The sequence below is a fragment of the Mytilus trossulus genome, chromosome 9 (genome assembly GCF_036588685.1).
Source record: "Mytilus trossulus isolate FHL-02 chromosome 9, PNRI_Mtr1.1.1.hap1, whole genome shotgun sequence".
In the NCBI taxonomy this organism is placed as follows: Eukaryota; Metazoa; Mollusca; class Bivalvia; order Mytilida; family Mytilidae; genus Mytilus; species Mytilus trossulus.
Window position 1 is genome coordinate 54,950,753 of NC_086381.1, and position 144,179 is coordinate 55,094,931.

A 144,179-nucleotide genomic window follows, 5' to 3' on the forward strand; every position below is an offset into this window, starting at 1 on the left:
AAACATATCTACTTCGAGGAGGATTAAAAACAGAAAGTCCTTAATCAAATGTCAAAATCAAGACCTCAACCGATGGATTATGAGTGATATATATTTAAATGAAAAAGTTTCATAATCCTTCTGCTGACGAGGAAGCAAACCTTTTTGGTCAATTCGAATATTCCAATCCATTTTTCGTTTATTTCGGAATATTTAGAATATATTTTATAACATAAACTCTTCATTAAATTGCATGTTTTTCTTGAATTTTTATTTCATAATGGTAACACGTTTTGGTATACGAAATATTCTAGTACTCACATAAAATGAATTTCATTTTTCTTATTAGTAAATAATTCGTCCTTAATATTTATATCATGAACCTAACGATCGAACAATTTGAAAGCAAAGAGTGTATCATTTTTTCAGCATTTGCATTAACTCTATTAACTACAAAACTCTTTTGTTTGAACATTGAATTAAATTTCGAATTTCGCCTTTAATGGAAGGTCAGTAGCCAACTGTGTGTACGTCATTGCCTGAGGTGGTCACAGTTTTGGTTAAAACAGCTAAGCATGAAGTAGTTGCATCAGTTGAAACATTGTTCAAATGACATAAATTTCAAAATGTAATTTAAAAGAAGAATACAAAATTTGATTTCTAACCAAAAATGGCACAAGTCCTTGAAGGTTAAACAAATATATATGTATATCGCCAATGGTAGTCAGCAGGGTTAAAGAACATCAGTTGTTCGACCTGTTATTCCAATGCGTTTTGTTTAAATATACTTTTTCACTTTTTTTGTCTTTTGGAAAATGTTGTTTGTGCTGTATTTAGACCCTTCCACAACGAAATTTGTTTTACATGCTAACGTATAAAAATTGCGATTTTTGTCCAACGGAATCAAAGGTTTGAACGTAGTTTTCAATTTATCCTTGTTCTTATATACTTTGAGTTGGGTACATGTTTAATGATTTGACCTGTCCGTCAGTCCATCTGTCAGTTTTATTCCTGTCTACTGAAACCAAAACAGACAATCACGTAACTTTGTAGATAAGTACAACCTACTGAAGAGATGTTCTAATGATAGGCAAATATAATTATTTTCCCTGATATTTTGTCCCTTTGAACATTGAATTGTTTCCTTAATTTACAACTGTAACTGTTTGTTAATGTAACTTCTCTTGAACCATACCCGATAAATGAACCAAAATGTGTAATTAAAGGGAACATACTTGATAGATTTGCATATTGACAAAAACTAGTGATTTTTGTAGGAGGTATGAGTCTCAGATCGAAGCTCCTCTTTTTTCTAGTGACTATGTCGGACTGCAGGGTATTTGATCATATGCTTACAAATGTTTTAAACATGTTTATAAATATATAAGATTTGTGTTCTCCCATTGATTGTTATCTTTTCGACACATTCCCCGTTTTCATTTTCAATAGTCTTTTTGCCAATTCCCGTAATTGACACTGTAATTAAAGATTCCGTTTTTGTTGTCTCCCTTATGAGGTGAGTGGCAGTGATGTTTATTAACAATGATGGACTAGGAGACAGAGCAAATTCATCTGTGCATAACGCGAGTAATCTTTAAGGTTTTCAATTTTTTTAATTAAATTCATTTGTTTTTACGGTAAATTCTTTTGACATCAGGCATTTGTTTGATGAAAAAATAGTACAACCTGCCGATGCATCACTTTTGATACATCATGATTTGCATTGGCAAAAGCCAATTTTGTGCGGTATAAAAACAGTCTACGATTACAAAAGGGAAATTATTTGTTTAATTAGTGTGTAATAACAGAATCAAATCGGAAAATGGCTAATGTATGAAAGAAGATTTGTGAAACAATTTCTGCGATTCACTCTAACTAGGGATGTAAGAAAGGTTGGTGTTTTATGAACACATATCAGTGTCACAGAATATGATATTTAGATTTAATAATTTTGTTTTCAATATACTAGAATTAAAAGTTTATGTGTTTGGTCATTAAATCTCAATATTGAAATTACACACATTTTGTAGGTTCAAAGAAAGATGTTACTGATTTGAAAGGTTTCTTTGAGAAACTTAAATACAAAGTGTTGCATAATGAGGACGACATGGATATAGATGAATTAAAACAATACCTAGAGGATATAAAAAATAACAGCTTAAAAAAGGATTCCAACAAATATCACAGCTTTTATTGCGTCATCATGAGTCATGGAAACGAAGTAAGTTTTACCAAATTACAATCCAAATGGTTAACATTTTAATATTTTCCATACACATACTAGTAGTTTGACTGTCCTTCTGGTATCTTTTGACCCCTTTTTGAATAAACGACATTACCAGTATATTTAAACTGTATTAGGACTATGCTATGGTAGATACACATTAAAACAACTGTTCTTACACAGTCTCAGTTTCAACGCAACTTTAAGGTCTATGCCATTTTGAAAGAACCACAGCCCACCCTTAAGGACATACTGCTGATAGGCCAAGTATATGAATAACTAATCCTCATGTATACAACGCGATCATATGTCATATGCAATCCATAACTGTTAAGTGTCTTCAACTGTTTTAGTACGAGGTTAAAAACGGGTGTAATGTAAGCTTCAGCGAGCTATTAATCATGTTTCGAGCCGGGGAGATAAACATGTTTTATTTAAGGACACTAAAAATTTATTGTTGTTTATACTGCAATTAATTTTGTATTTGGTGATTCAAAGACAAAAAGATAAAAAGATAAAATGACAACAACAACAACAACAAAAATCTCACATTTATGCCATTTATTTTCGAATTGAAAGAATGTTTTTATTATTATTTTACCTTTGAAGCCTGCATTGTATTTTTATAAGGAAAATCATTCAATCAAATAGTGACGGGTACAGAGTATGCCAAAAACAAACTCGCATGGTCAACAATAGTACAGCGCTCAAAGCTTATAACTATGTATTACAAAAACTAATTCCAACGGTAAAACGAAATAATAAAACAAAATTCCATTTAAGGCACAAGTTAATGATTTGTAACACGCCTCAGAATTTCGAACTGACCAATACATTCCCGGATTATTGACATTGTTGTGTGTGTCAATTTTGAACTTGATGATTTGCGCAATCGAAAATGGAGTTAATTCTGCTTGCATTTTTGTCTGTGCGCAGAATGTTGATTATGAACCGAAGACTGGAACATGCACTAATTGGAAATACTCAAATGTCATTTGGATACGACTTTTAAACACATTCAGAGGTCTCAAAAGTTCATGCAACATTCTTAAACAGCAATAAAAGCAATTGATGTACAGTATACACATACATAATTAGATACCCAAATGCAGGATTAATGAAATTAATATATTTTCAAAGCAAATGTTTTAGTAACTAATAATTTGAAATCGGTATATTTTTTTATTTATTGCGCAACTATCTCTTTAAACTGGAGTCAAACAACTAGAGATAAAGACGATGAAAACTTACTAAAATGTACAAAAAAAACTTCGTTTAAGTTTATTAATATGTAACTAGATAGAGACAAATATTTACAAACCTAATACTTGCATAAACGCTAAAATAACATAAACAAATGCTTTATTGCCAAGTACATTGGGATAATATTCAGCAAAGTATAAGTCCAACAGAAATACATTCAAAATGTCTTTATACAATATCACTTCCACAGATATTCATGATAAAAAATTACTGTTATTTCAGACAGGTATTGCGACTACAAATGGATTGATTCCACCAGAAGAGATTGTCAAATTCTTCAGAAATAACGCCGTCCCTGAATTTATTGGTACGTACAAACGTTTGAAAGATCTTGTAATGGGAAGATTTAACAATCGTTTCTGATTATGCTGATTGTGCCGTAGTATTTTGTTAATTGTCCAGACTTTGTAAATATAGTCATTATGAAGGGACTTCAATGAATTTGAAATCAAATTTCGCTATCAAGTCTAACGTTACATTTGCATTGTACATCTTAATCTTCTGGAACGTATAGTCCCTTATTATTTGGAATCAAGGAGTTCAAAGTCAACGTAAAACATGTATTTTAAAGCATTTATTTCTCATCATGTGAATTATAAATGCATCAGTTTATGCGAATGCAACAAGTTTAACAATCAAGAATAAGATGACACAAAATAAAATTAAAAGTAACAAAACGCCAAAAAACCTAACTGAGAATTAAAATAATCGAAATTTATTAGATAACAATTATATTTATTGTCGGTTAAATTAGGTAAGCCAAAAGTGTTCTTCTTTGACATGTGTCGAGGGTCTGATATACATCAGAAGTTTATGCAAATAGAGTCTGAAAGTGGACCGGCGGATTTGGCAAATGCATCTCCTTTATGGCCGCCAACAGTATTTCTACCTAACGAGTGTGATATTTTGGTTGCATATGCCACCACACCAGGTATGTTTCAGTATTTAACGCATTCGCGACAGAAAGAAATGTTAAAATCATTTCATTTATCCAATCAATTATGTTCGTATGTATCGCAAAACGAACCAAACACCATACACCAAGGAAAGTTATTCATCAAAATGCAAGCATAATTAAAAGCGCAAACACATTAAACGAATGCAAAACAACTACCATGTGTTTGACTTAGTATAGCCATGTCTGTATGTAGAAGACTGTGAATTAAACATTTTGTCACTATTCATCATCCGTCTATTTGATAATTAAATTTAGAAAAGGGATTGTTACATGTAACTTCCAAATGATATTACATTTTGATATTTTATCCAGAAGCATTTTTCAAAACTAAATTGATATTCAAACATTTATCATAAACTCGAATTAAACTTACCATTTTATAAATATACCCTATGGTGTCACTTGTTATGATTGAGGCCATTTTCAAATCATATTGAAAATATAATGGGAACCAAATATTTAAAACCGATGTAAATTATCACGTTTTGAAATCAACATGGACAAAAGATGGGAGTACATACTTAATAACAGATAGATGTTAACTTCATAAAAGATTAAATAGACTCCAGTAACACTATTTTATATTGAACATATCATATAATTCAAACATTATAGTATGACGATCAATATATAAACTAATCTATTAATAGGATATATATATCTGCGTTTAGTGCAACTCCATTAATTCACAAAAATGTCTGCTTTTTATCATGAGACCCAATGCGTTACCAAAAAAGACTATGTACATAAAGGTTTTGTTTGCTCGGTGTTGAAGATATAATGGTGATCTATAAGTGAGTACATCTACGTCATGTGATTTTTGCGTGGGAAGTTGTGTCATAGGCAATAGACGTATTTACACATTAATTCACTAATCAGTGGTTAGAATTTTCACGTTCTCTCATACCCCACAAAGTTGCAGCATACACATTGGATGAATGCGTTTTAAGTCTAGTATAGAAAATTTTCATAATGCTGTTAAAAGCTACTTACCACGAAAACATTATTTGGACCATTTTTTATATGATGGTTTTTATCCTATCTACAAATAAAAACATCACCTACTGTATCATATCAGTAACAACACACACGCTGTTACCATAGGTATAAATACTATTATATTTATAACATGTTTAAAAAAGACAAACATAATAACCAGCAATGAACATGTTGAATAATTTGCTCTGATATGATTTGATGAACTATTACAATGTATATACTATATCCACATAACTGTTGATAAACATATATTTCAATCGGATACTTTTTTCTGTTAAGGATATCTATCTTTTCGGAAAATGAGAGGAAACTGGACTGGATCCTGGTTTATTCAAGCGTTTTTAGCAGTTGCAGAGGGTAACTTAAAGAAGGATTTGGAAGAAATATTAAAGATAGTTAGAAGAGAATTATCAAATAATCCGACGTACGAGCTGGGGGGGAAAAGATGCATGATGCCAAACAGTGAAACGAAAACAACCAAGGATATTTACTTATAAATCTCAATATATATTTATATATATATATATGTACAGGTTCTACAATAGAACATGATCAATATTTCGCCAATATTATATTTTTTGTATGATAAAAATCAAAATATTTTCTTCGTTTTTTTTTAATTGTTTTTTTTTTAGGGTAACTTTTCTGATGTCATCAGATACCACAGGTACAGCGATGACAAAATTATCATTTGCACGTACAGTCATTGTGATTGGTTTCTTTTCCCTATAGTAGTATTGCATTGGGATTGTGTGCTCAGATTGCTATTATCATTATCGGGTTATATACGAATAAGATCTGATAAAGTTGACTGAACACAGAGTGCTCTATTTAGGTTTAGTTGCAAGGTATGGGAATTTCACATATTGATTTTTCTTTGTCGAAATTATATTTTAAACGACATGAACAGTATGAAGTTTTTTGTATACACCGTTAGAATTAGATACATGAAATATGTCAGAAAATATCAAATTATTATATAATTATATTATTTGACTATATATTTTATTTCCTGATTTTCGAAAAACATTAAAGAAAACTTAAGAAGTACTGATTATCTTATATTTGTGTACCCAATAAGCACGTTTCGTCTCATCGGTTACGTTCGAATCACAGTTAAATGGCAAAATCAAGTAAGAAATTAAAGAGCATTGAAAAACATCGGTCGTATAATTAATGTTTACTTTCGAGTTTTTCTTTAATTTTCTAAATTTCTAAAAAAATATTTGATTTCTTATATAATAATAGACATAGACAAATTTGTTTTAGAGTACTTTCAAATTTGGCTATAACGCTGTTCAGTAGGTTTAAATCGAGAAAGCACAAGCAAATCCGAGGCATCAACGCAAACTGAGGGAAACACATTCACAATTAAAGTAAAACAATAGAACAACAGAAATTCTGAATTGTAACAAAATTACTCATAGAAACGGACTAAAAATGCCAATGAGACAACTTTTAACTACAGACAAACCAACATTAAAATTATCATGTCTTTTTATATTTACGTTTATTTGCTACATGTAACAAGACAGACCACGGTAACTTGCCTATTTTGATAAATCTCGTAAATTAACTTCCGAGGAATGTTTTAAATACTGATCTCAATTCTTGATGAATTCTTTGTACTGGAAATTTCGCACATATTGGTTTTAAATTTAACATGTTTGTTCTAAAACAGCATTGAAGATCCCAATGAGACAATTAATCTTATTACGTGAATACGTATACAAACAGACAAACCCATGGCAAAAATGGATATAATAATCAAAAAACACTAATAATTACAATGAAAATACAACACATTATGTATGAGCCTGTGCCAATATATGAGGGGTATTTTTTTTTTTATTATAGTATGTTTTCGTTTACTGTTTCGCAAGGTGTGTTCTTTTGGTCACTATTCTAGATACTCAGAGTGTAAGGCGCCCGCTAAATATTTAACATCTCCACATTCTGTATGAATCTCAACACAATACTGGCCGTGAACACATTCTAAATGTGCAAGTGAAAAGTCAGGAGCCTGTAATTCAGTTGCTGTCGCTTGTTGGCGTTTGTCGTATTTGTTTTCGTTTATTGTTAACCAGTCTTCTAGTTTTCTCATTTCAGGGTCGTTTTTAATAGCTTGATTTCGTTATATGTTTTGCTTACTGTTGAAGGTCGTATGGTGATCTTTATCCGTTAACCATTCCGTAATTTGGTCTAGGATATACAGTTGTCTCATTGGTTCCTGAATCTTCTTATTAAATATCAGGTGTTCTGGAACGGTCATCATTGTACGTTCCACTAATGGGTACATGCATTATTGTGTTAATCATTGCAAGAACAACCACGATATGAACCGCAATGAGTAATGTCACAATGGATGAAAAGAAAATGGAATAACTTTCGGGTCATCGAAGATATCGATATATCATAACGTCCAACTAATTTATAGTTGCATTCAAAACTTTCTAAAAATGTTACTTCTTTAAAAGTATTATGCAAAGAATCTATAGACCAGCGGTAGAATCCAAAAATATTTTTTTTAATGGACCCACCGAACACACGGCTAAATTATATATCATTGAAAAGATAAAATTGTTAACTTTGATATTAGTAATGCCGTAAGCATGAGAAGTGGTCGGAATTTTGCATAATTGAGGTCAAAGGTCACCAATTGAATATTACATGTTTTGTCTTAACTGTCTATTTTGGCTAAACTTAGGAACATAAAACATATTAAACAATCAGGGGACAATATTTCATTAAACACATATGGAACCTGTTGTGGATACCATTTTTTTTCTAAACACGTCATTTTTAACGTTAAAATTGACGTTTTTCGTTATATGATACATTTTGTTTATTTATGACTCCATTTAGTTTCCATATAAGGATGACCTTGAACTTTAGTAATATCTTCTTTCCATAAAAATGAAGTCTGAAGACGTATTGCTACTATACAAAAGTTTAATGTCAGGTAAAGGAGGGATACAAGTTAATTTCATTGATTTCATTTTCAATGGTCATGATGGTTATTCTCGTAAATTTTCTACATTTTTTTTCCAGATAAAAGCTGCCATTAATATTTTTGTTGTAAAATCAAAATGTATTCATATAAGGTTTATAAAATATGTTAGCATCATATCAACTTTTTTGACGTTTTTGAACATTCGGAATGCCCGATCGTCCTTTCATAATAAACGGAAATAGCTTTAGTGCCAAAGTACCCTAAACGTATATTAAATCAACAAAAAAGGTGGACAAACACTAAAAGCAAAACAAGTGTATGTATTAATTAGCATTATTAAGACGTAAAAAGGTCAGGTAATCAAGCATCATCATCATCATCATCATCTATATCTGCCAGGTGTGTATTGATGTTTTTACAAAGGTCTGATGCTTGACATTGACAAAGTTCAGTACAGGACAAATTCTGTTCAAAACACACACAACTTTTACTGCAAACTGATTTTCCTTTGCATGTGCAGACCAAATCTTGAAGGAAGTCAGATTACATTTGACCTTCAAACAAGACAGGTTCAAGACCACACTTTCCTTCTATCCCACCAAACTGTAGAGGCGATCCAATAGCAGACTTGGAGATATGTGCAGTCATCCAGATTTTGGTTTGGAAAGAAGACCTTAGGACGTACTGTTTGAAAGATGCTTCACAAGGAGGGAGTTGGACCAAGCTAGAATCTTTACATGTGGCTAATTTCACCCGGAAACTGTTCAGATTATTATGGCAGCGTTTGGACTTTCCTTTAGGATCATAAAGGCTTATAACGAGTTTCCGACTGACGGCTACCGAATCTTCTATATCTAATACAGATATGTGGGACAAGTCATTGAAATCAACTGGCGCTTCTTTTAGTGCCTTTATATGAAAAAGGAGATGTGGTATGTTTGCCAATGAGACAACTATCCACAAAAGACCAGAATGACACAAACATTAACAATTATTGGTCACCGTACGGCCTTCAACAATGAGCAAAGCCCACACCGCATATAATCAGCTATAAAAGGTCCCGATAAGATAGCATGGATTTCTTGCCTATGCCAAATAAAGACGATGTAGTATCACATCCTGTAATAGCATGTGCAGCTGGTAGGCTTTTACACAAAACTGAATTAAACGACCCACACAGCTCATGAACAGGAATATAACGCCGACAATCCTTAATGCTAGTTATCATTCCTGTTTGAAACCACAATTCAGATATATGAGTCATCTGTGGGAAATAATGTATTAAAAGTACTAGCACGTCCGTATCCGGAGACTTTACAATAATGCGACCGTTTACACCGTTTTCCCTGTACAGTTTGTCAGCATTCAATGCATGCAGAATAATACGTGTATCTGCCTCTTCTTGTGTATTTAACAATTCACTGCAATCTGATATACCTTTGGGACATATTACTTTCACTATTTCTGGATTGGGAAATGATCCAGCAAGGTACAGTTTTTGTCCATCCATTAGACAACTATTTTCTTTCATATATTGCAAAGTGAATTCACCAAGAAACTTTATAAGTGACTGCTTGTTTTCACCTGAACTAAGAAATTTTTTCCAGTCTGGAATGATTCTTCCTTCGATTATTTGAAACACCTTTGGATTTTAAAAAGACTTTGAACGACGTTCCCGTTCAGAGCTTTTAATGGAATTTTGAATGTCATATCTATCAAAAATGTCAGCAACCACTGAAGCATATTGAAAGCAAGCAACCTGATTGCGGACAAAATCTAAAGCCAATTAACCAAATGTTCTTAGTGAGATAAAACACTCACTATGGACAAACCAGCTCTATCACGCATTTCTGAACCGAAATGACCGAGAACAGGTCTCGTCAATGTCCATCTAATCAAAGCAGATTTTTTTCGGGTTAATCCAACAATACCCCCCCCATGCCCTTTAGAGTCTTTAATAATGTTTTTTTTCGGTGGCCATGTCACTCCAAATGCCGTTAAAAGTTCCCTTTTTTTGATGAATTGCAAATTCACCAGAATCAAATGCAGATTGGACTTTATGAGGGATATCAAGCATATCAAGAATATAAACCGGGTCCATCAGGAGTAACTTGTTCTGTTAGTTATGAAGAAGTATGGCAGCATGTAAATGCATGACTACAAACCCTCCCGTTCTGCACGAATGTTTTGGAGCATTACTTCAACCGCGTTCAGAAACATATCCCAGTACTTAAATGTCGGAAACTCGAGATATCCCCAGTCCCTGAATCTAACTGTTAGTGGTAATACATGGGTGGTATACAATGTCGTTAACGCCTTAAAATATTGGCAGCTGTGTGTAAAATCTGTTCTTCACTTGTTATATTTTTGGAACTTCCTATTTCCAAATCTAATTGTGATATTTTGAGTTCAGATTTTACCTGACTTGCAGCTTTGATTGCGTCACCGATAGATATAGAGCTGCTGAACATGATATTTGATTTACCCTGGCCTTGTTGTGGTTGTATGACAATTGCATCGCCGTAATAGTTCATTAACCTATTTTGCAATTTATATGTTGTGTATTTTTCGGCATACTCCTGTGGAAGCAAGAAACGAAATTTCTCAATCAAGGTGGACATCATAAAAGCCTTACGCTTTTCCATCAGGTCTGAATTAATTTCTGATACGAGCTTCACAAATGCAGTATCGTGGTCCAAAGATTCTGCTTTTACTTTTTGGGGTGTTTTCAGTAGATATTTAGTTATACAGGCCGAATGATAAAGGGCATTTTCAGTAAAATTTGCAAGTAAAACCGTTGACTCAATTTCATGATCCAAATTATTTCTAGCTGCCTCAAGTATGTTCTTTATTCTGTCTTCTGAATCACTTTGTGCAATTTAGCATCTTTTTGTAAGTTTTGTTCTTACAAAAAATACAGGAATACCACCCTGATCGAGTTGTGATTCTAGATGTGCTTGCAGCAGGTGAAAATATGCTAGCACCACCTACATTCTCCTCCGTTTCCATAAATTCTTGTTTATAACAAGATAGATTCTGCCTACTGGTATAAGATTTACAACAAGATCTATAGTATTTAACATCAATATTTTCTGAAAAAAAATGATTAATAGAAGACAACTCTTCTATAATCTTCAAATAGATCTCATCTTTTCGTAGTTTAGTAGCTTCAATGAAACTTACTTTGCCTTTGTCAGTGAAAATATATAATTTTTCCGGGCTTTTAATCTGACAAATAATGCATTCCAGCCAATCTAAGTAAGACTTCCCTCTCTTAGCACTTATTGCGGTAAGTTTTAAAGGACTACCGAACTGTGACATTATCCGGAAAATTTTCACAACAGATCCGGAATATTTTTTAAGCGATTACTTAACACAATGTAAACAATGATAAAAAAAAATATATTACCACTCTGGGTTTTCAAAATAACAAAAAACAATGAAATCAACAACAAAGCAAATATAATCTAGTGTAAAGACAAATATAAACCCTACAACTGATATTAATTAAACAATTTCAATGTGAATTGCTTATCGACATTTGGCTTGTACAGTGATAGAACTGAACGGAGTGAGGATTAAACAAAAATAAACGTCCAGGACGGTAATTCCGGTATTATATAAATTGTGTAACATATTGATGTGTTCTATTCAAATTAAAAATTTCTTGTTAATCGAATAAGTAATGTTCCAAACGAAAGTTGATTTGGATTAAGTAAATATTGAAGTGTATATTTATGCAAAATGAACACAAATGAAGTGTTTTATAATTATCCTATTATTAAAGGAAACCGGTAAAAATCGTGTTAACCACAACTACTGAAGTATACTGTTTTTAAAATGTTGATGGTAAATATTTTTAAAGCAGTTATTGACTAGTTTTATCGTCATGTATATATTCTTACATGATTAAATTAAAAAATAGCCGTAATATTGTGATTCGTAATACTAATTAACATTTTAGTGTATGAGTGAATTCTTTTTTATTCACTACATAACGCTCTAAAACGCATTTTTTACGGGAATTCGACCATACGATTTTCTTACGGCATGTTTAAAATATAAATTTAACATGTATTCTTTCATTTAAAAAATTCCAGGTGTGTGTTCTTTGGGTGCATTAAACTCCTTAACTAAGCGTCTTTTCAGATTTCGCCTCTGCAGTATTAGTTGTATTCCCTTTTTTACAGCTGAAATTTTAAATAATAGTTATCAAAGGTACCAGGATTAAATAGATAAATAAGAATGTATTAACCATGCAATATGTATTACAGTATTAAAATCTTAGCTAAAACAATGAATAGATAGAAAATATATCTTTTGTTAATGATTTACTTCAAATAGTGATTTGCATGACGTCACTTATTTTGATTTATCTGTAAAAAAAAACTATATAAAAGCTTGTCAATGTTTTTTTAATGACTAGAAAGCGCATCTGTCGATAATAAACTGTTGACAGTTTTTTTTATAATATAACTATATATATATAAAAAAAGTATGGAATACTCGAAAGGATAAACATCCCCAAACTGACTGTCTAGTTCAATTGCTCAAGCTAGTTCTTGAAAATAACAACTTTATTTTCAACGACAAGCACTTTTTACAGATTGACGGAACTAGTATGGGAACAAAAATGGCACCTTCTTTTGCCAACATTTTTATGGGGGATCTCGAAGAACGCATCCTTTTGAGTGTGCCATACAAACCTTTGTCATGGCTCCGTTTTATTGATGATATTGACATGAAATGGAACGATACTGCAGAACATTTGCAAGATTTCTTAGATCATTGTAATCAGTTCCATCACTCAATTAAATTTACATCTGAATTTTCAAGCGAGAAAATTGCTTTTCTCGACACCACCACATTTGTAAAAAACGGGATCATGACAACTGACCTCCACACAAAGAAAACTGATAAACACCAGTTCCTTTCTCCAAAAAGTTGTCATCCGAAACACTGCTCCAGGAGTATACCTTACAGTCAAGCCATCAGACTAAAGCGAATTTGCTCCTCTGAATCCAAACTTAACTATCGTTTGGGACAACTAAAAACACAGCTGAAATCAAGAGGATATAAAACCAAAAACATCACAGACGCTTTTGATAAAGCTAAAGAAAAAGATCGAGCTAGCCTCATGGAATACAAAAATAAGGCGACCCGTGCAGATAGAATTCCGTTTGTTGTAACATTCCATCCCGATTTGACAAATATTTCATCTTCTATCCGAAAGCACTGGCGTCTAATCGAAAATGACTCGTCCTTAAAAGAAATTTTTCCATCACCTCCTCTTATTGCCTATCGCAGACCCAAAAATCTCAAAGACATACTTGTGACATCAAAAGTAAAGAAACAAGAAACTTCAAAAATTGGGTGTTACAAACAATGCGGTAGAAGGAACTGTAAGTGCTGTAAAGCCGCCAACACTGACCACTCTTTCAGCAGCACGGTAACAAAGCAGCGATACAACATCTATGTTACATCTAATTGCAAAACGGAAAATAGTATTTATATTCTTACTTGTGGAACTTGCAAGCTGCAGTATGTTGGTGAAACAGAAACCACATTTAATATCAGACTAAACAATCATCGGTCGTTTTATACAAAAGGAAGAAACTGTCCAATTACGAGACACCTCTTAAGAACAGGACATACTTTTGAAAATATCACCTTTCAAATAATTGAGGTAAACCAAAATTGGGACCCAGAAATGAGAAAAAAGAGAGAAAGGTTCTGGATGCATCAGCTACGTACTCTTGAACCTGATGGACTTAATGAGAGGGATGAAAAACAGTTCTACCCGAAAGCAAAGGAATAACTCATCAATTTTACTTCTATTTAACTAAAACAACTATTTGTTTTAATTTTTGAAAAAATTGTTTATGTACAATAAACGGCAAAAAATTGTTTTATACAGATCATTAATCAATATGTTAAACTTTTGTGTAGCTCAAGCTACAAAGATATTTTTTGTCATGCATCCGATTTCACCTTGATAGATGCACACGCCCGATGAAGCTAATTTGTTTAGCGAAATATTGCGTGAATAATATATAAAATATAACACCTAATTTTATAACACTCATTAGTGTGTTAAAGTTACATTCTTAGACACTTATATAATTCAATTTAGTAACTGCATCAGTTTATTTACAAACTGATCCACACCTATATAGATTGAATGTTGATTGTTGCTATTTTTAGACACTATATATATATATACATATATATTTAATATAAAATAATTATCACACTTGACTATCTAGTGAGACTTATGCTCTATTTATCCTAAGCAGGAATTTGGTTGAATTTTAGATTACTTGATCACATCTAACCAAAATCTTTATCTTTGGACTATTTCTGGAGTAAACGGCAAGGCTTGAACAGATATTTTTAACAAGGAAATAACCTTTTTACTTACCTTAATGTCTTTGTTCTATCAATTAGAAACATGTTTATCTGGAAATAATGAACTAAATATTTTGGACCAACATGTCACTTACCCAACTTAATATTGTATTTCCCTTAAATGAATTTAATTGTTATAAAATTAACCAAACGGATAATTTCAGGTCTTTACACGATATATTATGGACATGTTAAAGAGATATATGTCGTTTTTACTACCTTATTAGATACTGTATATTGCCCACATGAAGTAGCTGGCGTCAGACAACAAGAGACGTCAGGATGTCCGGTAAGTAAATCCTGTTAACAATTTTGATAAGAGTCGTATTACTCATGGTAAGTATAAATTTGGTGATAAGTCTCATTTGGTGGTGGCGCAATCGAAGAAAAGTGGACCAGATTATATGACTAATACGCAATCTATTGCAAGAATCTGAGACTAAGAATTTAGGATTATTGCCATATGTGACTCATTTAATCTCTAACGAAATAATAATAGTATCTATAAAATGTTCTAAGTGATGATTTCAAAGTTCTTTCTTGGAACCATTGGTCCTTTTAATTTCGAAACAGGTATAATAGGAACACATAACACTTCTCCTGACACATTTGTTACGGCTTCTGACAGAAGCGGTCTTACCTTAGCAAGTTTGCGACATTTCTGAACTGGAACCGTTTTGGACAGTTCTACAATAGCACAAATTCTGACAATTCTATCGTATAACTAATTCTGACAGTTTTACCCAAGAACAGTCTCGCAGTTCAAATCTACTAAACTCAGTAAAGAATATGCTCAATGCCATTCAACCCCAAGGATGACTGGGGTATATAAATATGGTCACTTGGTCTTCTCCCGACCGGCAGTAAAACGCTTGCCGAAGTGGGCGTCCGTTTGACAGTGCGGGATGTATCAAGTTCGCAGACGCGTCCAATCAGAAGGGGGACGTTAAATCCGATGCCTCGTGTAAAGGATTTAAAGAGATTGCCACGCTCTTTGCACGTTAAGAACCCTTGCAACAACTCTTTTGAGGGGTCCGTAGGTGGCCTGTTGCAAGGCAAAATTTCTGTCCCTATCCAAGATATCCTCATTTTCCAGTGGCTTTCCAAATTTCCCCTGACCATCATCCCAGATGGCCTCTATCGTATCAACCTACCTATTGTATTTATTGTGAACTTGTTCTAGACCTGAATATGCATGAAATATTTGCCACTGAACGTAAAGCAACCAACAATCAATCAATGAATCAATGCCATTCAATTGACTAAATCACTATTGATTTGTTTCCTTTTTCGCACTTACAAAAAACGTGCAGTTAATATTTGCTTCAAATAAAGAAATGGTTGGAATGAGTAAAGTTCTACTGTGTACTTTCTTTTTCACCTGTGTACAAGTTTAATTCACAATGTAACCTCATGTTTCTAAATATTCCAGAAATACCAAATGAAAAATAATGAAACACCCAAGATATATGTTTATTAAGACCCAGAATTGTTTTACTGCAATGAAATGTAGGATTTATTTCCTATAGCTGTCAAATTCAACGGAATGTTTTGTTCGACCCTCTTTCGTATGCAGCCGGATCGGACGTACTATTTTTTGGTTGTAAATTACCTGCAACAATGCTGATCGGTATTTTGATGAAGAGTTTTTTAAGCATTTTTACGGAATTAGCATTTTCCATAATGCATACAATGTAGGTTTCAATCCAAATAAAAAAATTGTAAGATAGATGTATCGATTATTTTAAAATCCTTCCTTTTGTAGTTTAAAACGACTTGCGGATCCAATTTCGACCTCACAACCTCCGTTGACAGTGATCATTGTAAATGAACATATTATTGGTCACGGGGTATAGATGAATCAGAGACAGTTTGAAAAAAATAAAGTGACAAAAATACCGAACGCCGAGGAAACTCTAAACAAAAAGTCCATAATCAAATGGCAACATCAAAAACTCAAACACACCAGAAGAAAGCATAACAATTGTCATATTCCTGACTTGGAACAGGCATTTCCTCATGTAGAAAAAAGTTGGAAAAGCCTGATTATTTGTCTAGCTAACACCTTCCTCGATGATATGTTCATAATTATAAATTAACTGTTAACTAAATTTATAATTTTTGTAAAATTAAGGCTTTTCTACCTCAGGAATAAAAAAAAAACCAGCTGTATTTGGCAAAACTTTAAGGAATTGTTGGTCGTCCATGCTCTTCAACACCGTACCTATTTGGCCTTTTAAACATGTTTTGATTGGAGCGTCTATGGTGAGTCTTTTTTAGACGAGTCGCGCGTCTGGCGTATATATGAAATTTCAATCCTGGTATCTATGATGAGTTTATTCCCATTGTTTATCCTAACGGCTTATTCAATAAGTGATTTCGTATACTAAATTGTTTTAACACCTTTAATCTTTTAAACATTAAAAATAAGAATTAACGTCACAGCCTAGAATGTAATCCTTTAATACTACACTTTCATTTTGTTTTGTATATACACATGTACCAGTATACGAGACGCACGAATAACATCTGAAATCGTTGGTTAATTAGCTTGCTTTTCAAAGGTTGCTGAATGTGAGTTGAAATAATTTGATGCAATCTTACAATTAAAAAATTATATTCTCAACAGAGATGAACTTATACCAACTTGTCAATGTTTTATGATTGTTTAACTGTACCCCAAAGAGTAAACAAAATAAAAGAACTGTATACATGTGAGGATCAGAACTTTCCAACGTCCATCTGTTAAATGTATTAAAAAATTTCAGTTTACAATAAATATTTAAATGATCATCAGTAAAATAAGGTATTGTAGGTAAAGAATACCTATAAAGAAGCATGTACGTGATATTTCGATGTTTTATTATAGAATTATATAATTCTATGTAATAAAATCTTAATTGCGTCCTTCGATTTATTTTTCAAAAGTCATAATATTGTAAAAAGAAATATACTTACGATAGACATATATCTAGGGTAGTAGACCAAAGTTTAATTTTTTCAGAGATCCAACGTTTATCCATTACTGTCGACACGTTACTGTCTTTTTGATGCAGACTCATAGAAGACCTGCTCACACCGACAGAAAACAAATTGGCATTACTTTGTTATGTTAGGCAGCTGAATAGATGAACAATAAAAAAAAATGGTGACAACGTTGATTCAAGTTAACAGTACTCGAAATGAAGGATACTACAGACACTGTAAATTGTGTTTCATATCTTGACTTTCTTTGATAAATTTACAATATGGGTCGATTGAAACAACGTTCGATTTTGCAGTTGTAATTTTTTTTTCTGTAGTTACAATTGAGCAGAGCATGCATATGGAATTTACTATATTTTGGGGCTTAATATTCCAATTATGATTTCCTCGATAGAGGATTGCCTCTGCCCAACTGGTATATTTCGTCCTTCTTTTAATGATGGCATGAAAGCTAATAAACCAAATTTTCAAAAGATGAAGTTTTAATCATAATACTGGTCCTTTTTCCTCGCAATCGTCGATGATTTTTGTTTTGCTTGACATGACTCACATGAGGTAATCGCCTTCCTACTCTATCCCGATTTGTTGTGTTGCAGTTTGAATTGCTCGGTTTTTAATTTACTGTTAAATGTTTGGTTGACTTTTGTTTGTTCGTTGTATTTTTCAGTTGTTTATTTTTATTTAATGTTGTTTGTACCTTGGGGGTTTGGTTTTTTTATGGCTTTTTTTAAATCTTTTTTACATTAAAAAGTTTTTTATAAACAGTTGATATTAGTATGGATGATTATGACTTTACGTTTTCACGAAATTTGTGTAAGAAAAGTCAGATTCACAGTTACACATACTGAAAAAATATAAGGAAAAACTTATCATATACACGAAAGCAATTTATATATCAAAGCCTTTATCAGTATAATGATTTGGAGGCAATGTCCTTAGTTGAATTGCTATTGTACCTTCTTTGATAAATTATATGCAACTCTAAAAAAAATCCGTGTCAAGTTTCATAAAATCAGCAAGTACGTTTAAAACTACAAAGCTCTTCTATCTTTCCGTAAGAATTTTACAAAAATGAAATCAAAATGTATACAGCCAAATATGATAATGATAAATGGAGCAGGTCGTGTCAAAATTTAATGTTCGTATTTAAATCACGCGTAGATAAACTGTTTATCTTAACAATTTAGGAATAAGTATTATTGATAACAATAAAACTTTCAGTACATAAGTTAAGTCAATATATGTATTTACTTTAACTCTTCAATAAGGCAACAGTAGTATAATCCATTGCTCTGTATCAGAAACCACAAGTTTGACACTTTTATGTCAAAGTCATTTCAATGTCTCCGAAAAAAGGAGAGACAACACATGATTAGTACCATTTTTTTTCTTTTTCTATGAACTTGTATGTGATCTTGAAATTAGATTTTAAAAAAGTAAATAGAAGATAATAGCTATATCGCTGTATCAAAAATCCTCAGGTTCGACACTTGTTTGTCAATGTCATTTCAATGTCTTACGCAAAGAAGAAAACGTAGCCAAAACGTGATAAGTTCCACTTGTATTCTATAGAGTCGATTCTATATAGAAAATTAAAAAGTTATCAAGACGGAAATCAAATACATAAATCCAATTAAGATACTGTGGGTTCGTCACTATCCATGAGATAATGATTGTCAGGGATTACGTGGCCTTTCGTGAACTAGGAATTTAAATATTCATGGAGTAAAAATGTTCGATTCCAAACATAGCATGTATAAAAATGTATAATGCAAAATTTTGTTTAACCACTAAGTAAAATATTCGTAAAATACTTTTTCCTGATTCAACAAAAATTTAAAAAAAAAATAAAAAAATTCAGAGATAGAAAAAAAGACAAGAAATAAACAAAAGACAGCTACATGTCTTCAATCACACAGCAAACTAACGACAACACTTTTCAAAATAAACATGAATCTAGGGATCAACATATAATAGTTTCTATACAATTGACCATTGCAACTGTCATACAAGTGAGAGGGGTAGCTAGCTATAAAACAATGTTTTATTCACCATTTCTTCATAAGAAAATGTATGTACCAAGTCATGAATGTGACAGTTGTTAACCTTTCGTTTGATGTGTAAGAGCTTTTGATTTTTTGTTATTTTCTTAGGTACTTTCCGTTTAAAATTTAATCGGAGTTCGTTAGTTGTTGTTAATTTACTTTTCTTATTCAAATAGCGATCGAAGTCAATAACAGATTTGTCTTAAATAGAACATATCAAGGCACTGCCATGAACATCAACTTCTTTAAACATCAAAAACATATGAAAACAAATCATGAGGGTCCAAACTTTATACAGACACAAACATAAGTGTTTAGGTTAAACTAGTTATTTTGTTTTCCTTATATCATTATATTGATCATACTAAAATCATTTATTTATTCTAATTAGCATTCTTTTCTTGTTTATCATTAATTTTATTATTATTTTTATTATTATTACTAATATACTAATATACATATATACATATATAAATAAATTATTTTTCTATTATCATCATCAATTATATTATTATTATTATTATTATTATTATTATTATTATTATTATTATTATTATTATTATTTGCATTGTCCACTTAATTATAAATATGACCGAAGTCATCATCCACAATTTAATATTTGTGATAATCAACATCATTGATGATGAAGAGTTGTTCCCCGTATGTTTTCTATTTTATTTTTTTTATTATAAAAATCTCATTGAGCTATGCACAATTTTTACGAGTGCATGCATAGGTACTTGTATTGACTATTTCAATATTATTAACTGGATTTTTTACACATTATTCAGGTTAATGGTAAAAAAGCTGGTACGTAACATACCGATGCAGTAAAAGAAAGTAAAAATGAAGTGAAAACCCCACATTATACAATATATCCTTGATTATCACTGATGGTATAGTATATAATTAGACTACAGTACATCATATTATATTATTTTATTGGGTTATAAGTATATCGTATTTCATAACAATAAAATCAAAATTTATTTGAACAGGATGCAATTCTAGAAACTGTAAAATGTTGGAAGCGCTTCTGGATAATACAGTAGTAAAATTTACGGGCCTTTAAATACTGTTCCATTTGGAAACAATGGGTACTTAAATATAATTCGGTCTTGTGGTCCATCTCCTATTCATTTAGTAAGTTAATGTCAAACATGACAGGCGAAAAAAGTGAAAACGGATTATCTACACAGTTAACGGAGAAACCTGTGGATGAAAAAATTAAACGGAAGAAAAGTAAAAGGTAGTCGATATTTAACAAAGTCACATATATTTAGTTTACGAACATTCAATCAGTTATGGTTTGAGTGTAATTTTTGTGGGAAAATTGAATATTTCGCATAGCCAAAATTGTTAGTTTCATATGTACATTTCAAAAGGAAATGGTTTAAGAACAGACAGATTGGTGGTGAAAAAACGCTGAAAGAGTTTTTAAATTCGAACAAAATGTTTTAAAATAAATTGGAACTGAAACACGTAATTATATTTAAAAAAAAACAATTGAATAATAATACTATACATACTTTTTTCAACGGAAGACTCTTGTTCAGTTTTTTTTAAATTCGATTTTTTTCACGTAATTATATGGTTTGTTAAATTCGAGTTTTTATTCTGCCTTAGAAAGATTAATTTTATAAAAAATGTATTATCAAATACAACCATGATCGTTTGCATATTCATTTTATTAGCAACATTGCATACTAGTTTATCTGAATGTTTAGGCATCTAATACGTGATCAACTTAACATAATACTAAGTTCTTTCAATACTTTACTGATGAGTCTTTTGTAGACGAAACGCGCGTCTGGCGTTTATACAAAATTTATTCCTGGTATCTATGATGAGATTATTTATTTATAACTTTAATTCAATTTTCTAATAGTTATTTTTTTTTTTTTTTTTTTTTTTACATACATCGCATAACAAAAGTTTGCCACCTAGATCCCGGTTTTTCTTTTGGTACTAAAAGTCAATGTAATGCAAAGTTAAGTAAAATATGAGGAAAAAGTTCTCTATAATAATAGGAACATTTCAGAATACTGGTGAAATCAAAATAATCGACTACGTTTTATAACATCACCGCGTTACTCTGTTGACGGAGGCTGCCATATTAGAACATTATATAGCACAGTAATAACGATTTCCCGTAAATTTATAATGTATTATTACCAAAGCGTATCGATCACGAAAATAGTAAGAATTTTGTCATTTCTAAAAGTATTGTCTGCTTACTTTTTTCTTCACACAAAACAACATGCAATAATTTATGTTTTTTTTTTTGTAGTTTCAATAGAATATGTTTAGGGTATAGAGAGAGAACCTGCCGCTTGGTGGTGTGAATACCCTGAAAATTTATTTTTTTTTTTTTTTTTTTTTTAATTTTAACAATATGTTTGATAACTGAATTTGAACTGTTATACGCATATATATATCAAAAATGATTGAATACTAGTACAATGAATATTATTTCAACGAAAAACTCAAGTTATTATTTTTTTTTTATGTTTTTTCATCATTTCAATTTTTTTCTAAATGCTTATGTTGTGGAAATTCGAATATGATATTTTATTTGGTATTACATATTTTACTATAAAAAATGTAATCTCACAAAGACAAACAAGATGTTGAGCAGATTAATTTCACTAGCAACATTCATTGCTAGTTTATTTATATATTTAAGCAACTTATACGTGATCACATTATCGTATTAGTTCGTTCCTAATCCAATTTTCTGATTAGAAATGATATCACAAAATATCGCAATACAAAAGTATGCTACCTAAATCCCAGTTTCTCTTTTAGTGTTAAAAGTCACATAGTTATCAAAGGTACCAGGATTATAATTTAGTACGCCAGACACACGTTTCGTCTACATAAAGACTCATCAGTGGCGCTCATATCAATATATTTTATAAAGCCAAACAAGTACAAAGTTTAAAAGCATTGAGGATCCAAAATTCCAAAAAGTCAAAGAAACGAAGTGTTAAGTAAAGTATGATGATGAAGTTCTCTTTAAAAATAATCAAATTTCAAAATAATTGACTTCGTTTTACAACAATCGCTTTACCGTGTTGACGGAGACTGTCGTATCAACGTTTTGTATAGCAAAGTAATAACGGTTTCCCTTAAATTTATAATATCTTATTACAAAAACATATCGATCACGAAAACGACTTCGTAATTTTTTAACGTAATGTCTGCTTTTTTTTCTTCACATATAACAAGATGCAATTGTTTCTAATTTCAATACAATATGTTTAGGGCATAAAGAACCTGCGGCTTAATGGTGTTAATCCTCTGAAAGAGATTTTAATTATAAACAAATAAACTCGAATTTCATAATTTATTCGGTATTACATATTTTACTATAAAGAAATATAATTTCAAAGACAACGATGATCGCGAGCAGATTCATTGCACTAGCAACATTGAATGATAGTCTCTGAGTATTTAAGCAAATTAAGTGACAAATTAAATGAACGTACGGACTTTAATTCAATTTTTTTCTTAGAAATTATATCACAAAACATCGCAAAACAAAAGTATGCTATCTTTATCTTGGCTTTTCTTCAAACACCAAGAGTCTAATAAAAGGGTGTCATCCTGGTTTGCCCACATTTAATTACATGTATATGTAAACATAGAGGGAATTGTTGTTTTAACAATTACTAGAACACACCCGTGATATCGCGGGTCCGTGACTGAATTAAAGTATACAACTATGCGCAAGCTTTATTTTAGTATTAGTATTGTCATCTGACAAAGTCATGCTGATTATAAGATGCACAGTTTTCTCTGCTTTCAAATCTTTCTGTTTGAACCCGTCGAACTGGAACTTATCAATTTTTGGTAACAATTGGAAAACAAAAGGTCCTGGAATGGAATATTTTTTAATCAACAGCATTTTCCTATATTAGTTATAAATAAAGTTGAATTCTTTGATTCGCTGTTTTACATCATGCCCGCTAACAAATTGAAAACTGTACCTATACGCCTTATTTTTAGTCCAGATTTACAATAGGTAACAATTTGACAATTTAGTAGTGTCAATCCTGTGATTATGACCCGTGTATATAGCATATTAATCCTGAATACACCGTTTGTTGGTGCGCCTGTCAGATGCGAACATACAGATAAGGTAATAGTAACAGGTGAATATACTATTGGTATCGGTATCGGACTCGACCCGGAACTTCTTAATTATTGGCAATATTAATTACGTTGAAAACAAAAGGGCCTGGAGTGGTGTAATTTTTAATCTACACCTTTGTACTATATTAGTTATATATAAAGTTGAATTCTCTGATTCGTTGTTTTTGCGTGATGACGGCTGACAAATCCGACCTCGTAATTTTAGTATTATAGATAGTTTATTTCTGAATTATAGTCATATTTTTTACCTTTTATTTTACCTGTACATTTTTAAAAGAATATTAATTATATTCTGCTATTAAATCAATGAAAATGTGCAAAACTTTTCTATATTTTATATAACTTTGACAGGAAAATGTATTTTTATTTATAAAAAAAGGAAAAATGAACACTAAAAACGAATAATAATTCCAAGCTATCAACCAAAAAGTTTTAACTATTGGTACATTCTGAGTAAAAAAAAGTAAAAAGTAAAAGAATGAAACTAAAAATATATTGGAATAAATCTCATTTGAATATCTTTTGACTTTATTTAACTTTTTTTAATTAATTTTTAATAAAATACAATTTATTTTATAACAACTAGAATATAGATGCAACTATTCAGTATCAAAGCTATAAATATGACACAATTTGAACAGTAATCTCCTTCCAAGGTAGCTTTTTCTTAAAAACAAAACAACAACAAGAAAATATCTTTCAATTAATAATCATGATTACTAACAATGCTAGTTAGAACTTCAACCAGAAAGAGTTTTTACTGACTATGAGACAGCAACCTACAACGCAGCACGAACAGTGTGGACCCGTACCACACATCACCTGGAAGGATGGCACAACAAACTAAAGAAGAGACTGAAACATGCCCACCCAAACATTTACGAGATCATTAAGGTACTGAAGGATGACACATGCACTAACAGAATGCAACATTATCCAGTATGCAGCATGAGAAGCCCGCCAAACAAAAAGCCGACGATACAGAGTAATACTAGTAGACACCAGACTGCAACTACTGAAAGACCCATACCTACAAGACTCATCAACGTGGTAGATTACTCTGACACAGCATCCCATCTCATCCATTTGAACTGAACAATGAGGTCAATGAAGTGAAATATTGTAAATTGTGACTTTGTAAATTATTCTATATAATGTGACTTTTGATGTACTAAGTACATATAACAGATTGTATTTCTCCTCATTTTACATATTTCCTTATGCAATGCGTTTATAAAATTGATAAAGTTATTAAACTATGTTTGCAATAAAAGAGATCCAGTATTAATGTATTCATATCATGAAAATTATTCAGAAACTAATGAACTATAAAGACACTTTTGTTACTGAATATCATTGTTTTTGTTATTTGTTGTGTACATCTATGCATGTTGAATGAATTGAATGAATTTATATTAAATTATTGAGAAAAAATATTTGATTTTTTTAATAATTTTTTAATACAAAAAAACAACCTGAATATATAGAAAACACTTAAAATCTATATACTTAAGTTGGAACAGACTATACAATTGTATGCTCATTAACCCTTTTGTCTTTTTTGTTTTCTTTACTAATAGATAATTGGTAGAATTAAAAGTGGGCAAACCAGGAGTAAACCAATAAAAGTAACTATGCCAATTTTCTTGCACCAGATGCGCATTTCGACAATACATGTCTCTTCAGTGATGCTCGTGGCCAAACTATTTGAAATCCAAAGCTTATATAAAAGATGAAGAGCTATAATCCAAAAGGTCCAAAAAGTATAGCCAAATCCGTGAAAGGAATCAGAGCTTTGAATGAGGGAGATACATTCCTTAATTTATAATAATTTATAATATTTTGTAACAGCAAATTTTAATAACACAAACAAATCCTTATTAGGAAGAGCTATAATCCAAAAGGTCCAAAAAGTATAGCCAAATCCGTGAAAGGAATCAGAGCTTTGCATGAGGGAGATACATTCCTTAATTTATAATAATTTATAATATTTTGTAACAGCAAATTTAAATAACACAAAAAATCCAAAGTAATGCTTAATCATTCCAAAAAATCATTACGTGTTGATTCCATGTGACTTTTAAAATGTCGATAAAATTGAAAAAGCTCTATATTAGCTCCCTTTGGTGCAAAAATGCCATTTTTGGGGTATTTTAAAAATTGAAATTTTTTTTTTAACTCATCGGTGAACTATCTTTTTATAGTTGTTTTCGAATAAGCTGTACATAAACTAAATAATTCTAAAATTTAAGCGATTTCTGAAATTGAGTTGAACTTCTTCTTTTATTTCGATATTACCGCTATTTCTCCTATTAGTTCAATATTAAAAAAAAGAATTTTAACAAAAATGTATGCTACTTTCGAAGGCAGATCGTGAGCGTAAATAAACGGTGACCCCAATTTTTTATTTCATTTTTTTATTGAGAAAAAGATAAAGTTCATTTATAGAAAAATATAGCGAAATCCTATATTAAATAAAAATAATCATTTAGACCCGCGAACCCCCTTAATACAGTAAAATATGAAGATGAAGTGCTCTATTTTAATTGAAAAATTGCAGCAAACTTTGATGAAAAATTGTCTCATTGGCACTCATACCATATATTCTAAAAACTATTTTACGAAAACATCAAAATCAAAGAATCCACGAAAACAGTCTAAACCACTTGTTTAAAATTCGACTTGTTTCAATTACAGAGTCAGGGAGAAACGTAGTAAACTGAGAAAAAATATTTAAAGTTTAAAGGATAAATTACATGTAATAATTAATATATTTAAATAAATATTAATAAAATCAAAATTTAATTTAGTGTAACCAAAAAATAAATGATGGTCTGCTGTTTATACAATTTTGATTGCAAATGTTATGATTGTATATAATTAATATATGATTGACACCAGGTACAGACATTATTCATTTTATTAAAAACTTACTGCATTTCTTTCGAAACATGTTTTCAAAATTGATTTCATGTTTGTGTTTGTCGAATGTCCAGCGACAACTGGTTCGTGAATATTGGGGATTTGCTAAAAGCGAACTTTGATTTTCTTCCGAATGATTTTTTTTTTTTGTGACATTGGTTGGTAAATTTGGTTTGAATAAATTTTTGGCAGATGTCTAGTGAAAACTAGTTCATGGACGTTCAGGATGATACATTTGTAAGGTATTAAACTGTGAAAAAAATTTGCGACAGAGATGTTGCATTGTAACTTATCACATTGGGGCACTTTGTATTCATTGAAAAGATTCTTCCTCATACAAAGAGCTTACTTTTCTCCAACATAGCAAATATGGTATCTTAATTAACGGACGTAGAAGGGTATTTATAAATCCCACAGAGTCTATGGTATCTTAATTAACGGAAGTGGAAGGGTATTCATACATCACACAGTCTATGGTTTCTTAATCAACGGAAGTGGAAGGGTTTTCAAACATCCCACAGTCTATGGTATCTTTAATTAATGGACGTGGCTGGTATTTTTATAGCCCACACAGTCTTTGGTATCTTAATAAACGGACGTGGCTGGGTATTTGTACATCCCACATAGTCTACGGTATCTTACTTAATTGTCATGGCATGATTTATAATTTTCAACGGTTCGATAGTATAGTGGGAAATTATTGTAATAACGGTACTAGTGAATACTATTAATACGGGTACTTCTTATGTACACATATATACATACATGTATCACGTGATACTGATATTTAGCGGGAATATTTTCCCTTGTTGGTCACTCCTAGCCAAGCATCAGACTGGACAACAGTGAAATATGACGGACCCCGGTTTAGATAATTCCGTAAAGCAAGTAATTGTCCAAGAAGTACAAAATGCAGTATCCGCTTCACAACAAGATACCCTTAACCAAATCACAGCTTTGATAGATAACAGACTATCCACATTCCAGGGAAATATCCAGCAGTCTCAGCGAGATATCAGTCAATCCCAGATGTCCAAGATTGAAGAGACTTTGTCGGAGAACTATACTTTCAAACGGAAAGGGAACGAAAACCAGTACAATCATGAGGTTAAAGCCCTGACGAAGTTAACGGAAGCAAAAGCACAGTTAGACGGACCAGATTTATCCGTAGATTCTATTCATCAACCTAGAGACAAGATCGATGAAGGTATGGCAATTGTAAGAGACAGACAGAAACTCATTAAACTCGCTGATTCATCCGAATTGGGTTGGAGAGTCGTGAAGGAGTACACAACTAATCCAATTGCCGACGACTCCGAAGATGAAAAGAAGATGATAAGAGCGCAAAATAGAGCTGAACGTAGGAACAAGTCAGATAAGATAAAGAAGTCAACGAAGACGGTCAGGAAAGTGACCTATTCTACCAAAGAGAGAGATCCAACCCCTACTTGGAGAACAGGGATATGTTTCAATTGTGGCAACAGGGGCCATTGGGCAAATGATTGTCCTGAAAAGAAAGATAAGATAAGTATATTTACAAATTTTGAATGTACTAATTTGTATAATAATATGAACAAATGTTATTTTGGTCAAGCTGAAAATTCATTCAGTTCAAATGTAAACAAAGCAGAAGATAAACATACGATAGAAATTACTCAATCGAAACCAAGTGTTATTGGTGGTCACTTTTTACTAGAAGTTGATATACCTGTCTCACCTGTAGGTAAATTGAGGTCAAAATTACATGAATGGAAAGCTATTACTACTAGTACACATATTATTGATGTTATTGAAAACGGGTATAAGTTACCGTTAAAAACGGAACCAGAGGTTATACATTTGAAAAATAACAGATCATCTTTAAACAATGCAGAATTTGTTGTTGAAGAGATTTATAAACTTCTTCAAAAAAAGGTGCATTTCTGAGGTTTATTCTAAACCAACTGTAGTAAATCCACTTACAGTGGCATTTAATAAAAATAAACCAAGATTAGTACTAGATTGTAGGCATTTGAATCCACATCCGTTTAAATTTAGGTACAAATACGAGGATACTAAGATAGCAAGAGATCTCTTTCGAAAAGGAGATTATTTATTTAGTTTCGATATTCGATCTGCTTATCATCATTTGGAAATCTCAGATATACACAGAACTTTCTTAGGTTTTGCTTGGAATTTTGATGGAAATACAAGATATTTCGTTTTCAATGTTCTTCCTTTCGGTATATCAACTGCAGGGTACATATTTACAAAAGTACTTAGAGAAGTAGTTAAGCATTTGCGATCAGAAGGCAAAAGGATAATAATGTTTCTAGACGATGGGTTGGGTGGAGATAGCAATTTTGAAAAATGCATTGAGAGCAGTCAAATAGTTAAATTTAAACTAGAAAATTTGGGATTTTTGATAACACATGAGAAGTGTTTTTGGTTACCAAGCCAGAGATTAAAATGGCTAGGGTATACTTGGGATACAAATATAGGTAAAATATTTGTTAATGAAGATAGAATTATGAAAACTGAGAAAAAGATTAGATTTTTAATAGACGAAACAAACAAAGGGGTGGAATTTTTTGGATCTAGAGTTTTAGCTAGCATTGTAGGTCAGTTGATATCTATGCAGATAGTCATTGGTGACTTAGTTAGATTGAACACTAGATACATTTATGATTGTATCATGGGTAGAGCAAGTTGGGATGCACCAGTCAAAATTTGAAAAAAGGCAATTAATGAAATACATTTTTGGTCTATTTCATTGCAAAAGCTCAATGATGCTGGAGTCGACATTTGTAAAATCGATCAGCTTGATATTGTTGATATAGAAATGTTTTGTGACGCCTCAGATGTAGGCTTCGGTGGTTATTTAACCTCAGATTTGAATGCAAAACTTGTTTGCAAGGAAATGTCCGGTAACTGGACATTACGAGAAAGGAACGAAAGTTCCACATGGCGCGAATTAGAATGCGTTAATAGGTTTGTACAAACTTTTGATAATACATTTAGTGATAAAACCGTCAAAATTTATACAGACAATCAAAACGTACCTCACATATTGAGAGTAGGAAGTAAGAAACAGAAATTACAGGATATAGCTATTGACATTAAACAAACTTGTGTTGATAGCAATATAAACATAATTACACAATGGGTTCCGAGAGAGAACAACACACACGCAGACAAGCTCAGTCGACACACTGATCACGATGATTGGGCTATTCATTCTGATATATTTGATGAAATCAATAGCTTATGGGGTCCATATACAATAGACAGATTCGCCACACACTATAATACACAGTGTGAACGATTTAACTCTAAAATATGGTATCCCGGTACGGAAGCAGTTGACGCATTTAGTCAAAACTGGAACACAGAAACAAATTGGTTAGTTCCACCACCATCACTCATGTCCATGGTCGTACGCAAAGTAGAAAACGACAAAGCCAACAGCACGCTTGTTATACCGGAATGGAAATCAGCTCCATTTTGGCCGTTGCTATTCGCATCGAACAATCTCCCCAAATTTATTAAAGGTACAAAGTTTTTACCAAAAGAGCACTCAGTCGTTAAAGGTAGTGGTAAAAATGGCATATTTGGTGAACGTATTCTGAGATTTCATATGTTAGCAATCAAACTAGAATTTTAATGTAATCAATATTATTTGCAGGTTTAAGATTGGAACAAAACGTCCAGGCTGCCATAAACAACAGTCAGTGGTATATCCCCGGACAACAAACTTAGGAATTTAGCCAACAAGATGTCTAGCTTTATTGTGGAATCCAAAGCCGAAAATACCAGTAAAAAGTACTTTTATGGTTTCAAACGATGGAAAACTTTTATTAATGAACACAACATGTCAGAATTACCTGCTAACCCAGTTCATGTCGCGCTTTATTTGACATATCTTATTGACAAACATTGTTCTCCCAGTGTAATAGACTCCGCTGTATATTCTATAAAATGGGCCCATGAGCTTAATGGCTTCAATGATCCTACTAACAATTCGTATGTTAAATCACTGACCGAATCTGTAAAACGTTTGAACGGTAGACCAGTAGTCAAAAAGGATCCAATTAACAATAATATTCTTATTGATTTATGTTCATTGTATGAAAGTTCAGAAGATTTATTGATAGTTCGTGATTTGACCATGATTTTGATAGGTTTTTCAGGGTTTTTGCGTTACGATGAGCTTAGCTCTTTAACATGTAAAGATATCACAGTTTTCGATGATTATTTAGAGATACACATTTCACGTAGTAAAACTGATCAATACCGACAGGGTAATAAAATTTTGATTTCAAAAGGTAGCACTTTAGTTTGTCCACTCAAAATGTACATTAGATATATTAAGTTAGCTAGTCTAGATGAGAAATCTGATTTATTTGTTTTTAGACCTATATTTAGATCTAAGGGTATAGCTAAATTGATACATAAAAATAAGAAGATGATTTACACATCAGCTAAAGAGAATATTGTAAAAAGGATTAGAATTGTCGCCCCTAATCTTAATCTAGGTTTACATTCTCTTCGTTCAGGCGGTGCTACCGCTGCTGCCCAGTCTGATGTGAACGAAAGGTGCATTAAGAGACACGGGAGGTGGAAGGACGGGTACATAGATGATACATTTGAAAAGAGAATGTCAGTTTCACAAACACTTGGGTTGTAAACTGAACTTTACCCGCCCTTTCTTTGTGGTTCTAGTATTGCTGGGCTATCGGCTATATATAGTATTTTAGTATTTATTGATATGCCTAGAAATAGTATTTAGTAAAGTTGATATTTATAATTTCCAACGGTTCGATAGTATAGTGGGAAATTATTGTAATAACGGTACTAGTGAATACTATTAATACGGGTACTTCTTATGTACACGTATATACATACATGTATAACGTGATACTGATATTTAGCGGGAATATTTTCCCTTGTTGGTCACTTCTAGCCAAGCATCAGACTGGACAACAGTGAAATAAATTTCATTTTCAATTGAATTGTTATTCTAATTTGTATTTAGTAGGGATTTATATAGTAACTTGATTTATTATTTACTTCTTATAGTATATTTATTCAGTTATACACAGTCCAAATGTACCTCTCGAGACGGTCTTCCGAGCATTTGGGTTTGGACACAGGTTTCCAAAATTTTCCACTTTATTTAAAATGTAGTCTTTTGACTGCAGTTTAAATGGAGTTTGAACCGAGGTAACTCGTTTTGATTGGTTTTTCCTGACCGGCGGGATCGTTTATGACAGAGCCCATATTTTTGAACACAATTTACTCATTTTTCTAAAGAATTCCTTATGAAAGTTTATTTAGAGTGCATTGATACTTATGCGAAATGTTATCATTCCCATGCCAATTTCGTATTTGTATTTATGATATACAAATGAGTTGACAATCGTGTTTTATTATTAAATTGATCGAATTGAAAAACATTATAAAATTTATATAATAACTTAAAGAGTTAACCTTGGATTCATTAAATCGTTTTCTGTATCTTTATTTCGTAGATAATGGACATAAATATATCTGACAGGTGTGCTTCTCCTTTGTCAATATTTTGATACCTATATGGCACTTAATTCTCGACTTTTATTTAACTTTCCATTTAAATTGATAAACACATGACATTTTCGATGATTGTTTAGATTTATATTCAAGTACATCCCCCTGAATGCAACACAACCAGTGTAACTCGTCTAAGCTTAACACGTGCTGCTAAAAAATAAATCAAATTATATAATGTATTATAAAATCATAAACATGTGTATCGATCAGATATTTTTTTAATTATTTTTTTATGAATACGCATGAATAAAAGCTATCGTATGTATGAGGTAAGATGCTTGACATGATATATGATATTATTCTACTTAAAAAGAGTTTGAAAACCAGAACAAACTAGTTGAACACAAACATTTTGGTAATATTTACAGTGACTTAACATTTTAAATGTTTATATCCTAATGGTGAAACACTACCAAACATACTTTAAACATTGGGAGAGTCGATGAAAAAAGGGGCTCACTGGTGTTAAAACTGGTCATTTAGTTTTATTTCTCAAAAAACAAGCTATTGTAATCTATTCTCTGGTGAATTCCCCTTTGATAAAAAAAACCTAGAGTGCGCAATGAAGCGTTGAGTTGTTATATTTTCTTGGAAATTATGCCTTGAATTTTGAGTTGTAATAACTCAAAATACAAGGCAACTTTTCGAAGAAAATATATCAACTCAACGCTTCATTGCGCTAGTTTTTATTGCTATACGATATTATTGAAAACCAGACCTGTTAATGTGCTGTAAATATTTAGTACTATGAAGAAAACCATATGTATAGTACTTATAAACTAGTATATAGCACCTTTACAATTCTTTGCATAGTCGCCCCCACTCTTAGAGCTATTAGAAAATATCAAAAAGTATACCAGAGAGGGAAAACAGAGGCCAATGCAAGGTAATATGGTCATTAGCTGAGTAACTGTATGCATTGTCTCATCTACACTGACCATCAAAAAATTTGAAAGACTAAAGGGAATCAATAAATATTACAAATGTTGCAACTAGTAGACCTGTTACAGTAACAAAGTAAAACTACAGTGGAGATCAGTTCTAACCTCTCATTAGAACTGTCAGAATAATCTGTCATAGAACTGTTCTAACCTGTCCTAGAACAGTTCTACCCTAGAACTGTTCTAGGTAGAACTGTCAGGATCAGTTCTAGGTAGAACTGTCAGGATCAGTTCTAGGTAGAACTGACTAAATCAGTTCTAGGTAGAACTGTCTAAAACTGTTCTAGGTAGAACTGACCAAATCAGTTCTAACTGTCGAACTGTCAGCAGAACTGACCAAATCAGTCAGGACTGAAGAACAGTTCTAAATGACGTCACTGCAGAAAGGGCACTTTAGAATTTAGAAGAAAATATCAATTCCAATTACTTTACTATTATATAATAGCGGATTTTTCTATACTTTTACTGATCAAAATTTACATGTACAAATATCGAAGTGGATGGGAGGTTATCCAACTCATCGGAGTAATATTTTTATAAGATCGCAAATGAAACATCATTGTTTACGTTTCTTCGTTCCCCGTTTTTAACAGTCTCTTCATAAATATAACTGCATTTAATTCATGGAAATTTAATCTTAATTTACCTTGTTTGCCTTGGATTTACATTCATGATTTAGGATTCTGTTTTGACAAATGTTCAAACGAAAATTGTACAGTGGATGGATTATGGGATTAATGAAATCAGTGTTGTTTAAACGTAAAAAAAACTATGTACATTTGCATTAGCTCGTTGACCTCGTCGTTGACAAACTTATCCATAACGATTATGAATATTATCTGGGAGTCCTGAAAGTCTGAAAAATATACTCGATCTGAACATAAATGAAATATTTGCCACTGGACGTTAGGCTACAAACAAAACCAATCACTGTCCTTCTTCAAATTATATATTAACAGTATAGTCGGTATACTATTCCAAGAAGAGAACTTCTCATACATGTACTTTTCATTTTAAAATAAAGTATATGAATCAGTCATGTGAGTGTTGGATTATGCCGTTAAATAGTTTTGTTTAAAAAAAACATCATGAACTACTGACTTAAAAAGTCACTTTTGGGACGGTTAAATATTTAATAATTTAAGTGTGGATGTAACGGGTCTTCTGACATTATTTTGTTATCAACACCCATAGACATGAGTTAGTCATGTGAACGTAACATCATCAACGTTTTTTTATGGTTTGCCAAGGTTTAAACATTTTGTTAAAATGAAATTTAGAATTAAATTATAAGAAATGACTGTAATATTTTTTCTGTCTATGCGAAATAACGTAAAAAATGTGGTGCACACTGTTAAAAAAACCCGCTACGCGCATTTATCAGTGTGCACCAAAGTGTTTATCTTATTTCTTCATAGACAGAAAAAATATTACAGTCATTCCTTAAATAGTAATGTTATCGATACAGAGAGGAAATAATGGGGCTCTAAAATGATGTGGATAAAATTTGGTGTCCTCTTTGTCAATATCTGTCCTGACTTAGAAATATTATTGGTTTACAATGAAGCCATATATATTTACATGATAAAGAATATATAGATATAGGAAGATCATGAAGATGTGGTGTGAGTACCAATGAGAAAACTCTCCATCCAAATAACAATTTAAAAATAAGTTAACCATTATAGGTCAATGTACGCCCTTCAACACTGAGCCTTGGCTCACACCGAACAACAAGCTATAAAAGGTCCCATATGTTCAGTTTTTGGTTGATGCGGTCAATTAATTTTGTTATTAAAACGACTCAGTCTGATATATCAAAACTTCTGAAATTTGTTAACAATTCAATATTTTGAATAAAAAGAGGACACGCTGTCATTCGAATTATACAATCCATAGTGATCGGTTTTTGTCTGTTCTATGGTTGGGTTGTTGTTGCCCAGACACATATTTTTGTTCCATGAGTCAGTCTGAGGTATGAAAACTAGCTGATGTTTGTTTCTGATGCGATATTTTGAATAAAAGTAGGAAATGATGGCACTCTCAATCAATGCGAATTTTTTTTTGTGGTTTATGATTTCCAATATTATAGTTATTTATAAACTACAGTCCTTCTTGACCTAAAATTATAACTGATGTACTGTCCAACTATATAGACTTGCATGGAAAAAAAAGAGAAAAAATGGTCATTTTTGGTTGATGCAGTTAAACGATTTTATTACACAACTCAGTCTGAAGTATGAAAACTACTGATATTTGTTTAGGATTCAATACTTTGAATAAAAAGAGGATATGCTGGCACTTTAAATTCATGCGAACAAAATTTTGAAGTCATTGTTTTCCAATATTGCTGTAACTTGTATATTATAGTTCCTCTTGACCTAAAATTATAACTGAATTACTGTGCAGCTATATACTAAGTAGATTTGTAGAAAGAAAGAGCAAATAAGGTCAGTTTAGATTGGTGCGGTCAAAATATTTTATTACACGACTCAGTCTGAAGTATGAAAACTACCGTGATATTTGTTTACGATTCAATACTTTGAATAAAAAGAGGTCATGCTAGCACTTTAAATTCATGTGAAAAATTTTGAGGTCATTGTTTTCCAATATTGCTGTAACTTGTATATTACAGTCCCTCTTGACCTAAATTTATAACTGAATTACTGTGCAGCTATATAGATTTGCAGGAAGAAAGAGCAAATAAGGTCAGTTTAGATTGATGCGGTCAAAAGATTTTTGTATAACAGGTCCGTAGACATGCTAGTACTATAAATTGAGTGCAAATAAAATTTTGAAATCATTAATGTTTTCCAATATAATTGGTATCCTTGCCTAAAGATAAACTGGATTCCTGCAGTTTGAAGCTAAATGTATATAGATTTATATGATGAAATCAAATATGATCAGTTTAAGTTAATAGTGGCTCAATGCATGATCCAGAGCTGGGGGGGGCCCTTTTTTGACGATCAATGCATTTGAATGAGGACATTTAGTTGGACCCCCCCCCCCCCCCCCCCCTTTTGAAAATGCTGGATCCGTCCCTGGCGGTTTGGGGCAGAATAACATATTACACAAAGATTAAGGTCAGATAATTTTTTTATGTAAAATGAGCCACCCTGACTCCCAAAATGACAAATGTAAAACAATTGAAATAAAAATGCCCCCCCCCCCTCTTTTTCCCAATATTAACGGCTTAATCTATGTTCAAAAATGAAAGAAAAACAAATAATTTATGTAACACATCAAAAGAAAATCACTGAATAACAGGCTCCAGACTTGGAACAGTCACATTCATGCAGAATATGACGGGGTTAAACATGTTCTCTTGCCGACGAAAAAATTGAAATAAAACCGGCGAAATAGCAAAACTCTTTATAATATTAATCGCTATTTTGCCGAAACCTTTATATTTAGACAAAGAGTTCTTAAAACTTGTAAATCTATTCTAGACGTAGAATTTACAAATCAATTTTAGCCGTCGGATTTAAAAATCAATTCTAGCCGTAAAATTTATAAATCAATTCTAGCCGTAGAATTTATAGATCAATTCTAGCCGTAGAATTTGTAATCAGAACTGTTCTAGAAGTAGAACTGACTAAACCTGTTCTAGAGTAGAACTGTCAGGATCAGTTCTAGGTAGAACTGTCCAAATCAGTTCTAGGGTACAACTGTCAGGATCAGTTCTAGGTAGAACTGTCCAAATCAGTTCTAGGTAGAACTGACCAAATCAGTTCTAGCTAGAACAGTTCTAACCTAGAACTGACTAAAAGGTGTCAGGCTGACAGTTCTACGTACTGTCCTAGAACAGTTCTCCTGACAGATTCTGACAGATTTAATGAGAGGTTAGAATTGATCTCCACTGTATGTTAAGGACCTTGTTGATCCATGGTCCACTATTCTGAATGTCTACTTTGTACGAAAGTTATTTTAATTTAATTTTAATTTAAAAATATTTATTTATAGAGGATTGGGAAACAAATGTTGCAACTTGTATTAATTCCTGTCCACGTTGCTGTCTGAAAAGTTAATTTAATACAGCAATATTATATTTAGCGTGAAAATGTGTGTACATGTATATGCAAAATAATTACACTAATCCCGTATACAGATCCTGATAATTCATTTGCATACTCCAAAATAGGTATAGGTTGATGTGGTGTGAGTGCCAATGAGACAACTCTCCATCCAAATAACAATTTATAAAAGTAAACCAGTAAAGGTCGATGTATGGCCTTCAACACTGAGCCTTGGCTCACACCGAACAAAAAGCTATAAAGGGCCTCAAAATTACTTGTGTAAAACCATTCAAAGGGGAAAACCAAGGGTCTAATCTATATGAAAAAAAAACGAGAAACACGTATAAATTACAAAAACAAACGAGTACTACTGTACATCAGATTCCTGACTTCGGACATGTGCTAAAGACTACATACAAATGTAATGTACCTAATATATTTCATTGGACAATTTATTTTATTCAATTATATGTATCTCGATCCTTTATAAAACACCATTAACTCGAACAAATAACATATAAAACATTGTAAATATATAAATGCATATATACTCATGTATACTAATGTAGTCAGATAACTCGATTAAAAAAATGAGTTTTCTATACATTTGCAGTCATGTACTTTCTAGTCGAATAAGAAATACAACAAAACTTTGAAAACCTTACAAATATAAGCAAGATTTAAACTTGAATATATAGTATTGGTATAAATTTACATATAAATTTACATAAATTTCATAGTTCAAACTCGCTGTGATCGTCAAATCAATTAAAAAGAAGTTAGTCTTATCTTTCATTGCATTTTCATTATTTCAAACCAAGAAAACACTTACAAATTTACTACAAAATAATGGGTATTCTGTAACAGATTTCTGATGTATCACGTTTATGTGGTTTGCCTTATCTCATAGTGCTGTCTTTATCATTTTTGACCAAGAAAGCACTTTTAAGGAGAATATAACTCGCATATAAAACCATTCTGTGGTTAAAATTATTAGATTAATTTTACGTAAAATCAATTCAATTTTTAACGACAAAGAATTCTTATTCACCTTAATTCGAACCGGAAAGCTTCAAGTGCAATAAATTTATTAGATATTTACTTATATTAAATAAACAGGATTAAGTTTAATTTATTGAAGTATTGTTCAATCGTTATATATAAAGTCAATAGTTAATTAAACATCACCCCTTTACTTCAAACTTTCTATAGTGCGCGTTCTCAAAAATGGGTACCGCAAAAGAAATTAGAAATGGAAAAAAGAGAATGGTCTATAGTCCAAGTACGAAGAGTCTTGCAGACATGGAAAAGAACATTTTTGGTGATACAAGTCTTGTGACTAAGTTTGACGAGCATAGGAAATCTAAACTCCAAAGAAAAAGCAAGTGGTATCGGTAAGCAAAGCAACGCATAATTACATGTAGCTAGTACGTGTTTTAAGTGTCACTCTTGGCAAGAGTCAATAAAAGTTTTATAATATAATAAACGGATACCCCAATGTGAATATTTACGGAAGCACATGCATGTATGTCATTCCGTAGATGAAATTGTTAACATTTACCGCATAATCAAAAAAATAAAATAAAGAAATAATCGAAATACGCCATAACGTTTTACAGCATTTTTAATAGTTCTTGGCTGTCATTTTAAGGGTGCGCAGATAAATAATAACAAAATATTGATAATATTAATAATGTCTTTACGTTTTTCTTTTTAATTTGTCAGTGACTTTATAATTTATTCAAAAGGGGTTGTAGTACAACCAAGATTGCAATTCTATCAAGCAAAGTTGACATAACAAGCTCATTGTTGCTTTCGAAGTGGCTCTTTTTAGTCTCTTCAATTACAATTTAATTTTCATTCATTACTTTACATTCTATTTAACTACATGATCGTAAATGTATATCGTCAGCTGAACCTGCTTAAGTGTATACCATAATATATGTGGTGTGTATGGATTCATGATTTTATTTTTATTTTTTTGCTTTTGAATTTGTTTCTAATCGGAAAATGCGTACAGTCCATAAACACACCTAGTAGTTACTGTACCTTGTAAAACTAACTATGATATTGATTTCAGTGCGCAAAAAACATATTTCTTGAATGATTTTTTCAAGTACACTGGCCACAAAAAAGGTTTGAATCGAAATGGAGCAATTTAGTATTTAAGAAAATCAGAATAAAAAAGATGTAGCCGGTACATAGAACAATAATAATGTGAAATTAATATTGAATGTGTTTTATATATTTTATCCAACTTCCGAAGCAAAATTTTCGGCTCTCCGGACTTTCAAAAGTCTAATGTCTAACGTTAATTGGAATCCGCTTGTATTACGCTTCACTCAAACTATGATCAAAGTGTTGTAGTCAGCTGAGAACCACCTAAACTTTTATCGATTCCGAAGTTTTCGAGTTCCGTTCGTTGCCTTAGTATTGTATGAATATCCTGCCTTTGAAAGGCACACCTATCGCCATATTCATATTGCAATTAAATAATCATCGATGGAAACAAAATAACTCTTTACAGTAGACTATACGAACTGTAGATTGTGTTGTTTATTGTTGTATGACATTTTATTTTATTTTAAATTACGTACTTTATTTATAACTATATTTTATTATTGTATTTTATATTTCACTTTGAACATTTTTACTTGTCCGGACATTTTTGGCAATCTGGACACATAGGAATTGGTAGTTCCTCATTCATAAATTGATGAACTTAGTTATGAAAAAAGCTACTAGCACTATATATGATAAAAAAAAACTACTAGCATAAGAAATAAGGAGACGTTATTTTAACATGCATTCGATCATAAACTATTTCATATTTAACAAAACATATGACAAAATTTAAAGACCTTGCATCTAAGACTTTGTACATACATGTACCTATTTATTATTTTAACTGTAATATTTACTTCATTTTTAAATCAAATAAGGACCCATATGCACCCTCCTTTGTTTTGTATTTGATTTGCTAGCCTATATGCAATATAAATAAAGTTAAACTGTGTCAACATGCTAACATGTATGTAATAAACAAACTAAATCGTAAAAAACATCACTAAAATGCAGGTTAAATCGTGAAATAAATAGTCAGACATTGTACGTAATTACCTATGTCCTACATTTGTATGTCAGTACATATACATTATGTAATATATATATAGTGTGGGAATTTCTATACCAGTTGAAAAGAATATATTATTTAGAATAGTATCCTAGCATAACTTTGTTTTACCTAGCGTGCGAAAAGCTTTAGATGAGGTGATAAGTAGAGAATACTATATATACGTAACCTTACGATGGCAAGTGAACTAAAATTTCACTTTTCGACCTATAAGTAGCTGTATGGGGACTTCTTAAATGTCTATCAAAATTTTATTTTCTATAAATGTATTGCATGTCCATTAGTTATTAAAACCTACATGGAACACATTCTAATAAAAAAAGAGGCGACAGATACCAAAAGTCATATCAAACTCATAGGTCGAAAACCTCTTAATAATGCCATGGTAAAGTACATGTACGAAGAGCGACACAAGGCTAACAATACTTTAGTCTATACAAAACACAACATAGAAAACTTGAGACTGATCAACAGCAAAACCGGGGGATATGATCAGATGCTTCGGACATGTAAGCGGATCCTGCTTCGTGTGTGGCACCCGTCGTGCTATTAGCTTTTACTACCATACTCTGTCCTAAAATTAGAGAGCGAAGTGTAAAAGAGGGACGAACGATTCCAGAGGGACAGTAAAACTCACAAATCGAAAACAAACCGACAACGCCATGGCCAAAAATGAAAAAGAGTTTAACGAGTAAAAAAAATTAAATCGAAAAACAAACGTATCTATATACATTTCTAATTGATATGTTCTCGTTTTGAACATGCAAGCATGCTATGTTTGCCACTGAACTTTAAGCAACCAACAAACAATCTTACGAATATATTTTGAACATCTATAGTGTTAAAATAACGAGGTCCAATTTGTCAGCCGTCATGGGGTAAAAACGACAAATCAAAGAATTCAACGTTATAATAGCCAAGATAGGACTATGGTGTAGAGTATAAATTACATCACTCCAGACCCTTTTGTTTTCCACATAATTAATTATGCCAATAATTAACAAGTTCCGGGTCGGATTCGATACCGATACCAATAGTATATTCACCTGGCTACCTATTACCTTATCTGTATGTTCCACATCTGACCGGCGCACCACCAAACGGTGTATTTAGGATTTTGCTATAAACACGGGTCATAATCACAGGGTTAACACGTCTATATTCAATCATTGTCACAGTGTTCCCTTTTGTAGTGTTTTAATCAGTATGACTTTCTAGGATGAAAAAACTAATACTTAAAATAAGGCGTATAGGTACTGTTTTCAATTTGTTAGCCGGCATGACTTAAAACAGCGAATCAAAGAATTCAACTTTATAACTAATAAAGGACAATGCTGTTGATTAAAAAATACTCCATTCCAGGCCCTTTTGTTTTCAAAATAATTAATAGTACCAATAATTGATAAGTTCCAGGTCGACGAGTTCAAACAGAAAGATTTTGAAAGCAGAGAAAACTGTGCATCTTATAATCGGCATGACTTTATCAGATGACAATACCAATACTAAAATGAGGCTTACAAATAGTTATGTACTTTAATTCATTCACGGACTCGCGATATGACGGGTGTGTTTCTGTGATAATTTAAAATCCGTTCGTATTTCGTGCCTTTATGATAAGAATCAATAATAATCACGTATGTACATTTATAAAACTGTACCCAACATCGCAAACAAAAACTGGAAAAGACAAATAGAATATGAATAACAGAAGATTTATTGATTGTTATCCGACTGTTTAGTGGCATATATTTCATAACTAAAATTAACTTTAAATCAATATTAATACAAAACTTAAGGTTCTTCAATGAGAGAGATAATGGGGGTGATGTATGTCAGACACATTTGAAAGGTTCAAAAATATGGACTTGAATTCGAAACAGATTACCAATCATAGAGTTGTTTTGACATTTTTGTAAGATATACTGAACGTAGACGGTTTAAGTTTTTATTAATGTCCCTATTCTGACCCGACTGTATTGTTATACACCCCGCACAATCACTAGTGCCCATCTTGTATTTTACTGTTGCAGGAGTACTAGTACTCCAGATTACAATATTTCAATGTGGTTGGAATTAAACATGTTTAGGCTCCGTGTTGAAGGCTCCGTGTTGAAGGCCGTACTTTAACCTATAATCGTTTACTTTTTAAATTGTTATTTTGAAGGAGAATTGTCTCATTGGCACTCACACCACATCTTCCTATATCTATTTGTTAACCAAAGTTATTCAATATAATGATCTTTTTATGTTGTTCCAATGACAAAATTACACCCCAAACAGCCCTTTTTTCGATCACATGACATCTACCGCATGTCATACATTATAGTATTTTCAGGTTATACAATTTGACATGCGTTGAATAAAAAGACCAACATTTCGACTCTGGTGACCACTTAACATACATTTCTATCTACAATTTTATACAACATGTCATTTATTACATGTAGCCATAATTAATTATTCAATTTTATATTTAAACTTTTTCAAAAAGATTTGCAAGTAATAACAATTTCAGATGAAAGGAAAATGAACATGCAATTAATTAAATGATAATGAAGTTTCCTTGTTCGTTCAAGAAACTAAGATAATGTTATAATAACAAAGGAAAATTATAGCTGTTGCATGCAAAATGTTTCACGTCACAAAAGTCATACGTGATCATATGAATCTAATACAAGAGATGTTGACTTGAAAACTTAAGCTTGTATGTTGTCCTCTAAATGTCTTATTGGTTATTTTTGGCATTGGTCTGACGTTTACCCTAGTTCTCCTAATATTCATACACGCAATTGAACCCCTCAACACAATACATCACAAACACATGGTTATTTTGTCGGGTTTTGATAAGTTGAAAAACTCTGTAAAAGACTAACAAAATTTAATGATAGCTTGTGTTTACCATATATTGACCATTGTTATACAATGTATATACGTTGGAGGAGCAACCAGTTTCAAGAGGGTTATTTTTTTTTTTATCTGAGTAAGCATCCATTCCATTTTTTAAGTTAAATGGTCATTCCCTTCCTCTCATATGATCCAGTAGAATTTTTACTCAACCATTTTACTATGCTTATCCTGAGATAGGATAGCAAATCGGGGATGATAGCCTCCTAATCGCAAAATCGTTCATTTACTATTACTACCATATCAATCAGTTATACAAATTAAGGCAAAATTAACACTGATACGGCGTTAAACAGCAGTCAATCAATCAATAAACCTATTGTATTTCTTCACAGAATACGGGTGCTTGGGCTTCTCTCAGAGAAAAACAACTTCAAGTTGGAAAGTTTATCTATAATACCAGATTACTACAAAAACAAGTACAGATTAAGTGATAGCAATATGACACCGACTCACTGCGAACGGCACGTGCTCAAGGTACTATACCAACTCACTTTGAACAGTACCGTATAGCTGGTTATTTTCGCGAGTGTAAAATTTCGTGGGTTTTTTAATGAATTAGGTATACGAAATATTTTAGCAGTTATTATTTTGGCGGATTCAAAACTTTTATCAGTACCTTTGCATAAATACTTTTAAATTGGCCGAATTATTTATCGATTTCGTCCTTTCTGCGAAAATAAGCGAACATAACCCGCTATACGGTACTGTTCAAAGTGAGTTGGTGTGGTACCTTGAGCACGTGCTGTTCGCAGTGAGTCGGTGTCGTATTGCTATTATTTAATTCAGTGATTTTATCTAGATTGACAGTTCGTTAAATGTACACTTCGATCAAAAGAAGTGTTGGTTTACAAGAACCTAAATCTAAAGTAACTTTATTAATTATTCATTGTTATTAAATAGCCCCAAAGTATTATTTAAACAGAAGCAATAAAGTAATGATAACATGTGCAGCTAATGCATTAATGGAGTAATGGGACAATATATCAAAACAACACAGGTACATTTAACAAACGCCTCTAGAGCTAAACGCACTGAAATATACTTAGTTTGGTGAACACATTCTGTTTTAGTTGTTGGTGACCCCACAGCTATTTTGGTAATATTATAATAAAGAAGATGTGGTATGATTGCCAATGACACAACTCTCTACAAGAGATCAAATGACACAGAAATTAACAACTACAGGTCACCGTACGGCCTTCAACAATGAGCAAAGCCCATACCGCACAGTCCACTTTAAAAGACCCCGAAATGACAAGGTAAAACAATGCATGTTAGTTTTGTGTGTACTTTATAAAGTTTATTTCAGAATTCGACATGAACTGACAGCTGAACTAAACTTTTTCATCGAAAGTTGTTTTAATACAATGATTTTTATTATTCTTTATCAACACATGTACATTAGTCCCGATATTATGCCAATATTCACAGATATATATACAGATATATATAGCCCGGTGCGGAGGGTCCGATATGAGGTACAGGAATGCTATCTTTACTAGTATATACTAGTACATCTCAAAAAACGAATATTATTCCCCCCTCTAAAAAATGAAGATCAAAAATTTGCTAGCAGCATTGACGCATTGTCTACTCTTCGTGTTTTAAAACTGAAAGTTTTGGCGTCATCAGCTAGGAATGATATAGTCATTGATGCAGGCCTTTGCACAAGCTCAACTAGACCGATAACACCATATCAACTGTTATGATATGGGTTGAGCATTTAAACGCTAAATGGATAAACAAAAAATATATCCAAAATGGACGTTGATAAAAAATAGAAAAATGACAATTATAAACAGTGAAATTCGTATACAAATTGTTCTTTTTTTCTCTCTCCCTGATTAAACTTGGTTTTATTATACACGTTCCTAAAAATGCATTATAATTCTTGAGACTTACTGGACATGATAATAATCAAATGTTTAAAAGATATGCACATTTTTGAAATTCAGACCAAAAAGAATATAATATTCATATTTTTTTATAGACATTGAACGAAAGATAGTAAAAACATACATATTTTAATGGATTTCTTTTATTGGCCTAATACATTGTATATAAATCTGAAGGTAATTTACTACTGTTCTTGTTTTTCTCGGCACATCGATTACCCTAACATTGACCGATATTTAAAGTACATGACATATATATATACAAGTTACTTATCACATGTGCGTCAACGAACGACAGAATACAATGTATGTATATGCCTCTTAACGTTCGAGGCATACCAGAGGGTCTGGTGGGGGTTCACACAATAAAAAATAATCAGCAAAAGGTGCAGATTATAGAATAAACAAAAAGAACAGAGAAAATAAGCAAAAATAAATTAGGAAAAGACAACAATAGGGTGATAACAGAACGAATAATAGTTTTTTTTGTACATTAATTAGGCTGTTTGTTTTTTCGCTTGTATTGTTTTACATTTGTGATTTTGGGGGATTTTATAGCTTTTTGATGTGAGCTTTGTCCATTGTTGAAGGCCGTATGATGATCTGTTGCAGTTGATTTTTGTGTCATTTGTTCTCTTGTGGAGAGTTGTCTCATTTGTAATCATAACACATCTTTTTTTTTCATAAAAAAATCATAAATAAAGATTAAAGAATGAATGACCCGCATTCAGATCCTAATTATCAGAGATGACAGATACAAATATGAAAATAGAAAGTACATATGCAAAACTCTGTTGTTTACTTTGTATTTTGCATCAATCCACCTACTAGGATTTCATAAAATTAAATCACATTTCCACTCCTACAGTTTCGCTACTGCATACAAATGAATATAAGCAGACAGTGTGCATTTGATCATGCATTTATGCGCATTCTTATATACAATCACATTTTGTATTAATATGTCGGCAATTATTTAAACAATAGCCTTTGTCCATCCCTTGTTCTCTGCTAGTTTTACATTTGCATTGACAGTTTGTTATAAATCAAAAGTAATTTTCGTAGTAGATCTATATGAATCAAGTTGGTTTCGGGTAATCTATAACTCCAGTATGACTGGAAAGGTATAATATCATCTTTAGAGCCCAGAAGAATATGGAATGATACTAAAGCCGGAATAGTAGTGAGGTTGTGATTTGACATCGTTTTCTGTCAGTTTCATTAGAATGGAGATAACAATATTGTATGTTAAGCTCCGACGGCATCAATTGTTGATTTGATGGTCGCAAATATCCGTTTACTATCTCCGCAAACGCGTCGCCAGTAAACTTAATTTGCGATCATGAAATCACCAATTGATGCCCTCGGAGCTTAAAATACAATTCAGTTATTTCCTAAATATAGTCAAATATACGCGTTGACAATTCGGCATTGAAACGTATAATTGAATGGAAAACATAAGTAATTTTTCAATGTTTTATTTATATAGCAGGACCCTTGCGTATGTACTGTATATCACACAATCACAGTTTAATGTTTATATGATAGCCAACTGTCAACGTTTCGTTATATATTTAGACGTTAAATATAAGTGCAAACTTTTAAGTTTTTTTCTATCTACATCTCGTTATATCTGCATATATGCTTATATTTCTACATTTGCTAGAGGTATAAGGGGAGGGTTGAAATCTCATAAACATGGTTAACCCCGACGCATTTTTGCGCCATTCCCAAGTCAGGAGCCTCTGGCCTTTGTTAGTCTTGTATTATTTTAATTTTAATTTCTTGTGAACAATTTGGAAATTAGTATGGTGTTCATTATCACTGAACTAGTATATATTTGTTTAGGGGCCAGCTGAAGGACGCCTCCAGGTGCGGGAGTTTTTCCGCTACATTGAAGACCAGTTCGTGATCTGCTGTTGGTTTTTTTTATGGTCGGGTTGTTGTCTCTTTGACACATACCCCATTTCTATTCTCAATTTTATTTATATATAGAATCATGACTAGAGATCTTTAATAAAAAAAATGTGTACATAATGGTATTTTTCCATAGCATTTTTGAGTCATCTAGGTTATTAAACCATTTAACCTATCCAGTATACAAGGGTCAAGCGCGAATACGAAAATTAGGGTTCATTGTCCAAATGAATGTTGAAAAATATACACACGAAGCAAATTGTAAAGAATGACTAATTTTTCATGTCAATCAAAGTCTTAAACACATTTAAAATACAATCTAATTTTATATTCATTTGTCAAATTTGTAATATATGTCCAGTCTGAATGAAAGTGCCATCAATCTAATAGGTGCAAGGTCAAACATAAATAGTTTTTAAGATTTAATTATTACTGTGCATGAATGATTGGTAGTAGAAACGTGTGAAATAATGAGCATCAAAGACGTTGTTGGTTAAAACTATAATTTGGCCCTCGTAAATTTTAACCAGTAATAATTGATTAGTTTTAAACATATTTAATATAATTATATAGCTATAGTGGATTGGGAAACAAGTTGTTACAACTTATACTATATCAATCCCTTTCCACTTTACGGATGCGAGTGCTGCCTTGTTACGGCATTAGCCTGCTCTTCTTCGAAATTTACGGTTCATTCAACCTATGCCAACATTTTGAAATTTAGGTATAAAATTGTGTTAAAAAATGTTGGCATAGGTTGAATATTTTTTTACAGATTAAGTGTTATAAAAACATAAATTAATTAGGGGCTAATCAATCTACAACCAGTTTAAAGCTAGCGTTAAAGTATACTCAATATATAATTTCTTTTACAAGTACTAGTGCAAATGTAGGTATTTGTGTGTGTTGAGGATCTCTATTTCTTAAAGGATTTAGTTTAAAATTAATATAAAGAAATAATAATTTAAATAAAATAGATTCCTTCAAATACTATAAGTTACATAGTGTGCAAGTGACCTAATACGGTATATATGGGTTCAGTAAATTCAATATGCGGTGAGAGTGAAGCTCGAATACTCATATTCAATTTACTGACACCAGAGATTTGTATAATACTATACAAATCTTTGCTGACCCAATATATATCGTATTAGGTCACTAGCACCTTATGTTACGAATTTATCTTACCGACTATCTTAACGTGCGAAATTTAGACCTACCAAAATGAGCAAGTCTTCAATATTGTTACATTAAGAAACTAATTCCATTGAGTCTCTAGGACCAGTTTCATAAAACTATGTCAGAAGTAAGACATGTCTTAGGATTGTTTTACGGCATATGCTAGTCCTTAGTGGGTTTCACAAAGCGGTCCTAAATTTTGACATCTTTTAAAGTTGGTCACACAAAGTAAGGACTAAACAATAGGTTTATCATGATGGTCTTAGGATAGTCACAAGATATTTTATATGAATTACACTTATTTCGGATGATGGAGTTCCAAATGAGAGACACAAAATTTTACCATAAATTTCACAACTCAATATAATGAATAAAAACAAACACAGAGGACTTTATTTCTAAACTTAATCGAAGTAAATACATGGTGCACTATCCCACTTGAAAGTTGCTGTCTACTAAATGAACCAAAACATCTGTTTGCTTTATATTTATTTTAAATTTTATATAGCCAAAATAATTTGATAAAAGTTTCTGTTGAAGTATTGTATATTTGTAAATTTTGTTGCTTGTTTAAAGTATGATGCTTCATATCAAATACAAAAAAATAATGAACAAAAATTATCATAAAAATTTGCACAAATGAAATAGCTTTTTCTCTTTTTTCTGAAGTATTGTTATATTTAAGTGTTTAATTTTAGAAATTTAGTCATTTTTTTTATAATAATTTAAAATTTATTTTAACACAATTTTACTAGTATCAAGGGTTCAAATTCTAGCTTACAATTTTTGTCTTATTAGAATTTTATAAATAATTCCAGTTTTAATGACACATGTTTACAAATAATTTATTTCCAAAAAGTAATATTTAATGCTTAAATATACTGACTGTATTTTACCTTTCATTAATTGATAATTGTTATAACAACACCTATTGTATTTTGTTTGTAGGCATAGGTTGAATATATTTTTATCAAATGTTGGCATAGGTTGAAGACACCAAATTTACAAGGGCATCTTTTACCTTCAAGAGATATTGCATAGTTAATTAAAAATTAATCAAAGTTTATGCATGCAGTTTTTGTACTCAAAACCATACCAGGCAATGGGGTCATGATGTCAATGACACATTAATTCAAAATATGTCAATATTTTGGATAATCAAAAAGATTGGAAGCATGAAATTGATTTTGCTAATAAATTAGATTTTACGCCTACGTAAATATCCATCAACACATGAATGCATGTGACACATATACATATTATCATTTTTATTCGATCATAAAAAGGTCACATGCCTCAATATATATGCGACAATTAAATGGTACTTATTAATATCTACCAAATGGTTTATATAATTATGGTTATTGTTACATAAAAATGTTGAATGCATTGATATATTTTATGGTGATTTTGGAGGTTACAGAATGAAATTTCACCGGCTTAATTACATGAATTATGTGGCTTTGTGGCAATGTGAATATGAGAGGGTTGAATGAATTTCTACTTGAAATGTAATATAAAATTCAAAAAAAATTCAAGAACTTTTTAAAATATCACCAAAATTCATATCACTTGGATTTCGCTGTCTTACTAATCAAGCATTGTTTAGTTCACGGAAGCGTATATACATGTACGTATTAGTGCCACACAACTCTTTTTTGTATTTCTTATTATGTTTGCGTTGTAACGCAACCCTTTGAAATATAGAGGAAATATTTGCGAAATAAGTCAAACCTTTGCGTTGTAACGCAAACAATTGAGATATAAGTAAACACAAACCTTTGCGTTACAACGCAAAGGTCGCAAACATTTGCGAAATAAGTAAAGTTGTGTGGCACTTATACTCTTCTGTACAAATTAACTTTAAAAATAAGCTTCTTTCTTTATAGTGATGGGTGATAACTTAAAAATTGCAAATCTCAAAATCAAAAATATAATTGATGACAATTATCCTTTGTAATAAGATTTGATGTTTCAATATAATAATGAAATGTTGACAAAAGTTCACAATATAATCAAATTGTGATTGTGTGATTAACGGTAAAAAATACAAGAGTCCCGGGGCCGTGTCAACGAAGCTGTCATAAGCAACATTTTTTTGCGACTTATCAAAACGGTGCAATATTAATTTAAATATGGGGGGAAAATTACTTCTTTTTTAATAATCTTGATTCGATACATGTAATGAAATCGAGCGGACCTAAGGACAAAACTAGTTTATTATCATTGCTGCACGACTGTCGCATTTAACTAGGTTTTGTTACTATTTACTTTTGTTTTCGCATTAAATTTATTTATATCTTTTATCATATTTAATAGCGTATTTATTAGTATAACGTTATAACTTTCAATTAACTTTAATTTTACGTAAATTGTTTTCAACATAAGAGTCATCCTCTTTATCTTTACATATAGGTACAAAATTACAATAAAATCTATGTCATAGAAATCTCTACATATTTTTTTCAATAAAATAAATGTGTTAGGATGGTCTTAGGACCATCGTAGTTAGGACTGTCTTAAGACAGCTTTGTTTTACATCCTAAGACATGTCTTAGACATGTCATAAGACCGTCCTAAATAATGTCCTAAGACATATCTTAGGACATATCCTAGGATACTTTCATTGACACGGCCCCTGCTTTATAACAAATCATAAGAATATTACTTCCCTTATCCCTGAAGTTATTGGTACAGAATAAACAGTATGTTCAACCGATTCAGATACATGTAGGACATCTTCTTAATAGAATACCTTATCCATTACTAGGTAAAAATATATCGATTGAAATTTTGATTTGTTTAGTAAAATAACAACTTTGCAGAAAGTTATTCATTTGTTGACCAACTAGACAAAACAGATAGTTTATAACCTTGATGTTGGTTGTCTGTTTAATAATCTTTCATAACAATTATTGGTTTTAGAAGAAAATCACTGTGTATTTCCACAGTCTTATTTAGTGCGGAAAATACCATAAAAAAATGCATGTACATGTATTACATGAACTTTTTGTTCAATTCGAAAAAAAAATGAAAATTATTGATGAAATTTAATTTTAAAAATTATACTATTTTTTATTTGATATTTCGTTCAGTTGATTTGAAAAGCGCGCCAGGAAGGTTTTTTTTTATACGTAAACTGTCCCAACCTTATTGTGGTAAAGTTATTTTCTTAATCTGAATGGTCGCCCTTTGCATGTTTTCTGACGATTTCACATCTTTCTAAATGGAACAGTGGTACATGTGTAAATTATGTTCTTTGTACCATGTCGTACCGATTTCTAATAAGAACAAGCTCGACTGTCAAGTTTGTTTATTATCAGAATATAAACAAATATACATGTATGATTGATGAAAAGCTACCCGTTTCCATTAACATTTTTAACCTTGTGCATGCCTTGCTGCGTGCTTACATGTACATGCAGTAAAGATATATCAGGAAATAAAAAGAGCTTCAAACATTCTTTTCAACCAATATAATTTGTCTAAACATCATCCCAACAATGTTAGATCTGAACGCAATTTTTTTTATTCTTCCCTTGTCGGGATTCAAACTCGTGCTCCTGAGATATCGTGGCACCAAATCGCATTGTACTATGCCCGACGCGCTTGACTACTCGACAGCACCTATGCGCTTACAAATAGAGCTTTCGCTGGCCGGGTGTTACCATTCCGCGTCAATTTTAATCTATAGATATATAGCGTCTTAACACAGTGCATGCTATATATATAAGGCATGTAGATGTAATTGTAACAGATCAGATGAATTATCAATAATTGTAAAGGGCCTACAACTTAATGTTAGATGCAGTCACAGATCGAATATATAAATTATGAATAATCTGAGAAACTTCCACAGTATCCTTTACTCTCAACGATAAGTTCAGCAGATTCTGTGTTTTGTTTCACACTGTTTGTTAGCTTCCAGACATACTAACTTTTGAAAACTATAGGGAAAATCCCGTCATGCAGTATGTTTATGTTTCTGTCTGAAATCAGGAACCTTGTCAGTGGTTGTCTTTGTCTTCTGTCATGTTAGAATTTGGTTTGACGTCAAACCTTAAAAAAGTTTTGATAGCTGAATGTATTCACCTCTTTTGTAAGATATGACGATTTATGGGAAGCTTGTATCTACATGTATTAACACTAGACACCGCTTGAATATCATTAATATTTGTATGTCTTGGTGTTTTGCGTTGTAAGGTTGCTGTCTTCATGACTGATAACCCAATCTCCTTTTATTTTTGGTCATCTTCTATAGTTGCTTGACTATAGAAACAAATGGGGGTGATTGATTTTACAATGCGTTTTACTCCTACAGATTATATAGATTCTAAGTAGTTTCAATGCTTGGTAATGATTTTCTTAAATACAAGAATGTATTTTTATGACATAGGGTTCATAGAACACATTGGTGTCATTCCATTATTTAATAAAGAATTATCATTTATTAAAGTTTGATATATTTAAGATGTTACAAGTTGTAATATTCCAAATCTATAAATTAATTAATAATTCCGATTTAATTTTACCATTATTATTGAGGTCAAACAAAATTTTAAAAATCCTAAATTTCCCTTGTTTTTTGTTTATCTTTACCGAAACCCGTTTTTCTTTTTTAATTTTTCTTTCAATTTTCAATTGTCTGTTTTTGATATGTATAATCAAATAATAAAGAGACCTTAACAAAATCCGAATCTAAAAACAAGGAAAATTAATGTATCATTCAGTTTTTTTTATAGGGAGGGGGGGTCAAAATAAAGTAGCTTACAAACTCAGTCACAATGAATGCATCGTCTTTGTGTCGCCGTTTCAGACTAGCAAAGTTTAGTCATAACTAAAAAGTTAAATGTAAAACAAAAACCCCTAACTATTCATTGACTTAATATACAAACGTTCACCCTAATATTAATTACAGAAGATTTATTGTTAAATAAATGCCATTGTGTTTGATAACCTTGAAGATGAATTCTTAATTTAAATGTCTCTCCCACGAAGATATAGTCAGAGTAATAAATTGAATTTCCTTACAACTATATATATTGGATAAATGATTTACACTTTAACATAGACATTTTTTCCAATTTGAATAAATTTACTAGCAAATCAGTTCCCTGTCATTAAAATATATCAATTAGAGACACAATATTGCAAGTTTTAAGAAAACGAGATATTGTATGATTACCAATGAGACAAATATTCACCAGAGACTCAGGAAAGATGCTAGCAACCGTACAGCCTTCAACGATAAGCAAACTCATAGAGTAGAGTAAACTTTAAAATGCCCTGCCATGACAAAATATTAAACCATTTAATCCGAAAATTCAACGTTCCGTTTAAAGAACAATAAACGAAAAACAAATATGAATCGATTTGCAGATACGAAATTAAGGCAACCACTCAATCCTAGTTTTCTAGCTTTAGACAAGTAAATAGAAATGTTGGCGCTTAAACATTTTCAGTCATACAGCACAACATAATAATAATGTGTGAACATTCGTTTGAATGCTTTATTAATTAGGTCGAAACAAAATACTATAAAAACAGACAAATAAAGAAACGAGACACACAATACTAATCTACGTTGAATAACATTGCCAAATATTTCAAGTAAAGAAGGTTTTTTCTTTTTGTAAAAAATCATGTTTAACACGTTTTTTTTTTTATTTATACTGGGTTTGATAACATTCCATTCTTTTTTGTAGATTTACCTTTTTTTAAGTACTGAGTACTTTACATTTGGACAGTTCTATGTTTTTAAATTAAATGTTTTATTTGCATACAGCCATGGTTGATAAACAAACCCAAGATGTATCCCTATGACAATTTTGATCAGTTTTGCAATATGACTATATTGTACACCAAGTAGTGCATTAGGTCATATATCGGAATGCACTTGTTTGTCAGCAGTTTTAACCTTCAACTTTTAACCGTAAAGTGTTGTCATGAAAATGGTCTGTTGTGTAATACATGCAAATAAAACGTTTACAAGAAACAGAACAAGGCGGAAGAAGCTAAATCGTAACAATGAGATCTGTAATAAATGGCACTTTATGGTTGTTCTCCTTGAATTGACCTATTTTGATATTTACCCTTGACCTTGTGATTCGTGACCTAAAATAACTAAGTTGCTTCAATGGAAAACGTAATATTCTTTTATTATGTTTGTCTTTATATGTAAGACTAAAGATATTTTCCGGACAATGAAAACGCTTTGATTTTTAAACGTTAACTAGATATAGGATGAGACAACTCTCCATCCAAATAACAATTTAAAAAGTAAACCATTATAGGTTAAAGTACGGCCTTCAACACGGAGCCTTGGCTCACACCGAACAACAAGCTATAAAGGGCCCCAAATTACTTGTGTAAAACCATTCAAACGGGAAAACCAACGGTCTAATCTATGTAAACAAAACGAGAAACGAGAAACACGTATATATTACATAAACAAACGACAACTACTGTACATCAGATTCCTGACTTATGACAGGTGCAAACATTTGCAGCGGGATTAAACGTTTCAATGGATCCAAACCTTCTCCCTTTTTCTGAAACAATAGCATAACATCACAACATAGAAAAACATACGATAAAATATCAATTGGCAGACTTTACTCAATCAAAAAACGTATGATTACACAATGAACGAATAAATTTGATCTGCGATATCTGAATACAAATGCATGTTAAGTTAATTAAATATTAGAGACAAACATTCATGACCAAAAAGCTAACATCATATTCAAACACAGGACATCACTGAGAAATATTTAACCAATCAATGTTCACTTTAGAAAAAAACCGTTTTTTTTATAATCTTGAAGTTTATACAAATGTTGTAAGAATAAGTGAAAGATAGAAGATATTACAAATAATCGAAGCTGGTGTACAGACAAGATCCATATAAATAAAAAATAACAAAAAAGCATTATAAACAGTATCAACAGGTAACTGCATGTGTCAAAGTAAATGAGCTCAAAGAAACAAAAGCTTGTTTACACTCGCGCTTTCAAAAAACCAAATCAAATACCATCAATTATCCCGTAATCAGATAATATATATCTTTTTTAATTTTTTTTTTCAATACGTTTATAATGCATACCCCAATCAATTTCAATTACAAGCACATCGAGGAGAACTTGAGTACAAACCGACCATTCCGTGACAGACTCGAATAAGTATATGAGAGTATATGGGCTAGTTTTGCATGAACAAGGCTTCAAATTATAAAGAACAGAGACATACAAATAGAAGAATTATAATGGTCCTTAAATATAAATTGCAAAGCATATAGGCTATAATTCTGTGCTAAAATATAACAAATAGTGACTAGAGGTAAAAAAGAAAAAAGGACAGAAATTTTGTATAAAAAGTTTAGGAATAGTCCTTAAAGAACTAAGAATCCCTATCCAAACCCTTAATTATATGAACTGAGCTTACAACCTATGCCTTACAGTGCAATACTTAATGTATAGTATGTAGATATTAAGCGCGGTCGAATCCTTTATTTAGTTTTTCCTTCGTTGCATTGAAAGTTTTTGCATTATACCAGCTTGTCTTTGACCTTACATGACCCTGACCTTTGAGTTAGATATTGCCATCTAATTCATGGGTGTCTCGACTATCAAAGTTGCATACCTGCACACACCAAGAATCGAAAAAAATATAGCATGAGTCATTCTGTAGTGGTGTTATAACATGCAACTGTTAGAAGTACAAACACGCATCAATCAAGAAATAAAAATGAAAACAAAATTAATGACGTTTTACACATATAATGACAAAGTACTGAGCAGACGAACTCTGTTTTGACCTTCACCTTTCAGCAGTTCATTTACACCTTGTTTATAATTATCTGTTACATGTAGTTATTTTGATTAAAACAAAGTATAACTTATATCAAACGAAGTACGTCTTGAAATCATTTGTTTATTTTGATCTCACTTTAAATAAACAACAACAGCATATATAGCAAGTGCAAGATTGACGAGTTGCCTTAAGCTTTGTTTGCACAATATAATGTGACGTGTTTGTATAATAAATCAAAATATCATTCAATTTGGTATTCTCATATTTTGTTTTATTTGATGCATAACAAATAACTGTTGTATTTATTCATGTGGTTTTTCATGGAGCATTATGTGTTTTCTTTTTCAATAATCAATTCCAAGGTTATGGATAACCCGTCCTGTTAAAGCGACCATTTATCGTCCATTTCAAAACAAGATTTCAAAATCAATCTAAGGACTCCACTTATAAAATCCAGCCGCCATGATAAAGCCAAGGTCGCTGAAAGTGGCAGTAATCACATATAACACATACACTTAATGTTCAAGTTATAGGGAAAATATACTGTAATACTATAGATGAAAACGTCGAAATGATGATTTAGATTTATTGTACTTAATTCGTGATCCCTAATCATGTAATCATCGGAATAACATTTGAGTATTCTAGTTGCTTAAGGTGGTACCTAACACTACAGGGAGATAACTCTGTAAAATCAGCTAAACATTTTAATTACGTTGTGTTGTTAAAGGGATATTAAGCTTCTCAATGATCAAAATTAGTGTTTGTCAAACTGCTATATAACTAGTGTAATTTTTCTGATCAAACGGTTGGTTCAAAATTCTTTAAATTTTTATATTTTTGTTTAAGGGTCAAAGTAAATACTTTGTCAAAATTTTAAGAAAATTAAACGAGCCAAATTAATTTTAGTTTAAATGTTGGGTACCACCTTAAGGGTGGATTTGATGCATTCATTGGTTGACAAAAGGCTTGAGTCTTATTTTGTTCGTTAACTCCTTGTTTTATGAACAGATATGTGCTAAATTTTATCTTACATGTATATGTTTTATTTTCGAAGGAATGACGGTCTTTTTTTGTTATATTTATGTATGACCGATATTTTCTGCGCACTAATCCACATACCATGACCGCTTTTTAATAGATAACAAGATATATGTATTATCCTTAAGATGAAAAAAAAGAGTGCATGATGCTTATATATTAAATGTCATGCAAATGCAATAGTTCTTCTCATTTTCCTTTGCAAATGTCAAGTGAATGAACCCAGTCGAAAACATTCTAGTGTCCTCAAGTACAAAATTTAGGTCATTAATAACTATAAAAATCTAATTATAGGCTAATTAGCTAGACTCTTACATATACATAAAGAATGAGGAAAGAATTCTCTTTAAGACAAAGCACGAGGTTATTTTCTTGAAAACCCAGAACGAATCTTAAGTATATAAATATGCAAAATGCTATTGTCTGGAGATTGAGAATTTTAATGTAAATGTCACATGTTGCGCATGTTTATTCAATTATTGACAGAAAAGTGCCCATTTTGCTGTCAGATATAAAATATAGGCCATGAAACTTTCTCCTAAATTCATCTCACGTATGTAATCATCTGTGCGTTTATAGGTTAATGTATAATGTATAAAACATAAAGAGATCAATGATCACGAATCGTCTTTAAGAGAACCTCATATTTTCCTTATATGGCAATAGGTTGATGTGGTAAAATTGATTGGTTAAAGACTAGTTTTTATTTTAACACGACAAATACATGTATATCTATCCACATAATAGCAAACGACAGAGATTTACATCTCCCAAACGTTAATGAACAATGATATGGTCTAGATTGGGAGAGGGTCCTTCAATTCTGCTACCTATTCTTCAAATTTATAAGCCATTTCCCTTATTTTTGTTAATGTTTGCTCATTATTCTCTACTCTTTTTGTTTCAGCACCCTAGCTATCATTCTCTTTTCTTTATTTCTGGTTGTCTGTCTTTCTTTTTGTTTTATGTTTTTGCACTGTTTGTCAATTATTCCCTACTCTGTAAACTCTATCCAGACCTTCATTATACAATGAGCAAACTCCTAGCCGTAGAGCGAATTATTAAGTCAAAGATGCGTATATTTTTTATTAGTGGTTAGTGGCTTTGAACTAGCCAGTAAGTGTGAGTACTCTCAGATCAGTACTTTTTGTTGTTGGGATATACAAGTACCTGGCCACGTCCACTCTGTGTTTTTGTTGGATGCATTTCTATTTGCATTCAACTATTGAGTTCTGCCTTTTCCAACTGATTTTTATAGATCGTTCTTACGTTGTACTAGTACTGTTACACCACTGTTCCAGGTTAGGGGGAGATTAGAGCATACTAATATTATAACATGTATGTGCCTGTCCCAAGTCAGGAGCTTGTAATTCAGTAGTGGTCGTTCATTCGGCCGATAGTTTTCTCGTTTGAATTGTTTTACATTTTTCATTGCGGGGCCTTTTATAGCTGACTATGCGGTATGGGCTTTGCTCATTGTTGAAGGTCGTACGGTGATCTTTATTTGTTAATTTCTGTGTCATTTAGTCTCTTGTGGAGACTGAGTTGTTTCATTGGCAATCATACCAAATCTTCTTTTTTATATCAAATGTCCCGAGATGACAAAATGTAAATCAAGTCAAAAGAGTATAGCAATAGCCAGATTGATACTATAAACATGAACAAACAAAGAAGGCGGTGAATACTGAACCACAGGCTGCATGAACATTAAAGAAGACGGTGAATACTAAACCACAGGCTGCATGAGCATTAAAGAAGACGGTGAATACTAAACCACAGGCTGCTACCTTAGACAAGCACATTACGAATATGATGTAACGTGTTAAAACATTTTGTGTCACCTGGTTAGTGTCAGGGTGTAGTGTTATTTTTAAGTTGTTCAGACTCGACTAACCCGTTAAAAAAACTTTGCTTACTCAACTCGTTGTAATAACGTAGTTACTCGTAATAACAGGTTAGCAAAGTCGTTATAATGACTTCATAAATCAAACTCTACATCCTGTCACTAACCAGCTTCCATATTATAGTTATGTGATAATGCGTTAAACACACTTTCTGTTATCATCAATTATGAAGTCTTCAAGATCTGGTCACTTCCCGATTTTCAAGATTTTTTTCGAAAAGAGACTAATAAAATTATAGCACGTCACTTCAAATAATATTTGTCAAAGCTGACCCTATTATAGCGTGCTATGCATTATTAGTTTGTGCTCATTGTTAAAAACACCGAAAGATGACCTACTATATTTGATGAATTCTACGCCGGGAAGTTATCTCATTGGCAATCATGCCACATCGTCCTATTTTAATACTCGTTACGGTCATTTTTAAATATTTTTTCTAGCATTGAAAACAAACTGTCACGTCAAATTATAGAAAATATAATTTTGAGCTGCAGTAACTGTTACCGTAGGTACTAACATGATTTTTATTGTTGGACTCACTATAATTATTTTCTGTCATTTGTTACATAATATTAATTATTTAATTGCAAAGGTATGTTTATTTCTTTACACAAACGTTGTTTGAATTTTAATCGCATCTGTAATTTTATTGTGTCTACTAATTTTTCATCCCATTTCATCTATACAGGTATCCTTGACCATATGCTGTACAAAGTTGCATTGCATAATTTCAAATTTTATGGTATTTTTGTACAGTTAATCATAATGTTGTTTACTTTGAACGTTAAAAGGAGTAACCAAATTTCACCAAATATTCAATTGATTTGAAGGTAAAACTACAAAATATTGACTCCGTAACATGTTACATATGTTTTTGTTTAAATTTTTGCATAATTAGATAAAACAGAAGGTAAACAAGAGAAAAGCTGTGAAAAGAGCTAGCAAATTTAAAATCCCACACCCGCCATTTGCTTACTAGGCAAGATTAAGTCTAATTCAATATTTTGCTTTGTTATCCGGGTTTGAAAAACAAATAAAAGGAATTGTATAATGACGGTGTGAGTCACGTGGTGTGAGTCTGCTAGACTGATTCTATGAAATTAACATTGGAGTTATGTTGTGTCCTGTTTTGACCATCTACTTGTTCCTCTGCACGTTGCATATTTACTAAGTCACTGAAGTTCAATAAAATTTCCAAAACATCTTTGTTTAGTAAAGAAAAAAGGTTGAACAAATAAAATAAAAACATACCAAGCATGTTTAGTACTTTTTAACTGTGTCGAGATGAATGACCGAATTCTCGTTGCAATGGAAAACAGCCGTGCAATAGGCACGACATCTTGACATGATGGACAGAAAATAGAACATTATTATATCACCCTAATTAATATGTTCAAAAGCGTGTACTTTTATAATGAACCAGGGAAACTAAAACAATTGGATATCCCGCCAAAATTGATATTATTATTATTATTTGATATGATTCAGTCAGATAATAATACCAATAGATGTCAACATAGCTGTGAATTCGAGATTTAAATTTCCTGTTTTTTTGCAATCTTGTTTCACAGCGAATTCCGCCTAGACACTTTTTCTTAATTTAAAATCTCAACACGAAATGAACTGTAAAAATATTATTGTCTTTAATTTATAACTTGCGAGATGTTGCATAATGTATATCCGCTACTACGCCCAGTTCTTTTAATACACTCTTAATTATTTCATTCATAAATTATATTAAAATTTTAGGAATATATTTTTACAAATTTTAAATTTCCAAAAGCTGTTAATGACATGGTTTTGCATTAAAATAAGAGTACGATTTAATTTTAGAAGAAAAAAAAAAATTGAGAAAAATTGCAAGCTTGTGACAAACATGATATATTTTTTTTTGGAAAGGGGACAGTTATTGGTGTCGTTAATGTGTTTGAAGTGTTATTTAAAGATATTACCGCCCATTATTTATAAGAAAAATGTCCATATCTTAAGCGGACATGACTTTCTTTCATTAATGTATATTGAATTGCATAGTAGTATATTTCCTGTGACGCACGTGTCTGACAAAAAATGAATGTTTATACTCAAACCAAATCAACCAGGGATCATTAGCCTTCTTCAAAGTGCATTTGACCGTACTTTTAAACTAATAAGTGTACTGAAATCTGGACAAGCAACTTCGACATGATCTTAGAAATTACAAAATATTCCATTCCCTATACATTTAAATCATGATTGAAAGTTGTAAATTTAAAAACTTGGCCAAAAAAAGTAAATAAAACATTTTTTTGACAAGTATACGTTACTCTTATCAAGTATTTTCCGATGTAATTTATTTTTATTATTGCATTTATGGTTAAGAACTTTGTGAAGATTAAATGCATATTCAATGTAGTACAATACAAGTGCTACTTTTGATTTACATGACCATTGCTTTTGACTTTTGTCCAGCAAAGTACAAGTTTCTACCTTTAAAAAGTCGACGACAAAGGGACGACATACTCGGAAGTAGCACAGAGCTGACTGCACAATCTGACTCTAAATGTAACAACGGACCATTCATAGTGATTGAATAACTGACTGTTGGTGTTAAGGGATTCAAGATTCAAAGTTTTATTATCCTCAGACACAACAGTGTACAAGAGGTCAATATACATAAGAATGTACTTAGGTGAGGTTTTGACATTTGACGTGTCAAATGTTCGGACTTCTTGGTGTTTTTCCATACAATACAATGTAAAATATTGTGCCCCATAACACCCATTTATTTTTTCATATAAGACTTCATAGCTCATGATAGGTCATTTACCTAAATTTTAGAAGATTCTTGATTTTCTTTCTTTTGTATTGAGACCCAAATAATACCAATACAAATATAAGATAAAAGTCCGAGTCAGCCTTTTCCCGCCATATTTTAAATCTCAAATATCTCAAAAACAAGGTCCATGACCTATCAATATTTGTAGCTTATCTTTTTCCTTAATTGATGTTCTACCAGCTTATAGTATCAATTTTAATTTCCTAATTTCTTAATTTTTACATAACCTCATCTAAGTTTATCCTAAAATTCAACTTTCAGGACTATTTTCTATATCGTATGCCGCCATGGCCAGTAAGTATTAGTGGTGAAGGAAGCCGGAGCACTCGAAGAAAACCATCGACCTACGCCAAGGAAACTAGCAATCCTTGTCAATTGTTCGTGTTTCGAACTCACAACCTCAATTTGACTGGCAAATGGTTACAATGGATGAACTAATTAGAACTTTTAGTCAACCTTTCTATAGAAGCAAAACCTGATAGTTTTATGTTAATTGTTTGTGAGTGTCAAACGCCACTTTCACCGAAAGCGGCTTTGTCGTGGTGGCCAGTTTGTATATGTGGTGCTTGGTGTCCCTTCTAGTCTAATGCTAGTATGCAATTATTTGCACCTTATAATTTGCTTACTTTATTCATTCCCCCGAATGAAGGGATATTTTAAATTGATTCTTGTTTATTTATTTTTTCAAAATTAAAATTAGAAACTTCATGCAGTATATTAAATATCTACTCTTATTTACTTTCAGATGTCGTCGACGGGTCTCCCAATTATTACATACCCACATTGCTCTTATAACTGTGTGCGTACTCAGCGCATTAGATGCTTCATGTGTCCTTGGTCAGATCATCTGTGATATACTCATAATGACAGGTGTGTACACGTGTATTTTGTATTATTGAAAAGGGAAGTGTGTCAGAGAAACAACAACCCGGCCAAAGAGCTTTACTAATCAAAATATGTATATATACATGTATCATTTAATTTTGTATTATGATTATTGTATTATATGTACTGCAAGTGGTGAGACTTTAATTAAATATTGAATCTTTAATTTTGCAATCCAAATAATGTGTTAATGGAATTTTGCCGTCAGCCAAAGTTAACCTTAGATGAATTTAGCTATACTATGTACTTCCTTGTCATTATTTGGCATCTAAACCGTTTTTGATTATTTTCTTCCTTGACTTTATAATTATTTGACATTAAGCGTTCATGATATAGGTAAACCCAGGAAATCGCCCCGCATGCATGCAATTCATATTTTATTTCTCTTGTAAAATTCCAAAATGGTTTTTAGTTCCTGTTTCTTGGTGCATCAAACGTCATCGTCCAATGACAACTGTTTTATTTCATCCGTATGTTTTGACATTCTACAAACAAACTTAGTCTCGTGATAGCTGTCTCATTTGTAATATCAAGTGTCTATCATAACTGATAAATTAGACCTTGTCTACAAGAAAATAGTACACTGCTACAATTGTAATTATACTAGTATAAGATGTCGTTTTGGAGAGTGTAAAGGTTTGAAATTAAAATCTAACGTTAAGTTCCATACGGTTGCATAAGTTCGTCAATATATGGCTTTTGCATGTATTTTTAATCATGCCACGTGTGATTTTTATAAGGGACTGATGCATATATCATTTGCATTGATCCCAGTTTCGCGATGCATATATCATTTGCATTGATCCCAGTTTCGCGGATAGAATTATAATCTGTCGAACGGTAAAAGTTTGGTGCGCAGGAAAACTTGTTAAAAGTCATCACTATCTGGTCGGAATATACATATTCCATATGTGACATTCATTTTATGTTTGTTTAGCCATTCTTTCTTGTCTTTTGTAAATGATGAGACTTTCTGTTGTTGATACTTCCTTATGTTATGCCCATTTCTTTTTTCTTTTTTTTTCGTGACGGTACAGGGGTCCCAAATATGATATTGAACCCCTTGCTGTTGCAATTGCTTACAACGTTTATGAACTTACAATATATTTCATTGTAGAAAAAATTCACAATAGCGAAGTATTAGAAACGGAAGCAGCAACAACATTTATCAGCGCATGCCCAGCTTTAAATGGGACAGACACAACCAAATCGCTAACATCAATTGTAAACATTTTAAAAACTATTGATGACTGTAATAGTTCTCCACCTGGTCATTTCAATGGCCATCATTATGATATTCATAGTAATACTCATGGTTTAAGGGATGCTGAAAGAGAGCCTAAACAGTGGAACAGAATTTTGACGAAAGATTCAGACTCATTCTTAAAACGGAGGATTTTAAGTATGACCGCGCAACATCGGCGTGTTAAGAGAGCATCAGCAGGAGGAGATGATCATGACCACCACGAACACACACTCTTGGAGGAACTTACACACGTGTTTCATTTAGGGAGTATGGTTATTCTTTCAATACTAGTGGTTGAGGTACTAACAACGCTTAGCATAATAAGTATAGTGTGCTTGAATAAATATTCTTTTATTTTTACTCCAAATAACGAATATATTGCATAAATACCACCAAGAAGACTAGTTTCTATATTTACGATAAAATCGTACAATACACGATATTCTGAATATTTACGACTATTTTCTATAAATATCTTTGCCTCGGTCATTTTCCAATAGTATCTCTCATCGTCATGAATATACCTAAAATATTTGCCACTGGACATTAGGCAAGCAACAATTGACTGATACTATCTTTTTGAATTTATAATTCAAATATTAATGAAGTTGTGACAATGCATGTTTCAATTGTTATATATTGAGACGGAACTCGTGGCATCTCAGATACATTTTGTTAGTTTTTTATTTGTGTCTTTAGTTTGCTGTCTCATTTCTTAAATTTTTATTAATTTGCGTAGCAAAAACTTATTTGAAAACTGTAAAATAGTGCTTTGTGGAAAATGCGATATTGTATTCGCTCTAGCTAAACATGCTACATGTACATGTGTATACCTCAGTTTTGAAACTATAATATTAACCTTTATTTTTATAACTCTAAGCAAATAAACGTGATGAGACACTATTTTTACAATTTTACTCAAAATCTTTCTAAACAAAAGGTAACATCTAAACTTTTTCTTTTCAGACTTTCACCAAAATGTTTGTAATGGGAGAGAAATTTTTACACCACAGATTAGAAGTTAGTATACTAGTAACTTTACTACAATATAGTTGAAAACAAAATATCACTTCTCGGTGAGACGATGTGTTATCTATAAGATAACAATATTTGCATTCGTCCTTCTTACCTTAAAATAAAGGAAGTTCCATTTGAATTTATGACATCTACAAAATAAACTGTCATTTAAATTTGTAAACTGAACAAAATATATCATCAATTTTAATAAATCGTTCATTGTTCTATACAAAACATCGAAATTCCGGGTGTCCTACTTTCATGAATAATTTGCTTTAACTTCAATGTTAAAATTTTGTGTTTCTGTTTCATCTACGTGGAAGCACAGTACTGATAAAACATGTTAAAAAATTTAGAACCCTTCCCGAAGTTGTCCCCGAAGTTTAGAAAAAGTGGCCGATGGTTCTACGATGGTTAAATATGGCAAAACGTATAGCCCGATCTGGATACGATCAGTCTCGATTTTGAAAATTTCCATAATCATGTTACCATCGGCGTAAAAATCGGGACAGTGTGACGCGGGCATAATCAAAATCATGTGCCGATGGACACACAATATAACGACAAAAGAGATCACCCGAATATCACCAAATACCAATGATGAAATAATAATTTTGGAAGTGTTAGCAATTATTGACATTTTTTAAATTGATATTAAACTTTCACAAAGTAATATTAATACATATTTTAAATGACCGTAGGTGTTTGACGCCTTTGTTGTGACAGTCTCCTGGTGTTTAGATATTGCATTTTATGATGGTATCTGGGCTAAACCTGGAACAGAAGCAGCTACAATACTTATATTTATCTTACCATGGAGAGTCATCAGGATTGTCAATAGTAAGTACTTAAAAGAAACAGACTAAAATTGTTTTATTTTCTGTAAGATGATTTCAGAAATCATAGTTAAATGTTGCCCATACCATGTCAATCATATTAATATACCATTAGCAGTAACAGTGCTTTGGGTGTTTTTATATAAACCCCAAACAGAAACAGGTGGATATATATAGTCACTGGAATTCCGGAAACATGTATTCAGGGCAACATCGTAAAGAAAGTCTAAAATAGAATAATCAAAGCCATATATGTAATTTCATCTTTGCCACAGGTTGTTTAGATATTCTAAAAATAAAGAAAATTAAAGAAAATAAATATTTATAACTTAACAAATGACCACAAAAACCAACTATGATTGTACAATTCGACTGAAGCAGTATCGTAAAAATCTAAAGGGTATTTACAATACGAGATATATATGTGAATGTAATCGGTTGCATGTTTTGAAATCAAAAAAGAATAATAGACATAAACATTAAAAAAGCAAGTTATTTCGGAGACTAATTCAGTAAACAACGAAAATTGATACGAATTGGCATAGTACTTCATAAACTATCAACTTAATTTCAAAACATTTAAATTGTATTCTATTTTTTGCTTGCTTCTGAAATATAATTTACATTTCCTGTGTTTCAAAAAACTTAAAAAATAAAATTGAGAACGGAAATGGAGAATGTGTGAAAGAGACAACAATGTTTACATTAAGATCATATTTGGAACATAACAACGTACCATTTTGTCGTTTGCATAGTATATAAAGAGCTAATCATATCATTAACATGGTACCATGTGGTACAAATAACAAATATTGTTCTATGTAGTGCAGATTCAGTCAAATCTAAAATGTTTATCTCGTACTTGAAATACTCATCGCACATCTAATATCATCAAAGCACTCAACGAACATCCAATATCTTCAAACCAATGAGGAAGTAAATTACATGTTCTTCTGCTGTTGTTTTTTTATTTGGTCGGGTTGTTGTCTCTTTGACACATTCCCCATTTCCATTCTCAATTTTATGTACCAACCAAAGACAGTTTCATTATACTTTGTTTGACACACACGAGGAATGTAGTATAGGATGCATGAGACAGACATAAACAAATGTAAATCATATAAATATAAATAATTACAATACATGTATGTTTCGTTTAAATCAGTAATTTTGATTGGCCGACCACAATTGCAACGCATTCCATTGTCGTGATTATATTATTTCCGTATGAAGTACAACAGCAATGAAGACATTTGCGACATGTATCTGTGACGATGTTCAAACAACGCATCATTCACATCTCCTTATCTTAACATAGAGAAAAAGCGAACAAATACCTTAATATAAGTCTTGACGTTATGGTTGTAGCAAACAAATAAAATTAAAATAAATGAATGCTTCCTTTTTATGAACGTTAATTGTGCTTATATTTTTTGGAATTCAACGCTTCATACAAAGTGTGCTTCAGTCAACGCTTTTACAACCCAATAATTACATAATATAGCATGTAATTCTTAAATTATAACATGCCATGTATGTTTCATTTAGAACCAACACTTTTGATTGGATGAAAGCAATATCCAATTGTTTATGTCAATACACATTAACAGTGGTGGCCGCGCTTGCTTCTCAAGATAACTTCACAATGTATAAGAAAACGAAAAAAAAATATATGCTATTACTCGTTATTTAATATCTACAAATTGTATAAAGCATAAGAATATAAACAAAAACAAAATCATAGGTTTGTATCATACAAAGTGTGCTTCGATATACGCTTTTGCACTCAAATAAGATTTCGATAAGAAGCATCGAAATCTCGAATAAAAAAATGTTTTAGAACAAAAATATATGCAAAGTTAACCCACCTCTTACTTCGCAATTCTCAATCACTAATAGGTTGCATTAAATATAGCACTGATATTCTATTTTCTAGTTTGAAAGAACTATTTGCTATAATAGTTGCTTTTTTGCAACTAAAAACTCAACAGTCAAATATTAGATAGCCAAATATATAGAGCAGCTTGAATAGAGGCCAATAAAAACAGACATGCTGTATATAGAACGGTGCAATAAGTTTGTCGTCCTTTTTACTCAACATGAATGTTCATCTATCATAATATGAAGTATTGATTCGGTTATAAATAATAGTGGTTATGCAAGCAAATATATGAATTAATTCAACGTTTGCTTGTAATTTATCGTTTATAATGAATGCTGCTCTCTTTAACATGTCCCAAAGGTTGTTTTCTGGTACGCGTCAAATTTCGTCGTTTTGAGGTCAAACATCCGATCCGCAGACCAGGGTTCATTTTTCATTATTTATATTTTGTTAACATTTCATTAGCTTGACAGTTGAGAACAAATTTACATGCAATTATAACGTAACATAGACAAAAGTCTGCCTTAAGTGTCAGATTTGTGGGAAATTAATAATTAGTAGTATATCTTATAAGCAACACAAAATATTAATTTAGCGTAATGTTTATATAAAAGCTTGCTTTACAAATACTTTTCATCGTTTCAACAGTTTGTTTTCGTCAAGTGTCAAAAATATAAACTGTAGAATGAAAATAGAAATAAAACAATTACACAAGACAACCGATTTCCGGAGTTAATACGTTTATTTGACTGATAAGACAATAAATAGTGCAATATCACATTTTTTTCAGCTAATTAATTATTTCTTTACAGCTATATTTCACATTATTTTTTTTAAGACTACTAAGTTTTTTAAATGTTGAAGATACATGTATGGCATAAATTCTGCACTATGTACAGTAATTTAAAAACAAACTGTTTCACTTCTTGGTCATTCCGCTTTGTATTTCTTTAAAAACAAACCATTTAAACACAAATTCCTCAAGTTATGTCTTGTCCAATTTGAATTTACTTTTTACTATTACAATTTTCGAAAAAATCTCAAGAATTTTATGCAAGAACTAGTTTACACTACATGTATAAACTCATAACAAAACTATCAATTGATTAACCTGTAGTGCGTATATGCTTGGTATGATGGTACTGTTATGTAAAGAAAGGACAATGATACCTAGAGATTAAACCTTAGGTCAATCAAGGGGTCAATCAAAAGAAATTGTGTCGAAAAACGAAAGAAAAAACTAGTATAATCAAAAGAAAAAAAAAGAGAATGAGGAACATACAAACAGCAAAGCCTAAAACATTGATTAGAAAACTACAGACAGATTAGCAAGAAACTCTTATCAAAACTTGGCTTGAATTCATGTGTTCCGAAAGGGCAAGCAGTTCTTGTTCGAATGTCTTTTGTGACATCCGCTATGATTTTACTACTATTACAACAGACAAAAACTGCAATTATCGTATATCAAATTAAGAAAATAAAACTATTTGGTTTTAAAGCATGACAAACCATACATATGTGTGGTAGCCTTATTTTTACAAATAGCAGTTGCATTGGAGTTTGTTATTTAAATTCGGAAAATGCAAACAAAAAAGGGGCTTTTTTTCTTCTTTTTTTTAGTATAACTTACTTAAAAAAAAAAGTTCTTAATAACTGTGCCATGCCAAAAATTTCCGTAGTAGGCGTAATAAATTTACATAAATTACAGCACTGCCAATGGTACACGAATGCAACACGTTTATATCTAAAATCTTACACCATTATGTCATGTTAATGAACTAAATTGTCCATTATTCGCGCGCTGATTGTCAGATTAAGATGGGACTCTTCATTTCATAGAGACAAGGACAATGGAAAATTAAAGTAGTTTAACAACAGACTATATATCATATTTCATGAAAAATTATGCTAACTATCACAAATTAATTATCCCCTCAAAACAATATTGTGAAAGGTATACAGTACGTGATTGTATGTAAAATATTTTCAGATACAAATGTTTGTTTTTTATTTGCATTCGATCTTTACAGCAGCAGTCTTTTTAAATATGAATTGAAATAATCAGACAGTAGGTTAAAAGTCATGTTCACATGATTTGATATTATGGAAGGAGTATGGTTACAATTTATTTTTTTTGGTTGTAAAACGGACAAAAAACTGAAATGATAAATAACTCACATGTATAAGTTACATCCCCGTTTGTTGTTGGGTTCGTGTGCTTGGTCTTTAGTTTTGCATGTTGTGTTTTGGTCTCATTTTTTTCCTCATGGCGTTGTTAGTTTAGTTCGACTTCTGAGTTTGAATGACCCTTTGATATCTTTCGACTCTCTTTAACATGTGTTACAATTGGTTTAATTTGTTTTTAGGCTTTGTATTAGTTATACAAGAAAAAGATTTGGTACAACTTAAAATAGTAAAACAGCAATACAGACGAACAGTGAAAAGAGCTAACGAAATGAAGATTAAAACAGATGGTTATAGGGTAACAGTTATTCCTCTATATATTAAATTGACACTTTTGAAGCCCTTTCATTTCTTTCTTCAACAGTATTATTGTCAAATTGTACAGATGTTAAAGTCCAGTATTTAAAATTAAAAACTAGTTTTTATATTTTTTTAGACAGAAACAAGACAGCTACAAGGATTGTGTCGGAAACACGGAGCAAATGAAACAGAGATACAGGCATGTGCTCCATTTGGTAAGAATTCAATTTACATTTTGTTTCACCAAAAATGGTGATTTCTTTTCGAAATACTAAGAATTTTCATATCCCAAGGTAGCCGTATTTGGTATTATTTGGCACAACTTTTTGGAGTTTTGGGTCCTCAATGCTCTTCAGCTTTGTACTTGTTTGGCTTTTAAATTTTGATTTGAACGTCATTGATGAGTTTACATGTAGGTGAAACGCGCGTCAGATGTATCAAATTATAAGCCTGTACCTTTGATAATCAATCAATCCGTCACATGTTCAAGGACAGGAACTTTCGCCAATCCATTATTTATTCCTCCAGAGATATCTCCGTTGACCGGATTGCAATGCAAACAAAAAATTAACGTAATACATAATTTAAAATGTTGATTTTTTTTCTGTGAATATTTCTCTGACCTAGTCATGCATGATTGTTAAGTGAGATCATCTCAAATCTATGCCAATTTTTTGTCTGCAATTATCAGATCCACTTATAAATGTGTCACCATTAATATGAGACAAAAACTGAATAAAATGAAAAAAACAATAACAAGGTTTTAGTTGTTTGCTGTATAACGGTATGTAAGAAAATGTACAAACATGATATAATTTGACAGAAACAGTGTTGTCCTGACATAGCATTATGTATAACAGTAATTAACCCATTTATTTTCAGAAGTTAAGTACTTTTGTTTAAATTTTTATATAACAATCGTTAATTTCCCTGTTCCCATTCCAATCAATTGTCCCCGTAACCTAAACTTTTGGTCTGAGTAGTTAATATTTTGTTCTGTAGTTTGATTTATCGTTTTATATATCGATTTTTAATTTAATACGCCAGACGTGCGTTTCGTCTACATAAGACTCACCAGTGACGCTCAGATCAAAACAGTTGTAAAGCCAAACAAGTAGTAAGTTTAACATTGACAATCTTATTTTCTTCTCTTTTTTACCCTTATTTACTTCGACTGCAAGAAAATACGAAATCTCAAACTTTCATGTGCAGTTCAATTGAAGTACATCGAGCAAAAGTCTTGATACATACTCTTAAATCTCAATAGGGGCAAGTAGTATCACTTGCTTATTTGTTGCAATGATAAATGAATGCAGGAGTAGTGTTTTTCTTCTCTTGAAAATTTGCACCTAATGTGAAGGTAAAGCCAATTGCACTAATCCTTCGAGCAACTGATATATATAATGCACATTATACATGTAGTATTGCAAAACTTTTCGTGCGTGTCTTTACATAAAAGTCTATTTAAATGTTTCTTTACTTTTGTATTGAAAAGTTCGAATAATAATTCCTTAAGGATCTTTTATCACAAATCCCTGTTTATTTTTAGAGTTTGGTCAGATTCTTATTATATATAAAAAAAAAAGCGACAATTATATATAATATAAATGCAGTGTTCCGTGTACGTTTTCGTGAATTTGCCCATACGTGTGCGCGAAACTAACTTGTTGAAAAACAACTTCTTTTGCACGGATACCATAAAGGTTTTTTTAAATGATAAAGTAATAGAAAAATCATAGAATTTGAATAGAGGAAAATAGATTAAGAAATAAAATTAATACAAAACGAATTTAAATAACAATAACAAGAACGACATTGCAGATTGGTATACTTTCTGTGTAGATAAAGAGTAGAACAGAAATAGCGATGTATACAAAAATGAAATGTAAAATAGGAACAGGTCAGTTTAGATAAATCCACTTAAGTTAAGACATACACTCGTAGTAATAATTCGGAACAAATCATAATAACTGATTAAGAAGTTACTGAAGTTTTATGCATATCAGCCCTCATCGCGAATTGGACGTTCTCAGCACATATATTACAAAAATTAACGTACATTTTGTAAATAAGTTAGACAGCTAATCAAACTTAATATGCTGAAAGTTCAGTTGACTGTGTACGGAAAACTTTTTATCCTGATATCTATGATGAGTTTATTAATAATGTCTCTCAAATAGTATTGCTACAACCAAGGGAAAAAATAGTTTAAAAAAATGAAGGAACAGTTAATTACCGGTACTTCGTGTTACATGATTGTTTAACTGTTTCGATGGCTTTATAAAAAAAAGCGTTTGCTTCACTTGAATCACAGTGCTTTAAACGATGTATACTCCAGGTTTTAAAATGACCTTATTACGACATCTACGGTATTATATTTCGATAGTGATGACCGATTGATTGTCTTATGTTGACCTTATTATGTTTTATGGCAGTAAAAATCATGCTAAACTGTCGTTCAACCTTTTTTTAAACCAATATATGTCATATCAATATCGATCAGACAAGAGATTAAAGGTCATATCATCACACATAGTCATATAATACGACAGAAACTAGCGTCTTTCGTCATTCATTTTCATTTAATTTGGAAATTTATTGTATAAAATGATGATAAAAGTTATAAGATTTTTTTTTTAATAATTTACTCACCAAATAATCAGTTTTGGGGAATTTAATACATACCTAATGACATTGTTTCATTATAAGTAATATCAAATCAAATTGTATTATTCTTAAGACGGTTCAAATTTGTGTGAGAAAAGTTTTGCACTTTTTGAGGATAGTTGTTGCATTGGCAATCATACCAATATCATATATCGTTATCTTTATTAAAAAAAATTGAAAAAACACACATTTTTTATCGAGACATTTTTTTTTTAAAGGAAGACATTTACCTTCTTTTGTCGGGGGAAGTTACTACGTGTTGTTGAATAATAAATTTGTTTTTATTTCGAATTTTCAAACATACTAAATAGGAAGAGCGAAGACGTAGTGCAATTTTGACCTTTCTAGACATTGGTACAGTCTGTTAAAAATATGATGAAAATCTGCAACAGTAAACGTACATTACTTCATTTGTTTACAAATGTTTGACATATCAGTCAGTATTTTTATTGTACATCACACGCATGGAGCAAATGAAGCAACTTTTAATGCACGTTTTGTTTTGTCGCCGACTTCTTCGACATTTTGATTGATAAAATATTGCACATCAACTGTTATCAATTTGCATTCGTCGTCTCTATCAAGTGATATTTTAAGATTTGATTCTAAAATGTAATTTACTATCCATATACCTTTGATATATTTTAAAAACTATAATTAGCGCATTTGTATGATATTTCTTTTACATAAAGAATTTCGTCTAAAACGTGGACTCTTTTCGAGTTTTATTAAGTAATGACTGTAATATTTTTTCTGTCTATGAAGAAATAACTTAAAAAATATGGTGCACACTGAATAACGCGCGTAGCAGGTTATTCACAGTGTGCACCACAAGTTTTATGTTATTTCGAATAGACAGAAAAAATATTACAGTCATTTCTTATAATTTAATTCTAAATTTAATTTCAAACCGTAGAAAACCATGAAAAAACGTTGATGATGTCACGATCACATGTTTAAATTATGTCTATGGGCTGATAACAAACTAACGTCAGCCAATCAGAAGATGCGTTACATCTAAAATTAAATTATTGAAAAATTTACCAGAGAACATATATATGTACAACGTGCGAATTAAAATGATTCAAGATTAGGTTATGACAAACGGAACTGTTTTTCTATTTTTATTGATGAAACCTCAACTCTAGTTCAAAAAAATTCCATTGATAATATTTTTTATTAATTTCACCATTCTGAAGTATTATGAATGATGTGTCAGGGAACACGTAGTACATGTATGAATCAAAATGATTCAATATAAGGTTTTTACAAACGGATCCATTCATTGATGAACCTCAATTGTAGTTCAACATAGACATTTTGATTATGTTTTTATTATCTATTTCGAAATGTATGACAGCAAAAAAACATTGTCACCAAAAGATACGTACATGTATGAAAAAAACTTATCAAAAATAAGTTTGTACCTATGCAAGGTACAAGTACAAGTAGGTCTATTCATTTATTTTATTAATAAAACCTCGAATAAAGTTCAAAATAGAAAATTTAATTATAGTTTTATTACTTTTTATTAATGTTTGACAGGGGAAAAAATATTGTCAAAAAATTCCATCTATATTTGATGTGTAATATCCTGTTTACACAAAACTATATGAAATGTCACAATTAAAACAAACTAGAATTAGGAAAACTTACATATATTCCTCATTTGTATATTTTGGTTATAAATCAATAATGATCGTTTTCTATATATTTTCAAAACAGAACGGAACATACTTCATATATACAGAATTCTGAAACACAAGCAATTATATCTTGGGAAAAATACATATATACTTAAAAAACAAGTATATATAGGTTACATTTTTCAGAGACAAGTGCATGTGTTCGAAAGCCAAAATTTGCCAAAATATTAAATGCAAATTTGTATTTGAAGCACGTATGACTGGTTCGTAGCATGCTAGATATAAAGATCAAAAGAAGATATAAATTGGTTGTCACTTCAATTAAAAATCGCTTTCAACTTTCAAATTTAGTTAAGTTAGAAATATGTTAAAAGCTAGAACATTTTAAGAATTTAATATAAACCATTTATTACATTAAGAAATGTTTTAAATTGTATTTAAAAGTCAAATGCTGTTAGCTTGGAAATGATTTTCAGACAGGCCTGTAATCACGACATGAACATATACATGCATTACGGAAACGGAAAGTAAGACAAATAGGAAAATATCAAACAATACAAGAGGCTTCAATTCTATATATTAAAACTTTTTCGACATTTTTTGTTTGTTTATTCTTTATATTCTAGCACGCCATTATTCTGTATTCAATTTTGTTTTCCTATTTTCCCTAGTCTTTATATTTTTGCCCTTTTTCTGCACTTTTCATCCATAATTTTTTGTTCAATTTACCAATACATAACCTAATTCAACAAGATAAAAAAAACGACTGTCACTATTTAAACAAAAGAGCAGTTATATTGAAAGTTTTGCTCAAAAGTTATTGGTAGAGATTATAGTTCAATAAGGAGATCTTAGGATAAACACTCCGAAATTTACAATTCGAAAGAATTCATAGTTTCCTTGGTTACCAAAAGTTCATTATCATGTTGATAAGTAAGTGAAGTTGCTACATTTTGCTTTGATTTATAACACTGCCTGCATGCACTTTAAAATCTTATCGTCTTTCAAAAGTTTAATGCAATGTTGTGTAAAATGTATAAAATACAAATGTTATTATTGAACACCGAACTCATATCTTCCACTTATTTACACAGGAAAAAAAAGGAAAACAAGTTCAGTTTTCTCAGCAATGAACAGTTTTGCGTCATTAGCTATGATTGGAGCAGTATCAAGTGTACCTGATTTGCATGTGGCGCGCGAGAGTTCTGATGAAGAGGAAGAAGACATTGGGTTAGATAACTCAGAACTGGAAAAGAAGGCAGACCATATTCTACGTTCAGTTTCAGTCGATAGCGGCATGTCGACTGCTATTAATTCGCCAGTAACATTTTCTTTATCTCCTGATCCTACGGAAGATATGTCAAATGGAATTGTGTTTAATTTTGACGAAGCCATCACCACTAAGGATTTAAAGACGGTATGTACAATTATTGTGTCCTTACGTCAGAAAACAAACACAAACATGGTTACATAATATCTTTAATAAAAGATAAAGCTTAAGTGTAAATCATTATGCTTTTATGTTGATTAAAAAATAGTCCGTTATCGAACCTGTATTAAAAAAAAGTAGTTAACATATGGAATAATGGAGTTTTTATACTTTATCAGCTAGGATAGCAATCGAGCCCACTATGGCGAACTTCTAAAATCAGTATATATAAAATTTAACTGCTCTTTTATCAGCAATTTGTATTAACAAAATATAGTGTTTCTTGGTCATTATGAAATGAATTGAAATCCTTAATTTAGTAAAACTGCTTTCCATTGATACATATACATGGGTAATTCCATATTCAATTTTATAATACCACAATTTCTTTTTTATATTGAATGCGTGACATTACTGCACTAACATGTGCTGTCATTGCCTAATACTTTCGAGTATAAAGTCATGTCTACCATCTAGAGAAAAAAGGTAGTGAGACTAAATTAAGAACGTACAAATTGCTAACAAAACTGCATATCAACAATCCAAATTTGCTAGATACATTGCACTGGGATATGAGTTTACATTTGTGGCAAATTATAGTCCTTTAGTCGATCAGCAATTTGTTTTGAAAATTATAACTCACGGGTATGTTTATAACATGAAACCAATTTGATTATCTGTTTCAAAAGGTCTGACATAAGAAATCAGCTATATCTAGGTTGTTATTGTTCTAAAAAATATTTTTTATACAGAAAACAATTGGAAACTTCACAAATTTTATTCAATACATATTTGCGCATTAACTTAAACTTTGATTATCAACTATGAAAATCAACGCTTTTGTTATTTCAAATATATAGTTATAAACACTTTCAGTATTATCAGGACAACATTTCCTAATTTACATTGTGGTGGAGTCTGCATTGTAATCAAATGAACGTGTTGTTGTCTGGTTCGCTGTAATAATTGACACAATGTTTAATTCATGGTGACTTTTACGATCGATTTTTAGAACTTCGTTTGATACAATTTGTCTCCTCAAACTTGTCAGTATGTGTGACACGCCGAGCCAAGTTTTAATGTTAGGTCTATAAAAAATAATTATTTTTGTATTTCCTATATTGTGTAACTAGTATGACTCTTGCGATACATTAAGGTCATTAAATTTCGACCTTGCAATTGGTTCAAGCACGTGTCACTGGTATTTTACGTTTTAAATAACGATTTTTGTCATAAATTATTTCATAATTCGATATGTAATATGCATTTGGGGAGGTAAATCGTCGACCGCTGGCCAGTCATAAGTTCTATACTTAAAACCTCAGTTAAAAAATAAAATGCCATTATTCCTTCTATCAGCAATTTGTATAGGCTATCTGCAAATTTGGTTTCTTTTTGTTCAAAATCTGAAATAACATGAAAAAGTAAGTGCAACGTATTACACGCGTACAACCCCTTTATAAACTTTTTCGGTTGAATGAATGTAGTCGCATGTGGTTCTTAAGTGAATGCAAATGAAAAAAGACATAGACGTGTGATGTTGCTGCATTGACACATTGCAAATGAAAACTTATTATCTAATTTTTTGTTAAAAAACAGTAGTTGGAAAATTTAAAACACTATAATGTAAAAGAAAGCAACTTTAACTTTGATTGGCAAGACTGAAAATCAGCATTCGTAAAATTTAGTAGTTCTAAAACTATCATTGTTTTTCGACAAATTTTAAAAATGTAAAACGCGAAAATAATTGTCGTTTGTTTCGCTAACACGTGCTCAGTAAGTGACTTTTACGCTCGATGTTTTGAAATTCCGTTTCATATGATTTGGTTCGTCAGACTTGTCAATAAATGGGATAGCCTTTTTTTAGTATCAGGTCAATTATAAATATGTCATTTTTTATTTCTTTATTGTGTAACTAGTTTGACTATTGAAATATATTCCTCAAGGTCATTGGCATTTTACATTGCAATGGATTCGGTAACACAATCAACACATGGTTAGTTAGTTACTTTTACGTTCGAGTTTCGGAACTTCTTTTTTTAGTGTGTTTCTTCAAACTTGTCTATATCTGTCACATGCCTCAAGGTCATTAGATTTTGACATTGCAATTGGGTCATGCACGTGTCAGTTTCATTTGTTTGGAAATAAACGTGTCCTGATGTTTTACGTTTTAATAATAGATTTGTATCATGAAACATTAAATGCGTATAAGTGTTAGCTGTCTCAAAAGCTTTGAAGTTTTCCACTGCACCATAATTTTAAATAAGATGTTGTTTATATGAATGTTTAAGTTATAAAAAAGTGTTAGTTGTCTCACTTGCGTATAAACTCATAAGTAAGGTATTATAAGTGCGTTTTCGATATAATGTGTTATAGTGTACTGTATTTCATCCAATGATAGTCTTACAAAAACCTCAAATTTGCCAATTTTAACTTAACATGCTTGGCACTCACACCACATCTTCCTATATCTATTGATGTATCGCCAATATTATGATTTCATAAAAAACTAGAAGGAAATGTTGTACGATGGGGACCGAGTCAAACATCCACCAGAGTTCGAAGGAAGTAAATGCAAGCAAGTATAGGCAACCGTACGGTTTTCAACTATTAGAAAACCATTTCCGTTTAGTCTCTTCAAACTTGTCAATATATGTGACATGCCAGGCCTTGTTTTTAATATCAGCTCAATCATAAATATATATTTTTCTATTTCTTTATTGTGTAACTATCCTGTCTATTTAGATAAATTCATCAAGGTCATAAAAATTTTACCTTGCAATTTAGGTCAAGCACGTGTCACTGATATTTCAAGTTTTAACCAAATGATTTTGATCATATATCACTACGTAATGCAATATGTAATAAACAGTTGCAGAAGTTTATTGTCGACCACTGGCAAATATCAATAAGTTCTATACTTACAATTATGTATACAAAAATAAGATGGCATTATTCTTTTTATTAGCAATTTGTATTGGAAATATGCAGTTATAGTGTTTCTTTTCGTTAAAAATATAATATAAAATGAAAAAAAATATATTTTTACGCATACAATCCCTTATGAAGTTGTTCGGTTACATGAATGTAGTAGCATGTGGTTTACTGGTGGACATGAAAGCGTTATTTTGCTACATTGACACATATTTAGAAACTTCAAAAGTTATATTGTATAAGTAAACTAACTTTAACTATCAAGTCGGAAAAGTCGGCACTCTTTCTAGTTCGAAAAATAGTTGTCTACACTATAAAAGAGGGAAGAAAGATACCAGAGGGACAGCCAATCTCATAAATCGAAAACAAACTGATAACCTTTCTTATGACAAATATTCAATAAAACGTGAAAGAGCCTTTGCTTTATTTCAAAGAATTGTTGTATGTTTCGCTAAGATAATTACACGTGGTACGTTAGTGCCATTAACGCTAATTTTTTGGAAATTCCTTTTCATATTATTATTTTTGTAAGAATTATAAATATATGTGACATGGCTATTTTATTGTCATGTCAATTGTAAATATGTTATTTTTATTTCTTTACTATGTAACTAGTATGACTATTCTTCAAGGTCGTTTGCTTTTAATACTGCAATTGGGTTTGTAAGATAATTAAAACATTGTTAATAAGGGACTTTTACGTTCGATTTTTGTAACTTCGTTTTATTTCTTTCTTTCATCAATCTTGTCTATATCTGTCACATGCCTCAAGGTCAGTAAGATTTTGATATTGTAATAAGACCATGCACGTGTCAATTATTTTTTATAGAAAGAAACGTGTACTGATGTTTTACGTTCTATTACCAGATATTGCCTCATCAAACATTTCAATATTTTTTTTTAAATGGATATTATAAACGCATCATAGGTACCCGGATTGACATTTTGTATTTATGCCAGACGCGCATTGTGTCTACAAAAGAATCATCATTGACGCTCGAGTCACAAAAGATAACATATAGCAAAATAAAGTACCAGGTTAAAGAGCAATTAGGACTAAACATTTATAAAAGATTTGCCAAATACAGTTAGGTAATTTATCCTGAGGTAGAAAAGCCTTAGTTGTAGTTCAAAATTCATCAATTTTTGTAAACATATTTTTATTATTGTGACTATATCAATGATAATTAATGTCAACACAGAAGTGATGACTACTGGGCTGGTGATACAAGTGTTAGCTGTCTTAAAAATCTTGTCGTGCTTAACTGTATCACACTTTTAAATAAAATGTAGTTTATGTGGATGTTAAGTTAATGAAAGGATGTTAGCGATCTCCCTTGTGTTTCCTTATGATATAAACCCGTCTTTAATTGGATGTCCATCCATAAATCATCGTTGCCAATACTTACAAATTCTAAACTGAATATAACGAACAAAGAACGCACGTTGAATGGAAAATACCCTGGACGATGAGCGCACGCACTTCGAAAGCACGAGTTAAACACACACGCAAAACGAACGAGGAATTATGATTTGCCGGAAAACATGTCAGCTGGAATTTGGAAAAAAAACCTGTTCTCTTGTAAAAGAAAGTCTTCGCCCGTTTGGAAATCATGGTCGAAAATATCCATATGACCTGGACTGCTGATTCTATAAAAGGCAGCCACCGTTTTATCAGTTTAACTGGGAACGTTAGATGTATATACGTTTTATACATGTGAACCTTAAACAAATAAAAAACTGGTCATATATTGTAACTTGTTTAAACATTTTTGTTAAATGTACTCATTTTGATAATTAAATTATGATTATAACTTTTGTGTTTTGCAGGGAATTCATACAAAGCTGTAAAAGTGCAAAGAAGATGTTTATGTTCATTTCCTCGCTCAAAGGCTGAAACTTGGATAAAAATAATAAAAGAAGATATATGTGTCACTATTCTTTGACAAGTTCAATCTTATAATTATATGCATTGAAGAAAATTCCAAACAGATTTGTAATTGTAAGAATTATATGTATACATATATGTATTGACTATTTGATATTTGTGTAGCATGTTACAAGTGCATGAGAAATGTACAAGGAAATGAAAACACTTCCAGTTCAGTTGCACTCATTAGAAAAATAACCAGCAAATTCCATAACGATAACTTATTACAACAACTGTTTATAATAATACGCATCGTAAATCATGATATATATATATAACAAAAGCTTTGTTTTAAGTTTAAAGACGCCAATGATATCATAATGAACTCAAATGTTTCTTATTGGTTTTTTTTCTATACTTAGAGGACAAATTGAAATTACTCAACGCTTATACGAAACTCTAATTGCCTTCAGTGGTTATATTTTGGGTTTATTATTTGAATATTACATCTAAGTTTTTATTCTAATCAGTAATTATTGTATGTTTCATTAGAATATGTGATTTTGATTGGGTTACAATAATTGTGAGGTACTTCAATATCAAATGATTATTTCCGTATAAAATTCAACACCTATGATTGCACATGTACAATGGTAAAAGAATGAATAGAAAGGCAACCGAAACGCTAGAAATATTTTTGGTTTTATGGTTGTAACATAAAAATGTAATGATAAGAATGTAATGCCTCTTCGAAAATTTCATTGAGTTGTTAAAACGTTGATAAAGTGCACCTTTTAGAACAATTCAATGACGTTAAAAATGAGCTGCAGTGAAAGCTGTGATTTCCAAATGAAATTATTAAAATAGAAAATTGTATGATACTTATGAAGATATACGAACCTGGATTTTTTGGAGTGATTTCAGAAAGTTTGTCAAAATACTCATTTGTATTCTTTTACCAAAATTTAAACATCAGATCACGTTCCTCTTAATATTTATTTTGATGCATGTAATCAGAAGCATCGCACTCGTGATGATCGATAAGCAACAACTGCATGAACAACTTGATCAACATATAGTATGTTACAGCCAGAACTTATAATGACTAAGTTTTTTGAAACGTCATATTTCACTTCTGTCATGACAATACAATGCATATTTAGAATAAAAGTCTCTGTTTCATATATAAGTTAACCTGATTGTACTATTTGCAAGATTTCATATTTCAACATTTCTTGTTAACATTATCCCTTCGTTTCAATGGGTTTCAGAGCTAGACTACGAAACTCGCCAACTCTATTCGATTTTTAACTAAACAAAAATTAGAAAATATTATTTTGAAATAGTATTTATTAGCGCAATTGTCCAGTTTCTCGCTTACCACCATCGTTTTGAAATACTGGTATGTTTTTCTTTAGGCCATTCATACGTAAACATAGAGATAAATAAAAAAAAAAAACAAGAAAAAACTGGCCCTATATAAGATGTATGTAAAAAAACTAAATGTTTAGTTTAACTCTATTGATTTTTTTTAAATAAAGGTTCATTGTAGAATTCGTTGGTTGGTTTTGTTTTTGCATTACAAAGCTTTCAATTCGGTTCATACATGAATTCGAAAATTCCCATTAATATCTATAGATATTTAATGCTAAGTTTATATATGTATATATATATATCAGGACTAACTTTTATGATCCCTTTAAAATTTCGGTTGGACCCTGAAAATCGCTAGGTATCTGTTTGTCTTGTGTAAAACGAACTTTCAGTACCGGACTTGCCAGAAGAAGACTAATCCATTAAAAACTGCTTTTAAAGGCAGCACGTTTGTTTGATACACGTATGCATATTTCACTTTCGTTTCTATTACCTTGCACGTAGAGCAAGCATTTATTGTAAACGAAGTACAAAAACTAACTTACTGAATAAACAAACAATACAATAAATAATGTAGAAACAACTTGTGAACTTTATACTTGCTAGTTGTGGGACAAAATGTTCAAACAACATGGATGGGACGTTATGCGAACGACGGTAATTATCCTGACTTTGAACAAGCAATACAACACCTCCAACATTTATGAACAGTATTTAAGTATCTTGTAAGAGGTTATCATTATTAGTGACTGGGAATTTGTATTGTGAAATTGGTCCGGATATATATGTACGCATCCTGCGCCACCAAAACGAAACATATATATCTCCTTTTTAAAATCGGAATGCATCATTAAATTGATCTATTGCACTATATTTAGATTATTACATCAAAAGTAAAAATATAGTCTCCGTGTTATAGTACTGTTCTTTGACCTATAATGGGTAACTTTTATAAATTGTCAATTGGATGGAGAGTTGTCTCATTTGCACTCATACATTTTTTTGTACCACATTTTCTTATGTCTATATCTTGCTGTTTTTTTTCTCAGTGGTTTAAAGAATCTTCTAATTGAAATGATTCCATTTATGTTCTTATATCCATCATGACCAAATATGGTCATGTTCATTTGGACGTGCTTCGCTAACTTTGTGTGACATCACCAGAATCAAAGAAGATTGAACACTTGAAATAGTCAGATAGTTTTACATATTATTATTTTTATTTATGATACACAAAAGGAAGTAATAAGGAAATATCGGATTTAGACATGTGTCGTTCAATTTACTTTTCAGAAATAAATACAAACAATTTGTGCATTCTTTCAAATTAATATTCAGTCGACAGTAGATGAGATCCTCTTTCTCATTAATTCCCGTCCGTATGTTGACAGATCTTGCTATAAACATTTGTTGTTTTAATTGTTATTATACCAATATTTATACATATTCGGCATAATTATTTCCCTAATTTTATTACGATTTTATATCTCCCAATCTCGACCAGTAGGTCAACCCTATATTCTTAGCATCCTATAAGTACAATGGATTGCGTGGATTGGGCCCTTTATTTCTGTTTTTAGCCAATTTTCTCCTTTGTTTTTCAAGTGATTAGCCCATAATTTCATATTATCTGGTTTCTAGTCTGTTTGGTTCATATTTTGGAATTGTTAAGTTATTCCGCCATTCATCTAGCAGTTTGTGTTCATTATTTTGTAATATGTAAACGCCATCCAGACTCTTGTTAATGTCATGATATAGTTTCGGACAAGTACTGCAAGGAATGAATGATTCAGTCTGATTGGACATGACAAAATCCATGCAAGATGAAAAACACATCTATATTCCAAACTTGGTCAAAACTTTACAAAATCTTGTCATTGGTACATGGCCATCATTCGTAAATACAAATCATTGTGCAGACATCGTATGCGGTTAGGTAAACTTCATACCATCTTTTATGGTGAAATTCTATTTAAACCAACAAAAAGGACATCATTCAGCTAAAAAGTCTAACTAAACTTCTTAACGAAACTCATTCAGTAGAGAAATAGTTATAATACTGTTGTAAAGTCATTAATGGTGCCACTTATTGATTCACTCTTAAAGTGTTTGCATCGACAATACACGCATGTATTCTAAAACCAGTTGTTGTAATGATACGGGTTATGTTAATTTCGACACCTGCTAATAGCCCTTCTTTGAATAATTTTGATCATTCAAATTTTCCTTGTTCTGACTATGGACATGGACATAGTTTTACTACGTATCAATGTGTGTTACTTTATTCCACATTGGATACAGAAAGGGAGGCAAAATTGAGGTATCTTAAAACACATTTGACCCGACTGATTTGATGCGTCTGCCCAAAGTGTGGAATCCCTAGCCTTTGTTGATCTTGTGTGGTGTCTTTTTTGGTTGATTTGTAAGTTTTGGACTTTTGTGTTAAACCAATTGCACGGAATTAGTATACATTGTGGTAAAGGGATCAGCTGAAGTCCAAAACTGCGTGCGGATTTTCTCGATGTCGTGGTTGCAATGTGTTCTTGTCGGCTCTTTGCTCGATTTTTGTCGCTTTGATACACTAATCGTTCTCAATCATATGTAACGAACGAGATTGCGGAGTGAATACTCCATAACATTAGAGAACGGAAATTGGGAATGTGTCAAAGAGACAATAACCCAACCATAGAACAGACAACAACAGAAGGTCACAAAAATTTAGCACATTTTTGAACACAACAAGGCATCAACTATTAATAAATAAATCAACAATTCGCTCTTCAATAACACATGTTACGGGTTTAATTTTCTACTTCTTACTAACGTTCTTCGAGAAAATATGTTAAACCAAATAATGAATTTCAATCAATAAAGGCAGCTTTAGTATAACGGTCTTCAAAGGTCATAAATCGATTGAGAGAAAATAAATCCGAAGTAACAAACCAAAACCAAGGGAAACATATTAACTACAAGAGGAACATAAAGGAACAATATGAACACCGAAGTGAACAAAAAAGAAACGCTAACACACATGGACACGAACTGTTTAATAATAACTAATACAAAAACCTTTTCCGTAAGGGACAAATATGTTTTCATTTGAAATCATCTTCTGGAATATTTTCAGAAACAATATTTTACCAGTTTTATAAAAAGGTAACTTCTATTCCACTATACCAATGACTGCATACATAGCAATAAAAGGAAATTGATATATAATTGATTGACAATTGCCGTTGCATTTTCGTAAGATAAAAGCAGTTTGTAGAACAACTAAAGATATAATTCTAACCACTATATTCATGATTTATGTTTCATGGAACCATGTTTGTAAAGATTTACTGTAATGGAAAAAAAAATCCTGAAGACGAACCTTGATTGGGTAGAAAAAAAGTAATTTTAGAAATAAAAAATACGATGTTAATACAAAAACGTATATCTTTAAAGTAATTTAATAAATAGATCCTACTTTTAAATCTATATTGATTTCACATCACTAAGAGCAGACGTAACTAGCTGTATGGTTTTGAGAAAGGTAGTTTGTATTTGTGTATATTATAGTTTGCTTTTGATAAAATGAACAGGAAAGCGTTCAATGTTTAACATCAACATTACGTTGAACACATGCGTTTCTTTCTCCAAATGATATGTTTGTGCAATGCTCTTTTTTTTCTCGTCGTCAAACACTTTATCTCCAATAAATCAAGTAAAGAGTCAAAACTCCAAGATTTTAAAAATCTTTATTTTAAATTTGACTTTTAAGTAATATGTAATTCCTTTTTTTTTCTATGCCGCTTATACGCCTAAGTAGTAAATAGCATTAACTTTGTGAGTGTACAAGAATAATATCTCAACTTACTAGGGTAAGTTTACAATCATAATTTGGATATTAGATTCGGTTATTTGAAGATGATCAACTAAGTACTTAGTATCCATTAATTTCATCATTGACTTATAATGGACATGTATTATTACTGCATGTTTATCACTGTCATTATTTGGACTAGCTTGTCAATGGTCTTCGATGAATCATGCAATTAAAAGGTTATTGGAAATGCCAAACGTGTACTTTTATGAAAGTCGGTTGTCTGAAAGTCACCTTATTAATAAAGAAATAAATGGTCCATTGTGTACATAATAGATTTCTGTCCAAATAAGAACGCTCTATGAGTATGACTAATTTTCTTTCAAGTATTCAAGGTTATATAAAACTTTGTATATGAAATTTTGAGCTATTTTATTTTATTAGATATGGATGTTATTTTCCCCCTTATTCCTTTATTAATTTTCAATTCTTTGTTTTTTTGTTTCTTTATCTATTTATCGTCTTTATTCTTTATAATGACTGAGTGCATTTCCACTTTAATTTGTTTTATTAGTTCATGAATTGCAATATCACGTGACAAATGCTTAGTCTACAGTAAAAATACAAATATATTTTCCATAGTAGCCAGTTCCGTTGTTTTTGGAAAAGCTTAAGCTTATGGTTTGTTATTACATTGTGTATACGCAGATAACCGAGAATGCATATGTAAAGTGGACATAATATCTACCTCATGACAATTCGACACACATCTCACAAAGATTAACGGTAAGATAGAACCACGGCTGTTGTTTGAGGATAAAGTTTAACCCTTTCAACTATAACCAAGATCCAGGTTACCCCATTTAGACCTCTGTGTGAAAGAAATATCGTTCTAATCCGACTCATCAGCTGGACTTTTTTACCATAGAAATAGCATTAAAGCTTGTAACCGGTCTTTCATTTGTATTGGTAAGTAGATTAAGGATGCATCAGTAGTTTTCTGATGTTTCAACTCTATTAAGAAACTACAAGCTTAAATTTAAAAAAACATCATACATTAGTAACAAAAAGAAGTATAGACATCTCAAATTGGAAATATTGTTTTAGACATTGAATTAACTATTTGAATATATTTGAAACGAGTTTGCTGGTAACAAAAACCTTTTTGAAACATGGGTCCTTGATAGTCAAACATTATTAAATTGAAGTTATTTTTTATTGACACCCTAAAAAAACTAATTGAGTGTTACAGACACTCAGGATGTATTCCGTTTATTGTAGCTATTTAAAGTAAATATATGTGCAAAGTTTGTGTTATTCTATCCATGGGATCAGTTGATTGCAATATTAACCACGAACAAAAATATTACCAGATGATGAATTTGTGCATATTATAATATTTATAACCAAGCGGACGATCATTGGTATTTGAAGGTGGTGTAGTAGGAATGTAATACAAAATGTATGCTTGCCAATTGAGACAACACTTTACCAGAGACCAAATAATGCATACGCCATTGATTTTTATTTTTGTTAACAATTCTTTACAGCATCTATCATGTTTTGTGTTACAGAATATTCTTTTTCATCATGTCGTGTGCAAAGTTTTTTTTTCAATTTCAAACTCGCCAGGTTATTTATTTTCATTAACCCCAACACATATCCCCGTCATACAAAATGAGAATTAAACGTTACCCCTTATAGTTATTCAATATTATTCTTAATTCTTAACTCCCTTTTAAGTTCGTTTCTTCTATTTTACTTCATCAAACCAAAAAAACACAATTTATCATTTTCTCTAATCTAACGTTATCACTGCCCTAGAAAAAATCGCCAACCATGGTGTACATACAGAGTTAACCCCCTTGTTAGTTGGGTGACGCATTTTCGATCCTACATTTTCCAGGACTAAAACATACTTTATAGTAGTAAGGAGATGGAATTAAAGTTTATTACAACTATGAAACAGCAGCTGAACTTCGACTAACTAACCAGCTAGCCAATTGTAAGATAGCATGTAGTACAGGTTGCAAGTAAAACTTTTATCAGCCATAGAGAATGATTAATAATAACAATATTAAACAGAGTGGTTTAGTGTGCTTGGTAGAATACGTTTATATGTTGCACCCATATCATAGAAGCATTGTTACACATATCTTACACATAGGAATTAAATATGCTACAGCAGATTTTCGAATCTAATATCATTGGCCTTAATTTCGGATGGATTATATGTAACATGCGGTGGTTTCCCCATATACCTTAGGTTATTGGAAAGAGAATGTTACATATATTTTTATAAATATAGATGGGACTGCGATGTAAGTATTTATAAACCTTAACGACTGAAACGTAAAATAGCTAAAGTGCAAGGTATTCAATCTACATGCCACCATTAATCATGTTCTGTGTCACGATCCTGGGATAAAGAGAGGAGAGGAGAGATCACTCGACTAACGAAATATAAATGTGTATAGGATAGCCTATAGATAGCCATGTTGTTGAGAAAGCTTACACTGTAATGCGGGTTGTCCCAATGTTACAGAACCAAGTTGAAAGCTTAATTCACGCTGAGAGAAAACAAAAAATATAATTGCTTCCGCAACTTTGCCGATTTAATGTATTTTGATTAATTTAGGCGGAAGTATGTGTGATTAGTTGTGTCATCCCCGTATAACATGTATAACTATACTACTGTATCTAAAAATATGTAAAATATGCCGTATATATGAGTTGTCGTATATTAAACATACGATTTTGGATAATTGTATTTAGTAGATATACATAGTACTAAAGTAAATAACGTTACATAGCGGGATCTGTGAGAAATTCTAACTACTGCCCCCCAAATAAACATATTTTAAATGTATTTTCAGGAACCTTGATATAAATCACGGACCGCTGAGCTTGCTAATGATACACCCGACAGCAGTCCATCATTCAATAGCGAAACCGACTGAATACTAGAACATAAGAATATAACCATATAGATTTAATGCACAAACACATGTTTAAGGATTTACTTTAATCGTTCATGTCATTGGCGAACTTAACTACAATGTATAATGTTGAATTCAATTGATCCTCAATATAAACTTAAATGTTTAAGCTGTGATAAGATCAAAGTTGACTCAAAAGGAACTCAAACCCACTTAAAAAGGCAAATTTGCAATCTTATTTGATATTTTTTATTTTACGAATTTCTTAACTTTATGTCTTCTGATTTTATTCTGTCTTTGGGTCGCATACCTATGGGCATACGTCTACATCAATTTTAATTGAGGCATGTACCAATCAGAGAAAATAAAAAAATACATTCGATCAGCAAATATAGTGGTTGGATATAACTGTGTTTGCAATGATTTGTCTAATTTCAAAGAAGATAATATTTCTTGTAACAAATAATATCACAAATATCGTATACATGCCCGTTTTAAAGAGAGTTCAGGTCTTTACAGAAATCCGTTTACATATCAGCTTCTTTTGATAGAAATCGACTTTATGAAAATAAATTGTGCTACCACGACCCGTGTTAATGCGGGGTTCACACATTGCCGATTATTGCTCCCGATTGAGATCAGACAGCAATACGACACGAAAAGTGAAAAGTCGGATTAGTATCCTCAATTATCTGGAATGTCCTATCATTGTCTGAACGCATTCGTGTTAGTTCGTAACAGATTCCTACGGATCGGGAAGGGTCCGAATAGTTCGACAAAGCATCCCGACAGTTAGGTGCGTCCCGTAACATTCGGGGCAACTCAACCGATTTTGTCTAGTCGGATTACAATCGTGGCTATGTCGTGACAGATTCTGCTGCATCGGATCGAATTCCGAACAATGTCTTGTGTATTCTGGACGGTGTCCTGTGGAACAGGAATGATCCGGAGTAATTTTTCATAGTTGTTTTTCTGCCGATTGAGTCCAGATTGCATCCAAATCTTGTCGATTGCGAACCGTTTTTTGCCGAAACCGTTCCGAAACAGTCCCGTTATTAATACGAAATTCGTCAATGATACCCACGTCATAGTCCCGACAATTACAGAATACAATACGACTGAGACCAGACAAAGCCGTTTGCAATGCGATAGAGCGGACTATGATAGGATTACGTTCCGACAGTACTTGATCATCCCGAATATGCCGACAGTTTTCGAACGGATAACTTCCGTCAGCGTCGGTTCACTGTCCGGTCACTGTCTGATCTCAGTCGGATAACATTCGGAAGAGTCGGGACGCAGTCGTGACAGACTCGGTCCAATTTTACCTGGCGAAAAATACAAATCGGATTAGAAGCGGATTCAGAACGGTTTTATCGGGACTAATTCGTTTAGAAACGGTTGAATATCGGTGCTTCCTGAATACTATCTGATTGTTGTCGTGATCAAATTATATTTTTTACAAATTTTAATTGAAGTTTGAATTTCCATCCACAATTCACAGGATCTTGATCAGACTTTTAATAAATTTTAATCGGGAATGGTCTTATCAAGAACGGTAGTAAAAATCGTGAATGTGTGAACCCAGCTTAACATATAATATATGAAAAGTGTTAACTGTAACACGAAATAAATTTAGTCAAGGCACAGTAATTGTTTAACAACTTATCTGTTATACGAAAAGATGCAAACAGACAAAACATCAAATTTAATGTCTTGAAATCAATCAAAGCAAATGTATACGTACAAAAAATAATTTCTATTAATACTGATATATTATTTTAGGAATGGCAATTGCGTCACAGTATATTCAATTTACAGCAAATTTTTTGACACAAGTATATCTACATGCACTTCAATCATGTCGAAATATTTCCAATAAAGATAAACAAACAAATAAATATTCAATTAAAGAATGAATCATACGGCAATTGATTTATGCTCAAAGACAAATTGAACAAGTTATACTTTAGATAATGATTTAATAAATAGTTACACCCTTCCGTTTTTTGTCTCATCTTTGCACTTTCCTCGAGTAAATCAATCCGATTGTTAAACAAAACGATAAATGAATCAGAAGGAAAGGTAAAGAAAAATCATTATATAACTGAAAAGCAGGAATGCTTACCGTACTTTCAGAATCTGTAGATATATGCTTACATTCATTGTATTTCCCTTATGCTGAGTTTACTCTTCTGACCGGAACATTAGATATATATTTATTTGTAAACAAACATATAAAGAAAATAAAAGAGCGTATACGTTTCTATGTTGACCAACTAAGGTATTACAAGTTTTAAATCACTACGTAAAGATTTACCAAAAAATCTTGGAGATTGTTTAACAGCATCAAACAAGTTAAAGAAGCCTCGATTGTAGTCATACATTGTAGATGTTAAAACATTAGTGTTACGTCCGCAAATCAAGTTCAAGTTGTCAATTAGGTTGACTCTTCTCTCACAAGGATTAACCACACCATAAAACACCATAAGGTCACATAAATCTAGACATGATTTAAACAAAGTTTTAAAATAGTTACCGGAAAGGTCAGAAAAACAACAAAAAACAATTGTTCGACATATTAACAAAGTTTGACAGTTTACGACCTTCTAAGAAACCCGTACCATTTATTTCAATCTAAATTTAAACTGATTTTAATAAACTTCTAAATGGTGTACTATTTTGGGATTTTTTTTTTACTAAAGATCAAGTTGAGTTTACCAATGGCAGAAACAAATACTGATATGGAATAATATTGCTATTCAAACAGCAATTGTGTTATCTGAACAGTCAAATTGCATTGACCGTAACTATATTCTTTTGTGATTACCGTGTTTTGTAAGAGTTGAATGTCCATTTGGTACTTTTCGCACTTTGAAGACCTGTAGCTGACCTTCTGCTGTTGTCTTTTCTATGGTCGGGTTGTTGTCTCTTTGATACATTCCCCATTTCCATTCTCAATTTTACATTCGCGCAAAAAAAATTATTTCAGTCAACACTAAATAGATATTTTAATGCTAACTTCAGTCCCCTTTTCCTGGCGATGAGAAAATAAATCCGTTTGATATCAAATTGTGGTCGCAGATAACGTTGGTTGTATAACTTACATTTCATATAATATTTTTTAACTTGAAAGACACGTAAACCTTTAAATTATGTTTCAAGTTTTGTTAAGATTTTAAACGGGAAATTCCATTGCAATTCCATTTTCGTTTTCAATAAGCATCATTGTTCCATTTCAGTCAACCATATACAAACAGTTAGCAGACATCTCATAAGCAACACGACGATTGCCACATGTGGAGCAGGATCTACTTACCCTTCCGGAGCACCCGAGATCACCCCTAGACTTTAGTGGGCTTAATGTTGCTTATTTTTTTAGTTTTCTATGTTATGTCATGTGTACTAATTGTTTGTCTGTTTATCTTTTTTTCATTTTTAGCCATGGCGTTGTCAGTTTATTTTCGATTTATGAGTTTGACTGTTCCTCCTGTATCGTTCGTCCCTCTTTTACATGTATGATTCATTATTCCTATACTTCATCTTTTGGTAGATCAGATGAGTGGCTTTGTCAAAGATCAGATAATTTGGTCGAAATAAAAGAAATCCCATCAATATTCAATTTTCAATATGCATCATGATTGGGTAAAAGTTAATTTTTATTGTTTCTTATACATGAACAAGGTTCGATACTTGTTTGGATATTTTGCTCCTCGGTAATCTTCAGCTTTGCACTTGTTTTTGTTTACAAACTTTTTTCATCTGAGCGTCGCTGGTTAGTCTTGTTCAAGTTCAACCCACCATTTTCTTCTTAGAATGCCCTATACCAAGTCAGGAAAATGGCCATTTTTATACTATAGTTCGTTTCTGTGTGTGTTACATTTTAATGTTGTGTCGTAGTATTCTTATATTTGATACGTTTCCCTAGGTTTTGATTTGTGGCCCGGATTTGTTATTTCTTTATCGATTTATAAATTTTGAACAGCGGTATACTACTGTTGCCTTTATTTTTAGTATTTTTTTAGTTGATTTCAAGTCCTAGATATAAGACTAACTGGCTGTTTTTTTAAATGCAGGGTATATAGGTATATGTCGGGACCTTCTATAGCCTACATGTACAATGTGGTATAAACTTTGTCACTGTTGAAGGCCGTACAATAAACTACAGCTGTTAATTTTGTGTCATTTGGTCTCTTCTGATGAGTTCTCGCATTGCCATACTAGGAATCATACCATATCTTTTTTTTATATACATCAACAGTGATAACATTATTTTACTATAGTACCAAGTCGGCGAATATTTCTTTATTGGCACATTAAAAAAAATCTACTATGATGATTTAAATGAATAAAGGCAACAGTGGTATACCGCTGTTTGAAACTCGTAAATCGATAGAAAAAAAAATCCGGGTATCAAACTAAAACTGAGGGAAACGCATTAAATATCAGATGAGAAGAACGACACAACACTAAAATGTAGCACACACAGAAACGAACTAAGCATTATACAGAATCCGATGAGAATACCAAATATAACATCAAAACTAAATCAGGAAATTTGGGATAGAAAAGTACCGAGACACGTCTTATAGTAATGTGAATTCACACTCAAATATGAGAGGGAACAAACGACAGAACACAACCACAACGTAAAAATGTAACGTTGATTATTTTTTGGAAACATCAGTCAGTTAAAAATTAACTGTCAAAGGAAAGACATTTCAATATACATAATAAGGTCACAAAAAGTGCTGGTTTTTAACAAAGGATACCAAAATTTAGGTGGATTATATCAAACTAAATGCGTAAATTGTAAAATGAAAGACGATAATTTGGAAATAAAGTCGATAAAATAAATGTGTAGTCCATTATTCCGATAATTTGTTTTTGTTAAATCCTAGATTTAAGTCGATATTTTAAAAGAAGATAATAATAACACTACATGTATATCTTAATACCGCTTAAGTAGTTTTGCCTAATATAGATATAAATATTTAGTTTCTATGGTAAAACTATTTGCCCTATCGTCACATGTATATATAGGAAATATGTATTATTGTATGTGATATAAATAAGTAGCTTATACATGTATGTATAAGAAACGTAATTTCATATATTTAAGATAAACACTTAACTATATGTATGGCAGAACCCAATTTTATAGGAAAAAACATAAAAAGTGAAGAAGAAATGCGTTTGTTTTTATATAAATAACACATAGCTGAGAGGGTGAAAAGGCAGATTGTTACCCCGATAAAACATTATCAACCGCGGCAAAGCCAAGGTTGACAATGCTTTATTGAGTTGTACCAATCATTTTTAATTCATCATACTGAATATCCTTTAACTATTGTCATTTACAGATGAATTTTATTTAAAATGTAGTTCTTTGACGTCATGTTCATAACAACGTTACAGGTATTAGGAAAAGCAACAGATGTGAAGTAAGATGTGTTATTATTTTTATTCTGAGCCAAAACGTAAACCTTCAGCATTGTCTTTAATAATTTGATGTAGATTCCATTCATTGGATTAGTCTAAACGAGAGGGCGACATTTAAAAAATTTCAACCGCCAAGACATGTGATAGAGTTAATTAACACCCTTGTATAAGCCAAACAAAATATGGCATTTTAACGTGATATATAATACATTATGATAAGGCATGCTTTATTATTAAAATTTCCTACATTTTAGCATTTGTGTGTTATTTATAGAGTTTATTAACGGAACACCCGCCACATTTAGATCTTTCGTTATTCAGAGGAATTTTCGAGTATTTCACGAATTGCAAAAGTTTGTAAATTTTTTAAGACTGTGAATCAACATGATTGCAGTTGATACGTGATTCCTATTTGTGTGTTTGTATGGATCTTAAGTCAGTTGCACCTGTGATGTTTTGTTAAAAGATATTAACGTTATTTTCAGGCAACAAAGCTTAACTAAAAGTAGCTGTCACACAAGTGTCAGCTTTAGATAGCTATACTGCAGGTTTAACTTATCATTTTCTTGAAACACATGCCTATATCTAGTTTGCATTTGTCAGTTGTTATCCGTTTCTTTCTTTGTTCATGTATGTGATCGTTTGATTTTGGATTTCGATGGTGTTTTGTTGCAGGTCTGTGGATAAAGATCCAATTGAATTAACTACCTCTATCTATATAAAGGAAATCACTACAGTATTGAAACTATGTCCGAAACGTTGAATTTGATCTTACAGATAGCATCATCTGAAAAAATGTCATACTCCCACTGCAGTAAAACTAGAACTGACTAGACACTTCGTTTACTGTTTAGTAGCGTGTCAGACTACCCAGCATGACCAGGCAAATAACAACTGCATAGACTTCATATATCTTAATCGAAAACAAAGAAAATGTTAAAACTATACTTAAGTCAACAGTGGCTAAGTCTAAAAAATGACAGAGAGACTGAAAATAATTTCAGAATTCAGTATTCAGATTTAAAACTATAGCCCTTGGGGAAACACATTAACTATCAGAGATGGGAAAAAACAGAAATACTGAACTGGTATTAAAACAAACGTCAACATACATAAAAACGGACTATTAAATAACAACTGCCACAATCTTGACTTGATGATGAATATTCTAAAACGAAAATAGGAAATTTAATCTTGTTTAATGGCTAGCCAAACTCCAACTGATATGGCAACGAAAAAGAAAAAAGACACAAGTAAGGGACATTCAAATAGTATAGTAAATACTGATGTATAAGTGTAACAAAGCGTTTAAAATTGATCCTTTTTTATATCTATAATTTGTCCGGACCTGACCCGTAACATGACTGTATTAACTGCATACTGTCACTGGTGTTAATCGGGTCCGTTTTGATAAATTTGACTAGATGAAGGACAATAAATCAACAACTATTTTAACATACACATTAATAATAAAGTTAAAGTGTGAACTGTAAAGTTTTATACATTTGGTCAAGTGTATATATTTAATAAACAGCAAGTATCCTGCGAATATGCAGGTAACGACTATAACAAGCGATACCTCTGTTATAACATGTATAACGGGTGAAAGATATATATTTGCGATATTGTATCTATATCATGAGAACATATAAATGATCCAAACATGACAGACAAAATATTGTGTCTTTAATTAAAAGTAATAAGGAGATGTGGTATGATTGCAAATTGAGCAACTATTCACTATACTTCAAATAAGTGAAAATAAACAATTATAGGTCACAATGCGGCTTTCAACAAAGACCGTCCCATTTGTAATATTCCCCTACATATTTAAATTGTCTCTAACCTGTTACAATTAATGTTAGTAATAATTTCAAACTGAACTGAAAGCGTACTGTTAAGTCTGTTGGTATTGCTGAGGCTGCCAAACTTCAGTTTTTAATTTTTAAACCAATACGATGAATTGAATGTTTTTTATGATGCTGCTATTTGGCTGTGTAATGTCCAGTGGTAAAAAGTCAAATTCATATTAAGAACAAGAACATTTCAGTGATATAGGAATATTTCACTACGTTTTGTACTAGACCCGACACAATCAGATGTTTGATCTGAAAATTCACAAGGCAACAGTCCTCAGGAAATCATAATAACTATCATTGACATATAATTGCAGTCTCAGAAACGATCAGTATTTGTTCCTACTTTTAATTGTGATGTCACATGCTATATCAAGAAGCAGATACCAATTTCAAAGTCCATACCGGTCGTTGATTGGTTACATGACCTCCCATAATACAGGCGAGCACGCTCCCTTCAGACCACTGAGGAAGAGAAGAGAAACAGTGTACACGTTTTTTGTAATTGTCACTAATTAATCCAGCGATGAAAAGCGATTATATTGCTTGCCAAGATTGAACGAGAAAAGACGAAATGCTTAACTAAAACTTACTCTGAAATAATTGGAACTGAAGGCAATAGAAATAAACGCAGCAATAAAAACACATTGGCCACATCAGTTAGGAATATATGCAAAACAACCACTTCTGGAGATCATAACCAAAGGTCATAAAGATAACAGATTTGAATTATAAGCCGTTAAAAATCTGGCCTTAACCGAAACGAATATGGTAATCTGTATACAAACACAGAGTACTTAGAGAAATCTGTTCGCAGACAACGTTTTGTTATGGCGATTAAGAAATTCTGAGTGATGTCATTACTCAAAAAAAAAATCATTTGTCACAGAAATACCTTTTTTTACAAACTTTTAGCATCGAATTTTATTTTTTAGTTATTAGATGTATTCATAATAAACATGATAAATAAAAACAATGTAGATAGTTACAAAACAACGGTCAAGTTATAGCACTATAAAATATTCAAGAACAAAGATGGTTTCGTTCAGAAGTAAAACCATGTAAACGGTTTTGATGGGATGTATTCTGGCAACCAATTTCAAAGGCTTGCGTGTTAAAAATCGGACTATTTCATCATGTAACTCCAGTGAAGATAAACTATGAAAAACACCTTTGTTTTTGTTTATAGAAATATTTTTCATTATCTTTAGCCTCTGGATGTATCAGAAATAAACATCATAATAAATGTTCTCGTTCACAATAAAAGTACATACATATTTAAAAGAATGTCAACACAATAAATGACCTGTTCTAACTAAACTTATAAACTCATCTTCTTCTTATACGTACAGTTTACTTAGAATAGCTTCAACCATTTATGGACACATTTGCATGAGTGAGTTATAACCATGTGTTTTCAATATTTGCTTACTATGCACTTGTGATTATTATTTTCAATAATACGTTATAATTTCAAACCAATTGAAAAACACCGGTTCCTTGATCACGGTCTTTATTGACAAATAACTCTTCACCAGTGAAGGCATCTTTGTTTGTCCAATGTATCAGACATGATGGCTTAATTGGTTATCAAATGTATCAGGCTTATAATTTATTACGCCAGACGCGCGTTTCGTCCACATTAGACTCATCAGAAACGCACTGATCAAAATAGTTATAAAGTCAAACAAGTACAAAGTTGAAGAGCATTGAGGACCCAAAAGTTATAAACTATTATTCCAAATACGACTAAGGTAATCTCTGCCTGGGATAGGAAAATCCTTATTATTTAATGGACCAATTTCATTACAGCAACTGTCTTATGATTCCTTTTTTTGTGTTTGGTTATATGTTTCTTCCTTATTTAACGAAATGCATCTGTTGCAATTTAATTGGTATTATCAATGTTATAATACACATGTGCTTTTGAGTGTTTTTACTTTCTTCCCCCCAGCTTTATCACCAGCTTAGTATTTTGGAACTGGTATGATACAACGGATATTTTATGAAATAGCAGTAATGAAACTTTGAAATCATTTGACACCAATGAGCTTATGTTCCTCGTTTATAACTCTGATTTTTAGTTCTGGGGCTATGGTTGAATTTTACTATTTTCTGCTCTGGTTGGGTTATTGTCCCTATCTGACACATTCATTATTCTCAATTTTATTAAGCAATACGACATAATCTAACTGTCTTTCATCTTGTAACAGTATTTAAACATTTGACTTTTCTACTCTTTACACAAGTATTCCACATTCCAAACTAAAAGAAAAATTGAAAGAGTTGGTATTGATTTGCTTCATAAAAAAGAATGGCCATCGTAGATACAAATATCTTGTCTTAGGGAGGGATAAATCAACTTATATGTTACGTTCGGAGGACGTGTTTTTCAACAGACTGACGACATTCCAATGGGAACAATCTGTGCCCCTCTACTTGCCGACTTGTTTCTTTATTATTATGAGGCTGACTTCTTGCTCGAACTTCTTAGGAAGACAAATAAGAAGTTAGCAATATCCGTTAACTCCTCTTTCCGCTATATAGATGATGTTCTTTCACTAAATAATTCAAAATTTGCTGACTTTGTGGAACGCATCTATCCAATCGAACTAGAGATAAAGGATACTACAGATAAAGTAAAGTCTGCCTTATATCTTGACTTACATATAGAAATTGACAATGAGGGTTTGTTGAAAACAAAACTTTACGACAAAAGAGATGATTTCAGCTTTCCAATTGTGAATTTATCATTTCTAAGTAGCAATATTCCAGCAGCACCTGCATACGGGGTATATATCACCCAATTGATACGATATTCCCGTACTTGCATTTCCTATCATGATTTTCTTGATAGAGGGTTGCCGCTCAAAAAAGAAAGCCATTAAACCAAGAGTTCAAAATGGTGAGGTTGAAATCATCCCTTTGTAAATTTTACGGACGACATCACGAGTTGGTTGACCGTTATGGAATAATCGTTTCACAAATGATATCGGATATGTTCCTTACGTCGTAACTACAATCCCCTTCCCTTTCATGAATGTGTCCTACCGAATTAGACTATTTACCGGATTTTTTTATCACATAAGCAACACGACGGATGCCACATGTGGCGCAGGATCTGCATTCCCTTCCGGAGCACCTAAGATCACACCTAGTGGGGTTCGTGTTGTTTACTCTTTAGTTTTCCATGTTGTGTCATGTGAACTATTGTTTGTCTGTTTGTCTTTTTTCATTTTTAGCCATGACGTTGTCAGTTTATTTTAGATTTATGAGTTTGATTGCCCCTTTGGTATCTTTCGTCCCTCTTTTAAAAGATTGCTGTGTCTTCTCGACTTTTTGTTTTCGACTGCAATGTCCGTTTTATTCTAATGGTAGATTTGAGTATTTTAATGACTGTTTCACTGGTTGTTTGTCCACCCATTGACAACACATCATACTTTTATCGAAACTAGTCATTTTTCTATTTTTATTTCCACATTAATTTTCGGTGTTTTTTTTCATTTTTTTTCTTCTCTTTTTTGTGGTTATGGTCAGGGTTTGGCAGCCAAAACAGTGGACACTTGTCAAATTTCGTAGATAATCGTGAAACATTGGCGATCAAGCAGGCAATTGATGATAAAACCATTTATTTAAACCACAGAAACATTTTTTATCTTAAATTATCATGTAGTATTATCAGTCAGGGGCGTTACTTAAACAAGTTATTTTTTTTAATTACTTATATAAGTATTTTTTTATTTTAAAAATAATAAAATTACTTAATAGAGTTATTTTAATTTTCAATAGAAACTTACACTAAATGTAGTTTTCATGATTTTAAACAACATTATATATCATAAAATAAAGAATTTATCAGATTTGAGAGGAGTAAAGAGATAAAGGGTTACTTTGAAAATAATGATAAAAATATTACCTGAATAAGTTATTTTAAACATTTTTGAAAAAAATAGCAATAACACATATCTAAGGCACATATTTAATTGATTTAGGTTACAAATTATAAATAACTTCAGGTCTTAATTAATTCACAAGTATCTATCTATCTATATCAGTCTACCTTCAAGATTTTAGAGGAAAATGATAATTTAATAGTCCCAAGAGACCAATCTTTGGCACAGAAGCGTCGGTATGAAAGATAAGTGCGTCGGAAAGTTAATTAGTGTTTCAGAAGAATTAGTTTTTATATATCAAGGGAAAAATAACCAGATAACTGTGAAAATTATTTAAAAGTAGTAAAATCTGTATTCTGGGACACCTATAAAAATAATATTCAGAAAAATAACTTATATAAGTTATATTTAAATTAGCCTCGTTTTCAGCATTACTTGTATAGGTAATTTTAATTGTTACTTGTTTAAGTAATGCCCCTGACTGATTATAATTGTCTTCGTGATCTTTTACTTAATGTATATACATAATTTTGTTTATTTTCATGTTATTTATGTATGTCCATCGAGTGACCTTTTCTGTAAGTGGTCCTGTTATAAATATAACATAAATGAATACCTTTATTCTATTTATAGTTACAGTATCATGCCATGTCCACAGAAGTCATTAGAAGACCAGGTGGTCAGATGATACTCAGTCAAACAAAGGCTATGTTTGTAGGTGTACATGCATGAACAATTTATATTTATTTTCCTTATTTTTATATATCTAACTGTGTTGCTAGTCAAGGTCATACGGATTTTTTTTGTTCGATGGGCAAAAATAGCAAAAGACATAATAATACTGAAATGACTCTAAATTTATTATTTGCTAATATATCTTTTGTTGGGAATCTTATCATTGACGTGCGAAGCTTGTGTGCTGTTGGGAAAAGGTGCACATTATTTTTTTTATCTCCCGAAACACATGATTTCAATAAAGTAATTGATACCCATCTTGTATTTTACATGTAATGTGTACTTTAAATAACAGATTCTAAGTTGGAGTTTCTGAAGCATAAAAACTTGATTTTTGTAACCTAGGGAACCTAGATATTGTTGATAAATATTCCTTTTCAGCGTAACAAATAAAACACGGTGGTCTTGAAGTATAGATAATTTTGTTTGTTGGTAATATCAATTTGGCGTGGCTCTGTTCTTATACATCCCGTCATTGGGTTATTGTAATAAGATACATTGTTGCATTCTTGTCCTTTATTTTTGCTAATTAGCTTTCTCTATATACCTTCTTATCTTTCGTTTTTACATATTTGTTTGATTTTACAGCTATTAAGATTATAACACATTGTTGACTGCTGTACCTCTTTTTTTAACATTTTTACAAATAATGGCTGTTTGTTTTGTTCACACATCGTTATAACAATATAATGGAACCTTATGCGACTGTCATGTAAGTAACAGGTTTAGCTAGCTATAAAACCAGATTTAATTCAGCATTGTCAACATACATTTCTCAGCAAATGTCTGCACCAAGTTAGGAATATGCCAAATGTTATCGATTCGTTTAATGTGAGTCAGCTTTTGAATTTATCATCTGATTACGAACTTTTTTTTTAAATTTTCCTCGGAATTTGGTATTATGTTTTTTCAACTTTTTTTTATCATATGCCTAAACTGTTTGTATTGTTTTTAATTGTCTGTGAGATAATATGTTTGACCAAGTTGTCAAATACAACAGCTGGACAGGTCTTGAATGTAAAGTGTCGTTTTCTACCATGAGCATGGACTCTTTATTACAAGAAATGTCATGAGATGAAGGCTTGAAAATAATGTATCATATTCAACAAATACATTTACATGATGTACATTTTGAAGTCAAACTGGATATTCCGTCCTAAATTATTGAAATCAAACTTTTGAACTAACATAATGTCTTAATAATGTACATTTAATCATTGGTGTATATAAATATAAGATGTGCACTATTTTGCATATGTCATCATTATCATCATCAACTAAAGAAACAATGCAGGTGTGTCGGCTTTTTGACCTCATATACAAGGTCACAATAGAGAATATTTAATGTTGTATTAATAGAAGCTAATGTTTATTTATAGAAAAAAGTTTGCCTTGTAGCAGCCTCTTGGATATGATAAATATAAACAGATGTTATTTATAGTATGTCTTTCAGCCAAAAAAAAATATAGTGTAAAGAAAAACAAAGGAAAATGTTGACTGTGATATTATAATTTGTTATTAATAATTTACTGGGGTATAATTTACTAGAAGATGAGCGACAGATATCAGAGGGACAGTCAAACGCATAGATCAAACATAAACTGACAACGCAATCATTATGGCTAAAAAAGGACAAACAGACAAATAAAAGTACACAAGAAACAACATAGAAAGCTAAGACTAAGCAGCACGAACTCCACCATAAAATGGGGATTCAAATACAGCTTGTTTCCAAATGCCAAACTCCAAATAAATAAAACTAAAATATATGAAGCGTTTTGAAAATTTCGAAATATAAAAACAATTATATTTTAAACATGATTATTCCCTTTATATATTTATGAAATATGATTAACTTGTTATTTAAATAGCGTAAAGCAAAAAATACATCCAAAGAATAATTGTATGGTCAAAAACACTTTTACAAAAAAAATCTTTTATAATAACTTCAAGCTTTCTTTGTTTATTGACCGAATATGTCTGCAAATGTAGATAGTCTGAAAATTTGTGATTAATTAATTATAACACTCTTTATTAAAATATTTTGTTTCATAAGTCTGATGTTATGTTGTGAATATCGTCAATTCCATTTGAAACTAACTTAGTCATGCGATGCACAAATATGACATATAGCGAACACAATTTGGGAATCAAATTCGATTTTGTTAGTGGAAAACAATGAAAAAAAGAGAATAAAATGTACAGAAATATTTTTTGAATGAGTAAATTTCTAAACGTAAACGGTTGTTTGTTTATTACAAAGAATGCTCGTAGACAATAAAAATAATTATACACATTTATATTACGTCCTTGTGCGGCCAACTAGAATTAAATCAGTTGACAAAATACTACATTTATAACTTAATTAACAAGTGCAAAGAGTGGAGATATGTTCTTGGCATTGTAGGGATAATTATTCTAAAAAAAAAACATTTTTAAATGTACTTCATCATTGTTCATGTAACGAATTTAATAATTTAAGAAATTTGCAAAAGGTAACAATAATAATAATGTTTTAGACTTCGGGTTCGGTTTCCATTTACGTATAACAATACATTGAAATACTATGTCAAACAAATATTTAAGACAATTTTCAATTTATTAAGTTTATAAAAATCTCTTTTCTTTCTTAGTAATTTGTGTTCAAGTTTCTCAGCTATATATCTTTATTTCTCAAAAAACCAAATAACAATGATATAGAGATACATTCAAATTAAATGATATCAAGCACATGAATTACCCAGGAGAGCCTAAATGAATATTTACAAGTCTTATACATTTGCACAAGTTATTAAGATCAGAAAAGGTTTTACTATTCATTAGTTCATTAAATTGCAATGCATTTGGTTGATTTCTATATTTTGTTTTCAAAAACTGTTTACGATCATCATTGAATACAAAACACATAAAAATATGATGAAATTCATCTCCGATGTCGCCAGAATTACAAAGTAATCATATTCTTTTTTCTCTTGCAACATTTTGCCATCTACCATTCTCAATAGGAAATCTATAATTTCCTGTTTCTCGCTACATTGAAGACCTGTTGGTGACCTTCTGCTGTTGTGTTTTTTTTTATTTTGTCAGGTTGTTGTCTCTTTTACACATTCACCATTTCCATTCTCAATTTTGTCAATCATTTTGTCAATCTACATAATGCAATAATATTTCTATCATCAAAAATTTTAAAATAACATTCAAATTCACAGCTTTTCTTTATGCATACGGTAGTTTATAGCTTTTGGCGATTCTTGCACGTAAGTGTGCCATTTCTGTTTAAATTGATCAACAAGATGTTGTTGAACAATAGTCTATAGCCATGTATCGTTTACGAACTATTGGGTATCCCACACAATGATAAACCAAATTCATCAAGAATGGATTTAACATGTTTCAACCATGTAATATCAGTTCTATATATATACAATGAGTACTTGTATAGTATTGCGGGAAGTTTTTCTTGTTTTCCAGACAATAATTTAGTCCAGTAGTTAAATATATATCAATTTCCCCAATTCTCCGTTTATCCGTATATCATGAAATTAGCTGCAGAATTTTTAACCTTAAGCAAAGGTTTGCTAAATTTCATATAAACCCTTTCTACAACCGAATTATTACCAAAACCCCAGACTTCACTCCCATAAATTAAAATAGGGTTAACAATCTTATCAAATAATTCAATTTGACATTCAATAGAAAGATTGTGCAATCTTCCTTTTTTGATAACGGCGTACATAGCCACATTGCTTTATTTGCTTGTGCTTTTTTAGCCTTTAAAAAAACTTCCTGTTTACTAAATAAGACACCTAGATAAGTAAACTCATTAACAATTTTACTTTTTTGTACATTCACTTTCAGTTTCCACAATTCAATTCACAGTATTCAGACAAAGTATCCAGTTGCTTTTGTAGGTCAACTTGCGACTCTGATAACAAAACTGTATCGTCTGCATATAATATAATAAAAAGTTAGTTCAGTTTCTAATTTATCTGAAAGAGTTTTCAAACCATCTATGGTTTCTTAGTTTATGCATTATGTTACCTTCGACATTTTCTCTTTTTTTTTATCATTTCAGTAATTTTGTAGCAGATGCTTAATAAGATATGAAAAAAATGCTGAAATTACGAATGAGGTAGGTTGTGATTGTGTAATTGAGATAATTCCTGTTTTTGGACAGTTTAGTATTTCTCAGTTTTTGGTTATATGTGTAGTGTTAGTAGACTTGTTTGTCGTTTCCCTGGTCCTATTTTTATATCTTTTGTCATTGCACTGTCAGTAACAGGGTTAAGGGAGATATTGGAATGTTGGAGATGTCATTGGTAACATGTCCGTATAACTTCAATTTGATTCGGTCGGGCGGGGTATCAGCACTTTAGTGTTGACATGAATTATTATTGGTATGGTCATACATGTAATATTAAATACTGAGATTTTTTTCGAATATTACTAAGGACTAATGAGCATGTACGAAACGTCATTTCGTCGTTTTAATGACGAGTGCTTGTCATTCAAAATTTGAATCTGGTATCGATGATGATTTCATTATCAAATACATCTAGGTTGTATGTCCAACATCACATAAAAACATCTAGGCATAATTGGTCAAGCATTAAAATTAATTTTTACATACAAGTCAGATGGTCACAACAATAAATGGCATATACATGTTGAAACATCAATAAATTGTGATTTATGTTATCATGAATACTAAGCAAAAATTGCATCTACTTTTGCAGGAATGTGACTGTCAACCTATATAGCCATTTATCTATATATAGAAAGATCAACACATCAATTGAAATGTTTATCAGTTTTTGTGACATTTACTTGTAATGTGCCAACTACAATGTATGCATTCTTAAAAAAGTGTAATACTTTAAAATCTTTTAAAAGGTCTTAATATATTCTTGTGAAATGTATAAAATATACGAAATAACATAATACAGTTTTATGCATAACGTATAAAATTAAGTGACATTTGTAAAAATCGTTTAAAAAACAAGGAAATGCGAAAAATATATTACATGTTCTATTGACTAAGTTCATTAAATACTTTATCTATCATTGCACTTCTGATCAATTGTAACTTGTAGTACAGGAGCTTAAAAGATAAACCTTATATAAACATAATTTCCATCTTATTTTGTTGGCCATATATTTTGGAATCTACAGTTGTATATTCTGTTGGCCATATAAGCTGGAATCTACAGTTCTATATTCTGTTGGCCATATAAGCTGGAATCTACAGTTGTGTATTCTGTTGACAATATATTCTGGAATCTACAGTTGTATATTCTGTTGACAATATATTCTGGATTCTACAGTTGTATATTCTGTTGGCCATACATTCTGGAATCTACAGTTGTATATTCTGTTGACAATATATTCTGGAATCTACAGTTGTATATTATGTTGGCCATATAAGCTGGAATCTACAGTTGTATATTCTGTTGACAATATATTCTGGAATCTACAGTTGTATATTCTGTTGGCCATACATTCTAGAATCTACAGTTGTATATTATGTTGGCCATATATTCTGGCATCTACACTTGTATATTCTTTTGGTCATATATTCTGGCATCTACAGTTGTATATTCTTTTGTATATTATGTTGGCCATATATTCTTGAATCTACAGTTGTATATTCTGTTGATCATATATTCTGACTTACATTCACATTACATATGTGTTTTGTATTTTATTTAGACAACAACAACTTATTGTGTACTGTTTAACTATTAACAGCTTACCGGGTCTGGACCTGTGTCGCTGCATGCATTTGAACGAGGTAGGAAGAACACGGAATAATAATGATTCATTTCAATAAAAAGAAAAAAAAACACTCGTCTGTTTAAAACAAAGTTTCCTTGCTCAGTGAGTGGTGTTTAATTGTAAACTATAATATTGACAAACAAGTAGTTGTTGCAATGTTAATGTAACAATTGCTTTAAATAAAAACTGTTACCATATACATAAATAAAAGCTGAATGTTTACAAAATTCAGGCTTGGAAAGGTATAAACAGAATTTGGCGGGGTTAAACAGAATTGTAATCGCTCAATCGGCTCTGTAACCCGAGATAGTGGAGGGAGGACAGAACATTCTGCCAAGTTGAACATGTATGAAAATTATACAAATCTTTAAATTTGTAAATTGCTTTGAATAATGTTTTGGAACTGGAAAAAAGTCCTCAAATAGATATAAACCACAAAACATCTAAAAAGAAAGCACTGAAAAAAAAATCTGATGACTACGGATCACGGAATACCCACAATTACTAAAAGCTAGTTAAAAGACTAAAATATCTATCATTCCAGATTAAACATAAAATGGAATATGCAATGTCAAACATAAAGTTATCGACATAATGTGAGACTGTGACTGTTCATATTAGTATAGCAATAATATTTAATTGGGTTTTAATTTGATAGTGAGGATAGCTTAAGTTATGATAAAAAGAATTATGAGCAAATATCTAATGAAAGTGTAAAACTGGTAACCTTTTTACTTAAAAATATTTAAAGAAAAAACTTTACCGTATCATTTACCATTCATCAAAAGAAACGCTAGTTACATATAGATAGTTTCTACTGAACGCACTTTTTGTTACTAGTTGCCGTTTCAAAGTTTATGTTTCCGAGTATTTTCGATTTATGATCTCTCTATTATGCGTACATGTAGATATAATTATTTAATTTTCTTAAAAGTGAGAAATGCGATATTCATTATCAGAAAAAAATGTGAAACTTAAATCTGAAACAGGGCTGATAATGTACATGTATACAGGAATATGAATAAATTGACTCTATGAAAGATGTAATCGAGTATTTGTTGATAAATAGTTCGAACATTACAGACAAAATGTGCTGAACACTCATTTACCCGCGTAGTAGTGTATTTTGAAAGTATGCACCACTTAAAAAATTATGTGTTTTCGAACAGGCAGCAATATATTACAGTCATTCATTATAATAATATTCTAAATCATATTTTATAAGTAAATCATGCAAAAAAACGAAGATGTCTCATGACTAAATTATGTATGAGGTGATAGACATATAATTTTCAGCCAATCAGAAGAGATGTAACATTCAATATTGAACTATTATTATACATTATTATACATTCTACATGTATGAGTAGAAAATGAGATAGCTGAATGATATAAACAACCATAATATGGAAACCGTCACTGTTTTATTTTGTTTTTGGGCTACAACTACACGGGTCACTTAGTAACCTAACATCCCCCATAGTATTGGTGATGACTATGTATCTGTACACCTCTGTAATATCAAATGTGTCCCCTAACCCTTAATAAATGACAACATGCAATCACAAAATCAAAATACCATTAGGTTGATCTACAATTTACACGGTTAGGTCAGAGAGATATCGAATGTAAACGTGGTCATATTACATCATGCATATTTTAATTCAGTTTGATATATAATCCCATTGTATGTATACATTTTAATACTTTACGATAATAATACATATACTCAGACAGTCTTGATCTGAAAACATTCCTGCATATTCTCGGCTCACTCACTAACTCGTTTTTGGACTAATTGAATGGTCAAGTATCAAAAATAACTTTCACATGCAAGATGGATATTCAAAACAATAAATGTCATATAAACATGTTCATGATGTTAGTACATTAGTAAATTGTAATTTATCTTAATAAAAAGCGTTAATTGCATCTACCTGTACCGAAATGTGTTCGTCAACCTATATCCCCATCTCTCTTTATATAGAAAAGCAACACCTTTATATGGAAACTTTGTCAGTTTATACATTTTGTGACATTTTATTACATTCGCTTACTATGCATCTTAAAATAAACACTTAAACTTTACAAACCTTAAATGTGTTATCTGATTATACACAACTCGGCTCGACGGCGTAAACACTATTCATGATCACATGTCTGTTTTTTTCATATTTCCGTGCACACGAAAAATTGTAATAATTGGAAAAATCTGGTATTTATTTTTAAATCTCGTATTGGCGAGGGAATCCTTTTCAGGAACGAGACCATGTCGTGCAGCCACACGTAGATAAAAATGGGTTGCGTCTTTTTGCTGAACTGAGATTTAAGGTTGAAGGCTGAATTATACTTGACTAAACAAGAATATTCGACATATACAAACAATGGTTTATTGTTATTTTGTTGTGTTCATGTTTTATTAGTTGAGGAAGCCTACGTGCCCACAGGGACCACCAACCTACAGCCAGAAAACTGAAAATCCTGGTCAATTCAGATGGTCAATTCAGATGGGAGTCAAAACATACTTGTCACGTACTTATTTCAAACTTACAAATACGGTATTTCCAGGCTAGTGATATACTAGTTATATTACTTAGCCCGTTCCAAATTATTCAAGGGTTTGAGACATGATCCGTTACATTCGCGTAAATTCCGGAACAACTAGCTAATCAACGGAAAATAAGGAATTTGGGAATGAATTATACCATGATGCGGGAACAGACACATTTTTATTTTCACGAATATTCGGATTTTTACATTATTTTCTCTGGAAGACTGGATGCGACTCCCGTCCTACCCATCTCATTTGAATGATCTATATTGCTGTACATTTTCCTACAACTTTATGCTGCTATGTATTTGACCTCCAAAAATCTTTTTTGTCTCGAGTGTACTTTGTTTAAGATTATTCATGAAACTTACATGTATGTCTTAGACGCAGACACAGACATCGACATCAAATATCTATATCAAAACCAATAAGTCGGTACCACTGATGAAGGGATTATATATAACCACGACTGCATCAGCTGCATAACAGTCCGTGCATCCGTATTGACAAGAATTTAATATCATATTTTATTGTAAGCTTTTTTTCTATTTTGCAAATCGTGTCGAATCAAGGTTTTTCCATAACCACATGTCATCGGTGTGGTGTGGGTATTACATGTATATACAGGTACTTTATGTTATATTTTACATAATACCCATATCCTGGTCTTTGAACATGTTAAATAGTCCAGTGTCTCCCAAAACCACATGACATGCACACTGAGGTTGTTATCATAGGTGCTTTTTGTGATGTAATTAATATAATACTCACACCCCATGGTCACTAAAGACATGACATTGCAGTATAACATACGATCAATCTTAGACATTCTTAAATAAAAAAAAATTAGCTGAAGCATTCCCGGTTAAAAACTCCTTAAAAAGCCCTTTTCACAAAAAATCTATAGTGTAAAATTAATCTTGCGATAATGATATCTAGTTGAGTTAATACGGAATATCTTAGACTTACGATAAATCTTACACTTACGATCTTAATATTTTTGTGAAAAGGGCTCCTGGGCGGATTTTTTTACATGCCCTGCGAAAAATTAGTACTACGATTGGATTATCTTAAAGGGGCACTTGCAAGTGAATAATTCATTATCAATGTTTATTAGCTTTATTTGACAAATTTAACCATTTTAGCTGATAAAAGCAAATTATTATTTCACTATTTCACTTTCATTAATGATTGAACGAATAAATCATACTTTAGATATTTTCTTATATATCTCGTAGCTAATGCCCCTTTAACTTAAATGGTGTTATGCATAAAGGCCCAGGAACGATTATGTCTATAAAAATTAATAAAACGTTATTGTGGTACACATAACATAATCAGAAGTTTGAAGATATATATTTAAGAAAATAAAATGATATAATGTATGGGATATATATACATTGTACTTCATAAAACTATAATTGATGATTAAAACTTGAAAATGTTGATTGGGTCAGTGCATCGGGGAAATTTGCATTCAGAGTGGGTTTTTTTTTACATACGCTTGACCAGGATATGTATGGTTTTTAATCAAACAAGGGATAAGAATATTTGTTTAGAAAAAAAAAAATAACACAGATGAATTTGTTCTTTTCGCTAGCTCTTTATTGTCAATATTCTTCCTACATGTAATTGAGATAATCCAACAATTGAAACTCTTTGAACATGGTTAATTAGTAAACGGAATTATGAAACAGACAATTTTTATAGTTGTACGTCGGACTTACGTGACTAAGGATATGACGTCAAGAAAAAAAGAACGGATCCGATGTAATTATGGTGAAATCATTATATACAATGTAGCCGTTTTATTATTTATTACAAAACAAAGAATTTATTCATTATACAAGTACATACATGTTTTTTTTCGCACACTTGTGTACATTTTTTTATGTTTAATTAAATTTTTGATGTTTTAATGGCATTTGCATTGTTTGGGGTTGTCAAATACTTGTTGAAACTGTCAATAATACATGTATGATTAAACGCAAAACCAAAATTGAGGTAATTTCGTGTGTTCAATGCGGTTGCCAGAGTTTGAACTCATATCAATTATAGTATGATTTTTTGTTTTCCAAAGATTTTCGTACTTTCATAAAAAAGCTCAAATATTCTTTTAAAAAATATCTATAACTAAAAGTATCAACACTTTTGATTTTTCGAAACATTTACAAAGGTCTAGCTACCACTTTGTGCCAATTTTTTTATGTTTTATATTGTTTTAAATATTTTTGAACAGTATATTGAATCAGCGTTTGTAGTTTTGATTTGAATGTTCATGTTAATCAAATCTGTCGTGTTCTTCTACACTACTAGTATTCCTTAATCTATTTATAATTACATATATTATTGACTTCTTTTAAGGCTATGGACGAATATTTCAACATCTTATTCCGGATTGTTTTTTGTTTTGTTTTTATTGTTTGTTATAGTAGTGGTCATAGAAGTATTGCAAACGTATATCTACGAGTTTTGTATTATATTGTGTTTTAAATTAACTGTAAACTAAAATTTTGAATTGCCAAAGTACATGTAATGGCATGTATGATATCAAATTTGTTTTCTCTTGTCAGACCTGCATCAAAATGCCAAATTGCTGATTTTATCGCTGACAGGTAATCTAATGATAACAATAGCCTATAATAATTTGTATGTAGCTCATCGCGCCATAATTACGTAATCAGAGGTGATCATTCCTCATTCTGAATTACGACATCCTATTATGAAAATGACATTAATATGTATTTTAGGTGTCAAAACACGTGTTTTCTCATTCCCGACATACTTACCAGTAAAAATGTGTCAGACCGTGAAGTGGACGGTCCCCGAATTTCAATTGTGAATGGGCTAGTTATGGAATTGTCATTGTGACCTCGTCTGTATTCACTTGGAATGTTATCAAAGAAGGTCGACCGGGATGAAGCACATGGAATTCCGAATGCCACTAGAAAGAAAGGAAAATTGTTAAAAGGGCATACAGTATGCCTTGCAACTGTCAATCTATGAAAACTTCAAAGAGTTGTTGCATGGGTTTACCTTAAAATATATAGAAATTGAAACTTTTTGTTCATAAGACATGGGAGTCGAAGCTAGCATTCTGACCGAGCGTGGCAGCGTATTATAAACCCTGCACAACTGAAAGCACACCACTGTACTGCCGGATGGGGAAGTCATCAACCCAATTTGAGACTTCTTTAACACAAAGTAGTCTCAGGCCTGTTAGGTCTAAACATTCGGCATGTGAATGTTTTATTCTGTGTGTGAAATAAATAAAATATGTGTTGGAGCATACAATACGGTGATTGACTTATTAAACGCGAAGTAATAAGGCCAGGAAATCAATTGCAAGTATTAAAACAAAATGTCAAACTAGCACAAGTATTGTAAATGACCCTTAAGGTGTCTCGGACCTATTCAAAGTTTCTGTCAGCAGTGCCAAAACTTTTGTTATTTTCATCTTTACAGAGATAGGCCGATAACAATAGGGGTTCCTGGACCATTTAAGCTCTAAACATACGTTCGAAGAGGTATGTACAAGGAACCGTTTTTCAATGAAATGATAGGGAACATAGAGGTGTTAATTTACTTTTATCGGAATATCAACAACAAAAATGTTCTATGATACTTGGTCCAATAATGTAATATAAAAGCTGAAATATATTAGCCTAAAAAAATTAGCAATTAGAATACATAGTTCACCGATAAGGGGGAAAAAATATTTTGCCATAAAACCCAAAGTTTTGCGGGAAAAAGGTTAAATATGGTGAAAGTCCATTTTTGAGTCTTTCACAGATACACATAAAAACGATAATACTTTTTAGTGACAAAAGTACAATAATTTTACATTTTTAATCTATCAACATAATTTTATTTATAAAAAAATTAACAGTGAATTTACGACACAAATCTTTCGTGTCCATGGTAATTCATGCGTGAATTTATGCGCAGTCGAATAGTCCCGATCCACCTTAACACATAGTATCAACGATGACCCGTAAAACTAAATGAATCATCGATGACCCGTGAAAATAAATAATGAATCAATAGTACACGACAGTCTGCATTGGCAGTTTTTATTTCTGTGTTCTTTAATTTCTTAGGTCTAAGATCGTATTTCTTGTTATTCTTTTTGTGTTCCCATTATTCTCTTTCTTTATATTTCCTTAATTTTGTTTTGTCTTTTTATTCTGTAATTTACCAAATTAATGATTATTTTCAATCGTATAACAAGAATGACATTTCTTGAAGGATCCTACTTTTTTAATCTTTGTCCATTTTTTAAATTCTAAAATTAAAATATATATATGTACAAACGTGGCACATTTTAAAGAACTTACAGATAAAAAAAAATGACATAGCCAGACACAGTCTACTTTTAGAGAGCAAATCAGAGTGATAATGACACATTGGTATTTCCATACATTCAAGTGTTATCATTTATTAGCCACACAATATGTTTCGGGGAGAAAAAAAACAGAAATTAGAAGAAAATACAGAGATGCATATTGCCAAACAAAAGCAGTGAGAAAGGATCAATTTGACCTCAGAAAAAGAGACGCAATTAAGATTTAATTCCAAATCCATAATTACAAAAACATCATAAAAAGTATGAAAGTATTTCTGCATTTGGAAAATTTGAGATAACGACACTTTTACTGTTTTATCAAAATTTACTGCACTTTATAACACAGAGAAATTTAAAGATCAAATATTTACTGATTACTTCTATGTACATCAGATAAACATGGAAGTCGTCGCTTATCTTCGGCATTCAGTCTGATGCCCTTAAGATCTGAGAAGTCTAAATCTAATACAAGTAGTGAGACTGGGGTTGCACAAAGTGTGTCATAATACGTCATAAAATGTATGCCAATGTTATCATCTAAGAAATGACTGTATACTTTGTTGAACTTGCTAAATATATATAGAGCTAGTCGTGCTACATTTTTTTTACCAGGAAGGAATCGCAAATTAATTCCCTTATATTAATAAGAGTGTATATAGGGTATACATATACGTCATTGAAACTAAATTACATAAATAACCGTAACAATCATTGACAGGAAAACATGCGGTAACCAACAATAGGCAGGTTATTTAAAAATTGACAATGTCTTAAATAATCGTACCGATTCTTTCTGAATAAACTAAACAGATACTACCAATTATCTGGCGTCATTAAATAACAAAACAACAAACAACTACGACACCTGACGTGCACCTGACAACCAAAGACTAGGTTCATGACGATGTGGGCTTACTTGAACTATTCCGTTCCGGAACTTTGAATACACCGACCTTTGACTCCGTGTTCTATATTTTTTCAACAGGTTACCTTCTCTTCGGTAAAAGACATCCTGGTACTCGGTCAATTACGAGTAACACAAAAGAACTATAAAATCATATATGTTAACGTTACAATTTGCTTTCTGATGATTTATTTATGTATAAAAAGAATCAAACAATAAGCAATTAATTTGTACCGATTAAAATGTGTAATTTTCTTAATAATAAACTCATCATAGATACCTGGACTAAATTTTGTAAAGACGCCAGACTCGCGTTTCGTCTACAAAAGACTTACAATGACGCTCAAATCCAAAAGGTTAAAAAGGCCAAATAAACTACGAAGTTGAAGAGCATTGAGGACCAAAATACCTAAACGTTTTGTCAAATACAGCTAAGACAATATATGTCTGAGGTAGAAAAGCCTTAGTATTTCAAACATTTGTAAACAGTTAATTTATAAATATAACCATATCAATGATAATTTATGTCAGCCAAAAAAGTGCTGACTACTTGGCTGGTGATAATCTCGGGGAAATAAATCTCCACCAGCAGTGGCATCGACCCAGTGGTTGTATTGTAAACAAACTCATCATAGATATCAGGACAAAATTTTGTATACTGTGGATTCATTATTATTCGTTGGATACCAATTTTCGTAGGTTTCGTGGGTACAGGTGATCCATGAAATCAAATGTTCAACGAAATGCATATTTCTAATATGCTTTGTATACAGAGAAGGTCAAAACCACGAAATTAGATACATGTATCGACGAATATGCAAGTTTTCAACCATCCACCAAAAATTGATAGCCACGAAAATAAATGAATCCACGCCAATCTGCTTTGCCTTTGTTTGACGAAGTACCAAACTACCCTACCATAGAGAAGGTAATATGTTGAAAACATAAAAATACCGACGTCAAAAGTCGATAATTTGAAAATTGTCTTGGAGAAAGGTAATGCGGTTGGAAGTTGGGCTCCTGGGGGTTTGGGCGAGGGGGTACGTGGTGTATGTGTATTTAGTTTTGTTAACATGACATTTACTTTATAAGAATTAATGTACATGAAATGTGCATAATTTATCTTTTGCCTTGTTAAATGTATGTTAGAGAATGTTGTCACACTGATCTCCCAGTTTAAAATATCTCAATGAAATTCTTATAACTCCTAAATATTAGTTTAACAGCAATACAATTAAAATATTTTTTAAACTAATTTTGAAAAACAGATAAGTAATTAAATGTTACAGACGGTGTCCACACCACTGAGTTTTACCTTACTATTCGGAACTGGTCTTTCCGGGTTATGGTGCAAACAAAACTGAACTGTAATGATTATCGGAACATGTTGATTTGAAGAAGAAAAAAGAAAAAAACAACAACATTATACTATCGGAGGAACGAATATTTCTGTTTCTATTTTGTATTGACCATAAAACGCCCATAGTAAGTGTAAATGTCCCTTGAACTACGCATGACTGAGTGGAATCGTATAAACAGTAAAGTTAATTTGAAATAAAATTCTTAAATTTTAACATAGTACACTACACAGATAATACAGTTACTGACCATATACAAATTATGTAGGATGAGACAACTGTTTTGACCGACTCTACAGAGTCGTTCGGGAATGCTCAGTGACTTTAAGTTTAAAATTAAATCTAACATGTTTTCATAGTACACAGATAATACTGACTTTCTACAAATTAGGCCGCGGCTATTCGTCAGGCTAGCCGGACAAATAGTCAAAAATGTCTATTCATCCGGCAATCCGGACAAATAGCATTTTTACGGTTTTTCTCTATTTGTCCGGCAAAAAATATAATGATGAAGATATAGCATCGTGTTTTGAAGGTTTTAAATTAAGCACGAGTTGCTTTTAAATAATTATGTTGTCTATCATTGTTTTATGAAAAATAACTCATTCTAATAAAAAAAAAAAACTAAAAAACTTTACATTTGATTCAGATTCTTTTAATTCTAATATTCTAAAGGAATTTGGGTAGGAAGGGGGGAATGATTCTATCTTTTGTAGTTCTGTCTATGAATTTCATGTAAGGTAAATAGTCGGGCAAATCATTATTTGCTTTATCTATGATTCCAAAAGATCCTGAAATTATTGTTCTGTGAAGTTTGGTTAAAGTAAGGTCCCTATATGATTATGGACGATTCTTCTTTAAATTGTTCGGCGATTTTAAATTCATAGGAAATTAGAGAAAAAGGCAAACACGTGTAACCTGTCCCCAAAAGTAGGATTGTGTTTTCGATAAGATTGTTTTAGGAAAAAATGTGTTTTAGATACAACAGGAAAAGGGGGTACCCCAACCCAGGTTTCTTATTCCCAGTCGAGGCATATCAGTATGTTCATACATCTCCGTTGTATTAATAGGTCTCAAGGCACAATCAAACTCTAAGTTTGGGCCTTTTAAGCTTTTTTCAAATTACTAAATGTTTGATTTAAACCATAGAATTGTAAATGTAATGTTCTGTGAATCGGCCGGAATAAAGATCCGTTCATATTCATACATATGACCCCCATATATACAATAGCACTTTAAATGGCCCACTGCAGACTGATTTATTTGCACAGAAGTTTCGAACCATGTACCCATATATTAAATTTCAACCGGCAGAACACAAATACGCGAAAAATAATTCTTTATTCCATGTACTATCAATACAATTGAACATGCCTTCCACTGAGCATTGACGAGAGACTCTCAGTTCACATTTCTATTTGTTTCATTTTTGTCATAAAACTTCTAACGTTTGAGAGTATTTCCGCATCTATGGCTTCCAAATTGTTATGTTTAATTGTGCGTTCCTAATGAAGGTAAATGAAAAAAAGTTTCGGATCACTGGATGATAAAGAGTTTATTTCATACATGTACAACCAAAGATCAAAACTTCTCACTATGCATTTTAGGGTACACTGAAAGTTCACTTTCGAATGAAGTCTTTTCAAGTTCATATTTTCTTTTGCATTGTTTTTTTTTTTATGTTCAAAGAAAATGTATATGAAAAATGGAACCCGTTATGCCTTATTTTTACTGGATGGTTTTGACAGAAGAAGTACAGATGTAAGCACTTTACTTATAGTACATTTGTTATAAATACCTTATTTTGATATACTATGTCAAAATCATGCAATTGTTATTGAAAAGCGATAATAAAAATCAAAGGTGCGTCAAATTAAAATGAAAAACCTTTATACGATAGTGCGAAAAATGTCTGTTACGAACCATCTGTGAAAATGTGTGGAAAAAAACGAACCCATATTTCTAGTCAGTGAGGCATTGTAACAGAGGAAGTACGACAGATCTACGCACTTTTAACTTCTTATACGTTCAAATGTACGCGTGTAATAAACAACTTATTTTGACATCCTTACTCTGTCAAAATCATGCATTTGCTAATTAAAAGACGATAATAAAAATCAAAAGTGTGTCAATTTAAAATAATGAACTTCCATAAATATGGTGCGAAGTTTTTCTGTTACGAAACATCTGCATGTGACAAAGAACAAAAACCTGAACTCAATTGGAAGTTTTACTTTGAAGTTAATGGCATAATTTGCAAACATGAATTGAGATGGGTTTTAATTTTTTTATTTTGGTGACTGTTTTGTCGCAATTAGCCGACAAACGTCCTTCACCAGCCGTCTGCAGCTCTTCTGGTGAGGGTGGGGTGGGGTTGGGGTCTCTGTGACCAAGCTGTCTAAATAGTTAGATTATGTCATCGTTGAGAAGTTGCATCAATTTAAGTATAAAATTATTGTTAGGAAAATTGATTGTATGATTTTTTTTTATTGCTTTAACTATTTATTTTACTGTCATCTTTAACCTTAGCAACACGTTTTGTTTGTCCTTAAGATATCTTATCTTTTGCATGATCACTTGCTTGTCAACACTAAGGTTGTGAGTTCGAACCCTACACGTGACAAGTACGTCAGACTCCCAATAGACTAGGCGTGTTACTTTTCCTGTCAAAGAAAAGCTTTTCTCTCTCAGTACTCCGGTTGCCCCCACCAACAAAACTGACCGCCACAAAAAGCCAACAGAGCTGAAAGTTTCGATCAAACTTCAAAAATCATCTAGTCAACATGGTTTCTTAAATAGACATTATTACTTTAACCACAATTTTAATGTATTTGCCCATCTGGTGAGTTAAGCTTTTTTCAACTGATTTTTATAGTTCTTTCTTATTTTGGACTGTTATACCAATGTTCCAGGTTAGGGGGCGGGGGTGAGGGGGGGGGGCTCCTGATAACATGTTTAACCCCGCCACATTATGTATGTATGTGCCTGTACCAAGTCAGGAGCCTGTTATTCAGTTGCTGTCGTTTGTTTTCATGGGTTACATATTTGTTTTTCGTTCATTTTTGTACATACATGTACTCAAGGCCGTTACTTTTCTCGTCTGAATTGTTTTACATTGTTTTACATTGTCTCATTTACTCCATCTATAAAAACTGACCGCCATGATTAAGCATATAAAGCTGCCAGGGATTTCAAACTATAATAAACAATCTATCAACAATCTTCAGGTGTATATCTTGATATGCGCTCACAATCAAACTCTATTCAACTCAACAGTGTACATCCCTACAGCCGATGCTATAGCCAGTGTTACTCACGTTAACATACGATATTTGGATCTTGAATAACCCAAATTACTTTCACCACGCTTCGTGTGTACATGCCTATTCATTGTCTGACCAGTAATTTGTGGTTTTCAGATGAACAAAAAAGACTGAATCACCGTTCATAAGATACATATACATAATTAGTTCAAAATTGTGGTTTTGAAAAATGAGTGACATTTTTATGCATTTAAAAATTTATTTAACTATTTATTTTACTTTAATCTCTGACCTTGTCAACACGTTCTTGTTATCCTTAAGACAATACTACGTTCGTTATATCCATGCACATGATGAAAGCTCAACTTAAAAAAAAAAAAAACCTTAACCTGAAAGCAATTGATATTAAAAAAAAAACAACTAAATTTGCAACAGTGTATATTTTGAAAACTTATCTAAATATTTTTTTTTTAAACGAAAGCCAGAAGATATCAAAGGAAAAAACCCGTTCCCATGGAAACAAACGGAGAAAAATCCATGAATGAAAGACGATGCTTAATGAAGGTCAATACGACAACAACTGGAAGACAAAAATAAGCAAAATACAGTTAGAGAGAAAAAAAGGGTTCAACCATAGACAGGTGTAAAACAATTAATCAGCTCCAGATTATTCCGAGTTTTTAAAGAATTATGAATGTGAAGCGCAAGATACATGATCTGTAAGATTCGTCAAAGTGCATGCTTTCGTAAGTTATATGGCATCTATAACATGAGATAACTGTAAACCACCTTGTTTTCGAAGATACTTTATTTCGCGTTTTCTCCGTTCTAGTCAACTTCGTGGATATTTAATTTGGAGATTATTTTTACTTCACTTTTTATCTTTCAATAAGAAAAGATCCAAGTTTTACATATTATGTTCAGTTTAACTCGCGAAGTTTGCGAAAATAATTCGCGCCGGAAAACATTTGGGCTATACATGTACATGTAGTATATACGTATAATGTACAAACGCGTCGAGTTGTTCGTTCATATGTATGGGATAAATAAAGTTCAATTGCAGAAATTATCGTAACATAACTACTTGCAACAAACATATATACATGTACGACAAAGATCCTGATTGTTTAATTATAGATATATCATTTTGAGTAACCTAATAAAATTTAACCTTTGGCTAACTTCATGGACAGTTTCTTTTTTTACTCACCCAATTTTCTATACTTAGATTTTAAAAGTCAACATTTTATTAATCAATAGGCAGTTTATGTTACTGCAAGTCGTGTATTTGTAAAATGATGTGATAACAATTGGATCTTTCATTTGGGTAACCTAATAAGATTGAACCAGTGGCGCACTGCATGTCCAGAATTTTTGTTTTTCACCCATTATTGAATGCTTAAAAACTATAAATAAACGTTATATACAATTTAGAAAAAAATGATATGATAACAATTGGATCTTTCATTTCGGTAACCTAATAAAATTGAACCAGTGGCTCACTTCATGCACATATTTGTTTATCATCCACTTTTGAATGCATAAAAACTATCGATAAACATTATAAATATATAATATTAATTAATAAGAAATAAATGTCACTGCAATCAATGTATTAGGAACATATAATTAATATGATAACATTTGGATCTTTCATTTCGGTAACCTAATAAAATTGAACCTTTGGCTCACTGCATGCACTTTTTTTTATTTGAATGCATTAAGATTATAAGTAAACATGATATATATTATTTATTGATAGGAAATTAATAAATGTCACTGCAAGCTCCAAAATGTATTTACATGCATTAGTAACATAATATGATAACAATTAAAAGAAGTTGAGGCAAATATATGTTAAATTATAAATAGGTAGAATAAATATATACATGTTTACCAAGGTCGCACAGACATGATGCTAAATGTATTAGTTTCCTTTTCTGTATACCAAAAGGTGATGTTAAAGGTATGTAGATTGTTTGGAATATCAACACTACACGGCACCTTTTTTGATAAACAAGAGAAACATTTCTAAACAAACTCTTTTATCAGAAATGTTTAAACCTACATGTTTCGTCATCAAAATAACAAAACATTTATCATGACAAATAACTAACTAAGCAAATGAATAAGTAGAGTGACGTCATACAAATGATTCAACGCAATGAGAAGAGTCACATCCGGTTTAAGATTCAGCACAATGGATAAGAAGAGTGACGTCCAGCTAAAGATTGAACGCAATTAGAAGAGTCCTATCCGACTAAAGACTCACGAAAATGGATAAGAAGAGCGACAAATATTGCAGAAATCCACAATTGTACTTTTTGATTTTTCATATCTTTTAAAAAATGTATTGCTGCCATACATATTCATATATTACGATCCATTTTAATTACTCTGGATACATATTAAATGTAACGCATTGTTCGATTAATCATTGACCATAGGCTGGAATGTATAATTATGCAATTTTGTAGCGCTGCATTTGTCGCATTTTTCGCGTCATCTGTCCAAAAGTTATAACAGTTTTGTGTGTTATATTTGATTTACTACTATTTCTTATTGTGTCGTACAACTTATGTGATAGACAATACATTATCCCCTCATGGCTAATAATCTGTAATTAATGTGTCCAGTCCAGGTCATGGTGCCAATGGAGGGTGTTTTTTTTCAATACCGTTGACCTTTAAAGGCTTACAACTTGTAATGCATTTTAGAAAACATGTGCGTTGTCCATTATTTGTTTTGAATTTTTTTTTACACGTATATATAGTTTATTTTTCCTGTTACAAAATATAGAAATTAGATTTATAAAATCGTCAAAAGTTGTGCATATTCTCGATGGATAGTATCATTGCATCTATAATAAGATTTTCTAGTTGAAAAAGAGGGACGAAAGACACAAGAGGGACAGTAAAACTCATAGATTGAAAACAAACTGACAACGCAATGGTCAAAAATTAAAAAAAAAGACAAACAGATAAACAATAGTACAGAAGACACAACATAGAAAAGAAAAGACTAAGCAACACGAACCTCACCAAAACTGGGGGTGATCTCAGGTGCTTCGGAAGGGTAAGCAGATCCTGCTCAACATGTGGCACCCGTCGTGTTGCTTATGTTATTACAAATTGTAAGTAATTCACAGAAATTAAAACGCAGATTTTAACATAAACTTATTTTCTAGAGACTATCGTGTACAGCGTATACAATTTTGTAGGACACTTCTTGAAAATTGGTAGCTTGATTTATAACGATTGCTAACGACCCATTGTTTGCTCAACGTCGTGGCGGCTTTGTCGGTTTGGTGATGACATTCTTGTTTCGATTAGATGGGATCAAATCCCGAACGGGTAAAACCAAATAACCATTTGCTACCACGGATACGATATCGATCGGTAAATCATCAAACTAGTTGATTTTAAGTCAATTAATAGTGTTCGGTAATTGTGAATGTGTCAGCTGTGTCAGCGTTTCAGCAAAGTGCTAAAAGGGGGGAAATCATATCAATTTAACATGAATTGTACTTCTTTTTAAAAGTTGCGAATGATATAAACAAATGACGAATCAAAAATAGTAAGTAAATATACATTTAAGATTTCCACTTGACATTGTGCACCCATCATCAATCCTTTGAAGCAGTTAAATGTGTTAGTTTTCATTTAATCATATATTAATTTATAGATGTAGAATTATAACGGATTTCCTTGTATGATTCAAATGTCTAGGTTAAATAGAACGAGTATGATACAGATGATTAATCTGTCGTCCTTGAATAGATAAATACAAATTGCACAATCTGAAAGATACAGCTTGTGTAGGTAAATAAAGGCAACAGTAGTTTACCGCTGTTCAAAAGTCATAAATCGGTCGAGAGAAACCAATTTCGGGTTACAAACGAAAACCGAGAGGACACATAAACTATAAGAGGAAAACAACGGAACAACATAAACACTGAAGTGCCACAAAACCAAACGCCAACAAACATAGAAACTAAATATTTGAAAACAACTGCAATATAAAGGTTTTCGATTTACTAGTATATAAATAAAGCATGGTGTTAAATAACTTGAATTATATGTATCGTTGCTTAAGTTAATTCCACGGGGTAAGTAGTATAACATCAAAATATTCTTAGATATTTTGCCTTAATGTTCACAGAAAAAAAAGTATGTATGAGAAGTACTCCGTCTCTTTGTCCGTTCAAACGCGTTTATTTAAATGAAATGACATACACATATTAAGAAAATAAATATTTTGGAGTATAAAACATTCTGGAGTTTTCTGAAGACACTCACAGTTCCTGCTCAAATATCTGACTTGAACTGGAATCAGGTTTACATTGTGAAAATAGGAGAACAGGAGACAAAGCAATCTTAGTCAGTAAACATATGAAAATTAGAGACAACTGTAATTTGCTGATAGGGTCTACTGATATGCATGCGTTACCTGCCATGCGAATCAACACTCAATTAAAACGTGTGAAATATTACAAAAAGGAAAAATATTGCACTAGAAAAACTCGCGCTCTCACTATTTCAGTTGAGATTAGTAAATACCAATCTGATGTTCAATAGTTGTCGTTTGTTGGTGTGGTTCAGAAGTGTTTTTCGTTTTTTTTTATATATATATTAGAGCGTTGGTTTTCCTGTTCGAATGGTTATACACCAGCAATTTTGGGGGTCCTTTATAGCTTGCTGTTCAGCTCCGTGTTGAAGACCTATAATGGTTCATTTTTTTAAATTGTGACTTTCATGGTGAGTTGCCTCATTGGCACTCATGCCACATTTTCATATATCTAAGGAATGCTTGCTTTAACATTTTAATATATTCCACACAAGGCTTAGCCAATGCCAATTTAACATCTCAACATAAAAATTCATATGGATAATAAATGTATATGTTTTATGGACTGAATATATAATTGGTATATAGCCTGTGTTTATTTTTGTTAACATCGAGACAATGTTGTCATCTGAAATGACCACACTGTATAGCTGATTTATAGAATTATAAATCAAAGGGGAAATTTTATTGTTGTAGTAGACGTGGTGTGTAATGTGAAAATTTGCTATGTAGCTCAGTCAATGTATCATGTGTATAATAAGCATTGTCCGAATATTCACATGATGTATATTTTTGAAGGCCGTACAGTGCCCTATAGTGTTGTTTACATCTTCCTCCTTTGATCTCTTGTGGATAATTCACACCACATTTGCGTATTAGTATTAAGGGGGAAAGCACCTGTCAAAATACGAAGCTGTTGATCAATTGTTTATTTCATTTTGCATTAAGCGAACGACCATTTAAATTCAAAAGGGATGATATGAGGGGTCATAGTTTTCTCTTAAAAAATATTATGATCCAAAATTTGATGGAAAAAAATATTGAAACCATTTCTGACTCTGACAAAAAGGCATTAACATCCCCTACCCCAATTGTAGTTTAAATGTTGCTCCTTGATGTTGTGTAGAACATACTGTTTAAATTGTCCAGTTTGTCAAAAGTATCATTTACATTGAAATAAGATATTTCTGAATTCACGGAAATCAATTTTAAGTTTTTCCAACACATTAAAGATGTAAGAAATCTTACAAAATTTACATATGTTAGTAAACTTGTAGAAATCTTTTTCAAATTTGTAAAGTATCTATGTATACCAACATATTTATGGTAAACTGTAAACAATTGTAAGTTCGTCCAATGTATCATTCAAGTTGTTAAAGACTATTTTACATAATTCAAATGGTCACAACATATGACAAAGGTTATTGTACGATGTACACATTAACAAACACCCTTTTTTAAGCTGTAAACAATTTCTAGTTTTTTTAAACGGATGTTTTTTTTGGTTAATATAGATGCGTTTGTATTTCTCAACATAAAAGTATTGAGATTACTTATATTTTAAGTAAGGTTCGACTTGCTCAGTCTCGTTTTATGTGTACTGTGGTCGTTTTGTAGACTTAATTGTCGTTTTGTACATTTTCCCTTTTTTTATGGACTGTCTTCGACAAATAAATATTGATTGTCCGTGTTGGGTATATTTCGCCGCAAAGAAGCATGATACATCCGCATTGTTATAAAAGTAAAAGAGTATAAACCATGCATATACTAAAATACTATGTTCATGTGTTGCTTTTTTTTTCTCAAACATTGAAAACAGAGACAAAAGATACCAAAGGAATAGTGAAAATCAAAGTAAAAAATTAACTAACAACGCAATGACAAACACAAAACAGATTAAAAGACCAACAGCAGTTTACAAAACACATCATAAAAAAACTAAAGATTGAGCATCACATAACACGAATCCCACCAATAACCTATAATGTGATCTCCAGTTATCCGATAAAGGTTTAAGGTCTAATATAAAAAAAAAAGAAGATGTGTTATGATTGCCAATGAGACAACTGTCCGCAAGAGACCAAAATGACACAGACATTAACAGCTATAGGTCACCGTACGGCCTTCAACAATCAGCAAAGCCCTTACCGCCCAGTCAGCTATAAACGGCTCCGATAAGACACTGTAAAACAATTCAAACGAGAAAACTAACGACCTTATTTATATAAAAAAATGAACGAAAAACAAATATGTAACACATAAACAAACGACAACCACTGAATTACAGGCACCTGACTTGGGACAGTCACATACTTAAATAATGTGGCGGTGTTAAACATTTTAGCAGGATCCCAACCCTGCCCTAACCTGGGACAGTGGTATAACAGTACAACATAAGAACGAACTATAACAATCAGTTGAAAAAATCTTAACTCATCAGATGGACAAAAATATAAGTGGACGTTGCCGGGTACTTATACATCCCGCCTAAGGTCACACATGAAGCAGTATTACTTACGGTTGAAAAATGATACGTATTTCATTTATAAGCAAATTATTAAGGAGTATAAATACATGTCTTTGAGCATGTGTGTTACATTTTAATGTTGTGTTTCTGTTGTGTCGTAGTTCTACTCCTATATTTGCCTTTACATACCTCCCTGCACGAATCATTTTGAGTTGCGATTTTAGAGGGGAAAATCTATAAAAAAAAAGCACAAAAAAGATTGTCATTGAAGAAAAAGTGATAAACATTACTGTTAATCAGAAACGAAATGCTTCGAAAAGGTCTTAAATGTATTAAAACATATTCTTTGCTTCGGTTCATATACTATTAGTATAATTTCATATTTATCAATAATTGCGGAAAAGATGTAAATTCTGAACTGAAATTTGTTAAAGTAGATATGTTAAGGTATAGTATTAATTCGAATGAGACATCATTTTTTATTCCATTAAAACAACATTTATTTTGACAAGCTTTGCTATTTTCGTACACACATTCATAATTCTGACATATTGAAATTTCTTATCCGTGTCAAATTGTACCACATCAAGACAAAACAAAATAAAATGTGTTTGATTTTGCTTGTTGTACAAATCTATGTACATGTACAAAAAATTAGACTTAAAACCAAACTGGCTTCAACAGGATATTTTCTTAAGAAATTTATGTATATCAAACACAAAGTTTTACTAAATTCACATAGAAAATGTCTTTTTAAAAGCACACACAACAATAAATTTACCATACCGAGTACAGTTGTATGGTCATAGATAATGTTTTCAGCGTTTATTGTTATATTAATTAATGCACAAAGGTCGTCTACTAACATTAATAATGGTTTTTTTTTTTCTGTTCTACTATTCTGTTTTACTATGGAGGTATAAGTACTTTTAATAAAAAAAATTGTCATTTTTTTTCGACGTGCTTGTGTTGTTATTATTTCCTGTCTAGGGCTTGTTGGATAATTAGTAAAATTATGTACATTGTATGTCACCAAAAGTTACATTTTATATAGAAATGAGCACCTGGTATAGAACAAAGTGGTTCTGTTTACGTTATAAGAATTACTTTAAACCCGATTATAGCATATTATTCTGTGCCAAATTATATCAACAACATATCTATCGCTCTTATTTTATCAAATCTGAGTGTTCATATAAAAAAAATCAGTTTTAAATACAAACGTTTAGTAGCGCTTCGGAATTTTAAGCATCGAATTCATAAGGCGTTATTTTTATTCAATTGATAAAATATGACTCATTCAGTGCAATCTCTGTCTTGATATAATACTGAATGCATAACATAGTTATAATAATTAGACATTTAGAACTTAAAACTGTCATTTCATGCTAACATGTACGCATGGTAGAATCTCAAATATTTGAAAATCGAAAGCATAATTTTCGTGGATTTCGTGGATACAGGGAAACCACGAATACAAATAATCTAAAGGCAAGTATATAAACTCTGCCAAAATCAAATTTAAATATCCACGAATATGCAAGTTTTCCTCAATCAATGAAAATTGGTATCAACGAAAATAAATGAAATCACAGTAAATAAGTAATGCCAAATAATAACATACGATTTCACCTTAGCGTTTCTTTACTTTCTTTTTCGATAGGTAAACAAGTGCCTTAATAATTACTCCCCTTTAGTTGCTGCAGTTCTGTATATATATTCTTCTTGTTTTGAAAGTAAACTTCATTCCTTTTACCGTTCGTTATAACAGATCTTCTTGTTTTGAAAGTAAACTACATTCATATTGTCCGTCCGTCATAATAATTCTTCGTAATTTGATATTTAACTGCTGTCGGACTCGGACTTCTATTTAACTGAGTTTTACTGTACATATTGCTGTGTGTTTGTTTAGTCAACATTTGCTAGATATATAGAAAGATGTTTAAGGTCTCACAAAACTTTTTGAACAAGGCGCATATTTGCGTCTGTCCCAAGTATGGAACCTCTGGCCTATGTTAGTATTGTATACTTTCTTATATTATTCTTACTAGTATATTCATATCTTTCGGAGTTTCGACGTCCATTTTCACTGAACTGGTACATAAGGAACGATATGGAGCCCGCCTCTGGTTGCGGGATTTTCTGGTATGGGATCTACCACAGCATTATAAAGGAAAAAGATCTGTTTGCTCTTACGGAGTACCTGAGTTCATCGCTCCCAATCCTTTTCCATTTGACTAGGTTCGTGTTTCTTTAGTCTTGTTTCGGGGGTTTGTCTGTACAAAATATCGAATCGTGGTATTATTCGTGCTTTCTTCTTTTTCCTATTCACCTTATATGAATATAAACAGGAAGCATATTTTCGGCTGGCTGTGTTATTTTTTCATAGATTAAAGGCAGTTTAGTGAAAATATTGGTTAAGACCTAATGTTTACCTTCAGATGCCTTTAGTTTTTGGTGTTCCTGGACATATTGTGTTTATTGGTTATAATACGGCCTTTTGTTTTAAGGGCATCTTGATATAGGCCAACTATTTCTTAGCGTTTCTTTACTTTCTTTTTCGATAGGTAAACAAGTGCCTTAATAATTACTTCCCTTTAGTTGCTGCAGTTCTGTATATATAGTCTTCTTGTTTTGAAAGTAAACTTCATTCCTTTTACCGTTCGTTATAACAGATCTTTTTGTTTTGAAAGTAAACTACATTCATATTGTCCGTCCGTCATAATAATTCTTCGTAATTTGATATTTAACTGCTGTCGGACTCGGACGTCTATTTAACTGAGTTTTACTGTACATATTGCTGTGTGTTTGTTTAGTCAACATTTGCTAGATATATAGAAAGATGTTTAAGGTCTCACAAAACATTTTGAACAAGGCGCATATTTGCGTCTGTCCCAAGTATGGAACCTCTGGCCTATGTTAGTATTGTATACTTTCTTATATTATTCTTACTAGTATATTCATATCTTTCGGAGTTTCGACGTCCATTTTCACTGAACTGGTACATAAGGAACGATATGGAGCCCGCCTCTGGTTGCGGGATTTTCTGGTATGGGATCTACCACAGCATTATAAAGGAAAAAGATCTGTTTGCTCTTACGGAGTACCTGAGTTCATCGCTCCCAATCCTTTTCCATTTGACTAGGTTCGTGTTTCTTTAGTCTTGTTTCGGGGGTTTGTCTGTACAAAATATCGAATCGTGGTATTATTCGTGCTTTCTTCTTTTTCCTATTCACCTTATATGAATATAAACAGGAAGCATATTTTCGGCTGGCTGTGTTATTTTTTCATAGATTAAAGGCAGTTTAGTGAAAATATTGGTTAAGACCTAATGTTTACCTTCAGATGCCTTTAGTTTTTGGTGTTCCTGGACATATTGTGTTTATTGGTTATAATACGGCCTTTTGTTTTAAGGGCATCTTGATATAGGCCAAATATTTCTTGTTTGACACTTACATCATAACAATAATGATTCCTATGTTTTTCAAGTTATTGAAAATGTTTATTGTCGTGCTAGGCACAATGTTAAATCTATTTAATATACATTGTAAAGTAACGACAATGTATTAATAATAAGAATTAATTAGCTTCATTTGACTTTTGACCAGTTATTTGGGGTTTTTTTATACATCTTTTAACAAAAATTTACTGAATCATAGTTCAGACATTAAACAAACTGATGAATAATGAACACACATTGTGGTTTGGCAAAAATGAAGTCTTGCAAAGTAATTTGACTATGTATTGTTTCCGTTATCTTTGACCTAGGAAACAACCTACCTTTATCCTCAAAACAACATTGAATTATTAATTTTGGAAAAGATTTTTCCCCTTATTCTTAAAGGAACATTTAATTTGTAAATAAGGTAACAAGAATACTTAGTACATCATTTTAGTATAATTGAAAACAGAAATGTATTTACAAATACTATGGTTAACCTCATACATGTATCACCCTAGTCAAAATATAAATATGTACATAAGCAAAGAGGTCTATGTTACAAACAAATTATATCTGGTGACTTCATTGACCTAAACATATATCTTAGTAAGTGTGTGTGTGTGTTTCTGTGATGTGTCGGACACCATGCAATACATATCTCACCATATCTCAGATATTAAATTAATCCACAGTAGCCTCCATAAGTGACCAAACCATATGCTAGAACTGTATTTACATGTATAAAATCAGTTATAAAGAGAATGGTATGAAATTACTTGAGGCAACTCAAATGAGAAAACAAACGGATGTATTTAGACTACGACTCTAAACGAAAACAAAAATAATTGCATACAGAAATCAAACCACTGTATTTCAGGTTTTTTTTTTCGGGTTTGGGACCGGCACATACAAGATATGACGGTTTAACAATGTCAAAGCACTCAACCTTTCTTATATTTGGACAGTGGTTAAAAACAAAACATAAAAACAAACAGTAATTTTTTTGGGAAACAGCTCACCTAATTAGATCAGTTCTCAGCGCAAAATATACGAACAACGAAACGGAAAAGGACAGAGTACTTAAAAGACTTAGACTGAAGTCAATGACCCCATTTGCAGAATTTGTTTTTGGCACAAAATATATAGTGAATTAGTCAAATGTCCAAACAAGATGTCCATCATTTGGCAATTATGTTTGTTTCAAAATAAGAATAATGATGTATATTTCAAATAACAATAAAAACCAACAAGATTGATTTTTTTATATGTAAAACAATATTACAAAAAGAGATTCGTCATTACAATGTATGTACTTCTTACAAGTGTAATTCGAGAACGCAAATTGCAACAGAACGAGTCTAAACTGCCCTCAAAAACGAATCAATAATCTTTCTAAAAATAAAATTAAGGATATGTTAGATACCAAGTAGCATATCAAAATTTATATTACTATTGTATGAGCAGTACTTTAATATACAGGTAATAAGTTCTAGATATCTATATGTGATTAATTCCTTGAAAATTTGTATAGGTAGTTGGATTTTCCAATTTTGTGTATAATGCTAACTTTAATATCTGATTAAGTTTTTACATTAAAAAAATCATTAAGTTTAAATCAAATGAATTATCTTTTAGACATGATGCAAGAATCTATTTAATTACACCAGTTCTTTCCAGATCAATTTTTTTTTTACTGTACTTCTGAGTTCTGAGTATATCGAGCACTTCCTGTAGTGATCGGTGACTTTAATAGTTATTATCTTTTAACTACTCTGTTATTTGACTTTATACGATGAAAGATATAACTATATATATATATATGAAACAAGAATGTGTCCGAAGAACACGGGTGCCCCACTCGCACTATCATTTTCTATTTTCAGTAGACCTTAAAATCGGGATAAAAACTCTACTTAGTCATTAAAATAAAAAAAAATCATATCATAGGGAACTTGTGTACTGAGTTTCAAGTTGATTGGACTTCAACTTCAAAAACTGTCTTGACCAAAAACGTAAGCCTGAAGTGGGACAGACGGACGGACAAACGCACGCACATACCAGAAAACATGATGCATCTTCTATAGTAGATGCAGCATACAAATGTGTAATGTCAATAGAGTAAGTAGTGTTCAATTGACCGTTAATTTGCATATACTAGATATTTTGGTTGGCATAAGGTATCATATTGGTCCATTACAAAGATATAAAAAAAAAACACAATGCAAATTTACCTGAAGAGAACATGTATAATTAAGATTACATGATATAATATGTTTTGAATTTTTCCAGGGTCAACGCATTGATTTTAATTATTTAATTTAGTCGAGAAAAGAGGTCATTATCCTGTTCTTATATTTGTTCAACTTCAGTATACCAAGCCGATAAAATGTTTTCTTTTTTACTCATTAAAATATTTTCTCTTCATTCTGTAAGTATTTCACATACGGTTTTATAAAAAGTCGTATAAAAAGGCATTACACTAATCATACCTCACACCTTCCTTTACATGTAAAATACTACATTTTTAATAGAGAAGGATGACGAATCACGCTGAGAGGACCACCGACTATTGAAAGAAAATATTAGGAGCAGCAAAGATCAAGCGGGGTTATAATACGCAACTGCTTATTTGACAGTGAAGTGATCCTAGTTAATGAACTATCTATGCCCCGGAAGGTACAATTAACTTTTAACATTGCTAGTATTATTTTTTATTTTTTATTAAAAAGCTGTGTAATAAAAAAAAGTAAAATAAAAATACCGAACTCTAAAGGTAATTTTAAAAATGGGAAGTCCATAAAAACTGACAAAATCAACGCAACTGAGAAACAACTGTAAAATTCGTGACTTTGTTCGTGCATTTTTCGATAAAATAATCTTTAAGGTGGTACCTAACACTACAGGGAGATAACTCTGTAAAAATCAGCTAAACGTTTTAATTACGTTGTGTTGTCAAACTGCTATATAACCAGTGTAATTTTTCTGACAAAACGGTTGGTTCAAAATTTTTTAAATTTTTATATTTTTGTTGAAGGGTCAAAGTAAATATTTTTACAAAATTTTATGAAAATTAAAGGAGCCAAATTAATTCTAGTGAAAGTGTTAGGTATCACCTTCAGTTCCAAATTTGATTATTATACTCTTTGATTGATGCAAACCTTATTTTATTTCAACATGCCAAAATATCTTAAATTAATCACCATGCTTTGTTTTTTTATCATTATATATTTTGTTTTTACAATTGCAGTTTCGGGGGAAATATACAACATACGTGTATCAATATCAGTAGATACACACTAAGTGTGCATACCTTATTTTTTATTTCATCTCATTGATATGTTCCAGACAATCAAAACGTTTCGATGGCACTTAAATTCAATAATTATTACATGTATTTGGAAAAGAAATTATTCATAAAAACATTATCATATTTCCTGCCCAATTTTCCACAAAAATAAAAATACAAACTAAAGCTAACTTGGTACAGGCTTAATTGTAATTGTCCTCGTGTTTGTCTATTTCATTGTTTCTGTATTAACAATATCCCTAAATTATCATTTAAATTATGATAATCATTATTATTATCAACTAGAGTTTTTACTCGTTTGTAGTCAGTTATCCGTTGATATTACCCTGTGTCTGGTCTGTATTTTAGCAAGCTATAAAACCAGGTAAATCAACAAATTTCTACACAAGAAAATGCCTGAACTAATTCACTTTTTACAAACCATTTCGTACTTGCAAATATCTGGATATTGTGCACGCTGGTGAAGGCTTGATTGAGACTTTAAGACAGGAAACAGCAACAAAAACGGAAAGATTTGATGTACCTTATTAGGAGTAAAATATTATTTTTATAAGTCTAATGAAATTTAATTTCAATAATGCATCAATCGGAAATCATATTACATTAAATCCTGTATTATTAATCGTATTATCCTTTTTTTCTGAAAATCACAACTAGTATAATATTTTAATCCACAAATCAAATTAATGCAGGAGAGTGAGATTTCAAGTTTATGAAATTTTAATAAATATATTTTGTCGATATCTTTATTTATTTTATAGTGTAAAAGAATAAAAATGTCAATACCTATAATATGATTGTGTGATTTATCATTTGAATCTATTGTTTTATATTGGGTAACTGACAACTGATCAAAATGACATATAAAATACAAAAGCAATAAAAAAAATCACTACTAATGTAAGTGTTATTTGACCTTATTAGAGGTCATTATGATTTGGGTAATTCCCTTCTTTTTTTAATGATGCCCCGGTATATTAATATATATAATTCAGATGCGCTATATCATTACCACAAAATATGCGAAATTGTTATAACATGAAATGTAATTAATTATTTTGAGATTTTATACATTAAATGACCGTCTTAAACAACTTATTGATTGTTTATCCTGCTCAGGTGACACACTTTACAAATTACAGCTGTATAGTATTCAATAGTTGATAATTTGATATACTGTGGTTAGCATTCTATTTTTTCATTGTTATTAAGGGAGAATTTTGTTTTTATTCTGGCCAAATTGCAAAAAGTTTTATTTTTATGTTTAATTTTAGGCTTGTAAATAATTTAGTTTTGCTTTTACTCAATTAGACATTAATTTTAGGCTTGTAAATAATTAAATTTTGCTTTTACTCAATTAGACATTAATTTTAGGCTTGTAAATAATTTAGTTTTGCTTTTACTCAATTAGACATTATACGAAATTCGTCATAGATTTTGAACGTCAAATGAGCGTTTCACCTACAATTTTCTTCAATAAAGATCAAATCAAAAGTTCATAGAAAGGGCTTAATGAGCATAGAGGACAAAAAATTCTGAAATGTTTTGCCAATTATATAGCGTAGGTAGTCCTTCCCAGGGGTATGGAATCCTTAAAAGTAAAGGTCAAGGTTTTGTAAAAAAATCAACAACAAAAAATCGTCATGAATGTTTCTGAGATTTTGCTATTGCGCATATCAAAGGTTTCTCATAATGCAATGCAAGATTTTATGATCTGTCTTATGGTTTATCAAAACGCGAATATTCTTTGTACCAATTCAAAACAGGAAAATAATTGGTTGACATAGTATGTTGTGCTGTCCTAAGGCGTAGTTTATTCCTGTTCTGTACTTTTTCAATCCAATGTTTTTGCATTTATTGAAATTTAAATATACTTAAATAATATCTTTAAAATCGTGCACACGATTTTCATGCGCAGCCTCAAATTTTATTTATTTTATCAAACCTATGTTCTTTGGTTTCTTGAATGAACATTGTGTATATGTTTTCCCTTATATCTGTTGGATTGTTAATGTGACATTAAAATCCTTTAATCTTCGCCATTTGGTTGCATCGCAAAATATATTTTACCGTATGCTATCTAGGCTTTGTTACCTATTTTACAAATATAAAGAAAAATGTAGTAACAATTTACACAAACAGGTTTATTGAGATCAAAGGTAACATCTGTCACCCATGGAATTTAAAAGAAGGGCTGCTCCTCTTTTGCTGTCTGGTTTGTCTATATTGAGAAACAAAACATGTTTTTTATTATTCATACAGCTTTCACCTCAATTCTTATCAACATTAAGTAAAACTTTATAATAAGTAATTTTATATACCCTATATTTCATAACGTTTAAATTTAGAATACAGTTTGTTCGCTTCTGTTTTAACACCGTTCTTATATCCAATGTGAAACACTATCGTACAGAAGTGAAATATCAAACGAAGGTAAAGATAGTGCAATGCCAAAGAATAAGCTCCAAACATATGTTGTAATGTCTACAATGCAACAAATGTTAGGGCATGGATTTGATTAAAGGACACAGATTTAATATAAGGACAGATATTTGATTTAAGGAAAACATGTTTGAAGCTTAAAAGATATTTGATTCTATATTTAAGTTTCTTTTGTGGAATGGTTTAAACATCTGTTGTACAACAATATACCGAACTACAGAAACATTGGTTATAGAAGAACATACAAAACGTTAATTTGGACAGAAAAGATGCCAGAACAGACACAATCGTCTGCATTCCACTTTAAATTTGTCAGAGAGGGATGCAATCTTCATGATTGTACAGTATCATATTTGAATTGCTTGTAAAAAACACAAATGAAATTTGTGCATTCCCCTTTCTCATGCTTGAGACATTTTTATAAATATTATATCAATCTATTTATATACGAAACTATGAAGCATACCTTTGCCTTACGAACGAACGTACACGAGACGTTACTCTGACAAATATGGTTGTAAAATTCAATTTGATGACTAAATCGTCAGTTTTTTTATCAAAGAAATGCAAATTAAAATTTATTGCAATTTAATAATTTTAAAATACGGTAACATGTGTCATCATCTATCAAAACATACAAAAAAATGTTCTTTGACACCGATGTTTCTCTTTTTTTTAACAAAGTTTTATGAACTGTAACAACTTTATTTGTTAATCAATCATAGAATGTAAAAAGAAGATTAAATTTAAACAATTTAATTTCATGTACTTGGTATATTATTTGACAGTTATTAAATCAAAATAATTGATGGAAGCAATTGACAGCGTACACTTTGACTTAACCGTTACATCAAAATGTTCCGAATTATGTTTACTTTTACATTATAATTTAAGAGCTAAACTATCAGAGACGTATTAGAGAAACCAACAATATTTGTTTGTATTTTTGTCAGTTATATATTAATGAATGTGTTTGTAGAATTATTGAATTGCAAACATGTAGGTCATAAACTGTTCATGCTCATCTACTGATCAGTTTTCCTATCCCTTCAGTATGTATTGTCTTTTATTTCAAAATATTGTATGAAGCTAGCCAATTTATTTTTATTGATTCGTGAACATCCAATGTTTTTATGATTAATGTTTGTATGCTTGCTTTGAATAGGTTTCTTTTCCTAGGACCACCACTATGAAACCCCTTAAAACCTTCTGTATTTCATACAAACACTGCAAACAAGCAAAACTTTCATAATATTTGATTTTATGCTATATATAGTTATTGGTAGTTATAATTATGAATCAATCAAAATCAATAGGTAGTTTTGCAGTTGTTTAATGAATAAAATTTTCAAAACTTTTAATTGATTAGTTCGTGAATTGCAAATAAGACGGTCATGTTGAGTTACGACCATGATGGAAATGGAAGTGCTTTTTAGTGCTATGAAAATAAAAGATAACCCTGGCTCATGGTTTATGTCGTATTCAAAGTCAGGCCTACGAAATTATAATGATGAGCTTTGCATTGCGAAAGAAAGAAATCAATATCATATTTTTACAATCATAAACAAAATTCCCAAATTCTGAATAGTGTATGTTTCATCGATAAAGTATTCTTCTCGACCTCTGTAAAGGACAATTAATGTAAAAGTATTAGCATGTCTCTGACCTATTGACACATTGTCAAATTAAAACGTAGTATACTTATAATTTATTACTCTTTATAAATAGAATATTTTTTTATTTATAGAAACAAAAATTGACGTACCTGTCTGTATAGATGTTGACTTGAACCAAAAATATATATAGATAACTATGTATCTCTAAGGGCTTATAACCTATAAATCTAATTTGTTTTTTCATTAATTATTAATTCGTTGAATTTATATTTTTATATTTCATAGTTTTAAATTTAATCATATGACTTTATTGAGTATTTATTTTTACTTGTTTGCCTTAAAAATAAACAAAAACGTCTTTCAATAAAGGAGATAAACCTTGGTTAAGGAGCTCACTTTTTCAAATGCCTTATCAAATTGCATGAACACAGGTTGTAACAGTGATAGTATACGATAATAATACATTTAATGCAATGCTCTTCAACTTTGTATTTATTTGGCTTTATAACTATTTTGATCTGAGCGTCACTGATGAGTCTTATGTAGACGAAACGCGCGTCTGGCGTATACAATTATAATCCTGGTACTTTTGATAACTATTAAGGTCCAGCTAAAGTGGTTATCTTTTTTAAATCTGAAGTTTCTTTTGTGTTGCTTCGTCTTTCGTTTTCTATGTTGTGCCTGTTGTACTATTATTTGTATGTTTGTCTTTTATTTTAACCATGGCGTTGACAGTTTATTTTCGAATTATGTGTCTGACTGTCACTCTGGTATCTTTCGCTCCTCTTTTATTTCGCCTCTCTTTTATAACATTGATCGCAATCTTTTATCGTATACATATTCTTCACGTTATCACGTTATCTCAAATATAATTGATACAAAAATATAATAAGCTTTTCTTTCTTATAAAGTAAGTTGCTTCAAAAATCCAAATGCCTCTTTAGAAATACGATGTGACGTCTACTAGCAATCTGGTCATAATTACGATATGGCGTTACGCATACCTTTAAATATACAAATAAAACTAAGCATTTAAATGTGGGCTAATCTCTAAATCAATTAAAAGTTGAAATAATATTAAGTCGAATCAATGTTTTTTTCAGGAATGCAAGTCATGAACAAAAGTTTTACATTTTTATGAAAAACAATATCATTCAAATGACATATGTTAGTATTTGCACTTGGCGTGCAATTTGACGAAAATGCGAAGAAAGTTCAGCAAGTCAATACTTATACAAATCAAATATTTTCTCAATCTCAATTGCAGTTGTTTTTCTATTAATTCATGGTTGCTAAAGAAGTATCAACGTCATTATATAATATTTTCTTTGCAAAATTACATTAAAAAAAATGTATTACATGAATAACTGAAGCTGCATATTTTAAAGAGAGCTTCAAATGGTTGTTAGCTTTGTTTCTAGATAAAAGTGCTTTTTTATATGTGAAATTAGCTATACAATCGCCGTGCATCTGTCAGCTATAATATAACTATTTCCTGCAAAGGCATGGTCATTTCAACGCACCATCATCTGAAAATGTCTATACAGAGTCAGGAATATGTCATTTGTTTTTCATTTGTTGGTTGATAAAGTCTTGCGTATTTTAGTAAGGTTTTATGGACTTCCCTCTTGGTATTTTTGTATACTTGTTTATTATTAAACTTCTTAAATGCAATCTGATGTTATGAAAACAAAATAAAATAAAATACTGAAATAATTAATATATTACAACTTGAACATGATGAATCAGCTTCTTCTTTCCTTAACTCAAACACCTTTTTCTTTGTAGTTATATAAATGTCTAGCCTTAAAATTAAAGTATAATTTCTTCACAGTTGAAGTCATGTATGAAAACATGATTCTTTTTGTCTTAAGTGTCGGTTCGGTTTAAATATGCAAGCGTTCATCTAGACAAGTAGAGCAATCTATTTCCTTGTAATTACGGTATTGCATATGTTACGTCAGAAACATGAACTAAGCAATAAAATTGGCAAAATCGACATATGCCAATACAATAACGTATTGTAATAACAATCATTGAGAATCATTATTGCGAGAACTAACAAATATCGAGCCCCATTGCAATAAAATATGACAACTTGTCTAAATAATGACATGTCAGATTTTTTATTCGTCAAGAGCGGCATAGATGACAACCTACAAAACAGGGGGTATATATATTGCTTGCTTCGTTCATTTATATGGTAATGTCTACAGTGTGTGTGTCTCATTAAGTGATCCAGGTGAAACAACAGCTCACCTATATGTTTCTACCTGTGTTTACCTGTTCGGAGCTACTTTGTTAAATTACATTTGCTGAGTTTCCTTAAAGTGGATGACTGTGGATTCTCTGATCATCTCTTTATCTGTTCATTTATGTGATGTGGACTATACAAAAACTAGTTTTGCTTAATAAGTGATTAAATATTTAAAAAAATTTGATAATTTCTATTGGATTAAATTATATTATCAATCGTAGCTACTTGATTAAAAAATAATATTTCTGGAAATATGATACCACGCACGGAAAATAATAACAATTGTTTACCAGGTAGACGAAAACCAAACAATCGTCACAGGTATGTTGTTTTTTTCTTCTTTTTTCTTTTGTCTGTCTTCTCTTATTTTCTTATGGGGATAATATTTAACTCTCATAATGTATACTTTTTATTCTGTTTTAAGATTGAATGCCTCGTGAATACATGAAAAAATGTTTGAAAGTTTTAAATTCCATTTATCAATTAATATTCCGCTTGTAAATTTAAAATATAAAAGGGCAGATATGACATCCTTGCTGAACTTATATGTTGATAATTATTACACACATATATAGGTTTAATATGATAACTTGATTCACTTTACTTATCAACATAAAACAAATGGACGTAAAATAAATCAAATAATAAAATAATGATAATGATAATATCTGTCTGTTGCACTTTTTCATCTGATATTAACAAATGTTAATTTCTCAACAATGTGCATCTGACAAAAAAAAGTAAAAACACGAAAACATTTCAAACGAATGAATTTTCTTGAATTTTAAATTATAAACTCATATTGGCTAAAAAAAACACATTTACAAATAAAATGGAAAACTGAAGAATTTTCTACAGTTTTAAGTTTCGAGCCATGCCAACGACGAACTAATCGTTTTAACTGAATCAGCTGATCAACGTTATTTGGCAAAACTGTTCCTAAAATACCACCAGGAAATATTATCAATGACTTTTTGCTATCATAATTCATATAATATGAATGAAAAATTACCATGTATGAGGTCCTTGACATGATAAGAATTTTAATAAGTTGTGTATTCCTGTATTATATAAGATGGACGACTTATTTTCTTAATATATAGTTATATTAATGCAGCCGTCAGTTTTAGACATAGAGAGGCATTAATAAACAGACCTTGTAGTGCGATGAAACTAATACATAAATCAACGTCAACCTTCCTTCGCTATACTGGTATCACTAAGTATATATTAATCTATATTAAGACAGAATTCTGGGCTAGCACTTATGTAAATATTTTGACATATATAATGTTTCTGTAAAAAGATGAAGAAAATATGAAATGAGGGAATAATTTACAGAACTACCTAACAATACCGAAGACAAGACTATTTTTCTTTATCAAATTCACATGTCAAAAACCTTGCCATGATGCTTTTTTTAAGCCGACGAAATCTTCATAATTATTCTCGTAAATGATTGTGTTATTGGCTATCAAACCACATAAAGTTATTTTTGTATTCATGTATGAGTCATTATAAAAAGTTGAGAAGTTAATTGAATATGTCCCTGTATGCATATTGATAGCAAATGTCATACAAAGGAAAACCTATTACTTCTTAAACTGAATAACGTTAGTTAAGATAAAAGTCTTATTTCGAAAACTACCTATTAACAAACGTTACAAAACAAGTTGACTTTTCTTGGTAACAAAGTTGATTGCTGTGCAGTAAACAACCTAAAATAAATTTAGAGCAGAACACAATATTTTACACAAAGGTTTGGTTTGAATTCAAATCTGTCATTTAAAGATAATAACATGGTCTTGTTATGCGATATCAGCTACGTTTACCTTTATAGAAGACATTCCAGAAAGTTACAAAATGAACATCAGCAATAAAAATGTTACGTAATTGGTATATTGGCTATTTCAGTAAATTTCATTGTTCGTGTTCTTCCAACACGTATGCTTTCTTTTCCAAAAGCTTTTACTAAACCGAACATGTATTTTATCTAACGATATGAATATAATTGAATCTTACAACTACATGTATTTAAAATATACTTGTCCGCAATAGCATAATCAAGATGTGAATAACCGAACATAATTTTTGATCTAACAATATGAATATAATTGAATTGAACAAGTAACTAAATAAGACCTTGTATCAGTAACATAATCACGATATGATTCTTTAAAGAAAGTGTAGCTCACAATGTCTACTGTTTAAAAAAAAAGACAGTTTGTACAAAAATCGAAATTGAAATGCAATATGTTTTTTACATTCTTAATATGTTATCATGCTTATTCACACGGAAGTACAAATTTGTGTCTGTTCTATGATGAGAATTAAACTAATTAAATAAAGTAAAATCTAGTTGATACTGAATACATTGTGACTGCAAATTACACCAAAGGTTAAAGTACACGTGTTTTATTGCCATTACATCCTTATCAAAATACTGGTGGGTGTTTTTCCTTGTATGATTTAAAACAATATAAAATTGATATACGCGAGTCTTTTTTGTGTCTACGTGATTGCGATTGTAAACTTTTAAGCTGCAGGTGGGTAATGATCTCCTAGTAACATACATTTTAAGGCGGCTAGCAGTTATCGTAAGGCAACATATATCATTGTCCTGCCGGAAGATCCATGCAGTCATCTGGATATGTTACTTTTTACAAATACGGTCCTATGTCCTATTAAATACCTCACGAGGACAAGTCATGTCATACAGCTGGGCATTTTATTGGATTTAGCTTGTCACATATAAACATACCTATCTGTAAATGAGATGGTCATTACTCATTATTCAAATAAAGACAATACAATGCACATGATAAACGTTTCAGATGACAATAAGTATGCATAGAATCCTAAATTCTACATTATAGCGTAGGATTTGTACATACACAATTTTAAAACTTGTCCTTAAATTTAATTAGTCTACATTTGTAATGGATAAGTTTAATACCAAATCGTGTTTCGTCTGAAAATATTTTATACTAATTTAATTTTCTAGAAATATCACAAAATAAGTTTCGCAGTAGCGTCTTTCTAGTAGGCCTGGCTTTGTGATTCGTGTTAAAGGACAGAGTATATAACGAAAGGGTAAAAAAACCTGACAACACCAGGCCAAAAAAAAAAAAGAAAACAAACCCCCTAAAAACACAGAAACCTAAAGATTAAGTAAACACAAACGCTTCCAAATGGTATAATTTACCAAGTTACAAACATTTATATCATTTAAATAATAAAACAAAGACAAAGTGTTTAATTCTCATATCGACACGACATGATTGTTTCAACAAATACATGACTGTTTTGAGTTAACGGTAGAAAATGTCAATCATCCGATTAAATAATTTTCTGTAAATCAATACATAAACATAAAGACAACATTACAGGTCTTGATTGACTAAGAGTAATGAAAAAGTACTTTCAAACAATGTAAATAAAGTACTTTAAATTCTCCCTCGCCCTGCTCGTCCGAATTTAAAGTATTTAATCTCTAAATTCAATAGGCTATAAACAAAACAAACACAGATATAGGATTAGTTGCTCGCAGTAACATATCATTTTCTCTTGCGATAAAATATTTTATTTTACTTTCTTCTACATATTTCTTCGATTCAAACCACTGACATATAAATCCATGACATATAACATTGTTTCTCATTCGCATCTTTTCTTTTTCCTCGGTTAATACCTCCAACGCCTGTACGTATGTAATAAACATAGCAGCAACTGTCAATTTACCAATGTGACCAACTTCAATTCGACGCAACTGCGAGCACCTTCGATAATATTACATTTAAATGCCAAACTTTATATAGTACCATTAAATCCCACCCGTAGAAACCGCCAAAACTTTCCTCGTGCATTATACACCCGACATCAAATTCTATAAATAGTACATACTGTTGCAGAACTAGTTCCCATCTATAAATAATTACCACTGAAAGCAAACGGGAAAACACCAATTTCAAACGAAATAAAATAGATATACATACACTAGGTTTTAAACCAAAATCCCAGTCAAACCCAAATAAAACCGCTGTCATTGTTCCACAATTTTTTAAGTAGATTATTCAGTCGTCATATTTGAGGTCTGCTATTCCCAATTTGGTAGTTTCAATTAAGTTACAAATAGATAATTCAGGGTTGTCATATTTGAGCCCTGTTATTCCCTACTTAGTTATTTTAATCAAGTTACAAATAGATTCTTCAGGGTTGTCATATTTGAGCCCTATTATTCTCTTGTTAGATCTATATCTGTATCATTGTATCTATTTGTACCTTACTTCCATAACATTGTTATTATATTGGTTAAATATAGAATTTTATTATTTTATAGATGTTTAAATTTTTCATTTTATTTAAGGTTAAAAAAGAGACTATCAACGTTACTCCACACACATGTAGCATTGATTTTACTGAGTACATTAGCTGTTCTTGACGCAGGATGTGTAATTGGTCAGATCATATCGGATATTCTGATAATGAAAGGTAATGTCTGTTAAATTACAAGTGAAATACATCACAATTAATCTGTCAATCATCGACCATTGTTTTTCTTCTGCTTTACATGAATGACTTATTTTCTGTTTGACAGCTGATATCCTGATCGATCAAATTATGTTGTTTTTATAACAATAAAGGCGAAAAAGTCATACCCATGATCTGATAAACATTAATAAGAACATGTATATATGTGTATTGAAGCGAGACCTATTACAATGTTTGACGTAACACTATTATAATCAGACTTTTTTCGTAATTTGTTTTGATTGTTATTTGATTTTTTATGTTGCAAGTAAACCAAAAGTATGTTATATGAATAAATGCAGATTCGCGCATACACCATCAGGATGCAATCAAACGACAGAAAGACTTCATGACGGCTTCATTTGTAAACCTGGTTTAGGTACTTGCATGTCGAAGGGTCTCCGATTTATAATTTCATAACTCTTTTGAGCGAAGTACTACCTGCATCCAAGCGTCCTAGTCTAATAATTTCCCTGTCTTTAAATAACTGCAGTTATTCTTAAAATCAGTCAAGTGTTTACGTTTGCTAAAATTAAAGAATATGAAATTTTAATAATTTCGTACATTCGAAATGTTTTTCTTAATTTACCTCCATCTCGAACGCTCGACC

The 144,179-nt window shown here is 31.4% G+C and overlaps 3 protein-coding genes across 3 annotated transcripts in view; all 3 read left to right on the plus strand.

The window, feature by feature from the left end:
- The window catches only part of LOC134684007 (caspase-3-like), a 6,386-nt gene extending 439 nt beyond the window's left edge, over positions 1 to 5,947 (plus strand). The window contains exons 2-5 of the mRNA XM_063543303.1: positions 2,010 to 2,200; positions 3,689 to 3,773; positions 4,221 to 4,397; positions 5,703 to 5,947. Coding sequence (XP_063399373.1) covers positions 2,087 to 2,200; positions 3,689 to 3,773; positions 4,221 to 4,397; positions 5,703 to 5,920 — 594 coding nt within the window. The 5' untranslated portion in view covers positions 2,010 to 2,086 and the 3' untranslated portion in view covers positions 5,921 to 5,947. The remainder of the gene's footprint in view (positions 1 to 2,009; positions 2,201 to 3,688; positions 3,774 to 4,220; positions 4,398 to 5,702) is intronic.
- Positions 5,948 to 20,939: 14,992 nt separating this feature from the next.
- LOC134684008 (uncharacterized) lies at positions 20,940 to 82,389 on the plus strand. Its single transcript, XM_063543304.1, has 9 exons — positions 20,940 to 21,063; positions 62,771 to 62,895; positions 64,028 to 64,455; positions 65,123 to 65,176; positions 65,875 to 66,013; positions 70,258 to 70,373; positions 70,512 to 70,590; positions 75,783 to 76,105; positions 80,882 to 82,389. The coding sequence occupies exons 1-9, from the start codon at positions 20,966 to 20,968 to the stop codon at positions 80,900 to 80,902; spliced, it is 1,383 nt and encodes a 460-aa protein (XP_063399374.1). The 5' UTR covers positions 20,940 to 20,965; the 3' UTR covers positions 80,903 to 82,389.
- Positions 82,390 to 138,998: 56,609 nt separating this feature from the next.
- The window catches only part of LOC134683133 (uncharacterized), a 15,147-nt gene continuing 9,966 nt past the window's right edge, over positions 138,999 to 144,179 (plus strand). Inside the window, exons 1-2 of the mRNA XM_063542249.1 lie at positions 138,999 to 139,360; positions 143,406 to 143,530. Coding sequence (XP_063398319.1) covers positions 139,293 to 139,360; positions 143,406 to 143,530 — 193 coding nt within the window. The 5' untranslated portion in view covers positions 138,999 to 139,292. The remainder of the gene's footprint in view (positions 139,361 to 143,405; positions 143,531 to 144,179) is intronic.

Coding starts and splice junctions, on each gene's coding strand:
- LOC134684008 (XM_063543304.1), top strand. CDS start 20,966: ATGTCAAACATGACAGGCGAAAAAAGTGAAAACGGATTATCTACACAG. Junction 70,374..70,511: donor TTAAAACAGATGGTTATAGG/GTAACAGTTATT, acceptor ATATTTTTTTAG/ACAGAAACAAGACAGCTACA. Junction 70,591..75,782: donor ACAGGCATGTGCTCCATTTG/GTAAGAATTCAA, acceptor TTATTTACACAG/GAAAAAAAAGGAAAACAAGT.